This window comes from Falco rusticolus, chromosome 11, assembly GCF_015220075.1.
Source record: "Falco rusticolus isolate bFalRus1 chromosome 11, bFalRus1.pri, whole genome shotgun sequence".
NCBI classification, from domain to species: domain Eukaryota; kingdom Metazoa; phylum Chordata; class Aves; order Falconiformes; family Falconidae; genus Falco; species Falco rusticolus.
The window spans coordinates 18,587,138-18,724,281 of NC_051197.1; the positions used below are offsets into that span (position 1 = coordinate 18,587,138).

Genomic DNA, 137,144 nt, shown 5'->3' on the forward strand with positions numbered 1-137,144 from the left:
AAGCTCTTTTTTCCCCCCTCCTTCTTATCAAATCCTTCAAACAGCTGATAACTAGCTTTTATAGATTGGAGAGTCAGATAGAATTCTGAATCTATTATTTTACTAAAACCCCAGGGGTCAACTTATCACCTGAAAACCATTTTACATGGACAATTTGACTTTCATGTGGAGTGTCAGAACATACCCTAGATGGAAATCTAAAATAAATTATATGGAATACTGCCTTCTTTGTGCTGAAATTTATCGGTCCCACACTACAATAATTTTGAAAATTGTATCCCTTAAGCTGCAGAGCTGGGGTATTATTAACTGCTTGAACTGAAAAAGCAGTTCTGATTGGCTGCTATGAAGTCTATGGACAGAGACTAATTTCTATTGAACCACATGCTTATCCGAAGCCATTTTCCACCATTGCAAGCTGCCAACTTTATTTTCTTCCAGAACACACTGCCCATTTTATTACTATCATCCTCAGTATGCACTGTCACTTTGGTAAATCTGTTCCAGAAGCTAAGAATGCGTCTAAGCTTCTGCTAATATGGTTGCCTGAGACAATCGCACCCGAGAGGAAGAGCGGGAGGGAGATCCACTTGTACCTCTTATCTTCCTAATACCGGCTCTTTTCCTCGCTGAGCAAGCCTCCAGTCTCTGCAATGCACATCTGTGGTGTATCACAAGATAAGCACATCTGTTTCTTGGCCCACACTTACTTAATGACTTCTACCGCCATACTTTTGAATTAAAATTATTCGATAATATGTTCAGTGCTCCTTTTACATCTATTGAATGCTTTGGTGAATGCTTCCTTTAAATCTATCTATTTTAAATCTATGTATTTTCAGAAACCACCCAACTGACCTCAGAGCTTAAAATCTTTATAATTCATGAGATACTGAAAATATTAATGATCCAGCTGCTGGGTGACTATCCTTTGAGTAGAAATTCCCAGCTGGCAGAAAAAAACTCCTCTAGGCATAACATGTATGACACAAGAATGGAGCCCTGAGATAAAAGAAGTTTATTTCCTGCACCCAGTAATCTAACAAGTCTGGACAAGTTAAAACATTACACCACAACCAAAAAAAAAAAAAAAAAAAGTAATTCAGAACCCTAGTAATAAACTCTAATACCTCATTTTCATTCAGTTAAACTAATAGCCTTTATAAACTAAAAGAAATTGCTAAAAAGTTTTGACCTGCACGTCTAAGTTTCTAGACAGCACTACTTTCACTTTTTCTTTACTAAACAGTATCAAGCCACTCCAAGAGGCATTCAGACTCGTGACAATTCACTGCGGCCAATCAATCTCTCCGAGTGGACAACCTACGGCTTCTGGCAACGGCATTCAGGTCAGTAAGGCCTTTGCCAAGCAAGGATTTGAAAACCAAGGCTTGGCAGGTCTTTTCCGAACCCCTTACTGCCTGGCTTTCCAACATCTTTTATGTTGGGCTATATCTAGGCAGCAGCAGAAGCCTGTCAGTAAACACTCCATTGCAAACTCACTGTCACGGCCTTTCAGGGCGGGAAGTGGCTAGTCCACACTGGAACCCTGTGTTCGCTTTCTCTCATGCTAGCTGACTTCTCAGTGGTATTCCTCAGGGATCCAGGGTTGCTCTGCCGGCTTGCCTGCGAGTGGTAGGGGTCTGTTCTGCAGAGCCTGGCTTTGCTGATGCCTAACCTCTGGATCAGTATTGGTGCCGAAGCCATGCCGAGTAGCCTAACATCCAAATTCTGCAATTAGATTACTATATTGAGGACAGTTCATTATCAAAATCATCTAGAGTTATACTTTTACTGAAATAAATATATTTCAGAGAATTTGTGCAGTGAGCTGGAACATCTGGGATAAAATGGCATATATAGCTTTAGCTTTGAAATGCTTGCTTTTTTTGTTTTGGCTAAGCAGTGGTGGCCTATGTCAAGCAGAAATTTTAGAAGCACAGACTTATCTTTAATAGAAGACACTACCTGAGGAAACTATTTGGGACAGAAAAAGTAATATTGTTGTGTCTGCTTTAACTATATCCTAACATTTATTAAAGTGACTAGAGCAAATTAGCAGGACTTCTTCTGTCTTACCCAAACAATAGGAATTCCCTTGCATTGCTAATTAACAGGACTGAAGATAAGGAAAAGTGCCAAGTTAAAAGTGCCAAGTTTGGCGTTGTCCACTTGTATCAATAAATATTCTGAGCACTTTTAAGTGTGTAAACTGTTGAGATAAATGTTTTGGAATCTATTTCTACAAATGACAGCTTAATTAGTTCAAAAGAAGAAATTCACAATTTCATAGTAGGCACAACTGATAGAGCCTGAATCTAGCTGAAAGTGGGATCAGGTATCAACATGCAGCAGCTTAAAAAAAAGTTACATAAGCTGACCTTAATATGTGTGACTATCAGGTTTTCGCTGTAGAAACATATATTTTTCAATATCTCTTTCTGAGCAGAAATCATGTCATTTATATGCAAATCAGACTATATTCTGCAGCTGTTTCTTTTGTGCTGAAGCCATGGGAATTATTTGCACTTAATAAAGCCTCATAAATAGGTTTTGCCTCTAAATGGGTGGGGGAGCAGCAAATATATCATAGCCATTTACAGTTACAAGCATCTTTTTGTTTTGAAAGTTATATGCATCCCTTAATAGGAAGTTTCACAGTTACAAAAGAAACATTGTTTTATTTATATAAACAAAATACCCTTACAGTCTTCAAAATAAAATGTTTTGCTTTTTTCCCTATGCTCACCTATCTAAAACATAGAAATTGCCATGTAGCATCTATCAAAAGGACAGTCTGTATTGTCACTACATGCCAGCTGTACATAGTATATGTTAAATACAGGAAGAAATTCCTTGTTATTGTATCTATGTACTTTCATTATATTTGAAAGAGCATACATCTTTATATAAAGTATGTCCACCCAGTATAACCTACTGCGTTTCTGCAAAATGTGTAACATTTTCACACACCAGCAATCAGATGTGCCCCTCAAGTCCTGGCACATGGAAACAATCCATTTAAAAACCACAGGAGGACAGACCCAGGAACACCTTTTGCATCCCACAAGACCAGAATGAAAATGTAGTGTTTTAGCATGGTAGACAGCATACTAAAGCTAACTGGGCAACAACTCTCCCTAACTGGTATAAACTGTCTGGATGGGGACCTCTTGTTAAGAACAGGACACGTAGTGCAGGACTGCAAGTTAACAGTAGCACAGCTTTTCCAGTCACTCCACCACCACAGGCAAAAGCAACAGTGGTCAGCACCATGTAACGATAAGGACAGAAGGGCCCCTACCACTTAGGAAGATGCACTCCTTACCCCAGCCCACTCCATCTGAAATACCAGTTGAGAGCACACAGAGACCAAGAGTTACTAACACTGGGAGAAAAGTGAGGGTTTGGACAGATACAGTTTTGTCTCATACATGTTTAAAGAACAAATAAAGAAACATGGTTCACCTGGGGTGGCTCTTACTTCAGCTGAACAGTGGCAGCCAAAAAACCACTGCCCTTTTTCCATCTGATTTTCTTCAGTCAAGCTGAACTTGATCACTGTAAACTATCAGCACACTGTATGTGGCTCAGTTTATTGTCATGTAAAGCTTCAGTAAACTCAATGCAGTGTTAGTCCTCTGCAGGAAGTAAATTTTACCTCACTATTACCTTCTTTTCTATTTCCTTATTAAGCAAGGGAGCTAGAAAACCCCCCGAGGCATTAATGGATCTCATTTCATGGATATCATTTAAAGATTCTGTCAGTAAAACACCTGACATGATACTGCTTTCTTGCATCTATATAGAAAGCAGAAGGAGTGACAAAGATGTAATGCAAGATACCCTTTTGTTTAGAAGAGATGCCACAGATTCTGTTGTGACAATGGCTTAGAGACCTATCATTTGTGGTCTACAAAATGACTGGGTTTAACTGTTTTGCAGGTACATTTTGGTTCCATACGGTGACTTCTGTTCACTCATTATTATACTGACTGCCTTTAAAAGCACTAACTTTTTTACCTCGCATAACTATTCTGTGAAGGCGTATCAAAGTAAAAATACACCCCAATAACAAGGGTCTGACTTGTTGCAACTGCCGTTATTATTTTAACAATTACTCATTAAAGTCTTCGAATACATGAAAAAAGTCTACATAATTAAAATTATGACAAATGTTGCATACAACTAAAATTATGTAATTTTAAATATTATGTAATTTTAAATTTTACAATAAATATACATTTACAGTATTCTATATGCTATAAATGTACCTTATACACAAACATGTCTGGCAACATGTTTAAACACTATACTTATTTTCCTGCTAACAATTTTTGAAGATCATGGTTTTTGAGTGTGTATTGCATTTTCTTCAGGCACAGATACGGTTGACCTCAGTTTATATTTTGAAACCAATATATGTGATAGGACAAGGAAGCATATAAGGAAGTTGAAGTTAAATTAAAAGCAGGTATGAGCATGTATTTTATTATGGAGAATCAGGCAAGTAAGATAGTAAAATCTGACTTCTTGTCACATTGAATTTTCTTTCACTACTCCATTATGGGAAACAGTATTTTTATAATGTAAATTTTATAGAATCATCCCCAGACTAAACTCTGTGGCATTCTGCTGTATCCCCAAAGAATTACTTACACAATCCCACTGATTCAAACTGAAGCCACTCATTTAATGTTACAACTCTATGCAGAATTAAAACCAAGGATCCTTTCAGACTTTTAACAATGTTTTTATGTATTTTAGTCTGTATTTTATCTATTGGTAGTAGCTTAGTGAAATTGTCTGTTGTTATCCTGTTGAATTTAATTAATCTGTTTTCTCTGGGCAGCACCTGAAAGGAAGCTGCATGCAGTAACATTAGGAGAGCACAGCCATCTTTTGCTGTGCAGAAATAAGACTGTTCAACTTAGGAAAGCTGGATCCTTACGTGGATAAAAGAACTCAGGTGTCTCATGTGCACAAGAAAGGCAATATTCAGCGAGCCTGGCTGTGAAGTTACAGTACACCAGCCTCTCCATAATAACTGCATGTGGTCACTTTAATCATAGGCAATTTGGTGAGTTCCATCAAAGAGCAATTCAGCCCCCTTACCTTCTGAATCATCTGACAGTGTCTGCCTATTTCTAGTGACTACACAGGGAGTCCAAGTAAACTAGGTTTAATCACTTAAGGTGATTCAGTTAAACGACTAAAATTACAGCTCTTCATAGCTATGTCTATACTTACCTCTTGGGGCATGACCAGGGATTTTGGTCCTCTGGTCATTCACATAAACCATCTCTGTAGAAACATCACCGTTCCTTCCTGGGAGCCATCTGATGTCCACAGAAATCAGAAGATGGTGATGGGCAGGATGTAAGTTCTACATTCTTAAATCTTACCATGACACGGAAGTGGGGTGTGACTAGGATGTACATGACTGGGGCTGCCAGGCTAAACATAGCGGTAGTATACTAATTCTAATTACCTCAATTTTGAAGCTTAACTCAAAAAGAAATAATTCAGATTTTACTAGGTTTTTCTAATTCTGCAGTCAATTTGCTCTTTCTGCCTGTATTCTTTTTGAAGTATAGTCACTGTGTATCTGCAATTAATTATTGCCATGGAGACCTACTATGGTTATCACTTTTGATCCTTCAATTACTATGATTTGAAAAATGGAACAATAACAAATGTCACCACACAAGAAGTCATTCCTTCTCCCAAGACAGAGAACGCTTCAGCATGTAAGTACTTCCGAACTGGTTTTCTGAAAGTGATTTAGACTTTAAAAAGTCATAGAGCTAATATGAATAATGAAGCAAAACAACAATGCCAAATTAAGCACTTATCTCTAGAAAAATGTTTTTGTACCAGAGGTTCAGTATTACTACAAAGGCATTGCAGTACTGAAGGATTTATATTCTGAAATCTGTGAAATGCTGTCAGCAGCAACAGCACAATTTTGTAATTTTCCAAGGATGATACAGGATGCCTACTTCTTGTGAAAAACACAGAAAACCATCTTATAAACCATCTGCAAAGTATTCTTAATAGTCTAGAAAGTACTGAAATGCATTTATTATCATGTGTTGTGACTACGGATCAAATTGGAAATTAAGCCTTTTAAAAATCAAAAGGAAAAAATCTGAATATGGTATCAGAAAATTAATCAGCCTGAATCTTGCAGAAACCAAGTAATAACTACTGAACTCCTTCACAGGGGAAAACTGAGAGAAAAATAAAATAAAATAGCTACCTGCAAGGACAATTATCTATAGCAATCTAAACATAAACCTACTCCTATAAACTAACCAAACCCAAGTGGTTATATTTAGACTATACAAAAAAATGAAACAAAAATGGCAATAATGTAAATTAATTTCTAGACATCATATAAACTACCAAAACATTTCAGAGAAAAATGGAAACACACCTTCAGTGGTGAAATAGGACCAAATTATATCCTCCAAAGATACTTAGTACAGAAAAATATATAGAAGCTTACCTTATTAATTTCTATGAAGACCTAAACACAGTCAACTTCCACTATGGTCACTACCTCACAGTTCAGAATCTTTAGAAGGAGCTTCATGCAGACTAGCAGGAAAAAGTGCAGCACCTGCCATTAAAGCATTCCCGGTTTGCAGGCAAGGCCTGAGCAACCAGCAGGTAAGCGAGGTTTTGGAAAGGTGTAGTTGTATAATCATGAGATTATACAAATTATATAAATTATATAATCACAAAAATATATTAATTGTCTCCTTCCTCCCCTGTTTTCCATATTTGAAGCTCAGCTTTGTGATGCTGCATAAAAGCTTTTGTCAAACTTGAAGAAACTGAGGAACAGCTCAAGTAGTTGTTGCAAGCTAAAACCCCAGGGCAAGGCAGGATAAAAAGGCAATTAAAGAATTCTATGTAAATACGAACTATAAATTTGAAAAAAAATTGTGTATTTCAAGCAGTAGGGAGAGAGTCAGGTGCTTAAACATCAGCATCAAGTACCAACTTGGGTGCCCTAGAGCACCTGGAACATCTCCATGTGAGAGACCAATGCTCTTCTGGCATGGTAGAGGGAGCCAAGGGAAAATTCTCTGGGGCACCTAAACTGACACTGACACTCTTGCGTCTCACCCTGACACAGAACTGGAAGGTGACTAGGATGTACATGACTAGAACTGCTTGGCTAAATAACAGTATAGTATTCTGAGTTACCTCAGTTTGGAAGTTTAAAAAAAAATTGAGACAAAAAGCTATCTGATATACTACTATCAGATGCAGTGAAATATTTGAGGTACAGCAAAATGAGCTATAAGTTTGGGCCTGCTAGAATTTGCACAGTCAAAAAAATATTGAGTGTTGAGTATTGAGGCTGCTTGTGCTAGGCCATTCTTTCATATGGAGAAAGAGTTAACCAGAAAGTCAAAAGTGTATGGAAACACTGGAGTCAAGTACATTGTTATTAGCTGAGAAAAATACAACCAGGTGGTGCAGCAAAACATGGTTGCATTTTGTTGCACCACAGTATTGCAAGAACAGACCACTAAGGTTCCATGTGTAATTTTAACACTTTAATTCCACACATTTTGAATAATTATCAGTAAAAACTAACATTCCCTTGGATTTTAGGCAACATTATGTATTTTTCTAAACACTGAACTTGCAAGGTCTACTGTTCAAACACTAGAGCTACAAGAAGATACCCAAATACAATGCTTGGTTGCCTAAATCTGTACTAGGATGCAAAAATGTCCATTTTATGACCTTGGGTGTCAAAGTGAACAGCCAAACACAAGTTTAGAATACTGTTTATAGACATTTTACACCTGGTTTATTGAGAGTCTGGAAACACATTTACTTGAAGGAAGTTGCCCTTTTTCATTAATGAGTTGAAAGCACGGTCAAAAGGAATATAGTCTAGGATAACTTACCATTCTATGACTTCTACTTGTAAATTTTATTATTTTACTGAATCAGTGCTATGAAAAAAACAGCATTAGAAAACTGAAAGACAAAACCAAAAAGCATTAAGAAATTCTGTGGAAAGAGTCTTTCATTCATTTAAAGAATACTTGTGGAACAGGGCATGTAATAAATAGCTTACTTTCCCTTATGTGATTTTTACTTTATTTATAAAAACACCTTAAATTTGAGATCTATTCTCCTTTGACACACTCCAATATTTTTCTTTGTAATCCTGAAAACAGCAAGGTCAACAACTAAATATTTAAGTACTTTTCAAAATAAGATAATAACAAAATTTATGACTATTTTATAGAATTCTAGATATGTTATCTACTCTATGCACAAGCCAGCTACAGGTAAATAAGTGTACAACAGAAATTAAATTCTCTTAACTGGATTTGAAGGCTTCACTCTTTAAAGATGACTGTAACTCTTTCCCCGCCCCCAGCACTTACAATGAATTTTGTTTATATGTTTTACAGAAGGTCATCAAATATTCCAAGAAAGGGCTCAACATCATTGATTTCATCATCAAGAAGATATCTACTGAAGATTAAACAAATTAAAAAATTAAATTAGGTATAATACATCAAAACCTATGAGATCAGGAACACTGTACAAAGTATAGCCAAGAGACACCATGACAAACAAAATAATTTTAAAGTGTTTTCCTTTCTAAGAAAAGTTAATTGATACTATTTTTGTGAAAATTGGTCTTCTAAAATTAATATTATAAATTAACACATCACTTAAAGATCTGTGTTCCATGAAGGACTAAGCACTAAAACACTGAGGCAACAGGAAAACATACATAACTTTTTATTACCTGGGATCCACTTCTTTTTCCTGTTGTTCTGTAAAAAAAAAAAAATCCTCTTTCCTAGTGGATTTAGAAGAATCTGAGATTAATTTTGAGACTGAAGAACACTGTACATTTTTCAGCTCTTGAGAAGGATTTGAATGCTTTTTTTCTTGAAAAGTGAACTGCAATGTAAATGTTAAAAAGCTTATATGATTAACTAACAAAAAGGAACTGTCAGATTGTTGTAGTATGCAATACAGATATTTATATTGATATTATGATATTTGACAAGGATTAATCACATAATAAATATAATTATATACTGGATGACTTGCAGAATCACAATCAGATTTAGTAAATAGTTTTGAAGTCATGCTATATAAAGTAAATTCAAGTCCTAGTTCTTCATATCATGAATATCACACTGAACACAGGACACATGTGTGTTTGGATGACACAGAAAGGTTCAGAAATGCAGTATGTCCAAACTGATTCATAAGTCAGATATAGTAAATATATTTACACATGCAATACTCTAACTATAGGAAAACCTCTTATAAAAATATTTTTACTCACCATATTTCTACTCTGTACAGATAAATTCACTTCTGATGTGCTACTAACCACAGAAACAACAGAGTTCTGAATATTGGTTTCATCTTGTAATATGCATGAACTGAAAATATCAAGTTGAATAATTTAAGTATTTTTAAAGATGTGCACAATGATTTATTATCCAGTTCAGGATTTTCTTTTTATTTCCCACCACATTTAAATAAAAAAACTCCAACAACCAAACAACAAAACATTCAACAATTCATACCTTTTAAAAGTTGAAATTTCACTCACTTTTGTGAGTGAACAACCTTCTATACATTTAATTATACAGATGCATGTGAAATACAGACAGTATTTTTAACTGAACAAAACTGTAATAAATTATATAATGCTTACTCTTTTGAAATGTCATTTGTGGCTTTGCTTCCCGTATACTGCCAAAGTGGTTCACACTTATCTGGAATTTGAAGGCAGGTATTTCCATGTTCATATAAGAATGAAATTTTTAAAAACTGAGTCACAAAACAGCTGAAACCCCTTGTAAATATTTTACATTATATGATAAATAATAGTTTGAAAGTTATTCAAATATCTTTAACAGATGAAATATTTCTTCTGTGGGTTTTGGACTAATGTAAACATAAGCAGAGATAAGAAGTCAGATAACATAACAAATATGCAGTTGTAGGCCATCAAAAAATTCTTAAGTATGACTTTCTCAACTCTCCCTTCCATATTAGATTTGCCTCAATATAACTGACATTCAAGGTAGAGTAATAAATCTGGGGGTCAAGTCAATTAACCAAAAAATTTCAGGTAGTTCTATTCATTGCATACTGTAATGAATTATTCTCAAAGAATAGCCTATAAAATAATTTGTACATAGGAAACAAAGAATTCTGTTAAAATAACCTTACCTAATTCTCTACTGGCAAAATTGCTAGCAAATACTAATTTCTCGTCATCAATATCATCCCAAACATCATCTCTCAGTTCAAAGTCCACATGCAAACCATCTGAAAAACAACATCTGCTTTCATGAGTATCCATCAAGTTATACATTAAAGATTTTTAAGCTTTTATTTTTTTTTATGCCATTGTTTCTTGCTTCTTCTCACTCACAAACACTGAATGTTTCCAAGAGAAAGCTGCAACACATTTGTAATAGACAAGCACAACAAAAACTTTTCTCTTTTATAACCAATTGTTCAATCTATTGAAAAGAGGATTGTCACATATGCACTTTTTCCTCAGCGTTATTTTGAGAAAAGGTAGTCTCAATGTAGATTCTAGAAAAACAGGCCTTATAAAAATCACTGCAATGTCATTCTTTGCCTTTGTCAGAAGCATTGTTTGATCCAAATTTAATACTTCTGGTTCAGTCCTTTCTTCTCTCCAGTTTTCCAAAACACTCTGAACGCTGTCTTCTTCCTGTACATCTAATGCCTAAGAACTAATCATGACAAACACATTTTTAAGCATTGTTGTTAGAATTCTTAATTAAAATGTGATAGTTAATGTTTTTAAATACTTTTTTTCTGGTGCAAAGACTGCTTTCCTGTTTCCTCTCTTACTCTCTTTCTTTCCCATTTGTTTGTTCTATTCTCTTTTTTCATCATCAATACAATTTTCTCTGCTATTTTTTTCCTATCTGCCTTCTGCCATACTATCCTCCAGCATCAGACAGTGCTGTAATCTTCATTCTGTTTTCATGGCTCTAATATGCCTAAGAAACCCAGGTTTTCCTGAGAGATCCAGGTTTCCCTTTCAACAGAGGGGGAGGAGGACAGGCTCAAATCAAAAATCCCGTTCCACAGACACTGGCAACATCAGGAAGGTACTGCTACTGTAATTTTGGATGTGCACAGTCAGCATGGCGCATTATGTCACAGACATACAGATTTTAAATAAATTATAGGTTTAGGTGACTACAATTTCACAGTATATTCTTAAGTACCTACTTTTTTTATGGAATGGCAAGATACCATATTACAGATGCAGTTAATGCTATAAAAATCATATAAACTGATGCCTTCATTAGAACTATATTTGGTGCATTTTTTTAAATGCAGCCAGCCCAATCAATATGTCCTGGGTTACCTTTTCTGCTACTGTTCAATGGAGATGTTTTTTAATTAGCAGTATCTGCTATGTCCTCTTCATCCTGTATGATTTGCCTCAAGACATGCTTGAGCACAGACTACAGCTATACTGGTACACTGGAACATCTATCTGTCTTCCCATGACTTTACTCTTTTAACACAATCATATCACACACTAACTGCCTGCTCCCCTCCCTGCACCCCCACCAGCAACTGATGGTATGGCTATGCTATGGTCTTCCATCTTAAGACTACATAGCAACTACAGCAGGAAAATATGAAGCATTAAAGGAATAGGATTACAATGTCATCGTCAAAATATTAAGTAAAAATGAAATTATAGAATCATAGAACAGTTTGGGTTGGAAGGGACCTTAAAGATCATCTAGTTCCAACTCCCCTACCATGGGCAGGGACACCTTCCACTCAGCCAGGTCACTCAAAGCCCCATCCAGCCTGGCCTCGAACGCTTCCAGAGATGAGGCATCCACAGTTTCTCTGGGCAAACTGTTCTAGTGCCTCACCACCCTCATAGTGAAGAATTTCTTCCTTGTATCTAATCTAAACCTACCCTCTTTCAGTTTGAAGCCATTCCCCCTTGTCCTGTCTCTACATGCCCCTGTAAAAAGTCCCTCTCCAGCTTTCCTGTAGGCCCCCGTTAGGTACTGGGAGGCAGCTGCAAGGTCTCCTCAGCCTTCTCTTCTCCAGGCTGAACAAGCCAAACTCTCTCAGCCTATCTTCATAGCAGAGAAGCTCCAGCCCTCTGACCATCTTTGTGGCCCTCCTATAGACTCGTGCCAACAGGTCCATGTCCTCCTTAAGCTGAAGGCCCCAGAACTGAATGCAGTACTCCAGGTGGGTGTCACGAGAGCAGAGTAGAGGGGGAAAATCACCTCCCTTGACCAGCTGATCATGCTTCTTTTGATGCAGCTCAGGATATGGTTGGCTTTCTGGGCTGCAAATGCACATTGCTGGGTCATCTTGGGCTTCTTGTCCACCAGCACCCCAAGTCCTTCTCCTGAGGGCTGCTCTCAATCCATTTTCTGCCCAGCCTGTATTTGTGCTTGGGGTTGCCCTACCCCATGTGCAGGACCTTGTGTTTGGCCTTGTTGAACTTCATGAGGTTCGCACAGGCCCACCTCTCAAACCTGTTAAGGTCCCTCTGGGAGGCAACACTTCCCTCCAGCATGTTGACCGCAGCACACAGCTTGGTGCACTGAGGGTGCACTCAATCCCACTGTTCACATCACTGATAAAGATGTTAAAATTACACAGTATAGCTGACAACACTTAAGGAGATATGAACAAGGTAATGTTTCAATTCATTTCAGCTCAGTGTTCCTTCTATGTCTGAGTATGACCTAACATCAGAACTGCTACTTATTAGCCAAATTAAACAAAACATTATTCACATCAATCTGTTGTCAACAAATAAAATAGCAAAGTAATACCGGCAGGAGAACATCATATTTATATACTGATAATGAAGACTGATCATTTAACACCAAATGTAAAAACATTTGTGGCCTTTCCAGTGGAAAAGAAACAGAAAGAGGAAATTTGCTTCCAGACGGAGATGTTTTGCTAGTTATGAACTCAGTTACTGAACGGTCACATTTTATCGACTACCAAACAACAGCTCATGTTTCACTAACTTCTTCCAGCAGAAAAGAAAAATAAGAAAATGTATAGATATAATTATATGTATAATCCCCTGCATTACAAGTGGATTCAGTGGAAATACATTACAGTCATACCTTTCAGGAAGTATTTGTAGATTTGGACCCTGCTGTTTTTGATTCAGTCATTAATGTTTTATTTAAAGGTACTTTTAGATGCTTAGATCTACATTAGAAATTCTTACCAACACCAGAAAGAAAGCCAATTAAGGCCACTACATTTCCCTACACATTCAGTGTTCTATAATGCTACACTTGTTGCTGTAGCGATTTCAGCCAGTTTGAGCTTACAAGTATATTCAAATCAAAATAGTGAAAATCATAATTTCAAACATTAGCAATAACTTACTAATCTTTCCATAATTCCAGGATTGCAGTTGTTGCTGAGGTACTCCTAAGTTATTAACATTATCTACCTGGTCCACTGAAGGTGAAGAAGATGACTGTTTATTGCTAGACCTATTAAAAAGAAAATAAAATCAGTGACATGTCAGTAAAACAGTTGCAGAAAGTTGCAAAATAATTTTGTTCAGAAAACAGTTTTTAGTTGTTACAACTTCACATACTACCTAAAATAAGACAGATTTCTTTTTTATTACTTATGCTATTCAGTACCTTGGCAATGCTGGCAACAAAGATTTAGGTGTAAAAACAAATTGCTGGAGATCCACATTTTGAGCTTGATTTAACATCTGCATCTAAAGAAAGCAGATTATTGTAACTGGTAAGATATAAACATATTGAAAACAATTTTTTAACAGTCTTAATGACATAATTTATACTGTATCAGTTAGCATAATTTTTAAAGATCACACAGAAAATCTTTCTTAGGTCTGCATATCTAATGTAATCAGTTAAAGAGGCTTGAATTACATGCTTCTAGTGGAGTTCTTCAAGTACCCTGGCAAAGTGAGACTGGTTATCACTCTCATCTGTATCAGCTATAGGCTAAATCATTCTTTATTGCAAACAAGCAAACAAAACTGTGAGGAGGAAATAAAACATTCCAACATCTCAACTGCCATTCTTGCTGCAGAAAGAGCTATTTTAGTACTAGATTCAAAGGGATAAAGTATAATCCATGGAATCTTTCAGAGGTTAAAAGCTAACATGGTTGGGTTTTTTATAAAGAATTGGATCTACCTGTCAATGCAAAAAGATCTCTTAGTAGCATTACTCTGATAAATACCACTATTTGTTTTCATTTGGGTCATACTTTGCCAAAACCAAGTCACAGTACAGTACCTTCCAATGATGCCTCTGTACCTCACCCACCACAATCTATCCAATGCCATAAAAGTAAAACTGAAGAGCACATGCACAGAAGTGGACCGTTGGAAGTGCTCCAAACAGCAACAGAACCTCTCAAAAGATTCACAGACCTTTACTTTTGTACTTCTTTCCTTTTTGCATTCCACACAGAAAAGACAAACTTGGATGTTCATATTTAGTTATATAACTATCTCTGCAAACAATGTGTACAAATACATAACAGATTAAAATAAGTCTATTCAACGGCTGACTGTACTCAAACGAACCTTTAACCGTTTTACTGGGGGTACAGATGAAATTGAGTTTCTGCTCCTTAAATCAGCTAGGTACAAAGAAAACTTTGAATCTCCGTTTGTCTCAGACTTTTGAGGTACTCCAGTTTTACCTGAGAAATGGAATTAAAATAATCTTCAGTTTAGCTTAGAAAGGATAAATCCTAAATCTTTCCAGATCAATGGAAACTTTGCCATCAAGCTTAGTATCTTCTATTCAAAGATCCTAAAAGATTTAACACACTAATTAAAAGATTTAATGCACAAATTTTTATATAAAAGTGTAACATTTGCTCTTTGACATTGATCTTAAATCATATGCTAGAGGTTCTGAAAAATATTATTGATCATTTTAGTGCCCATAAAAGTGTTTTTGAAAAAGCTTTTTATTACTGCTTTTATGACTGTATCGTAGCAACAATGCAGGCCAGACTCTCTGGCTTACATTGCTTCTGTTAATGTAGCTACTGGTGTAAATTAAGCTATTCTAAATTATATTCGTCTAAAAGTAATAGAAATAGTAGATTTAATGAAACTCACAGCAGTCATGTCCACATGCATCTTTATTTTTACAGCGATGGTTGCATTCTCTGTTTCCATATTTCTTGTAAGTAATCCCTTGTTTAGATCTGTCTCCTAGATAAGCATAATACATAAATGCTCACTTTTTATTTCATGTGTATTGTTGAGGGAGTACTTCATGCAGTAAAAGATGGGCTAGAAGTAATCTGGGTCACTAGAATTTTGTTGCCTTCAACAAAACTTTGGGCTGCTCAAACAATGTAATTTGAAAGAAATTAATCAATGCTATTGAAAAAGAGGCATTATGACACGCTCAAATTCAAACAGTAATATTAGATACCAAACATCCACAATTTTTCTTAATTTCAAATTCATCAAAGAACTGCACTGCAGTACTTGACAAGCGGAAGCAGCATCATCGTATTTATTATACTTGAGATAAAACCAGTATGGATAAATAAAGACCTAGCTCTCTACTGAAAGCAAAATTCAATTTTCTGTTGACTTTGTTATTAACCAGATGTTCTGATCTGATCATTTACCTGAATCTACTTTTGCTGCTGGCAGACTTTGTGGTGAACCACAATACATATCAAGTGAAGACTCAGCTTTCAGTTTTTGATTTGTAATCACTTTACTTCCCACTTTTTCTGGTGTTAAGTAAAAGGCTTTATATGCTTGCTGTATATCAAGGCCAACTTTGAAAAAAGACAAACATATTTAGAATTGCTACTAACTGTTTCTAAACTACTGATTACCTTCAGTTTTTTTAAAGAGTTTAAGAAAGTATAACTGTTATTAAAAGATCATGGAAATTTGTTAAGATAATGTAGCATTGAAAGCACACTATCATATGAACAGATTCTTTATGACAGAGATTAATGAATCCAAACATTCAGAATTAAAGACATGGTTACCAGATGAGTAATAAAATTAGGCCCTCGAACACAATTTTTCTGTATTGTTTTAAAACTACATTTATCTATGGTTTTGCACTGTTGATGTAATTTTAACTTTAAAATTGTACTACAGTCTGTGTTAAAAGAGTATCACCAGCTCTGCACAGGCAAAGTTGAGTATGTTGATAGTTCTTTTGAAGCTGGATGCTAATAATGGTTCTAGTTCTAATTAAGATTCATATCAGGCTATAAGAGACCATTTGTAAAATAGTATTTTTGTCTTTTATTAGGCAAATATTGCTGGAAAACCACACAGGCTTTTTAAAAATGAGAGATTTCCTTCAAGTTTGAAACAGATTTTAAAATAAGTAGAGACTAAGGAGACCTGCTTTTAATCTAACTTCACTGTTACCAATTTCAGAGAAATTAACTGTTGTTTTGAGTTTCAATGAACTCAGTACAACATGTAGACAGCTAAGTAGTAATAAAAGGACTATTTTTTCTTCATCTTTATTTGGTTAGAAAAACTCCTTTTTCCTGAGCCACAAGTTTAGCCATAGGAATACAGATTATTCCAGACTTGATTATTGCAATAGTCTTAATATTCAATGTTTATCATGAAAGCAGCAAATACACTTCAGTTAATCTAGCACACAGCAATCTTCTTTAAATTCTGTCATCATGCCCCACCTGTAATACAGCCAGTCTATTTTCAAATTGTATTTCAAAGTTCTGTGTTTCAAGGTCACCACTGTCTCTCCTCATCTGCTGCTATAGTTCCAATTCAATGGAAATTGACACTGAGGGGACCAATGTTTAAATCTACACATGTTAAGGCACAAAATTTTCCATTGTAGAAATTTCTTGCTAGTAGTAGAGATGAATCCATATCTAATACTTTTTTATCGCAATGCAAAACCTAACCATTCACAAAGACAGCTCTTCCCAGCATAAATAACCTATCAATAGGTTATCACTACTGAAAGTTAATTCAACTTGAAGGTGAAGGGCAAAAGAAAATTCTAATCTGCATCAACAAAGAAAGATACTATCTCCTAGTAGCAGTTTTGATGTTTCCCAGTTCATTAATATGCTAGTAAATGAAACAGATGCAATTAGGACTTCTAGATAATACTCAAGTCAGTAAAAAAACATGTAATATAGTTTTGTTTCCAGATCAGTTAATTTTATTATATTTTCATCCTGATATAGTCTTCTAACAATTTATTCAAAATTTTACTGCATTTGTTTTAAAATTATAAGCATACCCATCAACCTACCATAATCAGAACTAATTAAATTTATACTAATGTCCTCTGATTTAAGAGCTCTTTTCACTTCAATTTTCTTTGTCCAATTTCCAGTTTTCAGCAGCACAGAATCCCTGTAATGTATCAGTAAAGTTTTGTTAGACACAGACAATGAACACAAGACTGTATGCTACGGCACCTGTAACCAAGTGAAAGAGCTTTTATTTGGTTTTAGTTCTTGTTTGATAAGTGGCCTAAGAATAACCTTCCAATAATATATGATTTATGGCCATCAGAGAGCCAGGATCCTGCAGATCAGTTTCAGTTCTGCCAAGAGTGCCAGACTTTGGCCAGAACTCACGTAAAGGTCACACAGTTGGAAAAGATTTTGTTTCTCCTTTCCTGTTTGCTCAAAGAGTATCTTAGCCAACTGGAGAATTTAATTCCATCTCTGAGTGAAAAAAAAAATTGACAATATGATATAGTTAAAGAAATATAGCCAATAAGAGTAAGTAGCAACTTGAGAATCTATCTTTTTAACAGGTATTTTACTTGTTCTGCATTTATGTGGAAATTATTATGACTTCTATAATATGACATCAGTGTTGTACAAAGATGTACACTCTACTGACAAGCACACTGGCATGTTTTGCAGGTGTCTGAATCTTGTGCAGCATTTTAAATGACAACAGTGACTAGAAAATACTATAGGATAAAGAATAATTTTGTACCATTTGTCATCAGTAGAAATTATTGCAAAAACTGCAAGTCACAGAAAGGATTAAAAGTCAATACCCTTAAGAAATGTGAGGCAAAAAACCTGATCATACATACATAATTTTCTGATTAAAAATGACTCGGTTGTCAGCATCTCCTATGACCAACGTAACATAATGAAAGTCTGTTGCGGTTCTCTTTGTCTGTAGCTGCTCATAGTTTGTTAATTTGACAGTTACTAAGATTTCAGCCAATGTATCACTGTATTTTGGAAGCTAGGAAAAAATTATACAGAAGATGACATAACTAATAAAATATGCAAAGTAAAATATACGCCCTTCCATAAATTCCTAACTGTTGATACAAGCACAAAAGCTCAATTCAATTTCAATCTGTGATACAATTTTTGTTATTACTGTATAGTAGTGTCTCAGAAAAACTTGTCCATAACTGAATATCCTACATTTGAAAAAGTATTGAAAATAAAAGGCATTCTACATTAAGCCTTTGGAAAAATCATCCTCTGTTAAATGCAAAGAAAACGATGTAAGAAGAGAACAAGGTATATTTTGGCATCCCAACATTCCTCTGTAAGACATTTATAATTGTTAAAACTTTCTTCTGAGAATAACTTTAGAGATCTAAAATAGATATATATTGTGCTATAACACAATTTCACACATTTAATGAGTTTTTAACTTCAAAGGTGTCTTTATTTATACAAACTTCATGAGACACTTTAAGGCTATTTTTCAGATTTTGCATTTCAGAGAGGTACGGTGGGTATGTGACCTGTTTAAAGACAAAATGCATACCTGAACCTCAAAGCTCCTGATTGCATATGGAATTGCACCCTTCTTTTCAAAGGGCACCAGCTAGGTTAATGTCATAATTTACTGTTTCTCTATATTCCTAAGTGTGATGTAGAAGATAAACATGACTTCATGCTTCTTCAGTAAGTTTTATATGGACGTTTTTCTGTCCCTAGTATTTGTTTATATTCAAGATAGACCAGACCTCTTAGACTCACATACAAAGCTAGAATGTGGAATATACTGGTTTACATCTGTAACATAAACCGCTATTAATGAGAGACACACTATTGTGTTATAGGAAATGTCTATTCCAAGGCTCTCCTTCAGTGTTTAGAAGTTTGGTTATACACACTAAGGTGGAAGGAGGCAACAAATATTGTGTGATCTTCTATCAGTGAAGGCTCAAAATTTCTTATAGTTAGTATTTGCTCTTTCATTTCATAATATCAGCATAAAAACATAAAATAAATAAAAAAACATTTACCTGTTCAATGTCCAGTTCATATTTTGGAAGGTGCAAAACAGATTCTTTTATCTGGTTTCCAAAAGGAGGATGTCTGTTTAAAATCTGCAAAGATTTATTTTTGTTTCTGAAACATCCAGCTGATCAGAGATGCCAACAGAAATGTAAATCTAAGGAACCAAAGCCATTGTACTAATGATACTATCAACAAAAGCCCTTATCACTCCTGGTTCTTTACTGTTAGAGATGTCCAGAACAGCAACATAACCAAAAGAAAATTCCAATACTTTTTCATATTGCTACCACTTCTGTTCAGGTAACGGCCACCGAACTATCCAATGACCTCAAAACCTGACTACTCAAGTTTTATATGAGGTGGCTTTTCCATGTTGCCCTAGCTTCAATCAAAACTAACAAAAATAAAATTAATGACAGGAAAAATGCAAAAGGAGGCAGAAAACAGAAATCAAATTCCTAAAGCCAAAACAGAGAAACCCAAGTAAAATCAGTTTCCTTTAGAAATCCACTATATCTTCCAGAACACAGGAAAAAGTTTCCTCAGAAAAGGAACCAAGAGCCAAAGATTTTATCCTGGGGTAAAAGCTAACTTCCCTAAAATAAGAAGTGCATTATAGATGATTCAGAAGAATTTTATTCTATTACTATCTGTAACTAAAACTAGCAATAATGGAAATTCAGGATTGTTATCATTAACATACATTAAGAGAAACTATAAATACATATTGCCTTTTTAATTTTTTTCTAAGTCCTAAAAGGGAAATGCATATTGCCCTTTGTTTCAAAGCATGTTAATGATGAAATTCTACATACTTAAGCAACTGCTTTCCAAAACCAGCCAAATCAGTGAAATCATCCACATAAAATTTGCTAGAACAAAACATCACACACATTTTCAAGGAAAAATAGCAGTAGCCACATACTTTTTTAAATTTACTAGTATAAATGAATAAATGACTTAAACCACTCAATTTTGCTGACAATCATATAGCAGACCTATATTAACAATGCTGCTTTTACTGGTAACACTATTAATAATCAATATTTTCCTTACTAAATAGTATATTATATTATATAATAGATTACCAATTCAAGTTCCCTCGCATTTATGTCTTCTATTTTCTTAAATGATGTCAGCCCAGCGTTTACCATAATGTTTGACAGTGATACACCTGTGAAAAATTTAAGTTTTTTATGCTTTTAAATGACAATCACTAACCTCAAATTATTCTCAACTGCATTATAACAGGTAAAACCAAAGCAGAAATCATTCTGCAGTATGTTTGTCCCAGACTTCTGCAAAGCAAATCACTAAATTTCTGTTCAGTTGATGAAATATTTAATATTATTTAATTTCACTTATCCATTAGCAAAGAGAAAAAGAAATGCAATACAAATCAAACATGAAAACATTTGGTATTTCAATACTGAAAATTTTTAGTTACATTTTCTAGAGTAAAACAGATTTTAGATCACTTTCTACAAAAGTCAAGAAACGTGTTCTGCATATACATGATGGAAAAATCAAGTTACACAACATTCAGAATTTTTTCCCTACCTAAGAAACTGTAAGTATGTTCAAGTCACAAGGATCTCAATGTGTTGTGAGCAAGCTAATAGTGAAATTCCCTCAAAAAATATTTATTATAATTTTCTAGGAGTCTGCAGATTTAGCAAAAAATTTTCCTATGCCCTATCTGCCACAAAAGTAGACTGGCAGAGAATTCCACATACAATCTTATTCCTCTTCATGATTCCCAGTTCTTTCAAACTTCCAGTGAGACTTTGTCATCACAGCGTATGAAAGGGTGTTTCCCTTAACTGGAACTACAGACTACTACAATAACTGCAAAAATTGTAGACAAAAGACAGTACCAATACTCATGTGGATTCTTCATACATAATTATGTAGAAACAGTAAAACAGATCTGAAAATTAAGTGGAAAACCTCTCAAAAGACTCATGGGTTGCTTCTTGGAAGACACTAAAGCAATCTTACTCATTCCAACTCATGAATTAATAATTTAGAGAAACAGATGATCTTTTGTCCTTTTATGTATATTTGAACATCTTTTGGGGTTGACTTAGGAAAAGCATCTTCTGCCATCACCCCTCTCCTTTGCAAAAGCTCTGCAAACAATCTGAAGACTGAAGATTCTCACATACTACTTCCACAGCTACTCTAGTTAAGGTTGGTGCCTTGTTTCTTTGTAAGTGAAACTGCAGACTGGTTCTTTTGCCATAATTCCTAAAATGGCAGAAGGGTTCCCACCAAGTGAAGACAATATGAATAAGATTTTTTTTCCCTTTGTCTTTATCTATTTCTGAACAAGAAAAAAACAGAGGTGGAAATCAAACTGAAAAAGTAGTAAAGGTGGTAAAATCCTGTACAGCAACTGATCATTATCCTGTGTACCAGAATAAGAAATGACAATCAAGCATATCATACAGCAACAAGAGGAAGCATCATTACTGGACAAGAGTAAAAAATTGAGATAGTTGTAGAAATGCAGTAAGAATTCAACTGAATCCTCAATCTCAGTTAAGGACAAATGTCAGTTAAAGAACAGTCAATCTTATAAAGGAAATACTGATCACTAAAGGCTTTTTTTTAAAAAAATTAAAAAACCAACATACTGAGATAAAAGTTTAAAAAATTGGGACTTCTGAATACATTACATGGTATCAGTAAATTTCTGTGAGCTTAAACAATTCACTTAACTTCACAAAGACATAGAATAGGCTTAGCAGCCATAGCATCACGGAGGTCAAGAAGAGGCATCAGTGCAACATGTGATTCAGGAAAAGAGAGTGAACTGCCAGCAGACAGTTCAAAAGAAGTCTGTGGGTGGAACAAATGGAACTTTTAAAGTTAGTAATTCTTTGTAATATATGCTGCAAAAGCAACAACAGCATAAGAAAAAAAAATAAAAAAAGAGATGTGTATCTATAGCACTTCCATTAGTGAAAAATTAAACCTGACTTTATTCTATTGAATATAACATACAGGAAACGATTTGTCTATACTGCAAATGCCATGTCTATCTCACTTATCCTAACCCCCTAGAAATGCTGAAAATAAAGTAGATCCCTCAGCTGACCGTGTGCACGCTGGCACAGATCCAGCAGTGGAAATGGGTTCCCACCACACTGTACTGTGCTGTGCACAAGCTAACAAGCCCTGTCCCTTGCTCTGAATCCACATGAATGAAGCAATACAGCTTCTGAGCTGAGCTGGCAAGGCTGTAATGTACTGCACCATATGGATCCTCTGGTTTAGGTATTCTCAAACTTTCAGACCTCTGTATTATAAAGTTCCATACAGAGCAGATGTGTCTTTAAAGAAATACAGAGAACATTGCAGTGAATTCTGAAAGCATGAAGGTATGATCAGACCAGACATCAAAGCAGGAAGCTATACTCTTATCTCAAACAAGTATAACTACATTTTTGGAATACAGAGGACTCCAAAATTTCTCAACTTCTTTTCAAGTAATTATGACAAGTCTGTATTTCCAGCTAGAAGTTCATTCAGTAACAGGATACAGTAAAAGGAAGATGATAATTAGAAACTTGTGATCCTCGTGTATAACAACTCCATGCACAGTAAATTTATTTCTATTTCATGATTCCTATCCACGTCAATGCAAGTTAAAGAGCTTTCATAGATATGAGTAACAGGACCTACAGTGACAGCTGTTTGGAAAGGAAGGCATAGCCTAGTCAGAGACGTGCAATCACACAAATGTGGAATATGCTCAAGATACTGAGATGAACATTACGAAAAAAGAACAACTGTGAAATACTTTGAAAGCCTGAAGAAAATTACTAAATTGATTACTTTTATCTTTTATCAGGACAGACTACTCTGATAACTGTGGTACTTCACTGTGGCAAATGCATAATTAGGAAACCCATTTAATTATGGAAGCAGACATCCCAGAAATTACTAGGCTAGTTATGAGTTTTGATTCTCTATCAGATTACACCTTTCTAATTTCTGACTAGTACCTACCGATTTTTTCCAATTGTTTAGACACATGAAGTGAATTTTCCCACAGTTTGCACCTGAAACACTTTGCTAAAATCACAGAGTTTAATAAAGCAGAAAAGTTGTCCTTACATGATGCCAAAAAGTCAGATAACCCTGTAAAAATAAGGTTGACTTGTATTAATCAAATAAAATGTAGCTTGTTATTATAAGAACAAAAAGTATTAAATTTTACCATACATCGAGTAACTCTTAAGCCATTTCTAAATATTCTGCCAGTATCTTGTGTCAAAGTAAAGTCTTGAATGGGAATACATCCTAGCTGAGCCTGAATAAGACTGAAAAAAAATTTTTTTTGGTATACAAGCCATACTGTGAGAAAAGTATAATAACATAAAAGCTTCTACTGGAAAACAAAATAAAATTCTGAATAGAAACAATGAAATACAAGGTCTGATCTATAAAACAGTACAAATTTTAGCAGGGACTCCAACAGCCATAAAATGACAGCTTTTCAATAAAAAGTAACAACACAATCTAATACTTACCAGTTTATTTTCATTTCTCTTGTTTTTATCTTCCCCACCAATGGAAACCTATACACAAAAATATACATATTTTCTGCTATTCATTTTATTTATAGCTAAAAAGATACTTTCCTTTTTCAATGTATTTATTTTTTTTATACCTGATAGTTATTTTGTCCTTGTCCTTATTCAAAGTGTTCAGTATTTTCTTTTCATTTATTCTTAACTTGACATCCAGAAATTCTGTGCATTTGGAGATCATTGTAATCTGTAACAATTTAACTTTTTTATTAATTGTTTTTCTTTGCCACTTTTTCTTCCACTTCCAACTTTTTTTTTTTTTTAAATCAACCACACTGCTAACACTTCATGGCGTACAAGACAAATATAAATTGTTTTTACTATCTGTTATGTATTGCACTTTCTTCATACTTCAGCAACAAAGATAGCCATAGGAGAAGAGGCATTCCTTTTTTTCATGGCCAATCTGTTCTACCATGGTATTTGTTTGAAAAAAAAAAAAAGTCTTTTCTGACTTAACAGTGGCAGTAACAACCTGTTATCTGACAGAGGAAAATTACTTAAAACATAAAGACAATAACATTCCTTTAAAAGTAAAATCTGCTCTCCATGTAGCTGGTTTTTGCAATAAGAAATAACTACTGAACCACAAACCAGTAGTTTTTAATACATAGACAAAACAGCTTCAGTAACTTTACATCTTTATAAGCAAGGTTAGTGAGGGGAGAAAGAGTTGGAAATGAAAAGATCTGAAAGTACAAAGCCTCAAAAATACTCCATGTGACATTTAATTAGATGTATTCTCCAAAACTTTATATAAACAAAGCCTGAGCTCTTTAAAGGAAATAAGAACTTCTGCTTCTTATCTTTGAATATGTTCAAAATCAATTGAACATATGTAAATTTTCTTGAAAAAGTTAACATTACCAATTCATTTAATGTCTCTGTTCCTTTCATTGTGAAAAATTGTTTCACTGTATCAAATGCAATATAATACCAGGCCATTAATCTTCCAGTCTCTGTAAAAGAAGAATATAACTTAAAAAAAAATATGCCAAGTATTTTTTTTAAGTCGCAAAATCAAATTAATTTTCTTATTACAGGGCTCTATGAGATTTACCACCACTGACTCAGCACGTTATTGCCCCCAGCTGTCTGATGGATAAGACTAACCCCATCATAGAGTGCCAGAAAGAAACATGCATCAGTTACAGTTTTCTCCAATAGAGATAAATTCATACGAATATGCCAGGCTGAACTGTGGTTGCTGAGAAGACAACCACCTCTAGCAGAGGATTGTAGGGAAAAGGAGTTAGTGATAAAATGTGTCCTTCATTGCCCTGTGTCACATCCAATGATCCTGTGGTAACATTCTGTAATTTTCTCCTAAACCACAACAAAATTTCCAGCAACAAGAGAAGATCTATTCATGGATCAATATTAAACAAATGAACTTCCATGAATTGTTAAAGAAACTTGCTCATATATTCTAGTCAAACAGTCTCTCAGATTCTACTCTCTACTATATGTGTGTACTCCTGTTAATGTATACTCCTATGACCCTTTGTAGTTCACTACTACCTCAACGTCACTTCTGAAAATTAGTTCATTTAAGCGTTACCTGTTGGTTTGAAATTATTTGCTTCATCCATCCTGATCAAATCAAAAGATGACAAATCATTTAAGTTCTTCAAACACAGTTCTGTCAACAATTTGACAACATATGCATTTTTAGTACAAACAAAAAAACCTTATCAATGTACAAGTCAGAAACATCACCATCAGATTGCAATGAATGTATACCCAAGTAATTCCAGTGAACTGAAGCAAGAGTTTAAGAATGTGATCCTACTTCTATTAAAGTTGGAGGTTAACTTCTGCCTTGAAAAGTATAGGTTTTTGCAAGTATAGTAACAGAAATTAATGAAAGCAAACGAAATCAATCAAAGGAAAATTAGGAAGAATGACAGGCATCACAATTAAAGTGCTCTGCTCCCTATTTCTAAGTATGTATATGGCAATGAGGTAGATAAAGGCATTTAATTTTTTTCCTCTATACAAGGAAAAGTTTTCCACCAGTCAAAATGTATTGATAGTGTTTCAAAACTATTAATAATTAAATAAAATCAACAGCACAACATAGTAAATTACATTTGTTCTGTGAATGGATCTATTGAAATTAATGGGTGAACCTGCCCTAAACCATAACATTTTATTGAAAAAAAGCTTAAAAGCCACTTACCTTGTAATTTTGCTTCAATTCCAATTTTATCCAAACCAGATGAAAAACCTTCATGAAAAGATGAAAGGCTTTTTAACCTAATACAATGACATACTTCCTCCTCAATATCATTACCCATCAAAACTGATCTGCTGATTTTCTGGGAGCCAGACAGATACCCCAAAGGCAAAAATTTGTAAGGATTTATTACATTGGGAACAAGTCAAAATCCTTACATAATGTAAGTATCTATGTATCAGTGAGTGACTGTTAGAACTGATGTGCAAAGGTAAAAGCTGCAGATATTCCCCTATGTAAAATATCAGAGTCCTAAAAGTTGCACAAATATCAGTGAGCAACTTCACATGTAGAGTTTTCCTATTTTAGAATATAGGAAGCCACCTAAAATGATGTAACATCCATTCAAGTACTAGATGTCCTATGTTCCAGTCCCATCTACAAATCCTTAAAAAAAAAGTCTCCAGCAAGCGACCAATGACTTCATAATCGGGTGCAGAGCAAGTAGCCAGGAACCAAGTTATGGTCAGGGTTGGGGACTGAAAGGCTGTTCTGGGTAAGACAAACTGAAGACACCAGCATTAAGATTATTGAATATTTGTTTTAGAAAAACTATGAAATATTAGACAATTTTTTTTTCTTAGCAGCAGATTACGTATTCATGCTGAAAAGTACAGTATGGCTTGATACTGCATTAATACATGGTCCAGTGTACTAAGATCAAAAGAAATAAATCATTATGAAGCTGTAAATGGCTTCTTCATAGTTTTTAAATATTATACTATGCTGAAACTCCTATTACTTATATTAAAGCAACTGAAACTGTTGCTCCTAAAAATGTTACAGGCCATATCACACGTCTTGTTTTCAACTCCTTACAAAACAATAGACCATAAGAAAATGAAAGAAATAATATGGATCTAACACAACCCAGTATTGTAATTTAGATCAATTAAAAAGAAAAAAACAACAAACCATAATAAGCTGGATTTTTTAAGGATCTAATGTACAAGAATGTTGATCGTATCCATTTCAAAGCTACAGTGACATCTGTGACAGTATGTAGCACTATTTCTGCATTTAAGTGCTCAACAAGATGCTTGTGCAAACTAAGAAAAAAAAAAAAGGTAAATATATTTACCTATCAGTAGGACAAGAAGTGCTAAAACTACTGTTTGGGAAAAAAACAAATCAAAACAAACCCCTCCCCCTTCACCCAAAATCACAACAATTTTTATTTTTTAATGATTTTTTTTACTGTCAACTTTAATCAGTGAAATCATTAGAAAACAGTAAAGAATATGTAAATAATCAACAATGTAATTTGTTTATTATGGCTTAAGGTGCAGCAAGCAAAACCAAAAAAACCTGTCTACTGCGAAGTTTCACAATTATTTCAAAAACAAAGCTACCTACATTTAAAAGTTACAGCACAATGTTGATATCTTAAATATATTTGAAAAATTAAACCTTAACAAAATTGCATGAGCAAAATTTTCTGGTTAACCATTTAATGTACTAACTTTCCTACATATTTCTCTCGATATTCTGTTCACATGAAGTGAATTCTGTATTCTGGTATTTTCAGGATTCTATCATCTGAAAATTCAGAGATACAATCTGGGTTCAATTCTTGATTTTTGTCTTCACAATATATACTATTTCAGTTTCTTCAGTTCTCTAGCAGGAATCTACAACTTTTTTTTTGTTTCTTTTTTGTTTGTTCTGTTTAAGATGTTCTAAAGATGTTTTTAGCTGATAAACCAGTGGTTGTTAACTTCTGAAGAGCTTGATTTGATTTTCTTTAAATTTCTTTTAAACAGACCAAAAAAACCCCCAAAATCACCTGAAAAAACCACATTCTGTAGAAACTATGAAACATTGCTAACTTCTATATAGTGTTACAAAAATGTTTTGTTACCTGCTCTCTATTATATCAGCACCATTTAACATCTGTATATACTTCTCCCTTGTACTCCAGCGAGTCATAATAACTGCTGTAGCTGTAGTGTCAAACTGAAAATTAAAACCACAAACAAAAATTGCTCTCTAGCTCTTACCAAAAAAAATGCAGTTGAATATGCATCACTTATCTGTTGGAACCATTAAAACTGTTTTCTTAAAATCCTTGTTGAAATGGCTGTTGAATGCCAAGGCCTCTCTAACTTAATTGCAAGTTCTAATTCATTTGGGCAGCAAGCAGGATCCGTGATTCCTGCCACTGCTGGCAGACAGGACAGTGCACCAGCCTATATGTGCTAATAATGCACATAGAGACATATTGAGAAATAGCACAAATCTGAACTGTTATTGACCTCTTTACAAGATCCACAGCTAAGGAAAGGATTCCTAAGCACAACTACAGAAAATAATTTACTGACATGAATTCTCTTTACTAATCCCCAAACATTAGAAAGTCTTGAAAGAACAGTCAAGCCTTTTATAATAAATTTTTATAATCTTCATCATCTACTCTCAAGTCACCTCACTTTGGTTTTTTTTTTTGTAATGGAAAAAATAGTTAGACTGATTTATTGGTTTTCGTACAAGAAGTTTCCTGACTTTTGCATTTTTTAAGATCAGATTAGTGTATGTAATACTGAAAGGCACATCTTGGTAATTGCAGTTCTTGACTCAGTAAGTTAAAGTGGCTTAGGATTCTGAGTCACAACTTTTAAAATCTTTCTGAATTACAGTTTCTAGCAAAAAAACCCAAATCAGTTAAGGAGGTTACAAATATTGAATTTCTGCACTACTTTAGATCTTAGGTCAAGATAAAATACTGTCATATACGCAAGACACCACAGTGGCTAACATAAGCAGCCTCTGGAGACAGATGTTAAGTAAGCTATCTCCCATATTAGGCTTTATCTGCATATCTAAAAATTAGAAGACTTTAAAGTGTTAAGATTTAACATAAATTATTTGGAGACTTTAAAGAGGTATCATTAAAATAGCCATTTTTAAATCCCCCTCTTCCTTTTTACAAGCAAATAAATGTCTAAAGCCTTGTTAATACATAGCATTCTTGGCATCAGCAACCTCATGTGGAAGCACAATGAATTATAGTTTTTTGGAGATAGTATTTCTGACCCTCCCCCTCTACTCCACTTCTAACTTAGAAGTTATTTGTTCTGATGTTATGAGGACAAAAGCACATAGCTCTCTATACTATTCAATATCCCAGAATTTTTATCATGCAGTTTATAAGTTGTGTGCCAACTTCCTACTTTTTCTCTAATCCACATTCATTATGTATGCCAAATGTAAACTTTAGATCTTTTTCCACAGCAAAGCAAAGAAGTACTTTTTAATGGACAATACAAAAGCAAACATTTCTTTGTCAATCAAGAGGTTACCCAGAAGTCATTTAACTATTAATTACAACCCTTTAAAAAAATCAAATACCGCAGTAAAATTGTTGGTGTAGTTTCTTTGCCAATAATAGTTTCTACTGATCTGCCTATAGATAGTGTCAATATAATATAGCATTAACTTACTTGAGGCCTTCCTGCTCTTCCAATCATTTGCAGAATATCAGTTTCACTGTACTCTTGGAACACTCCTCCAACATAATGCATTGTGGATTTTATAACCACCAGATGTGCAGGTAGATTGACTCCCATAGCTAAGGTGCTAGTAGTAACTACATTAGATTAAAGTATATCGATTGCAAGATGAACACCATCAAAATGTCTGGCAGACACTAAATAAGTAGCAAATAAGTGACTAACTCTTGATTCCCAAAAGCTCTTATTTTCTAGTGAAGTCAGTGGGTGTTCTGCACCACAAAGAATTAGATGTAGATTACAGACATACATTTGCATTATAATTCCTGTGTATCTGATTGATCACCAGTATTCATTTATTATCAAGTGTTATTTAACAAATTACATGCCAGATATTTTTATTTAAACATTCCTTAACATTTGGATATTAACCAGAATCCAATCCGTCTTCAATTTAACAGACACACACTGAGAACCATTATTCATGTTTCTTCATGGATAGATATTTGAATATAGCCATGACTTCATCTTGCTTTGTAGTGATCAATACCTTTAAGATAGATTTACTTATTTATTTTTTAAGTCATCCATTGTTTATATCCATGGTACCAAACTAGAATCACCACCAATACTGTCACAATACCTTACCAATGCATACTCTCACATGGAAAACACCAGTCAAATTTGTGGCAAATTATCTCACACTCATGTTTTCTAATTTACTTTCTCTAAGGAATATATGGGGTGGCAGGAATTGAACATGGAAAGCCAGCTATAAAAGCCAACTATTCCACTAGGAAAACAAAATATTAATGATTTTCCAGTTCTTTTTTGAAATGAAAGGGTAACTGAAATAAGTAACCATAGGTACATCAGGAAAGAAGAATCCAACCTAAACTAAAGGCATATCCACACCATTTTCTGAGAATATTACTGTTTTTCATATTGTGATGGTATGCAAAACGGGAAATTTGTCAAAGCAAAATGATCTAACCATAAAAATGTTGCGAAGAAAGGTTACTTACGAGCACAATCAGAGCTTCAGTCCATATGTATACACATACACACACAGTGGGTATACATACACTGTATTTCAAGACCAAAGAATTTTCCCCCTTTGCAGTATCTGTGAAAGGTGTGTTAAAACCCTACCCCCATCATACTCACAGACCTAGAAAGTGGAATATGCCCCATAGTCTTTTATTCCCCCCTCAGCTGTAGAATTCTAGCGTGTAATTCTAGTATCTCAGATGATTCTGAAATATTCATACAAACTATAAATTTCAAAGGACTTAAGTACCAATAAGCAACTTTGTATTCTTTCAGTGGTAGTTCATATGTATGTTCACATTGTGTTCAGCTGTGGCACAGGGTCTCAAAGTTATTTTTGCAAAGAACCACAGTCTCCCGAGATTTCAGAAAAGGCACTGCAGTTGGCAAAGCTGTTCACAGTGCACCATGCAGCCAAAGTACAGTAGATTGCAGGGATGCACAGACTTTTTAATACCACGGACCCTGTGAGTCTAGCAAGGTTACCAGAACACAGTAAGGGTATCTACCTTAAGTTTTCACAGTGAGCCACAACCACTATACAGGAAAGACAAAAAATCCATTAATCTTTCAGTGCTGTACACGAATCACACAAACAATTCTCCCCATAGGGTCTGAATCTTTTTACAGAAAAAGAAAGCCTGGATGAGATGAGCCCATTATGTCTCAGACACTTTCTCATTTCAGGTAACACAAAATGAAATACTTCTTAGGAACCTCCCCATCAGTCAAAACACCTTGCATGGGAGTTTGAAAATAATATTCCACCCATCTAAGAAGCCCTGCTGCAAAGCACACAAACAAAGAAAACGTCACGTGAACTCTGAGGAAAGACACACTAGAAGAGTTCCACCTCAACAGGATGGCTCAGAGGTATGAAAAGGAAATGGATGTGGCCAGACCTGTACAGACATATGAGGGATTATGACCTCCACATATGCTGAAAAGAAGTTCTATGGTCTTTAGTAATAGTGTGTAAGTACACTCACAGGGTAAAAGTGCATGTGAAACACAAACACATCTTCATCTGGATTTCACAAAGTAATTCCAAAGGTTAAACAAACTATAGAATCATAGAATATTACCACTTTGAAACTGCAGTCTTTTCAGCATATGTCAACAACATTCTAACTTTCAAAGTTGAATTTACTTACAAAGTACTGGTAAGTCTCCTACAGTAAAAGCTCCTTCAATTATTTTTCTGTCAGATATCTCCATACCCGCATGATGATAAGCCACACCATACATTAAAAGATCTGATAACGAAATAATTACATTCATCACTTGACTAGGTTTACTCAAGCATGTATTCACTCACAGAGCAGAGATGTTATATTTACCTCTCAGTCTGGAATCTTTCAATGCATTTGCAGACTTCTGTAATCTGTGCAACACAAAAAAACCCCAAAACTTCAAAATCACAAAACAGATTCACTAATGTAAGTGGAATATAAAAAAATGCAAGTATGTTTTTAAAATGCGAAAACAAAGCTTCATGGGAAACTAGATACACAATTACCTCAGGAAAGATTGTAAGATGCATGCCTTGACATGTACATTTTTTACACACTTTCCCATCGTTCTACTGTATTTGTGATTTTTAAGGATGTTCTTAGTTTTCAACTATGTGTTAGACTATCAAAAGGACATAGTTGTAAAATAATTTTAAAAATATATATTCTTTGGATATTTTCAACCATCACCTTTCCCATCTTCACAAAGGGAACAAACTGACTCTCTGGGGTAGCTGTTGCAGCCTTTCCAGCCCAGTCATCTTTCCATGTCAGGACCTAAAATCTAGACAGGTTGTTCACATAAGGCAAAGACTGTGTTTGAGGTCCAAAATCAGGAAATAGCTTCTGCAGCTGCCATGACTGGGCAACCCTGAAGTAAATTATAATTAACATGGGTTAGGGCTGTATTTATTAAAGGTATCTGATAATGCAAAGACTTCTAATGGCTTAACTTAAAACACTAGTAAGACCACATCCAATTCAACTACTCATATGCTTAATCTTTACACTATAAGGCCTTATAGGACCATAGGAATAAACATTTGTATGTTTAGAAAGCAGCTTTTAGAAACAACTTATGCTTGTGAAAAGTACCCTAAAAATCTGAGAAGTAAATAAAGCTTCTCAAAAGCAGAACCAGTTTACCAAAAAGAATGTTAACTATGATGATGACTTTGTTGCAGACACTCCTCTGCTAGAACAACTTGGATGTAAAAATACCTTTGTTTCTGTTCTATACTCAGTAGAAATTTAGCATCTTTTGCAAGAACAGAAGCGGCCTGCTGTACTCCTTTTCTTGTGGCACAAAACTGTAAGAAAAGATTTTATTTTTTTTAATCAACACTCTTAAGAAAGAAAGAACTTCAAATGTGATTAAAAAAAGCTGTGGTACCACAAGTGCTGGTTTTTGTTCCGAGTAGGCTTGTATAATACTAGCTATCTTGTAGTTAAGAGTTAAGTCAAATTTGAATTCTGTCTGATTGTCACTGCAAGGAAAGCCAAGAACAATTTTGCGTAGCTTCACTGGTCGTTGATCCTCATCTATTTTCAGACATACAGCAGGCATCTTGGTATCTGAAAGCCATTCTGCAATCTTTAAAAAAGAAGAAATGGAATAGAAATGACAATTTTCTGCTTTTAATCATGCTCTGTTCTAACTGCATCACAAAATAATAAGTTAGCTTTTGTCACATGTAAACTATTAACATATTTGACATTGCTTTTATCATTAAAATCACAGGTGAAGTTCTGCTTTCTACAGGACCAATATCATTCAGACTGAAATCTCAAGTCTGTTGTGATTTGTACTTTGAGACAAATACCACAGACAGAAGTCTAAAACTGAATCATGTCCACACTTGGTTGATAGCTCCATATGGTTGTAGGTCCTTTGTTATATGAACATCAACCTCACAGCCGTCTCCAGCTGACAGCTTAAAAATGCCAATTTTGTTATCAACCTAAATTTGTAACTCCAGGTAAATTGTATAAAATACAACTACATTGATTAAAATACAGTTAAAATGTAACTCTTACATCTTCAGCGTTTGGGATTGTTGCAGAAACTGCTACAAATCTCAAGGGAGGAATAGTGTCATGTTTCTCTATAAGATGACAAAGAGAAGACTGAAGAGTCTTCATCCGACTGACTACAACTTCTAACGTTGCACCACGACTTTCATCCTTTATAACGTGCACCTATTAGGAATTTTAAAAGATTTGCTAAATATTTCTCCAGTTACAATCTATACATGTGTTAAATGAATGTTATATTTTTTAAGTTTCCTTTTATCTTCAAGAACAAAACCTGTACGTATAAAATATTAATTTTCTTACCTCATCAATGAGAAACAGTCGTACAAGCTGGACTATAGAGTTGTCTCTCCATCTTCTAGTCATGCTATCCCATTTTTCCTGGGAGAAAAACCACCACAATAAAACAACAGAAAGCGAAAGATATTTTAAAGGCCAACATATGCCAGAAGTACGGAACAAGCAGACATGCCTAAACTTTAATAAAACTTTAAGCAAAATAAGTTAAATTAATTCAAGCCAATGCCATGTATGTTTCATCTGGCACATTGTTATATTACTAACTGTTCTTTATGTGGCCTAATAGTATGCATAGCAGTGTGCAGGCAAGCATAGCGATCATAAAATTACTACTTATTAGCAAAAAAAGGAGCAGTCCTAGTAGCATACAATTAGCAGACTGCTAATGTCTGCTTATTCTAGGTTTCTGTAAGAATTGTGATTGAAACCTACAGGTGTAGTGATAATAATGTGAGCGTGATGTATTTCAAATAAATCATCCATCATTGTATCTCCTGTTATTTCCTTGCAGCTGAGTCCTATAGGTCCAAATTTTTCTTTCCAATCATCAAAACGCTGACTGCATAGAGCTTTTATTGGAGCCACTAAAAATACAAAAAACAGAGTTATATCAGGTAAACCAAATCTTCAACTGTTTTGCTAAAGATGCTAACTGCATACATTTTTAAGATGTCTTCCTGGATTTAATTTCCCTAATTTTCAGCTTTGCACCCCAAAGCATAAAATTTGTAACAGATATTATCATCCTTATTATCCTATTCCACGTGCACAGATCCATGTTGAGCTTTGGGTCCCTGTTCTTCCCTATCAGCAATCAGAAGCAGAACCCTTTAATTGGGGTTATTTATGCCCTCTCTTAATCCTGATTTTTTCCTCAATCCCACATGGAAACAATCATTCAGCTATCAAAGGTTTTCTCACGGACAGAATAAACGACAGGAAATACATCTTTTCTAATGGAATATCATACCTTTTTCCAGTTCTGAATTATTTGAGCACTCTGTATTCAGAGAAAAAAGGGTTATAAATGAAAAACCATCCACATGCAGGAAACAGAATGCCAGAAGAAATAAAAATCTATCTAAACCAAATGTATAGTTAAGTGTAGTCAGGGTCATAACAAGCAGCGAACAGCAGGTAGCAGCTAATGCAGCAGGTAGCATTTCTGATGCTGGTCCTCATAAACAGACTCCCAAAACAATCTGTTTCTTATTTTTTTTTCCTCCCTGAGGATATATACTATACTTTTGCAGATGGAGGTTGATTCCTAGAAATCAGAAGTAATTCTTTACAAAGACTGATAGTAGCAACACATGTAAGTCTATATTGGATAGGTAATCTATGAGGAGAATGCAGTGATTTAAGTGAAAGAAGTGATCTACACATGATCCAAAAGCAGTACTAATAAAATAGATCTTGACAGTGATTACATTCTAGACTAGTTAGAGCCACTGGAATACAAACCATTTCTGCATATCAGCTGACAAGTGATCTGTAAGATGAAGGGTTTTAAAGAACCAGTTTCTATTTCTGGAAGAGGTATAAAAATCTCATAAGCGTATCAGTGGCCTATAAAGCAGGGGAAATCACTGCTCCAGAAAACTGATTAAGCTACCAGCAAGTAACTCACAAAATTGCAAAAGTAATTATCTTTTGCTATGCAAGAATGCAAGAAGCTAGTGGTTGCTCCCAGAACTTGTCACCAATCCTTAGCTTCTGTTAAAGCTATGGGAAACAACTCTGATGTACACTACTACTGCAAACTAATTCACATACATTGGACCACTGATAAATCAGATACCAGATCACACTCCAACAGTACATAATCTGACTGACACCTCTGTTCTGACATGCAGAAAACTGACATGTCTCCTCCATCGCTGTTGAACCTGGAAAAGTCAGCAGATCTAATAACTGCTTCCTGACTGAACGTTTCAACCAGCCAATTTGTATCAATTCTACCAATGCAAACAAAAACATTACAGTACACTGAAATGCTCCACCTCAATCCACTGACATAGAAATTATAATACATGCCTGTTCATAAAAATCTGTTTACAATATACAGTAAACGCTAAATCAACACTAGCTTTATTGTAAGAATTTGAACACTTTGGAATTAAAAAATAGAAAAAATAATTAGGCTGAAACTTTTGTATATGTAAAGATCAATCATTAATAGTAAGACTGACAAATAAATCACAGCATGAATTAATAAAAACTGGGAAAAAATTTAATCTGATTTACATGATATGAACTCATTTCTCCAAGAAGGAAAGAAAAAGTATAATTGTTGTGACTATCTTCAAGTATTTTCATTAGTACCTATACAGATCAATTAAACTTACAAAGATCACAGTTCTGTTGCCTCTGAACTAGTAGACAGAATGTAACAGCATAAAACTACCAGGTTAGTGGAAAATTTGATCCTCATGTCAGAGCAACAGATAGGCATGCAAAAGATACTGCAAGATTTCTGGCGCTGCCACTAAGAATTTGTTTTAGTTTCCTTTGCTTTCTTCTTCCTTTTCATGTCTTCTTAGAGGACAAGCTCTTGACAAGATTTTTAAAATTTTTACTTGTATAGGTAATGCTGAACACTCAATTACACAGTGCTGTTAAATACCAAACATAGTTACAATGGTATCATGAATAAACAAACCCTAAAAGAAACAACTTCTAAAAGAATGAGGTAGGTCACAATTTCTTAACATATTTAATTTCAATATTATTAAATCACTCATTCCAGATCTCCATATTTACAGAATATTTTATACTGCTGTCACCAAAATGTTTGAAGTTGCATAATACTTACTGTAAACAACTTTAATGTTAAACCAAGGCAGTGGGGCTCCCATGAGTAATCTGGTAATAGCTAGCTCAAACATTACAGTTTTTCCAGAGCCAGTCGGAGCACAAATCACAAAATTCCTATCTGTATAAAGAAGCTAGGAAAGAATTGCAAAGTAGTAAATATAACACTGCTATCCATTGTACCTATTCATATATTCCAAAAGCGTTATCTAGAGGAAAACAACACAAGGAAATTACTATTACATTGATGTAAGTAATTATCTAAAAATTTTTGTATTGCATGTGAACTTTTAAGTTACAGCAAGAGAAAGAATATCCTCTGCTACACATCTGCCACAGAAATGTAAATGAGAGAATGTACATCTAAAGTTATTACGTAATGAAGTCTACCATTCTGCAAGCAAAAGAATCAGTTACCTAGCCTTAGATGACAATAATACAGAATCACTGCCAATGTCCAACTGCAACTGAACATAGGCTCATGAGAAAAAGGTATTTTGTGCTCATATTCAAAGTGCAATTGGTTTTCCTTCTGTAATTCAATCAGCATTTAAAATTCCACCATTGTTGAAAATATCTAAGTTTAATAGAATATTTTCAATAATGACAAAAGTAGGTTTTGTATGACTATGCTTCCTTCCTTCCTTCCTCCACCATCTCAGAAGTGAGGTATGTCCATGTCAGGTTCCCTCATTTCCCTCTGACCAGGTTGACTCTGCCCTCCTTCTTCTCCGTAGTGCTACCAACTCTCCCTCCATGCAGCATGCTCTGTGCAGCCTCACCTCCTTCCTTCCCTCCCAACTCCTCATGGATTCTACTATTCTCATTCTTTTTTTCTTTCCTTCTAGCTCTTAATGCTTTAAAACTATTCTATAACTGCTAGGAGCTCACAAGGATGAACAGGAATTATCTAGTACTTGATTTATAACTAACTATAGCAATGACTGACACTGACAGTACTGCTGAACAGTTGCAGAAATTACCCATGTTCTTCACCTACCATTCTGAGTTTTCCAATGCTCACAAAACATCAGTGAAAGATGAATGCTGCATGGAATACAAAATTTTCCCTGATTTTTGTTAAATAATCCTTTGCAACATTCACTGTGATTCAACCAGGGAAGTTCTACAAAGTCAAATGCTTACAACTCATTTCTTAGAATCAAGAGACTTACTACCAAGTTTAATTTTGCAAGCTTAACCAATAAAAAAAAATGCACAAGACCATTATCTTTTTAATATGCTGATTTCTCTTAATATTCAACAACATGTCATGTCTTATACATGAGTGATAAGCAAACCTTGTCCTTCCTGGTACCTTACAAACACATAAGGTTTGTAAGGTACCAGGAATTAAGGAATGTGAATACATGAATAATTCAAAAACATTTTTTTTAAAAACTATTGCCTTCAGAACCCTGTTTTTGCAACTTTCATGCAAGTAAATCTTGCTTACAGCTGTGGTTTTCCATTAGTCTAGGAGCAAAGCGTCACATAAGATTATTTTACAGGCCAATATGATGTAATCATCAGAAAATAAACACCAGTTTGGAAGTAATAATACACCAAATCTATGCATAAAACTAAAAAAGTAAGGGAAAAAAGCAAACATACAGCTCCCCATATAATTTAAATATTAGATTATTCTGCTCATATAAACACCATTCTTAAAATATCTCCTGAATAATGTTTTATAAAGAGAAGAAATTCAAACAAAAACATTTGCAACATCAGAAGTAGCTTAAAAAACATGCTTAGAAATGTTTGTGAATGACACTGGGATTTCCCCTAGAGCTCAATAAAAATTTCAAATGCTGTGTTGGAAGTCTGATGGAACCTGTATCTCCTCTCTGCAGCAGAACCTGTAATACAATCTTCCTAAACTGGTTGCTTTCAAAGTAAGTTTCAGTTTTTAAAGAAAGAGATAGCTGATAAAAAGGGCATAGGCAAGTATACCTTCTCCAAAAGGACAATATTCTCTAAAGTTCTGGTTTTCTTAAAAAAATATTACTAATCTGTACACATAAATACACCTGCAATTCATATCTCCACACAAAAGTACTAAACACAAGAAAAACATTTTTACAAGTTCTTCAGGTCTCTCCTCCTTAAGGTAAGTTCAACCCTGCTCAACTATTCCAGGCAGAGGTTCTAGATATACTAGTTTTCTAACCCCTTTTTAGTTCTGAATCTCAAGGTACCATTTAAATTTGTCTACAAAGTATTACTTGCAGCTGTAGCTAATGTTTCATACTTACATCATCCAAAGCTTTAGACTGTGCATAGTTAAAATATGGGAACTCCTTAAAGATACTTCTAAATTGGGTTGCTTGATAGCATTAAGGAAAGTAAAACAATTGAGTGAAAATTATAAAATTTATTTTAGAAATTTAAGTGCATCTCTTTCTTGTAATTTAAATGCAAACTTAAAACATATGCAACAATCTTTTACTGATACAGGCTTGTAAAAAATTATCAAAAAGTAACCTATTCAATGATTTAGTAGCTTTATTTAGATTCTTGGTGTGACATATATTCCACTTCACAAAAAAAACCCACTACCTATTTAAGAGGTCTTAGGATTACACCAATAATCAAGAATCTCATCCCTGGCACAGGCTTCATGGAATGGCATACAATTATGAAATGCGAAACTGCAAGGGACAAAAGCTTTATTCTATACTGTAAAGCAGATACAAGAGCAAGCAGAGCACTGCTGTTAGCATATCTAAAGTGTCAATGGTCACATTATATTTGTATTATAACACAACCTAAATAGCATAATATTGTATGGCCAGTCATAACAACAGCAAAGAAATTCACCTAAAATCTATTAGTGCTGACAGTGGTTTTAAAAATATTTTCAATTGCTAATATTGTGTATTCTTCAGGCAACAATATTCTTATCTAAAATACAGGTAAGAGGAAAAGAGAATATTGTTACATTACAAATCCAAATGAGTGAGTTGAAACTTGTCTGGACTTGCACTGAAGCCACACAAGCAGACTAACTGTAACCACCTGATCAGGCTGAGGCGGTACACACGGTCAGGCATAACAGTAACAAGTACAGTGAACTGCTGAGGCCTCAGACTGATGTTACATTAACAGACTAAATAAAGAGAAAAAGAAAAAGGAGTAAAACAAGAAAGAGAAGTAGTTACACATAAACACTAAAATATGAGTAAAGATAAGCAAGTAATATTAGACTAAAGAAAATATGGATTGTTAAAAAAAAAACTTCTCTAGAATTCCCTCTCCAAATAAATAATCTATTTTCAAAATGCAGAAGACCATCTGTAATTGGCAAATTCAGAACAACTGAGTTATTACTCATTTTGGAAAGTATTACACGTCTTAAAGCTATTCACATTAATTTAAGTTGCCTAAATTTAGGCATTTCCTCTTCCTGATATTTAACCTACCATTTGAGAGGTTACTAGAAACAAAATATTGAAAAGACAGTGTACAAAAAGCAAAAAAAATATTAATATTGACAGAAATAGATGTTATGTTAATTTTGTTATGGATTCAAGGCAGAGCCAAGAAGAAGGAAAATTATTGTAAAATCTGCTTAAAGAATGGAAATACACTGTATACACTAAATATAGACCTATAAGGAATATGTGAAGTTTATTTTCTCCCGAGAAAATGGGACAAAAAGTAATACTCAGTTTTCCTAATAAGACTAAATAATAATTCACTTTTCCTTCATTTAAGGTGTATAAGAATATGTGTGTGTTTGCACATAAAATCTTGCCTGAAATATCTATTATGCAAACTAAAAACTTCACATTTTAAAAATAGTTTTGAGAATTTGAATGTTTGAAATAAGAATACATTTGCTTAGCAATGAATTATCTATTAGTTGTCCCATTTTCATTTTAGCTTTGGACGTCCAAAGGGTAAACACCTATTTGTCATTTGATTCCCAGCATTACGTTATAAATCAAAACTACTACAGCAAAATGCATGAGTACCTATGGCTACAAATTAAGTGTTGTAATTTTGTAAATGTGAAAGTATTGTAATAAAATCAGTAAATCAGACACAGCAAATACAAGGATACGTATTTCTGTAACACTCCTCAAAATTTCCAGTTTTCTTCCTGTAGTTCCTAAAGAAATAAAAGTAGTAAATTTATAAAACCAGGTATGTTTTCAACCAATCACCATAAAAAATATGTTCCTGACCCCAAGCTATGTGTTCTGTGGGGAAGCTGCAAGGCTATAGCAAAGTCCAGGTGATATAGAAGGAGCTGACAGGCTAGGACAGGGAGGTCACAAGCTCATAATTTGAAAGGACCATCTTGGTGGCCCTTTGCTGAACTCACTCCAGTTTAAATATGTCTTGCTTTGAGCCTCTGGTACAGTACCACTCGATGTAGTATCTAGAAGTGGTCTCCAAAGTGCCAAGAAGGGGATAATCACTTCCCTCAACTTCCTGGCTGTCAACAAAGCCCAGGATGGTGTCAGCCTTCATTGCTGCTGGGACACACTGCTTGCTCACGTTCAGAGAGCTGTTCACCAGACCCCAGGCACTTCTGCAGAGCTGCCCCCAGTCAGTCCAGCCCAGGGGAACCCCAGGGGTTCCTCCTTCCCTGGGGCAGGACCTTGCATTAATTCCTGCTGAATTTCATGTGAACCCTGGCAGCCCCCTCCTCCAGGATCCCCGTGCAGTACTCCATTTGTGGCAGGCATGTGGGCAGAGTGTGACCCATTAACAACCACCACTCTCTGAGCCTAACCATCCGATCATTTTTCTACCCATGCAGTTGTCCATCCATTCCTAATGTCCTACACTGGATAAAAGAGTGTTATGGAAGACACTGTTTCTCAACCATTCTATGATTCCATGAAAAGCCTTGCTGAAGGCAGAGTAAGTGACATCCACTGCTCTTCCCTCATCCACAAATGTAGTCACTGTTGCTCAGAAGCTAATCATACAGGAATCATGTTTTCATTCCTGACCAGCCTTCAAATCCCATCCTAAGCCACAGCTCTGCCTTACAATTTTCTGCTAGAACTATTTTTCTGTTCCATGTTTCTGTGCCAGTTAGCCAGGTACAGAAGGCACATTCCACAGATGCAACGAGTCCCTGTCCCATAAAGCTTAAATCTAGAAATAAACCACGTGTCCAAAAACTATTAAAAACAAAAAATAATTTCTAAAACAAGTATTTTATCATTCATCAAAATTCTCACCACTTTCCTCCATTTTTCAGCATTTTCCTATTTAAAATCTATTTCTACAGATGTATGAGCCACATCACAAATCACAAATCATATTTTCAATTTCTGGTTTCAAATGAAGACAAGACTACTTACCACATGAAGAGACAAGGCTGCTCTTTCTCAAATTGTTTAGGGGACTGATTTGAAGTGACATTTTAAAAAAGGTTTACAAGACTTTGCACTTTTGAAAATGTGACTCTTCTTCATAAACTGTTTACCCAGCTCATACTAAACAACAGTGCAATTAAGTTTCACAGAATGGCAATATCTTCTATCAGGTTTAGCAAATTATCTCACCTTGAGCGGGTGGGAAAATGTTCCTCACTCTACCTCAGATCATGGATATCAATTTTTATGATATACAAAAGACAGACAGTGGGCTATTTTTCTTGAAATAGAGTAATAATAATTACCTGTCATATCCAGAATCTCTGAAGCATTAGAAAATGATTTCATTTTAATTCCATTTTGAGATGCAATGTCCCCATCATTTAGCCTATGCAGAGTAAAATCTGAATCCTTAGTTATTGGAGCATGATGATTATTTCTCCATAACCCTTCTTGCCTCGCTTTTTCCATGCCTTCACTTGTATGTAAGTAAGTATCAATTTCTTTCACATCAATAGAACGATCTTTAAATTCTGTATTTTTGTACATACAACCAGACATTTTAAATAAGCTGCAAAAGATCCAGGACTTCCATTAATTTGTTGCAGTGTTACACAGTTTCTCTAATATTTGAAAAATAGGTATGCTTATATTATAAGCACAACTAGTAAGATACAATCATAAGAAAAGTATCTAATGTCATTTGAGCTGACACTCTTCTAGGTGAAGAACTCCTTTCAAGATACATTTTAACTTCACTTTCATTCCAGGAAGAACCTGAAAGAATAAACTGCCTGTCTAGGCGGGCTCTGAATCCCAACAGCAGATTAACTGTCAATCTCTGCATAACTAAAATCAGTAGAGAAACAGAGGTTCTGAAGAATGAGAAGAGTTGGGCATAGAAGAGGAGTTGATCTTTAAAACCTCTCATCCCAGGCAGCGCTGAAATCAAGCTGTGAACTGCTCAAGGTATTCCTGGCTGGCTGACCTCTGCTCTGAAGAGCAAATGATCTTAGCCTTCTTGCTTGTTACCATGTGGTTTAAGAACTCAAAACAGTATTTTGAAAAACCTTTGTTACCTAACAATTTCTTCAAAATTAAAGCAACAAACCTCATCCTTACTTTTCTCATAAAAGAGGCTGAACTTAGGACACATTTAATTACAGCACTAAAATATTGCCAAAAAGAAACATCTTTTTTGCTTACATTGAAAAGACTTAGCATCTGAAGCCCTGTTAAAGTACCTTCAACTGAAGGATCCAAAACTGCCTTTAACAAATGTATCTAATGTATAGCTAAAATAATAATATGATTCTGATAATAGCAATAATATATAATGTTGTACATATAATAATTGTATAATAATTATACATAATGATAATTTATAATAATATATAAATAATAATAATGATAGTAATATAATTCTTGATAAATTATCACATTTGACTAGACATGTACCTTTTTCTTAATGTGGAATGCACACTCTCATCATCACTGTTTTCTGGAAAATTACTTAATATTTTGTTTTGTGAAAAATTTGCACCAGGATGCTGAGAAACCCTTATTCTTGTTTTAGATTTATCTTCATCAGGAGAGAGAAACGATGAAACCATGTTCAGACTTTCATGCTGAAAACTAATTTTCTCTCTTTCTCCTAAACTTAATTGGAGCACTTCTTTTTCAGAGGCTATGCCAAAATGAGCAGGTGCTGGTGATTTCTCATTTACTTCCTCACTGTTACTCTTACATTGTTGTATAAACTTCTGGTGCTTTCTCCCTCCTAGAAAAACATCAGTTTATTATAATTTATACTAATATTCATATTCCTATTATTAGTAGTTTTATTAAAGATCTTCCACACTGAATAAGCCCAATTCACATATATTATATGAGCTGATATCTCCATCTTATTGCAAGAACTTCAGTGTATGACTCATGCTGATGAATGCAATGCATCTGTTGTCAATTTAAAGTTTGAAAAAATGGGTCACCTTCTATGCTTCCTACACAAAGTAATGGAGCAAAACTATTCCTCAGAACTACAAACTAGTTTGTAAGACAGAAACTCTTCACCCTGTCCCAAAATAAAGACTGTGGTTTAAAAAAATTATACAGTGACCAAGCTTAAAGTTCCTACTACAAACAACTGTGAGATAAACCCTGTGATATTAACAGTCAAAATCTGTAATGATGTCAGTGACAGGCTGGTTTCATATTCAACTTGCTTAATTATCACATTTTGCAGGGTTAGTTCACAGTAGGATGGGTGTCCTGATCTGGCTGACCATACAAACATTGCTGTCAGCAAAAGGAAGGCAAGACCAGAAATAAGGAATTGAATGCAATAAGATTACAGAACAGCTCTATTCTGCAGCCTATTAATTTCAGTCTTATCCATTTAGAAACTTAAAATCACAATGGCCTGTTTGTGACATAACCCCAACAGTCCTAATTCTACAAACACCAGAAAGCTTATTTGAATGGGTAGTTCTTAATGGAATTGCTCTTGCACAAAGTAGAAAAAAACCCTTTTGTCTTAACAATACAATTCCTGAAAAAAAAAGTCATAAATCAGCACAGCAGCTAAGAAATGCAGACATCTAGTGGGCAGAGATAAAGCAACCGAACTCTTTATAATAAATTTCCTTAAGGTCATCCTGAATGTCTAGGTGGAAGGAATGCTCCATTTAGCAGCAATCAATGGCCAGACTCAAATTTGGCCTCTTGAATAGCATTTTGAAAAAAGCCCCAAAAGGGAAGAAGAAAGTTACGTTCATATAAACTCTCTGGTCCTTGGGTGAGAGACAGGTCATCAGATCCATGTCTTGCATTATGCTCATACAGCTGCTTCCCACTGTGTTATGATTCTTCGTGGAACAATGTGGAGTAGCTGAAATTTTGATCATACTTCTTACCTTGCCCTCTGTGTAGCCTGTATATGCCTAAAGAGGACTGCTAATACTCCAAACATATGTAAGACCATCACTCTCAACTAATATACATGCTTTGTCTATATTTGCATAGCTAGAATATTTCATATTTCACAGCATTAAAAGAGAGAGAAGGAATCATCCGTCATGCTAATTATTTGTTAAACCATTCAAAATGAATGTCAAATATTATGGTTCAGTGGGACTTGGCAGTGTTAGGTTTACAGTTGGACTTGATGACCTTAAAGTTTTTTTCCAACTGAAATGATTCTATTCTGTAATATTTTACCCGTATGAGTGTTGGCTGTATTTCTTTCCAGTTCCCTCTGTAAGTCCTCTGCAGCTGGAATTTCAGCAATAGCTGGAGCAGGTGCAATAGACCAAATCTTAGGCTCTTCATTTTCTAGATACCTATTTTAAACACAAAAATGTAAGGTAGAAGTCTTCTTTAAGCACCCTCCACAACATCCAGCTCAAAATCAGTAATCATAAATAACCTACTGTTTCTCTTGCTAAAAGGTATTCTTATTTTTTTAATTTGTGTGTTCACAGAAAATTTAAGGGGCAAAACTTCTGCTAACACGTATTTCTAATAGCCCTAAGATACACCTGCATCATTCAAACTCCATTGTGCTTGCAAACACATTTCAAAGTATGGCTTAGAAACCTGGAAATTTCTAGCCCCACATTTCTATTGGTGGATAAAAAAGGGAGTTAAAAAATTTCTGCTGTAAAATGATTCAGAGTGTGGAAAAACTTAAAAAACAATTATATATATATTTAACAATAAAGATTTACCTTTGTCTTGTATCTGGTCTTTCATAAAATAAATTATCCAATGAAAAGACCATGTCTGCAGAGTTGAACATTTTTAGATCAGATGTGAAGTATCTTAATCTGCAAAAGGCAGCAGAAGGAACTGTGAAACTGAAATTACTGGAATTGAACCTGTATAAGCAATAAAGGACTTATAAGTGACAATACTTAATTTCTAGATTTTTTTCCTTTTGCAGCTCTTAACTGCATCCTTAATTCTTCTTCAAACAGAGAATACTTTTCCTGATAAAATTTGGTTCCTGTTACTTATGATCAAAAAACCCTATAGGACAGCACTTTAAACAACCTTTACGTTACCGTATCATATCAAGAGGGAAAAAATGGGTAAGAATGAAGATCCAGATAAAGCTGGATATTCAGTTTCTAAGAATAATGTTAAGATTCTTTTATACAACTGCAGTCTATGTATCTAGAAAAACCCCAATGATTACTTTCATTTACAAGCAAATCAGATTTATTTTTTTTTAACCTACATACAAATTGCTTACCTGGATTGGGTAACTGGAATATGGACCCAACTCTTTAACAGGTTTGTTCTGAAACATCAGGACCAGAGACAGTATGTAAATTATTCATCATATACACCACTTTTAAAAATACTCCTGTTAATTTAAATGTTTTCCATTTAGCACCAATCTAGGCATTAGACATGTTTTCTTTATGTGTTGTGTTGGTAAGTTTCATAGCTCTTAATTTTGCTTAAAGACAACTTTAAAAAGCAAAGATCTCACTAAAAGAATACCACAGAAAGGATTTTATGAGTCAAAAATCTTAGATACACTGAAACAAATGGCAAAATACCAAATCAACTTCAACAGAGTTTATAAAACTCAATAAAGGTCAAATGTGGTGATAAAATAACAAAACAAAGCTAACTTATTTCCTAGAGATAAACCAAAGGTGACACTTCTTTTGTTCTCTAGCATCTCATTAGTAACATTAAAAATAAATAAATATATGGTTTAGAGTGCTTTGCAAATAGGAGTCAGGTTTACTTATTTACTGTATAGTCAGCTGTGAATCAAAAATGTTAAAAATATTTTTCTTCCACAGAAGCTACAAAACTTCAAATATTCCAAATAAATGTTTCAAATTTAAAACAGAAAACATTTCACAATACTGGCAGAATATAGAGCATGTAATCAAAACTAACTGTCTGTGAACAGTGAAAAGACAGGTTTTAGAACTTCAAACAAGAAATCCATCAATGCCCCTTTTACACCACTTCTCAGAGTAGGTCTACAACACCACTTCTTCCAATTTCTGCCACTCCCCCACCACCAGGTTCTGCCACTTTTCCCTTCACACTAATAAATCTAGAATTTAGAAATCACACTATATATAACATATATATATATAAATATAACAAAGCTGGTTAATTTTGCCATCATGCTTTCACGTGCTTTTAATGTCAGTAATGCAAAGCAGGAGTTCTCAGCTTTGGGTATCAGTGTGGCAGCAGAAAGCATCTGTCAGGAGTACTATCAAGTTGTTACTATTCAAGTAGTAATTATCTATGTTAAGTGCTTATCCAGCTGAATAACCACCTCTCCATCAGCTCCAAGGAGCTGCCAACACTGCACACCAGCATGAAATGGTTTCCATACTTCAGGTGAGGAACTGTCAATCTATGATTATGCAACTTGTATTTAAGTAAATATGGATTTACAATTCCCATCCCTGAGCAGTCTTTGTTATACACAGTTTAACCTCCCAGGCCTTCAGGCCCCTGCTTTCTATATGCCACTTATTCTTTGACTGGCTCCATTAAGTCCAGTTGCTTGATAAAGTAAATAACAATAGGAGATGACATGGTTATTCTAAAAGACCAGAAAACCATGACACAACACTCCTTTATGTGGTCCTGCATTCATCCACCTGCTTGCTGGCCGTTGGGTGGGCTGTCCCCCTCAAAATCCCCAACCAAGAAATATTGAAAAGTCTCTCAGACTTTTAAAGGAAGAAAAAAATAATTGTAAAAATAGGACAAAACATGTCACCAAGATGAAAAGGAATCAAAGGGTCTTTTCCATACTCTCAATGCTGTTTGATAGCACAAGGGAAATGCATGTTAAAGATGGCAGAATGAGGGAGATGAGTAGGTGCTTGCTGGAGCAGTTCAGACCACTAATTCACACTTACAAAGACATGTTTATCACGTCCTGTAAGCAAAGATGTCTCATGTATCTGCTTTAAGAAACAGCTTACTACAGACTTACGACAGACTTACTACAAACGCTGCAGGCCACAAGGGGGTTTGCTTAGTTTTGAAGCCCCTTTGCTCTTCACTTCCCTCCTAAAACCAAACCCTTTCCTCAGACCTCAGCATTTTACTCAGTGGCCCCTCCAGGGACCTCAAAATGAAGGTTGCAACCTTCAGGGGTGCCGACCCAAACAGCAACTGCTGGCTCCCAGCTGTGACCCAGGTGCCTGAAGGGGCTGAGGGTGCACACACCCCCACCCACACACCCCCCCACCCCTTACAGCACTCCTTTCCTACTCATGCGAGCCCCTAAGGCTCCGCTGGCAGCCGGGCTCCCTCACTCGTCCTCCTCCCACGACTGTGGAAGTAGAACCCGAAGCGCCGCTCCCACCTGCCCAAGAGCGCTTCCCGCCACCAGCGAGCAAAATGGCGGCAACGGCGGGGCCGAGGGGCGGCGCCACCAGCGCCCCTCAGCCGGGCCGGCCCAGCCGGCGGGAATGGAGGCCGGCGCTCGGCGACAGCTGCCGTGGCGCTGAGGTGCGGCCTGGCCTCACACCTGACAGAGCACCCACAGTCACGGATCCTGGCTCCAGTGGGAATCCAAGGGGCAACCTTCTCTGTAAAAAAATGGAATGTGGAGGGGTTCCACTGGTGCCAGATCTAGAACTTGTCCAAACATGGATTTGTTGGGAATTACTGTTCTCTGTTGAAAAGTCTTCACTCACATTTACCCCGCTACAAATCAGGAAAGGTGCCCGATTCCTGCACTACATAACTCAGTTATCAAAGGGTTCCTACAGGATGAAATAAATACACTGAAAATATCGATCCTTATAAATTTTCTAGTGGATTTCTGAAAATCATATTTTTTTTTTCTTCTTGCTGAACCACAGCAACAAAGCCATCTCTATTTATATGAACTGAAACAGTATCATGTAAAGGATTTGTAAAATGCAGTAGTAGGTTGCCATTTTTTTCCCCACAAAGACTGCAACTTATGATTCTGGACTTGCCATTAGAGCATAGCTTTTGAACTAGTAAATTGAAAATAAATCGCAGAACTGTCTCAGAAAAACTAAATTTTAAGCTGGTTCAAAGCTTCATGCCATTCAACAAATACTATAGAGGCAGCTACTGTAAATATGTATTTCTTCATACATAAATAGATGAAAAGGAGACAGAAGATTTTCTCAAATGTTGATTGATTTTAACATAAATAATTTTTATTTAATCAACTTTTTTGTTTTTCTTTCTTGAAAATACTGATTAATTTTTAACTTTCCATTTCAAATTCTTAGACATTGTATATTTCCATAATGTCAGTGTGTTCTCTCACACGATGCAAGCCTAGGTCAGTTAAAACCATAAAGTAAAGGTTATGCTTGTTTTTACAATTCTGTGTATGTAAGGTCTCTCCTTTATTATTCTTACCTTAAAAAGACTGGCATCAGAAATGTGTCAAATTACAAAATTCCAAAATTTACACCACATGTTTAGACGCTTTCATCCACCTCCCCATCTAATTACTGGGCAGACAGCCAAGGGTAAGAAGCCTTCATTCCTACTTCCAACATGACAGGATCTTGGCCAGCACAGACTAACAAAAGATTTTACGATAAAGAGCTTAGAATACAATTGCTAATGAACCCATTGTCTGAAATTAAATTCCAAAGCCACCAATATTATTCAGTAATTTGAATAAAAGTGAGGAAATGTTTGTGCTTATAAGCATACAATAAGCATTCATTTTTTGCTTACAATGAATTCTGAAACCAGAAGGCATTTTTACTTCTTACTATTAGAGAATGCCTTCTTCGATTCTGGCCTCAGGCAAGTTTCCATCTTAGTTCACAACATCTGCTTTTAGCTGACCAGACTTTAATGTTTAAAGCCATAATACAAACAGTTCATTTTTTAAAGCTATTTTTTTCTTCAAATCCTTTCCCTAGGTGACATTGCCTTCAACACACACACAAATCACATAAAATATATAGCAAAGCAGTCTCTCAGCTGCTCTGAGACAGTTTAATTTTTGATTTTCCCCAAGCCTAACATCTGATCTGCCATATGTTTTGAGTCTTTCCAGCTCGTGGAGATCACATACTAAGTCATAAACCTGCATGTTCTGGAGCAATGCAACTAGAAAATCACGAACACCAGACATTGGTCAGTGATCCATATGATAACAGAATAATACTCACACTTACTAAATACAAAGCTGTTAGAAGATTCAGTTTTCTCCAGAACTTACAAATTGAACATATCATCTACAAACAAATTAAATGCAGAAAAGTATCAAGATGTAAGTGGGATGACAGTGGTCGGTGTCTTCTCTCAGTTTCCTTTGTTTGGCTTCATCCACAATTTCAGAGACGTGGCAAAACCATTGGTTTCTAAAAACCTGGTAACAGAAATCACTATGAAATTATAGAAGGTCTTAAAAACACAGATAACCCCTGAACTGTATGAGTTTTACCATATACTTGAGAGGGTTGCAGTGATTCCTTTAATAAAGAAATTGTAAAATTCAATAATTTAAAAAATATTTGCAGCTGTAAGCTTTCCCAGTCACAGCTGGGAAATAAAAACACAGGTTGCTTAGACAAGAAAAAGAAAAGGGGAGTTTCTTCCATTTTATCCCGTTGGCCAGCATTTACAAATGGGGGCCTGATGCTGCACCACCCTTGCACAAACTTAAAACAGGTGAATAACTTGATTTGTGGCAGCTGAAATTACTCATGTGTATAAGTGTTTGCAAGATTGGGTCTTAAGAGAGCTAAACACAGCTCCCATGGGGGCCTGGCAATACTGCTCTGCGTGTCTGCCGGAGGGGATCTCCCAGACCTGATACAAGGCACTGCTCCCCAGGGCTGCAGCAAGCAGCCTGCTCTTGCTGTGCCCTAACGTATGCTTTCCTAGGAAGTTAAGCTCTTGAACTTTGATTTTTATGTGGCTAAAGCAAAGTGTTTTTAATGTGGGTTTTGTTGGTTTTTGGTTTTTTTTGATGGTGAAGTGGGGAAAATGTTCTTTTCTGTAGTTTTTTACCTTTGTTTCCTTTTTCAATTTCTTACCCGTACATTTTTTTCTTTTAAGAGATGAACTCCTCCCACTGAACCCCTCAAGCACAGACTGACCACCAAGGACTATTTTCATTATGTATAATATTAGCCTCTTGCTCCAGGTTAACAAAATGAGCACATGCCAAATTTACAACTCCATCCTGAATAAATCTCATCGTGTATAAAAAAAATATATTTGTGTCATACTAGAGGCATTAGCAATTTTGCACATAGACAAAGGAGATAATATATTATTGAGTGTAGATTTTACAGTTCACGTAGCTGATACTTAATTCTTGTATGTTTAAACCATAGGCTCAGTTGATAAAATGAGACATATGCAGAAGGAAAGAAAATGAGATTAATGCTGTTGTGATAACTGCTCCTTTGGAGTGTACCTCACAGGAGGCAAGTCATTACTGCTTCCCTTAAAAGCAAAACATAAAGTATCTGTCACTGTTACAGTGTCCATGGAATCTGCTTTTGTGTAAATGACAAGTAAACCTGAAAGTTATTTCTGGAACTACTGTTTTGGAAAATAACTCAGCTGTTTTCATCATGTCAGTTCCAACAATGTAATTTTTTAAAGGTAGGAAGGGAATGGGTATTTGTCCACATTCAAGGGACAGAAGAAAATTTGTGAGTTTTCAAAATACAGGTCTGATATAAGATGAATTTTTAGAATATATTTTGTTTCACACACAGCATTTGCATTCACCAAGAGAGTTTATATCTGTTGAAATGTTGGGTGGTTTGTTTTTTTTTTATTTTGGCAGACAATGGTTTAAAGAGCAGTTGAGAAGTACAGAGATCTTGATTCTTTGCGTAACACTACGGCCACTTAACTTCTGCATGTCTGATTCTTCCTCAAGGGAATTTATTTTCTTGATTTTGTGTCCATTACATTTTTTGTCAAGTAAAAAAAAAAAAAAAAAGCAGCAAATATTTTAGCTATTGTCCTCTTTGAAATGCTCGTCCAAAGATTTCTAGAAAAGCTCATCTTCCTCACTTCCTTTCTTCCTTCCCTGGTCCCATCCTAATTACAAAATTCATGTTGATTAAGATGGAATAAAGCAACTCAGCCACATAAACAGTGTTTAAAGCAGCAGTGTGGTTCACACATGAAGTGAATGGGGTCCAGCCAATGTGGTTAATGGCTTGATGTAGTCAGGGCTAAGGCACATATGTATACTAGAGATAATTGTGATAATTTTAAACTGTCTTTCTTAGGATGACAGCCTGCTTACTCAGTTATTTCTAATAATCTTCTCTACTGTAGCTATGCTGTGCATTTTAAGTTAAACAGCAACAATATGCCAATTAAATTTCTGTAGACTATATGATCTGAATACCCTACAGATCCTTAGCTTTTTCAAAGTAGGTCCATGTATACAGATTTTGTTTGATCTCTGGTTCATGTCAACCTGGTTTTGAAACATACCGTAACTAGAAAATGTTTCTTTATGATATGTTAGTTATCAGGAATGTGAAAGAGGGGGGTGTGGGGGTAAAAAGTTTACTCTATCAGGAAACTAATAGAGGGGAAAAAAGTTCATGCAGTGATTTTTCTTCAGAAACGAAATTTATTCTCCTTGTGGTAAGGTAGAAAGCGTACATTCCTCACAGTTTGTATTTTCTCCCATACTTACCTATTCTAACTTTTATGATCATAAAGAACATTGCCTTGAGCCTTAGGATCTTAAATAATGTGATGCTTGATAATATAATAGTATTTATTGATTGCATCATAAAAAGGTTAAGTGCAGAACTGTCTCCTGTACACAGCTAACAAAGCGTGGTCTAATCCTGAGTGGAGCTTTAGGATGTTGTTGCATTGCAAGTAATAAACAACAGGAAGTACAAGTCCAGCAGTATTACATACCCTTGCAGATGACAGAAGGGACATAAGCCAACCCTCCTGACTCCGTATCAGATACCAGGAAAATGTGTTTGTGTTTTACAGCACTTGGACCATATCGATCTAGGATCTTAACATGATGTGGGCCTTTGAAAGGTGTGAGGAAACTGTACTGTTGTATCATTCTTGGGTGTACTGGAATGTCAACATCTTGTTGCATCTACCAGTATCTAATAATAGAACAAGAGGAAATGGCCTCAGGTTGCACCAGGGGAGGTTTAGATTGGATATTACAAAAAAATTCTTCACTGAAAGGGGTGTTGAGCATTGGAACAGGCTGCCCATGGAAGTGGTTGAGTCACCATCCCTGGAGGTGTTTAAAAGACATATAGATGTGGTGCTTGGGGACATGGTTTAGTGGTGAACTTGGCAGTGCTGGGTTAACAGTTGGACTTGATGTTCTTAAAGGTCCTTTCCAACCTCAATGATTCTATGATCAAAGTATCTATTATGCCGAGTACTTCATCATAGTTCTTGGGTTCACTAACCTTCACTTACAGATCTATGAAATTTTATTGCACAAGTCCTGAAGGCATTTGAACAGAATATTTTTCCAATTTAACCAAATTTGTATCTCTAAACTTCAGCAGTGTTATATTTTTGGACTGAAAATCCTTGTGAAAAAAGCATAATTTAAAACTTGAAAACAGTGAGTGTCTTACAATCTGCAATGCAAAACTTGTACAGATGCATAGCTTTCAGCTGGGACAAAAAGTTGGGACTTGAGGCAATTGTACCAGTTGCTACATATCTTCTGAAAACAAAACCCAAAACAAAACAGAAGGTTACATGAGAAGCAGCAGAATAGAAAGCCTGAGTACACTCACATTTAAGAAGTTGTCCATCACCAGGTAGGTTTGTTCCAAGCAAACTGTGGACTCCACATTGCAGAGCATGTCAGGAGTAGGTATTGTGTTGGATTGCACATGTTCTGGGAAATTTCCAAACTAAGTAGTAAAGGCAATGACTGAAGCTTGGGGACTTCTCACCATCACAACAACATTTGAGTTCAAAATCCCACTGCACTTTGGCACAAAATGCTGGATGGTTTACAGAGACTTAACTTATCCTCAAAATAGTACAGCTGCTTTGGTGACAGTGGAGAACCCAAGATATCAACATGTTGCAAAGAAAGAGAAAAATTTCTGTCACAGAATTTTTGATGAAAATGGAAGAGGCAGCAAGGAACACAGTTGGAAAATGCAACATGTCGACACTACCAAAAGAAACAGAGTTAGATATGAAACACTTTTTTAACAAGCTGACTACTGACAACGATACAGAAAGTAGGTGACAGCATTTCAAAGTCAAGACATTCTACATACTTGTTGATGTGTTTACAACATAGATGAAAGCAGTTTCAAGATTTCACAGAGAAATGCAGGCTGACATATTGATAAAGTTTTTAAAATATCTTCCTCTATAAAGCCATGAAGAAAACTTTGCAATTTGCATATTTAGTCCAGCTATTTACTAATCAGCCCTTTCATGTATTAATTCAGACCATATAGACTTACTGGTTAACTTCTTATGAGATACTCAGAAGAGAACACATGCATTCAAGTACATGAAGAAAAGATGGAATGGTCAGTGGACTGTATCTACAGAAGAACTCAGGATGCCATAATGCTTTGAGTTTTGTCTGTCTTCTGCTGGAATGTGGTATATGTGCTTTTTACTGGACCGTCCTGTGAAAAGTTGAAACCCTTGGCTTCCTGTGTAATTCTGGGCAAGACTTGGGAACTTACAGAATCTAACAAATCACTATAAAGTATGGTAGGCTTCTCCTTTCTCATTTTTCCAAACAGTGTTATAGTTACAGCATTCACTTAAGATCCCTTCCCTTTCTATGAAGTTATTTCAATCTGCATCTCCCACTTTCTGAGTGAAAACTCGTTACTCAATTATTGGGTTTTGTGGGGCAGGCCTGTCTCAGCTCTTTCAGGGAAAATCCATTAGAAATGGTATAGAATAATTAAACCTTATGTAGAAAGAGTGCATATGTGCCAACATGACTGTATGGCTCAGGAAAAATAACCCAGGAGTTGGGAAACACCCCACCACCACCAGATCATTGCATTCCTCTAGGTTACAAGAGATTACAGTCATGTGCACTCTTGTCCAAATATCTAATTCATGGAAAGGAATCCAGCCAAATACCCACTATAAGCAAGCAAAGTACTTCTAGTGACATCAGCAATGTCTGGATCACATTTGCAAGGAGAGCCAAAAGGTCAAGTCAATATTTAAAAGTGGAAAATGTAATTTGTTCACATTCCAATAACACTGAATTGCAGGAATGGATTTTATGTAACTTTGAAAACTGTTTAATTTAGTATGAAAGAAACTAAGGATTATAAATTTGTGCCTTAACAGAATGTTTTTGCAAATCATACTAACTTACAAAAAAATTAATAAGATTAGGTTAACCTAAACTGTTGCTGCAGCATCACTAAATGTTAGAAAGTGTGGGTTTCAAGTGTTTATTAGCATTCAATAAGGTCCTTAAATGAGTACAAAGAAGTATTTTTCTGTAAAACAAGCTAGAATTGCAACACGTAGGCAAATGACTTCAACATTTGGTCTTCATAAGCTGACTACAAAATACCTGGTGTGAAAAAAATTCATTTATTTGTGAAGAGAAGTGTTATTTTGTTTCTTGAGAAGTTGCTGATGGGTAACATTCTCGATAGTCAGACAGTATTTTAATTAAACTTATATACAAAAATAAATCCCATCTCCTTGGTTTAGTTTTTGTTTTTCTTTTGGCTTTTTTTCTAGAAAACAGAGTTGTAAAACCAGGGAGGCAATAAGAAGCTCCAGCATGAGCACCTTCATGTAAAAAAACATTAAATTTCACCAAGTCACCCCTTTTTGAGACCTGTAAGTTTTCCTTTTCTCTCCACCCTTTTGTTTTCTCCAAAGTCTGACCTTTGGCCTATATTCACAATCTGTGCATACACTGTGGAAGTGGAGGGATTTGAGGCAGAAACATTTCCTTGGGCAATAAAAGTGGCAAAAGCAGAAGTACCAGGGAAAACAGTGTTAGGATAAATCTCTAAAAAAAAAAGATAAAATATCACAGTGCCAAGCTATTCTTCCCAGCGACAATATACATAAGAGGAAGAATCTTAATCACCAGCCCATGAGGTACAGAATATAGGTCTACAGACCTTCAGAATTAACTTAAACTCACAGTATTCATTATAAATAATAGTAATTTAAAAAAAATTGTGAGCAAAAGAAATGCACTAAAGTATTAAGACACAAGCTGAATGTTCATGCAGTTGTAGAGCCCATTATTTGTTGTGCTGCCAGTCAGCACGCTGCAGCCAAGAGCTCTGCCAGGTGGGTCTAACCACTGCTTTCCAGATGCCAAAGGAAAGCAGAGACACCAGGCAGTTATCATGATGGAGCTGAGATCTATCACCACAGTAACAACTGTGCAATAAAACAGTAGACATCAGCTTGGTGGAGAAGATTTACTCAGCAAAAGAAAGTGGGGAGGGGGGGACAGGAAGAAGCATAGGGAAGGGCTCAGAGAGTGGCTGAGACTTCTGGAAGGGGCATCTGGATTCTGACTTCCCAACTTCAATAGCACCTGCCTTGGTCAGTTCCCAAAGAAAGATCTGGTCCCAATTACTCACAGGTATTTCATGTTTCAAAAGTAAGTTTTTATTTCCCCAAACACATTCCAAGCTTTAAAGACAGGGTCATCCCTACAGATTCTTGTCATCTGTGTCACAAAGACTAAAAGAAATTCACAGTGGTCTTTCACAGACACTTTCTGCTTTGCCATTAGCTCATGGGGTGTGTGTTGTGTGTACTTCAAGGGTTAAAAATACAGGTTGGGTGTCACCTGGTCCTTCCTAACTGACATTGAGAGCATGAAACATACCTTCAGCACTAAATACAGACCATCATACACTGGAAACCTAGAAAAACAAGCACATACATGGACTAGAATGTACAGCTCTAAAAGCAAAAACTAACCTACAGCAATTATCTTAGGGAAGAAGGGATGAGCAAAACTCCCACTTTGAGACCACCACTGCTACGTGTCCAGCCCAAAATAAGCATGTTAACCATTATTCCTGCCAGTTAAACAGTTGTGCAATGTTCCACTGAAATACAAGGAATTTCAGGGATGCAGACTAATTTCCTAGTAACTGCTGCCTCACTTCTCTGGTAGTAAAGTATAGATTTATTTTTAATTGTTATAACTAGTGATTCCTTTGCTGATTTTTGGGAAGCCCACAGGCATTATCATCACAGTAGGAGCAGTGTAAGATTTTAAGAGATACGATACTGTGGTAGGCGGTTTGGTTTGCTTTGCCTTTACACCTGGACAATTTGGTACAGATTCAAAGCGATGCTTGAGAAATTTAGCTTAATAACACTGTCCTTTAATTTGTTAAAGCTGTCATCTTTCTGTTAAAGACCATTTCGGAAGGTGTGGTGAAGTAGGATAGAATCAAGTCTATTCTCCAGACCAAGAGAACAGTTTTCATTGATGACAGAGGACAGATAAGTGAAAGCTAGCGAAATTCCATGGTCACCATTAATATGATGCAGGAATTAAAACCGTGAAATGAAAGAATAAGGATGGCATTTCCTCTTGGAGCTGGTTGAAAAATAGTTTTCATCCTGGTAAAATTCTAATACCTCAGACTGCTTCCTTTTGAGAATATCCAGTTGTTTTGAGACTTTCCATCAAAACCTTGGGCAAAAGTGGTATCTCCATGTGAAATATTCTTCTTATGGTGAAATTTCAGCAGAACATGGCTTTGCTTCAACATTTCAGTATATTTCTAATTCATTCAGGACAGTCTTGTAGAAAAATACATTAAAATGAGATTTTGTAGGTACAGAATTTCCTTTTTTTTTTTAAGTTTCAGTTATATTTTTGTGTTGTCTACGTTTTCCCTAGTTCTATTTTAATAGCAGAAATCTTGGCAACATTATTTGCTGTTGTCATAAAAACAAGCCATCTTTACCACGATGACTTTATACAGCTAGACAGTATGCAGCATGTATCTGAAGTCACATTTAGTTGAAAAATATAATTTCATGCAAATTTATGTTAGATTTTGACATTATAGAAGGAACAGTTGACCATATGTTGGAAAGGAATAAAAAGCACTATACTCACATTAAACTGGGGAGACGGGCTTGCTACTTAAAATTTTCTATTTGATATCCATGATATGTCAAGTAACTGCTATTTTAAACATTAAAATCCACAAGAAATAGTGACAGAAATATTGGAAAAGAGAGGAAAACCCCCAATATTAAACACAAAAGATGATGCTGCATTTCATCACTATAATTGTAGCATTAAAGCAAGCTTCTAGGTTAATAATTTACCAGTTCTCAGGAAAAAAAAGACAAAATATTTCAATCATACACATCCAATTTCTCTGATTTAAAATTAATTCCTTTCAAAAAAGGTAACAGTTAACACTGCAGAGGGATTTTTGCCTCTTTGCAATGCTCTGTAGTTCTGATACACTTGCTGGAAATAGGACTTCAAGGCAGTGGAAGGGAGCATAAGATGAGTTCAGGAGCTTTCTGTGATTCTGCATCCATCGAATCATTAGTACTTCTGAAACTTGAGAAAACTGGGTATTGTGTAAAATAGCTTGAGGGAACAGCTTCAGAACATTAAAATACAGTCCACAGGCAATTTTCTAAAAGAAACCCCCTTTCCATAGTTCTGTCCTCCTTTTTAATATTTTAAGCTAGATGCCTTAAGTGATATATGTATTACTTTCCTTTCAGTATAAAATTTCTTTCTTTGACAGATTGCTTTGGTTGGGGGGGCCTCAGCGCTGCTGTCTTCTGGGAGCTCCAAAGTGCTTCCCTCAGCCCGCTGGGACGCTGGCATCTCTCTGTCAGGGATGCTGCCATGCAGGGTACCACACAGTTTTCTTTGTATGTATTGCTTTCTTCTTCTGTGTGGGGGTATGGAACACTCTTCTTATGAACTGTGGTTCTTTGTTCTTATGTTGGTAGCTCTTCAGAGCCAAAAGTGTGGTAGGCACATGGAAAACAACCAGAAGGTACCACTGCTACTCTTTGTTAATCGATGAACTGAGTGGTTAATTCTACCTCTTTTACACTAATACAAACAAGGAGTAAATACAGTCTTGTCTATAATGCTAAACTAAGATAAAATTTAGTAAAAGAGTAGCTAAAGCCTGCAGTTTTAGGGCAGGGGGTTGGAAACTTTTAGAGAGTTAAATTTTTTAGGTTTTTATTTTAAACTGTAGAAGTTAGAGGAAAAGTTTCCTGTGGGTCATGAGTAGGGGCAAAGACTGAAGCTACACCAGTCACATGGGAGGGGTGGGCTTAGAAAAGCTTGCTGGTTGTGTTTGGCTGTTCATAAAATCATCTGTAGGGGTTTTCTGCCAAACAACAAGAATAAAAGAGCTAGAGTTTAAAAACAAGTACCTGTAGTTTCTTCTAGTTTTAGAGTAGTAAAGATTTGTGTGCATGCACAAACTATAGTAGCAGATAAGTGGGCCCAGTTTTGCTTATACGGAACACCAGGTGTTAGACTGAAATAACTGTGAGAACTTAAAAAAAATAATATAAATGCTACAAGTATAAAAGATATGATAAGAAAACTGTTTCAAGCAAAGTCAGTTTTCGTGCTTATTGATTCTGGGAGTTGATTCTCCTTCATCACAGCTTTTCACACCCCTGATGCCAAAATATGGAAGATGTGACTACTAACACTGTAAAAAACCCAATTACTTTTAAATGAGCATTGATGGATAGAACATACACAGAATTCATAGTTTTAAAATGTGCGTAAGAGTATACTGTCAAACAATAGTGTGCAGTACCATGCTTTCCTAAATAATCTTTAAATCTGAAGAATTTAATCTTGCTAAAGCAGAACACCAATGTGAAACAGTAACCTTTACTCATAGAAGATACGCAGGAGAAGAAATTCAGCAGCATCTAAAGTACCATAATGGTAGCAACAGTGGAACAGTGAAATTACAATTACCTAGAAACAGCATAAGAGAGTGGAAAATTTAGCCTTGTGCATTGATTTAAATAAAAGCCTGCATGCATGTTGTTAGATCATATTGAAAGTGACATTGTGTTAAGAGGATTCAGCCAATGAAGTTGTACTGATGTAAGCTCAGGCAGAATTTGGCCTTGCCTATCACATATATTATACATGCATTGCTCATTCTCTTTTGTTTTGCTCCATTCTGACCTAATGGTTGCCTGTCGTCTGTGATGCTGACTTCATCTTTGACCCTGGCTTTCTTCCTCTCCCTGTATCTCCTGTGGCTGTGTATTACTGCTCTCATTGCTTTAGTCATCTATTTTTCTACCATAATTTCATCCTCACTGAAATCTCCCATTAAGAAATCTGATTAAAGCTATCATTGAAGCTATTTGCTTTCCTAATTTGAAATGCTTGTATTTTGACCTTAATGGTTCTCAATACAAATACCCAGCAGAAACATTAAAATTAATCCGCTGAAGGCAAATTTTAATGTAAAAATATGACCATTTTCAGCTTCAGCTATTCGTACCATGTCTTCATTGATTTCAGGATCTGTTAAAAAACATTTCCCTAGTTTTCCTCCATGGATTTTCTCCAGACTACCTTTTCATCTAAAGGCTTGACTTTCCAGTCTACCTCTCCTTAGGAAATAACTAACTTTTATCAGAGTTGTGTGGGTACCAAATGCTATCAGGTAGGACAGTGTTACACACAGCTTTGTGTTGTATCTATACAAATGCAGATAAAAGTCAGTGGAGAGTAAGGTCCCATGGGTCAGTGCTATGCAAGAGTGCCCTGGGATAAAAAGACCATCTATGACACAGAATACCCCTATGTCCAAAGGGTATATTTTGGACAAAAACAAGACAATATTGGGTTTTCAGAGTTAAGAGGGGATGGTTAGGACACAAAGCCTATAGCTACAAGAATACTGAATACAACAGTGATTGCAATGGTGTAACCTCTCAGCCTCTCTTCTGGCATGAAAGGCAGTGTTCAGAGGGGACAGGGGCATAAGAGTTGCCTTATTTTCCCTTACTCATAAATCTCTGAAGGAAGACACCCTGCTAAGTTGTATGCTTTCACAACAGCTTAAAGATCCTCGTAACTAGGACAAACATGAAGACTTCTCAGCTTTCCTCAGCAAGTCCAAAGTAAAGCTGTAATGTTCCTGTGAGTTCTGCTGCACATCCACACACACACACACACACCCCGCCCCGCTGAGCACCATTCTCCATTCTGTCTTTTGTTACAGTTTTACCGGCATTGTTTATAAGACTTCAGACAGCAAAAGCAACTTAGGAGCAAAAACCCCACTTTCCTCAATCCTTCATCCGATCCTACTGCTTTCTCATTTGTTTTTTAAACTTCATATGATAATACCTGTTTGAGTGATTCCTTTTATTTTGCTACAAACTTGTTAACAGAGGGACAAAAGAGAGAATAGATGGGATTGCTGTGACAGTGAACAACACCCAGAGTGCCACAGACTTATGCAAGTGGCAGTTTACTACCACATTTGTACCAAAACCAGTAACATCTCAACACTTCATGTCTGTTGAGCACATATGCTAGCCACTAGGTAGCTGACAACTCCTGTGGACAAGGTATGAGCAGCCACCATTGCCTCCCTCATTCCCCTTCCAGGGATGCTAGTAACAAGTCCATTTCCAGTTAGGCAATATAACTGGAGTACCTCCCTGTTTTACTCATGAATTTGATTTTCAGTAGTCTTCTTAACAGTAGATATTTTAGAAATGTCTGTTGGACAACAGTATTTCAGTTTTCAGAGACAGTGTTTGGGGCTTGCTGCTTTTTTGAATGGTGACACTGGTTTTTATCCATTTAACTCATTATTTCCATATTCTGTAGCTATAGTAGGAAGCAGTTGCATAATCAGCTCACACATTTCTGTAGCTGTGCCATATGGTCCTGTGGTTTGCATACCAGAGAATGAAGAACAAAAATAAAAATCAGAACATAATCATCAAAACTTTGCCCTGGAAAGCTCATGTGCAGCCAAACCCTCTACTTGGAGCATGCCCACGCCAAATTACAGCACTGAAATATTTCCTCACAGAGGATACGAAAGAGATCCACAAACTCCAAAGAAGGTGTGGGGGTGGACTTCTGGAAAAACTGATGTACTACATGCCACCCTGCAAAAACATACTATGGCAGAAAGCAGGCAATCAGATATAGGCAAAGCAATGTGACATAACGAAGTATTCGCGATTAGTTTCTATGCTTAGCACAACATTAGATAATTATGGCATTTCAGGGCTCAAAAATGATTTTAAATGGCTGTCCTGCCTGTTCCGGACGCAGCCATGTACTACTTGGTAGTGTACCTCATCCATCTGGAGAGGACTTGTCTCATATGCCAGAACATGTAACTTGCTAACAAGGAAAGCATGGCTCCCACTTATTTGCCAGAGGCCACAACAGACTAGAAACATGGTATGCTTTCTCATGCAGGGAGGAGAAACAGAACAGCCTTCTCACACCACCATATCACTGTGCTCCTGAGAAGGGCTTTCTACTGTGTCCTGACACAGAGCTGTGCCTGTCACGCAGGATGGAAGCCACAGTAAACTTCAATACTTTCCTCTACCAGCTCACAGAAGTTATCACCTTTTCATGTAATTAGAAAAGTCAGTTCATTGTCATTTTTCATATCATAACAATGAAGCTAGTTTTCATTTCACTACCTGTAGCTGAGAGTAAAGAAAAAAAAAAAAAAGGCAGAAAAAAGCCATAGACAGTTTTCTTTAAAAATAAATGAATTGGCCAAGTTGCAGCAAACTACTCACAAGAGAATTAATCCTTGAAATTTAATACAGAACAAGCTCTGCAATGCACCAGTACACACTTTAAATAATGCCTTTCCAAGGCATCTTATCCTCTCCTCTTAGTGAAAAAAAAAATCTATCCAAGTTCAATAACTATTATCCTTTCTGTAGCTGGTAGGCACTTCAATAGTATTGGAGACAGCTGACTTATTCTGAAAGTAGTCATACCTCTGAGCAGATTGCAAGAAATTAATTGCTTTTCTCAGATTTTAGTATTGCTGCCCCAAGGAAAAACCCGAAGTGGCAACAGAAGCAAACCACAAGTATATCACAACTCAGACTAAGTAATTGTTATGATTTACTGTTGGGCTGGGAGAGCCTAAAAACCAGTTTACTTAGTTGCCTGGACTAGGATATATGGACCCTGATTTAAATTGTTGTATTTGCTGCCTTTGGACAAAGAGCCTGGGAGTTTGAACCAGAAGCACATACAGTTACATGCAAAGTGAGCTGCCAGGCTGGAGACAGGCAGGTCAAGACCTACCTGCCTGGAAGGCTTTCATGGAAAGTCTCTGCGGTACATCCTGTAATGGAGAAGTAACACAGAGCTGAGAGGAGCGCTGGATTTCTTCCTTAGTAAAACCCAGCTACAATCATATTCTTGTCAGGGCACACCAAAGACTAGCAGCTCTTAGTGCTGGGAGGGAGCCCCTAGGGTGGGCAGGACCTCACCAGCCAGGGAGCTGGGCAGGGGGAAGCCAAGGACAGCCCAAGGCTGGGCTGTGACCAGGCAGGGCTGCAGGGAACTGGAAGCCAGCACTGCTACAGCATCACCAAAGAACAAAGTGATAACCCCCGTCTGGGCTGAAACAGGGTCCTGGGCAGGGTGGGGAGAGGCCCCAGGTGGGGCTGATCCAGCCTGATCAGTGCCCCCAGGGCCCTGGCAAGTCTGAATGTACGTAACCACTTCCAAAAAAAAGAGGGAAACAGAATCATTGTATTCGTATGCCTGGTTTTCTTCCCTTTGGAGACCTAGGAGTGAAATTTCCATTCATTTCAGTAGCAAAGATTAACATCTGTCCTCTGCCAGCAGTGGGGAGGAAGGAACTGCTTACGAGTTTTTGGATCAGTAACTTATCCCTTCCACTCAGGCCCACAAAATGATGCAATGTGCAAGTGACAGCTCATGCCTCCAAATTCAGTATTTACTGAATTCTCTGGGTGAAAATATGTAATTGAAGAATACCTTATGCACATTTTCTGAACTCACCTGTACTTTTAATACTAGTCTTACTAGAATATTGCAAATAGTCTACAAGTTTACTTTCTAGATTATATACAAGCTGGGTTTTTTTCGATTTTCAGCTGTGGGGGATCAAACATATCAAAATTAGCATGTGCTTCAATAATTTTTTCTGCTCCTTTTACTACTCTTTTTTTGTAAATAAAGCTTCATAAAATGCCCCAGGGGCTAGAATTTGAGTCTAATTTCAAAGAGAAATTTGTTGGCATACCAAATGTCTGTAGACTTAAAAATTTGTTATTCTTGGCTACAATGCTGGCACAGACATCCCAGCAAAACAGATATTTATACTTGGTTTACTTCCTGTTTTGACTCCACTTATTGTGAATAATTGTGAATAATATTGTGAATAGTCAGCAATTATTAAGTTTTAATATTAAGCAAATATTAAAGGAATGACAGCATTCTGTTTTTAGCTTGCATTCAACATGCAAAAGACTAAAGAGCCTCCAGAAAAAAGCTTAGTGTAATGATTTCTTTCAAAATTAAACTCCAGAAATGAAAGCTACAGAGCTACAATATTGGTTCTTCTTAAAAAATATAATGCAGTGAGTAGTTTAGGTGTAGTACTTTCAGGACTTACTCAGTGTTAAAAAAAAATATGAAAATAAAATCTCTGGTTGTACAAACTAGCACAAAAAGTGGGATTTTTAATGAGGAATTTTGTAATTCTAAAAGCCTGCTCGTGTGTAAAATGGCACAGAATTAACATACGTGATTACATTTTGCTCTGACCAGCATTAGGTCCATAATGACTATGCAGAGCTGAAAATTTTCGGAACATCCTTGCCTCCCTGATTCTGTCGACCAAACCAGGATCCTTCAAAGTAGCTGCAAGCTGTTATTGAGGAATGCTCCCTGCTGCTCTTCCGAGCACACACATGCCTATCCATCCAGCATGTGCCGTTAACAGCAGCACACAACCCAGTTCAGTGTCTTCAAGAATGTTGTATGTGTTTAAAGTTATGTACACACTTCAGTGCTTAGCTGGATGAAGCCCAATAAAGTGGCTCACAGACTCTTACTTCACATGCAAAAAAAATGGTTCAAGAACAATCATGTATACAATTACGGGCTAATTTCTTAGTCTTGATAACTTCGAGATGTTGAGAGACTTCCACATGATGTGCTTCAAGAGAAACACTAACCGTCAGTCCATACCCAATTGGCAACGCCAAAATACAAGTCAGCAACTTTCCCCACAAAACTTCTTCAGCTCTCTGTCCAAGAATGTACTTGACTACTTCTGATTTACAGTCGCTTTGGTGTGGTGAATGTCAGAGGTACTGTGGGTGAGATTAAAATTCTGCTTGGATTACAGCATACAGTAATAAACCCCTGCGGGCTGATTTATAATGCTCAGCAGGTATTTCACATCCAGTGTTTTTCCCTTAAATTTTCGTTGTTTTAAGTTATCTATAGGCAGCCAAGTGCTATTGTGCAATAGCACTGGACATCTCATGAGTGTATTGCTCTATATGTGTCATACTTCAGCTCCACAGGGAGAATTCAGTATTTCAAAAAGCGCCTACCTTAACTGCAATATACGGACCTAACTCAGACAAAGCAATTTACAGAAACTTCTTTTAGCCACTTTAGTCTCTATGGCTTGCTCTGATTTTTGCTGAAGAAAATACCTGGGTGCCTAAAGTCTCCGTGCTGCACACATGAAAAAGCTGATGCCTTGCCTGAGGAGAGTATTGGGGCGTCCCTGGGGAGGTGGCAGACCTGGCTGTCCTGAACCAGGCTTCAGTGCCAGGGCTCAGCCCCATCAGCAGTGTCTTTCACAGAACAGGTAGAACTGAGTCCACCACAGGAGTACTCTATGATCTGCACCTGAAGGGGACAAGTGCTGGACACTTAAATGATGGTTTCAAGGCCAGGCAGTTTCAAGCTGTGGATTGTACTGCCTATTCAGGCAGTTAATCCTCAGCCTGCAGACCAGCACCTCCGCCCAGAGGAGGCATAGCATTTTCCCTGTGGGCTTCTCCCTGGCATTCCTTATAGTCTTCCTTAGGCATCTTTTCATTATTCAAACTTATTTCAGTGTGTGTGATCAAAAAATGTATGAAATTGCTCTGTTCCTTTCACAGGCAGTTCTTGGAACTTAGTGATGGGGATGGGTTTAGTCTGTTTTCCAGAAAGTGCCTCTATCAAGGAGAAATGCATAAAGGAAAGAGTATTTCATCTGGATAACCCAATGTTTCCATTACACTCACATAACGTCTAATTATGTACTCCATAAATCTTCATATTTTGTTATGAGGCTCATAATAACCAAGTCTGATAAATAGATTCTCTCCCCTGGCCACTACCAATTGAGTAGAAAAAAATACTTATTTATGAAGCTTTATTAATAAAATGTGAATAATTCAAACAGCTTCTTCAGTGAAGAAACAGCAGTAGAGTATATTCTTATTTGCATATAAATGAAAAGATGCTTTAGTGTCAGAGTGAAGAATTAAATAATATGAATTTTTACAGTGCAGTCCTGACAGCCTCATAAATATTATGGTCATAAGTTGCAGTTTCCTAAAAATCTCATTTTATCTTTTATTAGAAAAATATGACCAAAGGGCCAAGTCCTGCTCATTTTACATGTGTGAGTATTCCCAATGACAACACAATTATTCAGTAAGTGAGGTTACCAGATTCAGCCTTGTGTCAGATAGTGGAGCAAAAGCACGGTGTTATCTACATATCTATTAGGAGAACAGAATCTCTTATTTAACCATGAGAAAAAACCTTGTGTGTTGGTAACATATAGAGAACAATAACAAAAACTGTAGCTCTACGTTCAAACAGATGCTCCAAGTAAAGACAATATACAACGTGGGGAAAGGAAAAGCACTCGGCTAATACGCGTAAGATGCCAGTTCTCCCTTCAGTTACGTGGGTACCGGTTTGGCCAAGCCCAATATTCCTGTTTGGCTGTAAGCAATCCCCAAAGCTGCAGCAAATATAAGAACATTTAAATGAACTTTAACCGAATTGCTGCTGCTGAGGAAAGCTGTGATTTTGTCTATTTCGATTTCTTCTAAAGGCTGAAAAAGTCTCTGAAGCACAACCCCAGACTGGCTACAGAGAGCTGGGCCAGACGAAGTGCATTCTCCTGGAGGACAAGTAAAGGCAAGGGCCAGGGGCACCGCTTAAGAAACTCCTCTGACCAGTCTCGGCAGCTGGAAGAAGAAGTGGGTGCCATCATCTCCCCATCACTGTCAATTATCTTTTTCTGTCTACAGTGCTGTGCAAGTGGGACAGGATAGTCAAATACGAAAAGGCGTACATGGAAAGGAGAGCTAAACCTGGAGCAGTAAGAGGAAAATAATTATTAGAGAGGTTTTGGAGAGTTTATAAAGCATAGGAATGTATTTATGAAGTCTAGAATTAGAGGGACTAGGGGAGTATACAGTCTGACCTCCTGAAAATTACAGGCAACTGTATTTAACGCTGAACTGCCTGCTGTACTTGAATGCAACACCGCCTGTGTTTGGCTAGCCTGTGTGTTCCAGGAAGGCACTGAGTCTCAGTCTGAAGACATCAAGAGCCAAGAAATCAACCACAGCCCCTCACCGTTTGTTCCAAGGACTATTTATTGTCAGTGGTACTGAACTAGGTACTGAAGACTGCACTGTTTTAATTTGCTTGATTTCAGCTACTAGGTATTACCCCTTCTTATTTCACTCTTTGCTAGATTCAAGTGACCCTTATATTCACTTGTTTTTTTCTTGTGCATGTGTATACACTGTTACCAACCCACCTTTCAATCTTTTTGATCCGGTGGATAGGTTAAGATTTTTAGTTATTCAGTTGCACGGCATTTTCTCTGACTTCAGATCATTCTGTAGCTCTTCTCTATACACCCTTTTTCCAGCATCCATCTTGCAATGTGAGCATCAGAACTGTGCACATCATGCCTCAATCATCCTCGGCATGTTGCACATACAGGTAAAAACTGACGCCATTAACTTCTGCACTCTGTAAGTCAAGGTTTGCATGAACCCTTTTTGCTACAGCAAACTCATCAGCTGACTCATCAGTCCTTTTCAAACTTTCTCTATTGTGTAGGAGAGCCTGCATTCCTTATTCTTAGGTATAAGTCTTCTATTGATTTTATTAAAACGTACTTTGTTTGAATGAGACCCAGTTTATAAAAGGTCAAGAATTCCTCTGCATCTTTGCCCGAGGTCATTTTTGTATCTATTTTTAACTCCCTTTAAATAGGCTATAGAGGCCGCTATATTCTGGTCCGTTTTCTGACACCACAATAATTCTTGAGATTTTAGATATCACTGATGAGAAAATACTGGCAGAGACAGTCACTGCCACATCCGAGTGCTTATTCTAGGGCTGCACATCATCGAGAAGTACTCATTTGCATGTGAAAGCAAAGCTGGCAATCTCAGCTTTCCTGTAAAATGGTTAAGGTATGGAAATGGAAAATGAAAAACAGAAAAAAGGACTTTAGCCCCATGGTTTTCAAATCAATCTCTTCATGTTAGTGCAAGACTCATGAGTCCTGAATGATTGAATTTGACAGTATTCCTAAAGGGCACAATAGCATGAAGAGATTTATCTCAACTTGGTGCTAAAGAGAGCAAATTTTTGCCATAAAATTGTATTGCCTAACAAAAAGAGGAATTAAAAGTTGGAAAGCATGTGGCATTTAGGCTAATGGAGACTGATAATACATTTAACAGTCTATGCTGTCATTAAAATGGAATTTTCTATGTATAGGTATATGTCTATGTTTTTTAAATACTGCCAGGGCAATAACCAGCACCTTTATTTCTTCATTTCTAAGTAGTTTCTGATTTCTAAGTTTCTAATTTATGAGCAGATGTTCTTGGCAGCAGGGGGATGTAAGGATCTCCTACCGCTGTGCTGGATACGTTCATCAATTATCTTCCTGGATCTCGCTTGTCTTTTTTTCAAGGCTGAAGGACAGTACAAACACAGGGAGACTTCTGCCAGTTTACTTGACCTAGGAAGAGGTTAATAGATGTACTCTGGTGTCAGCATGGATTCTTTTAGATCTGTCAGCAGATACAAAAAGTTTGATTCAGCTGCTGATTCTGGCAGCAGTGGATGCAATCACACAGCAATGTTTGGATCCTTTCCTGGCAAGCTCCCAGAGGTGGGCATCGGCAATTGCTTGTCAGCCGTTAAGGAACATTCTGCATGGGCCTGGTTTGCCATTTGGCTTCTCATCCTTCAGATCCAGCCTAGGGATAAAGGCACGAGGGAAGGCAGTGCAGCAGTTTAGCTTGCGGAGCATTAGGCATGCTGCTTTGTTTGTGTATAGTTTCTTCTCTTTCCTTCTGAGAAGTTCTTACCTTGGTGCATTGTTAGAATGGGAAGCTCAGCCCTGAATGAGAAGATGGAGCTTTCTCTGCCCCGACAGCGAAGAAGGGGCTTTTGCTTACCCAAGCCGATGGAAAAGGAGTGTCTCATGCTGTAGCGAAGGCGCAGCAGCTGTGCAGAAGCAAAGCAGAAGCTGTGCCTTTACCTAGTCTACACTCATTCTGAATAAAGTGAAAATAAGCTAGAGATACCTAAGCAAGTACTGAGGAAATAATGGTGGAAACGGTACACATAATCTGTCACTCTCCTGTGAAGGTCTACATGAAGAAAGACATTGATGAAGAGGTGACTTTTGAGAAGATATTTATATAAGGAGAGTCAGAGCCAATTTGACTGAACTTCCTGCTTAAGCAAAGGAGAAGTGAGAAGGTAAAAAGCCTTTTTTAGAGAGAGATAAATGAAGGCGAGCATCAAGGCTGGCATTTCTGGTAAGACTAAAAAGAGTAGGACCATAAAATAAGAGACAATATTGGATTACGTTACAAGGGTAGTTATGCTCATGAGAACAAATAAATGTCAATTTGACGTGATGGAGAACCCCAGTCACTGGGAAGACAGCACAATAGAGCACAACATGTTTGGATCAATAGAAAAGGAGGAAATGGAGAGGAACAAGTGATCAAAGTAAATAAATGACCTGGGTCTAAATGAAAATGATTTTAGGTGTTGGAACCAAGATAAATTGAGATATTACGGGGAAAGAAAAACCAGCTAGACAGTGTCTAGATCAGCAGATATAATGAAACTGATTTCTCGATGCCTATGAATGCAACCTGAGTGACAGGGAGAAGGGTGGGATGGATATAACTGGCGGATATAAACGCCAGCAGTGGGAGCTGTATAGAAACGCTGGTTATTCGGTATTCCATGTGATGACAACTCCAAGGCAGGGAGGCCGAGGAGGCTGCTTGAAGCCCTGGCCTGGTCAGGAGGCAGCAGAGCTAAAGATGCAACCCATAAATAATCACCAGCTATTTTGCAACTATTAATTTGAAAAAGCAATTCATGGTTCAATAAAGTGTTCAGAAATGACTGCAGATAAGATTGTCCCGAGAGGTTAATACAGAACGACACTGCCTGTCGTTAGCGCTAGGACAAGCATGCACTCAAGAATCTTTATGCTGCCCTTCTAACTTCTGTACGATTACACGGATTAAAGAGAGAACAGAATTTGTTCTTAATTCATGTTTGCTATAATCTGCTTTCAAATACTGTCACCCTTAACTGAAATTATTGAGAGTCAGTGTATTTAGCTAATTCTCAAGGTGGTGCACTGGCTTGTTAGAGCTCTAAACAGAAAGTGCAAACTAGAACTGTTGGGAAAAAACCCACTGCACATCAGAGCACCCCCCTCCCCAAAACACCAAGGCGGCTCAGCAGCCGGTTTCTGCAGCCGCCCTCTGAGCAGAGTGAGGAACCAACAGGAGTCAGCAAGGAGGGGCAGAACCCGTTTCTGCTTTTAACCAAAACGCAGCTTATTGTAAGGCAACAGACAAGTCACCACATTGCCTCAGGAACTCTGGCCACCCCGGGCGTGGCTGGCATTTGCCAAGGGATGCAGCTGGGGCTCGGGATGCAGCTGGGACTCTGTGTGAAGTACGCAAAAACCCGGCGCGTTACAGTTCGTATTCTAGTGAACAGAGATCTGTGCGTTACCAAATGCAGGACAGCTAGTCTTTAACAAGAGCAACTTTATCTTAAAATAAGAAAGAAGTAATGACCAAAATGGATAACAGACTAAAAGCACTGAATTATTTTATTTACAAACATGCAACTGCGCTGGCTCCGGTAAAGACCAACTGCTTTAAACAGGAGCAGGCCACAACCCCGGTGCTCTCCTTCCCCAGGCCTGCTCACGGCTGGGCCGCGCTGCGGCGCTGACAGAGCCGAGACGCGGGTTCGGTTTTACCTTTGCTCCGCGCGGTGCCTTTTGCCGCGCCCCCGGGTGACACGGCAGCGTGGCGCCTGCGACCCCGGGGACAGCGACGGGCCGCCCCGCGGGCCCCAGCGCCACCCCGCCCGGGGCTGCGACCCCAGCGGCGCCCGCCCCCGCACGACGCGCTTTAAGGGCCAATGGCCCGGCCCAGCCCGGCCCGGCCCGGCCCGCAGCCCACGCCGCGCCCCCCCCGGCCGCAGCCGGCCCCGCCGAACGCCCCGCGCCCGCCGCTCTGGGCGGGCTTCCCCGCGCCGGCCGGCCAATAGCAGCGCTCGCTCCTCCGGCCGACGGCCCCATTGGCCGGGGCCGCGGCTTCCGCCGAGGGCCGGGATTGGTGGCGGGGAGCCGGTCGGCGAAAGGCGGCAGCAGGCAAAACCGCGGCGCCGCGCGGCAGCCCGTGTCCCGCGTGAGTCCCCGCGCGAGTCCCCGTCCGTGCCCGCCCGCGCCCGCCCGCGGCCCCCTCACCCCCTCCCGTGCCGCGGCCGGGGGTGCCCCGGGGCGTCCCGCCGCGCTGCCCCTCCGCGGGACGCGGGCGGCCCGGCCCGGCGCGGCGCGGCCTGCTCGTCCGTGGGGAGGCCCCGCGGGGGCGGCCTGGCCGTGGGCACCCGGCGCGGCGGCGGGGCGCTGAGGGGCGGCCCCTGGCGGCGGGGCGGGCCCGCTCCGCTCCCGCCGGCCGGCAGCGCCGCCGTTCCGCGGTTGAGCCGCGCCGCCGTGCGGGTTGTTGGCGGGGCCGCCCTGCGGAGGCGGCCGGGTGCCAGCGCCCCCCTCGGCCCCGCACTGCCGGCGGGTGCGCGGGTTCGGTGCGCGGCTCGCCCCTGTCCGGGACGCTGTGCCGTGTGCCCGCAGCGCACCGGCTCGCTGCGAGGCCACCCGGCCGCGGCAGCCGCTCTCCGTACGTGCCGGCGCGCAGGCAGCGCGGCCAGCCCTGCCCTCGGCGCGCCGAGCTCCCCGCGGGTCCCGCTGCGGGGGCCGTGCGGGGCCGGCAGCGCCGCGTTAGCTGCGGTCCCGCAGCAGTGCCGCTAACTCCTGCGTGCGAGACTCACGCACCCGACTGGGAAGACCCTGAAACTGTGGGCTGTTTGAATCTGTTGCTGTCTGCTCTTGGTCTTTTTTTTTTAAAATTTTTTTCTTTACTTTGATATTCTGGAGGATGTTCATGTTCTTCTTGTTTGTGTGTTTGGGTTTTTTTTTAAATTGGATTTCACTGCCAGAAAGTTCAGCTGAAACGTTGGGTCATTTTGGTCTTCCTCTTAATTTATCTCTACTGGTGTCTTTTGAGCATGCTTTAATGTGAAAACTAAATATCCAACTGAATCAAGCTTTGTTTGATGCTCTACTTTATAACTGTTGAGGCCACTTCCAAATTGGTAAACCATTTTTAAACATACTCAAAAATTCAAGGTACTCAGTTCTGCAGATAGCAGCTTGTGTATTCAACATAAATGAATGGAAACAGTACCCCAAGTTATTGAGCCCCTTTCACCCCCCTCATGGCCAGCGAGCCATGAGCATCTTCCCATGCCATTTACGAGCAGACAGAAATGTTAATTTTATTTTCCCAAACAAGGTGTGGCCAGCCTTGAGTTGGAAGAGCCTAGAGCTGGAGCTGGCGTGGGGCTGAAGCAGAGCAAGTAGGCCATGGCGAACGGTGGGGGATGTCTGCGTTAATTTGCCCTCCTAATTTTGTTAATAAGGCCATGTTATTTCAGGTTTGGAACAGGTTTATCAGCCTACTTAGCGTTACCAGAGGGAGTTCTCCCTCTAAGGGACTAGGAATATCTCTAATCTCATTCAATTAGTTTCCAAATCACACTCCAGCAAAGCTCCCTTAAAAGAAAAAAAATAAAGAGGCTGTTGCCTGTTCCTGTTCTGTTGCATGAGGATGACAGACTAAAAGTAGCTTGAATTCTTTGGGGGCAAAATATATTTCTAGCTCCAGTGCTGAAATAGATGAATCCTTTCACTTGAAGTTTTTCAGATTATGTTTCTCCTGTGTGGAAAAGTTTAGCCAGAACTTCGAAGGCTTGCCAAAGTTACAAGCAAGGAAGATCTTTGAATGGAACCAGTGTTGGGTGACTGTAAGAGGTGGTGATTCCAGGCTCACTTATCACTGGTTATCCTGCCCTGGGTCTCCCTGCCTTTCATTTCCACAAGAAATAGGATTATCAGGGTTTTTTGATTGTACAATATGAGTATACTTTACTAATTTACAGTTTTATTTAGCGTTTCCAAGATTTGGGAAGAGGCATTTCAGAAGAAGCATGTACTATTATTTCTTGTCGTGGGTGGAGGGCAACAAATAATTATGCCTTTTGTTGATCTTGCCTAGAAGAAAGAGAAATCTCCTATATTGAGAAGACACCCCCCCCCCCCCCGCCCCTTACAATTTCTTTCAGGTTTTCTGTCTTTGTACAGGTGTTGTAGTACGCAATACAGCTATTTCTGCGTGCATCAGTTCCTGGCTTTTCAAAGCAAACTTCAGGGAAAATTTAATGCTTTAATGTGAATGAGGAAACACACAAGAGATGAAAGAAAATCACTTGTGTCTAAGCTTATCCTGCAGTCTTCATTCCCTTCCCCCTTTTTTCCTCTTGCCAGAGATAGAGTGGGTTTACCGGTTTAGTTTTGCTCTGGGATGAGGGGTGACACTTTGTTGTTTTAGGTAGGAAGAGGAACTCCTCACCTCAGATTCCCTAAATCTCATCACAGAAACTGAGTGCAGGGCCAGGAAGTGTCTTACCGGATATGCTTGTTCCCCCAGATGTCCAGAACTAGTCCTCAGAGTCTTGGGGTTTTTTTTATTTCAGGTTTGTTTTGTGATGGAGACAGTGTTGAAGTCTCACTATGATGAACAGCACCCTCATCAGGCTGAAGACTTCTGTGGGAAGCATGAGCAGAACAGCAAGCTTTCAGGTATGTGCTAAAATAGGGATTGCTAACTTTACCTTTTGTTGCTGACATGCTTCTTCATCGCTTCAGAAAGTTTCAGAATCAGCTGTAAGCCTTTCTGTATACGATCCTACTGTATAAAGAAATAATGAAATGAAAACATTTGAGGTGGCTTTTGATTTTAAGTTTATTCCTCGTTTTTGTGCATTGCAAAACTTAAGCAGCAGTAGTTTTTCAGAGTTTGCTAATCCTACCCTTTATTTAGTACAGAATATGTTATAAGAAGATACCAGAATTCAAAAAAGGCAGTCCTTGAGAATAACATTCTCTGACCAGACAAGTACGCAAAAATTATATTTTTTGCTATAATCTTGCTATATATTTATATATAAAAATATATATAATAACTTTGCTATAATAAAAATGTATATAATATAATAATTTTATAAAAGAAATATTTTAGAAATTATATATTTGTTATAATCACCAGTTTATCCTTCAATATCTTCACATGTGTCAGTGCGCATGAAAACAGTCTCCTTGCTCTTACCAGAGAAGCTGAGCTAAGAACATGTGTTCTTATAGTGGTTTTGTTGCTCGTTTTGGGGTCTCTTTGTGAACATACTTCAACCTGGACCTTCTGTACAATGCTTGCTCAGTAACTGTGGATGGTCAGTCAGCTTATATATATTAATGGATACTGATTTTCCTAGAAGTAGATCGTGCTCTATTAGTCCCCTGCACATTCGTGTCCAAAATTATATAGAGTGATGCAGAACAACGTTTAATCGTCTTGCTTTACAAATGCTTTTCATTCTAGGAAGTAAAAAAATTACTTTAAAATCTGCTCACAGAAAATGTTGGATATTGTTATGTTACTATACGCTGACAGTACTATGGCTGTGTTCTCTATACCCACCTGGGGATTCAGACCTCCAGGAGGAAAACAGATTATGTTTATATTGCTGTCTCTCAACAAGGACAGTCACTGGCTGTTTCTGGCCCTCTTTGGGATCTGTCATACAAGAAGCTGTGCTGAATTACTAAACGCTCTCTGTCCCCTTGGTAGGCACTGCTCTGCCCTCAGATCTGCAGCCTGGGTCACCCAGCTGTTAGTGCTCCGACAGCTGTGAACTTTGTCCAGGCAGGAGCCTGAATTCAGTGTCAGGCAAAACAGTATTTGAAAGATTCTGTTCTCTAGAGCAGGTATTGAGAGAGCTTTTCATGACTGCTAGTATCTGCCTTAGGAATGTTAGCTTGGTGGAACAAAAAAACCCAAAACCTGATATGGTTTTGTAGTAGAAATTTGTCATTTTCCAAAGTCTTAAAAAGATGTGTCTTTTGCATCCTTGTTAGGATGTTTCTTTTTGCCAAAGTCCTTTTTTTCCCTAACTGAGCAACTTCAGTGGAGAAATTCCAGTGCAAATTTGATGTTGTAAAGTTACTATCAGTATGTGTATATATATATATTTTTTTTTTCAATAAAACCTGAAGCTTAAGCAACTCTCTTCAGAAGTCAGAGCAAAATGCAAGTATTGGAACAAAACAGGTTAGATACCAAACTAAACATTCTAGTTTTCTAAACAATGTTGCTTAACAGGGCCTGTTAAAACTATATGACTGTTGAAAACAATTTTCTAGCTCTGTCCTGTGGCTGCTGACCTCTTGGGATGATGTTTATGCAGGATGTTTCGGAACCCAATAGCAGGATTATCTTCCTGAGGGGAAATGCCTATGTCTTTCAGTGATGCAATAACATTTCAATATTAAGTTCTTCATAATTCTGTTGTGAGGTTTCATCTCTTAACATCTTTGAGTATTCCTGGGAAAAATGGAACATGGTGCAAATGCCAGCCTTTCCCCTTCCTGTATTTTGTGAAGATTTCAGAAAGCTTTCCTGAATGTCTTAGCATGAGCATTTGCGTAAAAAAGTCAAAACTGCTGTGCAAAGTAGCTGGCAATACCACTTTCTTTTTATCATCAATTCTTTAGTGACAAAACAACAAGAATTACAGCAATCATAGGTAAATTTCTTAAAGTTCTGAGCACAACAAGAATTACAGCAATCATAGGTAAATTTCTTAAAGTTCTGAGCACATGGGTGATATGAATGCTATCAATTAAAAACATTATGTAGTAACTTCTCAAATTTTTAGTGTTATTTTTAACACAAATTTTTACTATAATGACAGGAAAATGAGCTGATTGCTCAAATTTTCAATTTCTTACTTTTTAAGGTGTTTAACTTAATCTGGCTCTGTAAAATTGGGGAATAACCAGAATAACTGTACAGTTGACCGATTTTCTTTAGCCTCTTCGGGGATTATTAGACACAGGGTCCTGTACATCTTGACTATTAGTACAAATGTGTTCATTTTTATCCTAGGATATTTTTAAAGTTTTAAAATATGATTTCTAGCAAAACTGATTAACCTTTTACTTGTACTTGTTGATCAAATGTATCCTAAAAGAATGTTAGTGGTTTTGGTGTGTAGCATAGATCCTGAAATATTGCCCCTGAAATGACTTAAAACAAAATAACTTGGAGAAACAGAGGGGGCAATTTAAAGGAAAAAAAATAAGTAAATGGGTAGTAAGAGAGGCAGCAGGCTTCAGTTCTCAAAAGTATTTTTAGTATGTTGGTTTCTAATAATTTTTTTAAATAAAAAACACCTCTATAACCAAAAGTTAGCAGTACCTTGAATTGCCAACTAATTTATTGAGCTTTTACCAGGAAGAAAGTGTTCTTTAGGCAGACTTCAGATTTTGTTGCTGTATAAAGTGAGCTAACATAAAAGGTTGGGGATGGATGCTAATCCATACTTTTTCTAGCATATTGGTGATATTTTGAAAATAATTCTCATTGCATATGACTTACTGTCGTGGTAAAACATAGTGTATTTTTATGTATGCAATACAATTGGTATATTTATGTTAAATTTAATTTATTATTTATTTTTAGGCTGAAAAACTTATACTTTTTTCTTCTATTTGATTGACTTTCCAAATACCACTTTGTCCTTAGTTCTTCTAATAAAATATTCTTCACCCCTGCTTTACAGAAATTAGTCACAGACTCTACACACTTCATAGCTTCAAACAGAGTTCTCACATAGAGTACAGAGAGCACTTAAACTACAAGGATTCATAAACTGAATGGAAAGCTGTAATTTTTTAAAAAATAATACAGTACAACATCCTTGTCATGCCATCTAGTGATCACAGCACAAAGTGCAGCGACTTAAATGCAGAGCAAACATTTTTGGTGTTTACTATTTTAAGTAATAGTGTGAAAGATTGCATTATTGATCTTTTAAAAAAATAGTTTCCTACATTTTTGACTTGTATCCAATGGATATGCTCCTGTGCTTACAGAAACAACTATTATAGTTGTGTCTTATGAAATTGACAACACAAATCTCATGAAAACATTTATCAGTCAGCTGTAATCTGATATTTTACTACCCAGAAGACTTTTTTACCCTCTCAGGAACTGCTAAGTGGCAGATAAGTTAAAAAAAAAAATAATTAAATGCTGCAGCTTATGAGGGAGTGTGATGAAGAACAATAATATCAAATTTGCAGATGGTAATGGCAGCAGGGATAGCTACCAGTCTGCTGTTTTGTCCTGTGTTTATGTGAATTCATAGTCCTATGAAGTGTGATTAGTGATCTCAAATATAGGTCAGATATTGTATCAAGCAATAAAATTCCTAACATTTTCCCCATTCTTTCCACAGCAGGAATAAAAAAAGATATAGAAAAGCTTTATGAAGCAGTGCCACAGCTTGTGAATGTGTTCAAAATTAAGGAAAAAATTGGAGAAGGTAAATGTTTTATTTTAGTGTGCTTAGACTTGGATTTCTTTTGGTATTTCTAACTTAAAAGGTATAAATCCTAAGATCACAATATATGCAATTTAAGCCAGATGCCTTTTGGATTTACTGCTTGGTCTCTGTAGGAATTCTGGTATGTTTTTGAGCTTATAGGTTTGTTAATTAGGGGCCTTTTCAAGATAATTCATTGAAGATCTGGTATATGAAAGCCTTTCAAAAACTAGCATTCCAGTTTTGACAACTAAAAATTTTTGAGGTAGATTCAAGTAAATAGGTCTTAACACTCCATTCTGTTTCTCTTTTACACAAGGAATCTATTTATATGCAGCTGCATTTTGACATATTTAACTGGTGTTCCTTAAGTTGGCTTTGTTCCCACTGAAACTGGGTGGGCAGAATTGGAGGAGGAAACTGAACGATTATAGCTATATTATTAAAAAAACATAAATTAAGACACACGGTATCACATTCTAGAACACTTGTATATACCTTACCTTCAACAGATACCCTCAATAAATGTTAGATGTGACTATAAATAGATTCTTAGGTACTTCTGAGTGTAGGATTTCAGCACTTTTTGGTGCACAAAAAGGTTTGATCTCTGAAATGCTTTGTGACGTTCCACACTTTTAAACAAAGGTGTTGATGAGAAGCTGATTGTTTTATGGCTGTTCTGTGGTGGAATACCTGTGATGGCAGGCTAGATGGCTAAAAGTTTTTGTCTCAAAAAAAAAAAAAGCCCTCCCCAAAATCCCAGCTCCATTTACGACAGCAATACACAATTTTAAAAACAAAAAGGAGTTCTGCCTGTTATAAAAAGAGATAGTGTAATTAAACAGAATTGCTGGTTAGGAATAGCACTCTGATTTTGCTCATGGGAGCAACCAACACTTTTAAAAAAGGCCACTTGCAGTTCTGCAGCATTGAGAAAACAAGCTCCAACTTGGGATTCCACTCTGGAGACACTTCTGCTTTAGCAGTTCTCACCACCAAAAATAATGTCTTAGGTGAACTTGGTAACCCTTTGTTGCTATAATAAATTCTACTGAATGTATGGGACTCTAGATTTTTTTGTTGTTGTTATGACTGCAAGAAGTATTTAGTGGTTTTGCTGCCATTTTGATGTATGTAGGCGCACTTACAGACTGCTGAATTAGCATGATGCAAATGCAACACTTAAAATGTAGTCAAAAGTGATTTGCACTGTTTATTCATATGGAAGAATGCTTCAACTTGTATGTTCAGGTATTTTGGATCATTAGGATAAATTAACCCCCAAGAAGTATATTATAATACCCTTAAATTGAGGTGGGTGGGTTAAGTGTATCATATAGTCTGCATGCTCCCTTTTTCAAATGAATCTTTCGTGTTCTGTCTATGTAGTAATGCTCTGGGCAGACAAATAGTAAAGTTACATATCACGTGAGAAGTCTTACTTTGTAGATAAGGTAGCAGAATTAAGAGAAATAAAGCAATTTCAGAAGTGTGTTGAATAGTAAAGGCAGTGCTTTCCAGATTAGCATTATATAGCCCACTTACATTGTAGGGAGAGAAGAGTTATATGTCAGATGAAAGCAAGCTACCTAAACAAGAAAGCAAATCAAAGATAGGAGATCTGCATTCAGAGAGAGCTCTGTGTCCCAGGCAAGTTAGACAGTGTTACATTTGCATTTTTTACTGACATAAAAAACTTGTATACAAGACCACTGACTTGAGTAGCAGAAAAAAGGAACTGCATTTTTCTCTTCCAGAATCTGCTTTTGATGTAGTATCAAGTGTACTGCAGCATTGTGAACAGTAAGATCACTACTTTAAAAATCTGAATTGACCTAATTAAAAATGCTGAAGACAGTGCTTTCCTCCCTTCTTTACAGGTACTTTTAGTTCTGTTTACTTGGCCACAGCACAACTACAGACAGGACATGAGGAAAAAATGGCTCTGAAACACTTGCTTCCAACCAGCCACCCTCTGCGAATTGCTGCTGAACTTCAGTGCCTCACAGTAGCAGGGTACATAAACAAAAAAATTATGGGTGTCTTGACTAAACTGCTGAACATTGTTCATTGTTCTCACTGTTTTTTATTTATTTATTTAAAGTTTTGACACTTCGTCTGCTTTTTTTTTTAACCACAGAAATGTGTATTCTTTTTATCAAGAGCAAATAGGAAATGGAGTGTCTTACCTGTAATGGATGCCCTTTTCCGCTAGTCTCAGTTTGTGGGTGGTTCTGCATTTTCCATCTGAGAAGTTATATGATGTATCTCTATGATAAAAATTCCAGTTCTGAAATGCAAATAATGAAAGTGAAAAAATAATCTCTTCGTCAGAAAATGTGGTTTTAAGAATGAATTCTCATTGCCAGGTGTGCTGAATAGTACCTTCTTATAGTAATCGGTATCATGAAGGTTAGGTCCTACATTTAATTACAGCAGTAACTACAAGCCACGGCCCCACAATCCGTGGAGCGCTCATTGCAAATTGCGGAACTCAGATGGAACATAGCAGTGAGTGGCAACAACATAATTACTGACCGCTGATAAGCCTACTGTCAAAATATAAATCAGATTATGAAAGAAAAGCCTGACTGAAGTTTTTAAGAAATAAAGGAAAATAAGCATCAATCTTCTGCTCTTTATTCAGTTACGTTACTTTTCGTCTAGGGGACAAGATAACGTTATGGGAGTTAAATACTGCTTTAGGAAAAATGATCATGTGGTTATTGTTATGCCTTATCTGGAACATGAATCCTTCTTGGTGAGTCCCAGACTTTTTATGTGTAGTAGAACTTTTTAATTAAAAACAGTTACCTAATTACAGTATCCAAATAATCTTTCAGGACATCTTGAATTCTCTTTCCTTTGAAGAAGTGAGGGAATACATGTTTAATCTGTTTAAAGCGTTGAGGCGCATTCATCACTTTGGTATTGTTCACCGTGACGTCAAGCCCAGTAACTTCCTCTACAACAGGCAGCTAAAAGAGTAAGTCTGTGCAGCTGACTGCACGGTGATCTCATCTGGGGGGGCGTGCCTTGGCAGAACAGAGTCAAATTAGATTTTTAGATTATTTTTTTTTCCCTTCCATCTGCATAACATGTGCTTAAGTAATAAAGCTAAAGAAGATTTGGGTTTTTGTATTTCTGTGTTTAGGGATTTGAGGAGGGAAAGAATTTTGGTTTTCCATACAATATAATATCTGCCTCATAGGGTGACAAGTACCTGAAAAAAAATATGAAGATTTTACTATTGAGTAAAAGAACTATATTTTTGAATAAGAATGGGAAAAATAAAAGTCAGTATTTTTTAAATAAGAAATTTAATAGTGACTTGTGGTGCATAAACTGATACTTGTAAATTTTTACTTGTGCATAGAGTAAAACTTGATACAGAAAAGATCGCTGGATTTGGGCTGTTCTCGCCTTACATTGAATTCACCTTTATAACTAGTAGGGCTGGGTTTTTTGCCTGCAAGTTATAATGTTTAAAGACTGTAAAAAGTGAGGTACCGCTTTTTTGTAAAGAGCTGAAATGGGTGGAGTAAGGTACAGTTTCGGTGCTGGCAGCCCTATGGCTGTATGGGTGAGTGGTGTGCTAGGCGCAGCTGAGACACTGAGGTGCTGGAGCGTGTCCGGAGAACAACAAAGCTGGGGAAGGGTCTGGAGCACAAGTCTTATGAGGAGCGGCTGAGGGAACTGGGGGTGTTCAGCCTGGAGAAAAGGAGGCTCAGGGGGGATCTTACTGCTTTCTACAACTGCCTCCAAAGAGGTTGTAGTGAGGTGGGTGTCGGTCTCTTCACCCAAGTAATGAGGGATGGGACAAGAGAAACAGTTGCAAGTTGGACCAGGGGAGGTTTAGACTGGGTATTAGGAAAACTTTGTTTTTTTGACAGAAAGGGTGGTCAAGCATTGGAACAGGCTGCCCGGGGAAGCAGTTGAGTCACCATCCCTCGGGGTGTTTAAAAGATGCATAGATGTCCTGCTCAGGGAGATGGTTTAGTGGGACTTGGCAGTGCTGGGTTAACAGTTGGACTTGGTTGTCTTAACGGTCTTTTCCAAACTAAATGATACTACTCACTGGAAGTTTGTAGGGGAGATTTGATTATATTTTGCCAAACAAGCAGCTTAAAAATTTGAGAAATACTGGTGGTGTGGTTTTGGTATTTGGGTTTTTTTTTCAATTTGTCAAAATGAATTTGTATTGTTGTTTTGCTCTTTCAGTATTTTTGAACCTTAATTGCTGCTCTGGGTGTGGAGGCTGTGGAGCTGAGTTTGAGACCCAGAGACAGGTGGATTGGCTCTGTACTGGCTGTAGCAAAAAGATCATTCTTTTAAAGACAGATCTGAAGCGTGAGCTAATGTAGTCTTACCTGTTTGAAGACTAAGTAAATTCCAATAGTATTGCTTGAAGTCTGGCAAAACTCTCAGCGTTGTTAGGCTTGTCTGTCTTTGTTGCTACATTTGTGCTCTGCCCATGGGAATCCTGCAAGGGTCAAGTCACTTGTACTTGACCACTGGGTGAAGGTTTGGACCTGTAGGATTAGAAGAACCCCAGAAAGGAATTGCTGGGAATATTTTTTTAACCATTGGAGAAAGTATGCACTTGAGAAGGTTTTGGGACAATAAACAGTGAAATAAGATGAGTATAGGGTAAACACATTGGGGGGTAAGTAAGATGGGACAAGAGGAGGAGGAGGAGGAGGAAAATAGGGCTGTGACGCTGGCAACAGTACAGATAAGCAACATATTGAGTTAAATGTGAAAGATACATAAGTAAGCAATTAGTGAATAGTAAGTTGAACTGATTGATGGATACTTTGTGACTCCTGATTCTAGATTTGTCTCTTTCAGGTATGCCTTGGTAGATTTTGGTTTGGCACAAGGAACCCCTGATACAAAAATTGAACTTCTCAAAACAGCCCATTCTGAAGACCAGCAGGGAAGTTGCCCGCAAAATAATCCCACCATAGCTTTGGGAAACGGGGTTTCTGTCGGTGTCGCAGGACCTAAAGAGGCTCAACAGTCAGCCTCGAAAGCAGCTGATAAAAGGTCCAGCTCACTTCCAAAAATACAGAGTAAACAAGCAGGAGGAGGAAAGGTTCTCAGTCTTTTTCATTAATACTGTTTTATGTTTAATGTATTACTTCATCCAACAGGGGGAGATGTAATACTGGAACAAAAGCTGTGCGTGGGTGTCTTGCAGGGCCCTGATGCATGCACAGGATCACAGTTTTCATATCAAAGTGGCTAATTTTATGTACCCCTATTGGCATCATTCATTATCTGTTGGATACAATACAGTGCCGAAGGCTGTATAAAACCCTAGCATGGGTTACTATTTAGACAGCCTTAAATCTTTTTTTAAGTGACATTACCATGGAACTCCTTCCCAAGCCAATAATTATTAATGTATGTTTACTTACTTACTTGCATAACAAATGCAGTAGAGATGATGTTCGGATTGTCTTGGGGCACTTCTGAGGTGTGATTTGTTTTGTAAGCATGTTTGCTGTTCTGTCTAGACAGTCTCTTCTTCATCCATGGTAAACTGATGCCTGAAAATGACTTAGCATGCAGCTGTTCTTGTTTTCTGTCACTTCACAATTTTTTTTTTGAACTGTCAGTATCCAGCTGACTGTGTTAGGTAGGATCTTTATTGTCCTTTTTGTTGGTATTGTAGGAGGATTCTGTGCACCATTCTGCCCAGCGCTCTGTCTTTGGGGAGAGGAATTTCAATGTCTATAGTTCTACATACCAGGAGAACTCAAGTACAAAAGTAAGAAGTATGACTCATCAGTAAGAGCAATCTTTTACATATTTGAAAAATTACAGAACTGGTTGTTCTGTAAGACTGGACACTACTCCAGGATGATTTGGGACTAGAAGTTTTTGAGCAGATTAAGTGTATTTTTGCTGAAAGGCTCAAAGAATTTTTCATTTCTGTTTTGGTCCCTTTTTAAACTCTTAAAAGAACTGGTTATGTAGCTGTCTCCCTAGCTGATCTTGGTTGTATGCTAAATAAATCTTTTTCCTACATGTGTATCTGTGCAACAAAGATACACTTAGCTTGTGAAATGTCTTTTTTTTTTTTTTTTTTACTTTGCAGTTGAAACTGGAGATAAAACTTGTAATAAATATTTTTCTGTATTTTTTGTGCTTAGTACTTAATATGGCAAGGGGGAAGCCCCAGCTACATTAAGGCGTTTGGCCAACAGCAATCGTTTTATTGTAGAATTAGACTTAGTACCTGTGTGTTGCTGTGGCATTTCATACACCTTTTTTTTTATTCTCACGTTGAACCAAAAGATTTCTTGAAACGTTATACTAACTTGAAAAATACTTGTCTTGTAGCTTCAGAATATCTAAGGTATATTGTTTTTTAGTAAACACTGAAGTATGTTTTCCAGAGGGGAAGGGGAGAAGATCAGGGTATTTAGAAAGCTCCAGTGTCTGTTTTATAGAGGTGATAATGTTAAAGGTTTGCTGTCTTCTGTTCTAAAATAGCAGCTTTTTGCTCATGAGCACTTGTTCAGTCTGAGTATTTTAGGAACTGGCCTATCTATATGTAAAGGGAAGCTTCTTAAATATGTCACCTTCTCTAAAATATCTATGTTGCAGCTCATAAAACAATCAAAGGTGATAGATGTTTCATCTAGGAAGTTAGTAACAAAGAAGAAGACTATTTCTACCAAAACAGTGAGCAATGGGGCAGCCAGGAGAGCTGCCAGTGGTTGTCCCTCAAACCTGACCTGTGACTGTTATGCAACGGACAGAGTTTGCAGTGTTTGCCTTTCAAGGTAATTAGCTTTGATAAAGTTGTAAAATTGTCTGCTATGCTGTCAGGCAAGGTCAGAAACTTAGATTTACTGGACAGCTGGTTTAGTAGGTGAAAAATAGCATTTATTCTGTGCAACCCTTAAAATGCTGAGTATGCTCTTTTTAAACAAGAATAATTCATGGAATTCATGAAATAATTGGTTCACTGCTCTCTGCAGCAAGATTCAATGTTAATGAATTTCTGTTGTTTTTAATTATCTACATGTGTTGTAGAAGATTACTTAGTTAATTACAACACTTAAAGATGGCAATACATCAATCTGTCATTAGTAGTTATCTAATAGGCCTAAATTAGGCCAGGTTTGGATTCTGGAAATCATGAAATGTGGAATAAAAAGGAAACATGACTGTTTTGTATTTGTTCATTTGAAAAATAATGTTGAAGTTTCAATAACAGACAGGCCAGAGAATCTTAACACAGTTCAACTCCATCCCTTTGCAGCTGTAATCTACTATTGCCATTTATTGACACATTAAGGAGCACAGAGTAATGCAGAGAATTCTGCTTTCTAGGCATAGTCATGGAACTGTGGGGTCCCTCTCTTTCCAGCCTGTCAAAATATGGTGATGTCAACTTCATTTAAGAAAAATGAAACATAAGTAATTTGCCAAACTCAAAAGATAAGTGGCCCATAGAAGGAAGGCACTTTAAGCCACACAAGAAAGCTCTGGAATTTTTTTTTTGTATAATGATAATCCCATACCTCTTAGTTAATAATGAAAATTAAATTCTTTTCAACACTCAGAAATAGTGAACATTAGTTTGCTGTGGACTAATACAAAGCCAGAGCATCCACGTTTTAAGAATCTGGTGCATTTTTTGCCTTTGGTTAATGACTCTCAACTTTACAGTTTCCTGTAAAAACAAGCCTTTAGCAAAAGTGATGCTGCTGTTGTTTGAAACTAAAAAAGGTAATTGAGTGAAGTATGCAGTAAGTATTTCTGGGGTATTACTTTATGCTAGATAATAAAATATAATAATACAATAGATAATATAGCAAGGCTGTTACCTTGTGCAACATAATTTCATGCTAGATAATTATAAGATGCTTTAAACTTACATAAAACTTGAATAAGGCAGGGTTAAGGCTGTTTACACAACTCTCACAAGTATATTCTAAAAATAATACTAAGCATTATTATTATTATTAGAACTTATTATTAGAAATTATTATCAACTTTTATATTCTAAACATGTTTGTCTCTTGCTATAAGGTGTCAGCAAGTTGCTCCCAGAGCAGGGACACCTGGATTTAGAGCACCAGAAGTATTAACAAAGTGCCCCACTCAGACCACAGGTACTGCACAACAGACTGAAACTAAAGGCTTTCTTCACTTTTTGACCCTTCTCATTTATGTGTATTATGTTGTCTTTTTTATGGGAGAATTTTTGTTTAGATGTGAAATTCATTTTATTATCCCTTCAAAGACTTAACAAGCATTTCCTGATTTTAATTAAAAGTTTACTATTCAGAGTAAAACCAAGTTAGGGATATTTTCCCTGTGTTTGAAATTTGAATATGTCTTTATTAATTTCATTTGAGGGATAGTGCCGTATGCAGGAGTTGAATACAGTGTGTGTTAAAAGAAAGTGAAGCCGTCATTTTTGTCAATTTTCTTGTCTTACTGGCTTATTTATTCAAGTAAAATTTTGAATAAATCTTGGGGAGGGGACATACTTTAGATTTTTCTAGACAGAATGTCACATAGTTTGCTGTCATAGCAGGCATATATTTAGTGGTAGAATTGCAAATACGTTTTTGAAAGTGTTGATCAATACTTAACAGAGTTTTTCCTTTTTTGCTAGTGCTTGAAATAGCTGGTCTGTGAGTGTCATGATTTTATCTTAATACATTTTTAATTTTTCAGGGTTAAAAATATTGAAGTAGTAAGTTTCAGGAGTCGGGGTAAATATGAGGGCAGAGCAGAGGAATGGTTAATGCATTAGCTGATGCAATAGGATGGGAGAGGTTGTGCCTACCCTGGGGAATGGAGGACCAGTAAAAGCAAAGTTAAACATTTGGTGTATGACCAGGAATTTTGACTTATGAAAAAAGGGGATAAATAAAAATGTCCTCAAAAATTGGATTTAAAATAAGTTCTTCACCACTTTTTTGCTGAATAGCTTTTGAGAAAATAGTCAATTTTCAGTACTTAGTTGTGTGTACACACTCAGATTTAACAATATATTTGATCAGCTTATCCCTAGATAGTTTAATGTTATTTGAAACAACATCTCTACTGTGGTATAACTGGGATTTCAAGGTGTATGGCAGCCTGTTTGGAGTTACTGTGCCTATGCTGTAACAGCCAGCTTTATGGGCTAGAAGACATCCAGAAATCCAGGACAAGTTTAGACAATCTCTGAATCTGTCTAGACAGAATTTAGGCAGAGAGAAGACATACCTAGGAAAGCTTGGACACATGTTGGTGTTAAATATGCTTTTAGATGATTTTCGTTCTCTAGGGTAACGGAGAGGAGGATTACAGAAAATAAGGGTAAATCTGGAAACCTCTAGGTGTGGCACAGACAGCCCTAGAAGTACTGAGTCAGTGGTGCTGAGCTCCTGGAGTATTTCAACAAAGGTCTTAATTAGAACTGGATAGACTAATACTAATGTTGATGAGATTGTTGCATTTGAACTAATGTATCTTCTTGTCGATGTCCATCTGGGACTGCTGCAGTCACCTTGTATTCCTGCCAGTCTTACTACTAGGTCTGGTGTCTGTGCTGAGACCAAGTTACCAGCTGGATCCAGCTGACTATCCAGAGCTACCTTAGTGCACCTGACCCAGGTTCACAGTGCAGGGAATAAACTCCCTAAACTCCCAAGCTGATGTGATACATCAGCAGTATCACAGGTCACATCACAGGTCCAGTTACACTTTAACTTGGTTTGTCCCTCTGCTTCCCTTTCCTTGGTCTGCCTCGCTAGTTGGATAGCACTAGACAAAAGCATAGCCAGGAATCATGATCTTGATGCCATTGCACAGGATCTTGCAGTCTGCTGATGGTCCTGGCCCTACCAGAATTGTAGGACTAGGATTTATTAGCCATTCAGATATATAATGTATATTAATTTCAGCAAGAGTTAAGTAATTAAACTTTTTTTAAAGGTCCTGACCTTGATGACTCCAGCTTTCCCAACCACATGGTCAGGATGATGCATGACACCTCAAACAGACAGTATGATCTTTTCAACAGCGATACAGTAATACGAAAACTTTTTTACAGAAACTATGAAGATGATATAAAATTTTTCCACTGTAAATTGTGCCAAATGATTAACTTCGACTTTTTTTTTTTTAATGAAAGACTTAAAATCTGGTTTTGCAACTGAAGCCAGCTTATTACTTTTTTCCCCAAATTTGTGTGCTAATAGTGTTTCTAACTAAACTGTCCAAATTAATTACTGCCTATTTTACTACTTTTTTAATCAAAAAAAGTAAACTATGGGTTTATTTCCCAACTGTCAATTTTTCTCTTTAAAGTTTGAGAATTCTTCAAACTCTCTCCTTCACTTTCCTTGCCATCTCTCAAAATGTACACCTTAGTGAGCCAAAAAATTATGGCAGACAGGTATTCTCATAACTTTCAGTATTAAAGTTTCCATCATGCTTTGGCGTCTCTCCCCAGAGTACTCTCTGTACTCTTCATAACGCAATGAAAGTGATGAATAACTTCTAACTATTACAGTTCTTAAACTGGCTGTCTTGTCAAGTGATTTCATATTGGAGAGGAACAAAGTTCATAGTAAGATAAAGGTTTTAGAACTGCCTATCTATCTATGGCACCTTCAGTCCCAGAAAAATTTGATTTGCATTTATTTGTGATTTTTTTTATTTATTTATGATCCTTGTATCAGGTTTTCTTTATATGAAGCAAACAAGTATCAAAACTAGCCAGTTCTTCGCCCCCTCTCATCTTCCTGATTATAACAACCTCAAACATTGTTTTGGTACACTTTAAGTTTAGCAAGTTAATGGAATTACTCATATGAGAAATTCTATGGAAAAGCTTAAACACTCCTTCTGCATCAAAGCAGGAAATTATTCTTCAGTCTAATTATAGTAATTTCCACTGTTTGCTGAAGTGTTATCTATGTGACCAAAGTCAGTACTTCAGAACATAACTTATTCTGATAGAAACTTTTCAGGTCATAATTTCTTCTTAAAGAAAGTTGTGATTTTGTTTGTGATTAAGTCATGCATTTAGTTATTACTAAGTTTTCTTTCAATTGCAGCAATTGACATGTGGTCTGCGGGAATCATATTCCTTTCCCTGCTCAGTGAACGGTATCCATTTTACAAAGCAAGTGATGATTTAACTGCTTTGGCACAAATCATGACAGTTCGTGGATCCAGAGAAACCATTCAGGCTGCTAAAACTTTTGGTATGCAAAACTTAATTATGAGGAAAAGGGGAAAAATGTATGCTTGGTCTGCTGTTCAGTGCAGTGACTTACAATCTATGATTTTTTAAAATATATATAAAATTTAGGTTTTGGAGTAATTTTGGATGTAAATCACACTTTTTGCATATAAAACAGTAAAAGTATTAGTCTATACATACAGAGTTTTAAGAAAGTTTTGTATTTTTTATGTTTTATAGTTTGTGCTGTAGGTTTCCCAACCTGTCAACTTCCTTTCACTAAGTCAGGGCCACTTGAGGTGAAATATACCAACTAAATGTTTTCTACTGGCATTTGGTTAGAATTCTTGAGGCAGTGTTTCTATTTCTGCAAAATTTGCTCTGGAGGCTTAAGTCAGTATGACTTAATAGTTAAATGATGTAAATCTTGCTCCCTAAGCTGCCACTCCCACCCCAGCCAGAAGGGCTAGTAAAGAAAAAACAACAAAAAATCCCAAAGAAACCCCCAAAAACAACAGAAGGCTGGTTTGAAAAACAAAACCACCACCACCACAGAACACAAACCCATGAAATAAGCATTCCCCTAATTGTTCACCGGCCAAATGCTGCAGCACTTGCTACCTGGAAGTGTAACTGACAGCATCAGTCTTCATTCTCCAAAGGTGTAAAAATCAGGGTATATAATTTTCTTCAGTTCTGTTAAAATCACAGTGAAATGCAAAGAGATGGTGTGTGTGGAGGGGTGACAACCTGTCACTACTTAACTTCATGAACAAACTCAAACAGATTTGTTCTGAGCAGAACTGAGACTATTGTCCTTCTGACTTGCTGGGGCTACTGCTGTAAAACACAGCTGGTGTGGAGGAGCCGCAGGGGTTGCATTTGGTGTTTGATAGGCTTGCTTTGTTGGTTTTTTTTAATGCTGGTTACACTTCCAGGACATGAAGTTTCTCTGAGACAAACTTAGAAGTTACAGTTGAATAGAAAGTATAATGTCACTTACTGTAAATTTTTTTTTCTAGGTAAATCAATTCTGTGTACTCAAGTTGTCCCTGCACAAAACTTAAGAACCCTCTGTGAGAGGCTGAGAGGAACAAATAGCAGCTGTGAGAGATCCGAGAGTGAAGTGCCCAGGCAGTCTGTAAATGACGCAGCTTTGCCGGTTACAGTAGACAACTCATGTGCTCCTGAGACACTTGGGAAAAAAATTCAGCACTTAAAGAGCTTTCAGGAAGGTGATGGTGCTTTGGAAATGAAGGCAACAGACATGAAAGGATGGGATCAGGTTCCTGATGAAGCCTATGACCTACTTGATAAGCTACTAGACTTAAACCCTGCAACAAGAATAACTGCAAAAGAGGCTTTGCTGCATCCTTTTTTTAAAGACATGAGACACTGAGAATATACCATATTCTATTATTGCTTTCATATGTTTTATGTGAGAATCAGGTACTGAGGTAGTTGTACCTTGTTGCCATCAACATTTACACTCATTGAAATACCGTCACACTGCACGGAACTACTGAAATTTTTTCTTGTACAGTTGGACTGAAAATGTCAGTTTAAAGAAATACTTGCAGATGTAAAAATTACATAAACATTGCTAGCATGGACTTACCCTAATACACTTCTGAGGGGTTATTGCTGTGCATACCTGTTCTCTGAGAAAGTTAGCTTTGATCAAAAACTACAAAGAAAGAGTTTCACAAGCTGTATGCATATTTCTTGAGATATTCCCTTAAAATTTACAAGTTTGCCTTAAGGTACGACTGAAATAAGAAAGTGCTTGAGAGACTTTTTTTCCATAGTTGGGTATGTTCCTGATGAGTACATGGGGGACTGAAAATAGAACAAAGTGTGTTAATTTAGTTCAGGCTATTTTCAGAGACCAGTATTACTTTGGGAGCGTTGCTAGAGGAGGGGCCAGGTGCTAGAGCTTATATCATCAAAAGAAAAGTATAGCTGTTTCAAAAGCACTTTTTTTATTCCTGTCTGGTCTTTCCTACTTATGCAACAGTAATAAATGCAGTTACACATTTTGCATAGCCTATGTTTCCCCAGTGCCATGGGTAACTGTCACTATTCACTAACTACTGCCTTAAGAATATCTTGTGTGACATGCAGAAGTTTGATTGCTGTTATGGAAACTGATTTTTTTTTTAAAGAGTATCTGTTAAATAAAGGATTTGTTTTTATAACTTCAGAAGATTGTCTAGAGGTGCTTCTACAAAAATTAGTCAGGTAAGGTTTTCCTGTGGGATGTTTCTGTTCACGAAGAATTATGCACATTTGCTTCCTGCATAAATTCCTCGGTGATGGAAAACATTTCTCAGATAGCTCTAGTATATATGACTGTCATAGTAGAAGTATCTTAATTATCAAGGAAGTCTTACCACAGAGTTAGAAGCTAGCTATTGTCTGGTCTGAGTAGGAAAAACAACCTTAATAACCTCTAACCCTTTGCACATTGAATGTAAATGTACGTTATGTTCAACAGAAGTTAAAACCCTTGATAATTCTGGAGACTGAAACTTAATACAGTGTTTTTCCATGTACATTTCTTGAAATGCTAATGGAGTTGTTGCTGTAAGAGGCTACAAGCAGTTCTGAGAAAAGATTGCTGCTTTGATAACTTTTGTATAAGCCTTCTCGTATGAGCTGGTAGTCATGATAATACAAAGGTCCTGACCAGGGCTGGGGCTGAAAAGACATTTTATCAATATATTAAAAAGCTTGAATACATAGAAAGTGATGGTAATGTTGCTCTGTTCCTGGCATCAGCTGTTAGAGAAAAATATTTGCAGATGTCAGAATATTGATTGCAGAAATCCTTGAAACCCACAAAACCCTGGGGCCCAGGTCTTAGTAATTTTTGCTGTTTATATAATTTCAACACAGCATGTCACTGAGAAATTATTTATCTAAAGGAACTGTGGCCAAATTTGGCAAGCAATGCTGTCTGCCAGTGTCTGCAGATGTATTGTTTCCTCCTACGTCCACTTACGCTATGGTCTTATGAGAGCACTAGCTGACAACAAGCAAAAATGTGTCAGCCATCTATTGTGAACTTTCTGAACTACTTCAGCTTTTCAAGCTTTCCTGCTAACCACAGCAGTGAGCAGCTCCTTGCAGCAGGCACTACGACAATTAACCACTGCATAAGTTTAATAGCCCAAAGAGGAAAACCATTGCTAATGGTGTTTTTACCAAAACATTAAGTGTAAATAAAACTCTGTACAGGAACAGTTCTAAGCTCAATATAGTCCATGACAAGCTAGAAGAACACATTGTTACTCCTTCGAGATAGCTATTTTTTTAAAACCTGGAGAATTTTCTTGTAGGAGAAGGTTAAAGTGAACATGTGCTTGAACAAGCATATGCTTATGAAGTACTTTTTGTAGCACTCTACAAAAGAATGAAAACAAGTAAAATGTCAAATAAAATGGGCTCATACTGAGGGGGAAAAAAATGAGAGGGGAAACTAAGTAAAATATTGAGAAAACACTGGACCTGAGCAGTGGTTGCCACTGAGTTTTCTGCTTTTCTGTGGTTCTAAGTATCTCTTAAAGTCGTAGGTAACAGCCAAATACCAATATTCCTTTAAAGTTTAATTACATGATTTGAGATGTTTGTAAACTGAATGTGAAACTCCTACCATGAGAGCTGCAATTAGAAGAAACTGCACAGAAATGACATTGCTGCAACACATGTTCAGCAGTTGTGAGGCTGCAGCTGGATTACTGTAAAGTTCTGGACACCATGCTGTGACAAGGATATTAATAAATGGGGAAGAAACAAAAAATGGCAGCAAAAACCAGTATGGACTTGGAAAAATTAAGAGAAACTGATAGCCAGAATCCTGAGAACAAATCTAACTACATCTGTGTATCTAGTATAAGGAAGACTAGCTAATTCTCACTACCAAGCCAGACTAGGTGAGGAAATTGTGGCATTAAGTTCATATTTTTCCTGGTTGTAAATGATAATTAGAAAACAGGATGGCATCTTATTAAGAGTACCTGAGGAAACACCTGCAAAACAGCAACAGTTTTTCTTGGATAATACTAATAATCAGGGATAAATGAAATTCTAAATTCTATTCAGTTTTGTAGTCCTATCACTTTTAAGATTGGACTCAATGAGGTGTTTATTCAAAGCAAATTGCTATGTGGATAAGAAAGTAAATGGGACAGCAATATTCTGTCAGAATATTCAGTATCCTGCTTATTTTATGTACTTGCCTTATCTAGAGTTTAATACTCTCTGCTCTCCAGAAAGTAAAAGCAACGTGGAACCAATATGCAGCCAAGGCTTCCTGTGCAGGTGCAAAAGGCTCCTCTGAATCCTTGCATGGCCTCTTGAGGCCACGAAGTGTGATGGGATCCTAAAGTGTTTCCATAACTGCCCAATATCCAGCCAAGTTCCTACGGTCAGGAGCTATGTTGGACCTTAGGTAGAACATGAAGATTTTAATTCCAGGGTGCCTGTGACACGGCTAACCTAGCAATCACTTCATTGTGGTTTTGCACAATAAAACGCTCATCAAATTCATGGTGGGCTTTGTAATCTGTTCTGGCTAGTGAATATCTTATTTTGAATATGACTGCCAAGCAAAAAAATTCTGCCCTTACAAAGATGATTTATTTTCCTAGCATCTTTCTGGACCATAACATTCTACTAGTCAGCAAAACACAAAGAAAAAATATCTTTGGAGCTTGCTTCAAATATTTGTTGGTGATGAAGAGGTATGGTCTTCTGAATTAGAAGACATGTTAAAGAAAGTGCGTTTAGCAGGGCACACCTGAAATTTTTGTACCTCCTGAAGACAGAGCGCACAAGAAAACACAAGTAAAAAGCCAGCTTTCTCCCATTTGTTCAATTTATCACTGCATTTCAAAGACACTTTGGCTATAGGGACAAAATGACTAACCATTGAAGGCATTTAATAGAACAGCAGCATTTTAAAGGAAATTAATACTTAATGGCTTCATGAATGCCTATTCTATAATGAAACAATATATCTTAGTGGGTAGGCTTATAGCAAGGACAATTCTCTGAGACATTACTCAAGCAATATTCTTAATGCAGCATAGTTGTAAATGGGTCTTTTGGGGGTTGGTGTTTTCTGGTTTTTGTATATTTTTTTTTAAAAAACACATAGTGAATTTTTCTATTAGTGGAGCCACAGCATGTTCACTTCAAATTCTTCTTGTACTTTTTCCAGAAAACAGAACATGTACCAGTTTGGTGGTAGTATGTATGCAGTTCATACCCCTTTCTGCTGCTGTGTTCCTGGCTGGCCAGTTCAAGGGCTAGTAAATATTTAAATTGGCAGCCTGCACACAGTGGGTGGAAAACGGATACTCTTTTTGATCATATGCTTACAAAGGCCAGCATATAGAGTTTTATTACTCTGGTAACAAAAAAATTCAGGTACCACTGAGGTGAGGTTCCAGTAAATCGGGTATGTTGCATCAGGAAGGTACAGCATAACCCAGGTAACCAAGGTTTTCAAATGTGCCTGTTGTATTCTTAATTCTGCCTCTCCATGACTCGGCCCTTTTTACTTTTGTGTCCTTTGGTGCTGCAGGAATATTATCCCTATACAATGCTTTATTGTATCATGTTAAAAACTAACCACTATAAGCATTCCTGAATATCCCCAGAGTATTGGTCATTGCATTTCTGGAAAGACTGAAATCCTCCTTGGGGACATGGCAGGGAAGAGGGTGGTTTTGTTACATGTTGTTTGCTTTCTTGCACAAAGTTCTTCCACGGTTTTCAGAAGAGGCAGATTTTAATCTAAGCCCTAATTACGCCTTTGTTGCAAAAATACTAGTGCCAAGAAGCGTTCTACCTAAAGTATCCATTCCATCAATTTATTTTATATGGCATAAACAAATTACTTGTAACAAATAATGCATAATCAGTTTTACTTCTTAATGTGAAGAGATAGGGGTGTAGCTAACAGTTGGAATATTTGAAGAAAATTAACTTTTTATGAAGAAAGGTTATATAATTCGGTGTAATGAATGCCACAGGTCATGTCTAGCAGAAGGCAGCTTATTGATAAAATCTCTCTCATACTTTCCATGCCTGTTTTCTCTCAGCACCTCCCCCCCCAAATCCTACTAGATCAGGATCAACACTCTGTGTTGCTAGAAGGCATTTGTCCTTAATGATTCTTTTGCTGCTTTGAATATTACTGTACATTAAATGCAAACCACCACTTATTTCCATTTCCAAGTGTCCTACAAGTCCTCTCGAGTACTGCTTCTGTTCTGCTGCCCATTTGCTTGTTTCGATGATCCCTGTTTCCTTATCAGTACCACTCACTTGGACTTGGTGGTGTAGGTAAAAAATTCTAGAGTTTTCTGTAGCATTTAATTTGTCTTTTCTGGAGTCTTATCTGATCTGGGCATACCAATTTCAAATGAAAGAGGAAGTCTAACTTCTGCTGAAGTTTCTACTACAGGTCTACGCACGTCTGACTTGCACTGGAGGAAAGTGCTGAAGTGAGACAGTAACACTGAACTGAGAGGACACAAAATGCTGTAGCCAGCCTTTTTCTTGCTTCTGTAAACAGATCAGTGTCTTTTTCCTCCACCAGATTGGTATTCTGCTACAAAATTTGTTTCAAAGTTGCTTTCAAAACTCCCCCCCAATTATTCTGCCTTCTGATTGCCAGCCCGCTCCCAAGAGATGCCTTAGCTACTCCTGGGGCTGCACCTCAGAGGTGAGGGGACTATGATAGCTGACTTACTGCGGGGGGGTACAAGCCTCAGATCAGGGATCTTTTTGTTCCTTTAGTGCTTTTTGTTCAGTGGGCTGAACTAGGGTAGTTTACCATGCACAGTTCATCACAGCACAGAACTGTTGTGCACACAGCTTACAGCAAAACAGTTATCGCCTGCTGGGATCCTTCACATGTGCAATCTGCCATATGTTTTCCATTGCGCGTCTGCTTGCAACTAGCTCTGTAATTTGAGTCACGTTCATTACAGTTGCTTCATGAAAAAACAGTATGTAGTTTGAATTTATAGGTATTTACCCCACTTGTCTTTGTAAAAATCACAGTATTCTGGAATATTCACTTACAGGCAGCCGGTTCTGGGAGGGGAGGGAGGTTGGAGTTATCTCCTGATTGCATTGCTTTTCATTTGCTAAAAAACAATGATTCAATTAATTTGATGCATTAGATATGGTAAATCTCCTAACAGCCAGCAAAACAAGGGCTGCAGAATCCTTGGTAAATTATTGTGGACATGGATGAAAATATACTGGACCAACAGTGCTCCAGAACTGCATTCCCTGGCCTTCTTTCAGAGCTTATAAAATGAGACTTAATCTAGGGCTTTTCTTTGAAACACTCCCATGAAGATTCACCACCTACAAATTTCATAGAGCACATAAAACTGATTAATAAAACCTACTGCTTCTAGCCATTTTGGGTCCTAATGGATGTGGTAGGACGTTACTGTGCCACTTCAGCTGATTGCTGCTGAACCCCACAGCTCCTGCTCTCCCACCACCTTTAGGACTACATATTGATCCCTGGAGATGAGAGTGTAATCTGGACATGCTTCCCTCTGCCTACAGCCTCCCAGTAAAAACTGAGGTAAAAACTTAAAATTACCAATTATTTTTCAAATGCTGACTGACCATAATCACATTTTGTGGGATCATATTGTTTTGCTCTATCGTGTACTAATTATTCAAAGGTGGTAGCCATACCACTGTGCTGACAACTCACTGGTTTTAACCCTGTAATATTTGTATGTCAGGGCCATGAAATGCAAACGTTTAAATTGTAGCTACAACATCTCTATGTCATGCTGAGCTTTGGTGTGCAAACCTGAAAATTAGATTTACCACTCAACTTTCAAATATTAATGTCACTCATCTCCTATTGCTAGTATTAGCCTAAAGTGAAATGCTAATCTGCAATGTTCAAAGAAGTCTCAAAATATCCAGGGGAGAGATTCAATGCCATGATTCAGCCAAGTGCATGTTGTTTGGGTTAATCTTAGCAGGTCTATTTTGTATCTTCCAGTGCAACAACCTGGAGTTTGGAAAATAATTCCTCCTCATGATTTTACTGGAAATGATGAAAAAGGCTTCTGTAAAAACTGGGACTACATTAAATAAAAGGTCAAAAGAAAAATTCAGGCAACACAACAAGAAACACACCTGCAATCATTATAGACAGTGGAAAGGGAGCGCTCAGATCGCAGAGAACAGGACAAGTCCCATCAGCAGTGCCCTGAGATGACCTCATGGCCTCATTCGTGTGTGCATGCGTGTTTCAAAAAGCACCGTCAGGTGCTGAGGCTGGGGTAGGTCAGCTCTAGAAGGCTGTGCTCATTCTCTTGGCTTGATGTGCCTGGATGGAGGCATCCCATGCCCATTGCTTTCTGGAAGCCTGCTAAGGAAGGGATGAAGCAAAGCGGGGATGTAGTGCTAAGCTACCTCTGCTAGTTTCAGTGCTGGGGGCAGGGGCAGCTCATGGGCCTGGCCGCGGGTTCTGGAGGTGCTGGTTACCAGGCAGGCAGCTCCTCCAGGGCACCAATTACAGCCCAGCAGAAGAAGTCATTCTTCAGCAGTTCACATTGGCCCAGATCAGCTCCAGCAGCTACCCCGACCACAGGGCATCACAGTGCCAGGCGTGAGCATTTCATCGCGCCTGGAGCCACGCATGCAGGGTTTTGGGGCAGGAGCTGCAGGTGGGGAGGCAGCAGCGGGGAAGTGCCCGGGTGGGGTGCCCCCCCCTGCCCCCCTGCCCGCTCAGCGGGAGCGGCCGCCTCCCTGACGCCATCGGGCCCCGCGCACAGCGCAGGCAGCAACCCTCCCTTTCTCTTCCCGCTAATCTTTTCTAGTTTATAAAACTGACAAACAGAGGATAACAGATGGCTTTTAAAGATATGCAGCTTATTTATCAGGAGGAATGGAGCTGGATACAGCAGCCCAGGATTTTTTCCTTATCAAAACAGACAAAGAACTGAAAGATGGATGCTACCAGATACCACAATAAATTCCAATTCCCATCAAACAAACTGTAACAAGTCATTACCATCCTCCCACTCAGATGGAGGGAGATCTTCCTGTTGGTCTGTTAACAGAAACACCATTTTTTCTTAAGCCTTATTTTCCTTGGTTCACAACTAAGACTTTCTAATAGCAATAAGCAAAAGGTGTTTCCCTCCCACCCCACTCCTTTGACTTCTACATTCCACTTCCCCAAAATGAGTTTATCACATTTACAACAGGTAATTCAGTATACCAGATCTAAGCACAGGAGGGACCTTCAACAACTCTTCCAAACTCGCTGGTGACCAAAGAGTCAGAAGAGGCCTCCAAATGTTTCTTCATTTGGGTGAGACAAAGCAACAGTTTCCACTGTCTGGGACAACCGAGCTCAACCAAAAGGCTTCAACAGACTAGTGCTACCTTGCTAGTAGCTTTTCAGATATCACATCAGTGTCAGGGCAAGAATATAATTTTCTCCAAGCATTTTCAGCTACAGTTCTCAAGAGGTTCTCTTTGACTCTGCTATCATAAGACCTAGGACAACTGCAATTTTAATTTGGAACTGTACTATAGAATAATATACAGAATTTACGTACACAAATATATAGACTTTATGGAAACAGTCTCACAGGCAAAAAACAGAAGAAAATAGATGAAGGGGAAACACACAGAAGGAGCAGTAACAAAATTAAATGGGAGTTTAATGGAATTCAATCCAAAAGGATGAGCAGGTTTTTTTCATAGCTTGGAGGAGTAAAAGGAACAAGCCTACTGTAAGTTTTCACAGCCGCAGTCCTTCAGATAATTGTACAAATACACAAATACTGGTCAGCTTACACACAGAACTATTACTGAACACACCACCCCATCTGAAAGTGAAATGAGAACGCTAAGCATTTTCCAAGCTATTTGTATCCTGGGGCAAGTGTGCACCCAGCAGCCCTGCAGTCACCATGCCTTGATTCTCCAGATTGGAGACTTACACTACCTGAACAAGCTACAGCAATCTTAGCCTGGGGCACCCAAGGTTCCCCCCTCGGCAAACCTGGCATATGGTGAGAAAGAAAAGGAAGAGAGAAATTTTGGGACTGCATGACTACGTCTTGCCTCGCTATGCAAAGGCAGGCTGAAGCTAGGGAATGAACTCCATCCTGCTTGAAAAGTGCTTCCTAAGCATAACCTTGTGAAGTAAAGCACTCAAAATAGTGATTAAAAACAAAACCACCCCCCTTACTTAGCAGTTCATGTCAAAGAAGCTTAAGCACATGCCTAAAGTCAAACAGATGTTTAGGTTTCTGCTCGAGTGGGGCCTGTGCTGACTCTGCAGTATTGCAGATTTACAGGACTGCCTAGCAGCAACTGCAGGCCCTTAATTCTGCTGGTACCTCTGCTCTACTGATATGTGCTCCTTGGTATGCACATACTTCAAACTCACTCAAATGCCAGATAACATACACAAAGCCATAAAAGTATTTCTCAAACTCTAGCAATCTAGTTGATTCAAATAAAGCATGTAAGTTTCTCGAAAATGAAATATGTATATATTGGTGTGCTACATTAGTACAAAAGGTTCTCATATGCTGATTATTGACTCAAATATCCTAAAATGCCTCATTAAACCAATAGCGGCAAGGATGAAAATGCAAGAGAAGGTGAAAAATACAGAGCTAAGGCTTTTACAAGACACTCATTTCAGCTACTGATGTGTTAAAAAAGTATGGTGTCCACAGTGTCTAAAATGAATATGGATGTTACAAATACTTGAGTTTAATCTCTAAACTATTCTTCAAAACTCTTTGCCCTCTTCTAGCCTAAAGCATCAGGTTATTTCAAATGGATGTTATCTGCTTTAGAGACAAACTCCATTGTGGGGGGAAGCTGTAGTTGCCAAGTACTTGGCAAGACCGATTTGCAATTAGGTACTTCCCTCTACCCTAGGGAACCTGGACTATAAAAAGAGAGCAGGAGACAGACCCAGATTTAACTAAATGAACTGCACCCACTCCAAAAGCAGTATGCCAAGTTTCAAAATACTCTGGCTTGCCATAAAGCTTTAAAGATAAGTTTCCAACAGCCATCTCAACAGCCTGCTCGGTACACACCCACAATACGATTTCATACAGAAATATAGTTCATAATGAGGCCTGGGTAATGCAACTTTTGCCAGAATTAGGACATATATAGAGAACGTGCTCATGCATTGCCTATAAAACTTAGTCCATTAATTACAGTTGGCAAGCAACACATATAGAAGACAAGGGAGGTTGTGAAATAGATTGCAAGATCTGCTAGTTAAAAAAAAAAAATATCTATGCCAGAGGTACGTAAGCAGTCTGAATAAATGAGCGCACTCCTGTAAAAAGTTATTGACTCGGAAGACAAACTGGCACACAGATCCTTTGCTAGTGCTCCAGACACACAGCAACTGACTTGCTAGTCAAGTTACACTGAAAATACCTCTTTCTTACAGTTTTCTTTTTCAAAAAGCTGCAGATGCACATGCCAGTTGGGAGGAAGAGGTAAGAGGTTCACAAGATGCTCAAAGTCTTGCCACAAATTAAAAAAAAAACAACAAAAAAACCCCCAAAATTTTCTAGTCCTTCTTAGCTTCTGAAGCATACAGTGAAGAAGCAAGTTAAATGATACATTTAAGAGGAATCCATGGAAGAAAGCCTAAGCCTTTCTCTTAAAAGGTTAAACTAATTTACTCCTTTCACATATGAGAGTTGCAGTGTTATGTGCAAATTCTTCCTCTCCTACCTGGTTGAGCTCTCTCAAAAAGACTGGTTCCCCCAAAACCTCAGCCACACAAAAGATCATCCATTGTGGAGATGAGTGCACACACGTAAGTATAAGCAATCTGAACAATAGGAACATGCCCCAGACAGAAACAAATGCAATATGAAGCACTTAAGTGTACCAGGAAACATTTTCATTTATAGTTTAAAAAAAAATCTCAACAGCAAAAAAACTTATGAAATTTAGAAAATATTTTTAAAATTATATTGTTTATGAAATTCCTTCTATTAAATACTCTACACATTATTTTAAAATCAGATCTAAAAATTATCAACAGCCTGTGTAAGCATTTGCTGTACCTGCCTGGTCAGGCCAGCACAAAGGACCAAAGCTCTGCATGGGTTTTTACACAAATACCACCACCTCTACACAGAGAGAGCCCACAGTGAAGCACAAGGAAAGGGACAGAAGATCTGTAGCAGAAAGGATTAAAATTCTTTATAAAATTGCTGGATTTCTAGTAGCACAGAATCTGCATAATATATTTCCCAAATCTGATTTTTCCATTAGCTTTCATAATAATAAACAGTACTAGAAGTGCTTAAGACTTTTTCTCATCCCTAAAGAGTCATCGCTTTCTAAGTGATCTCTCAGATGGGGCACTGCTTGAGGGACCAGAATTCTCTAGCATCAGGTTAACAATCCTTTCAGAGGAACCATAGAATTGACCCCCAAAAGATACAGGCAGTACTTTGTGGCCTTCTACATTTCATACATACATTTTACTCTGTTTTTGTCATTATAAAACTGTAATAGAAGAAAAGTTTACAAAGTGTCTTGCTTAGGGTGTTAGACAGTGATAGAAGTATGTCATTTCAAAACGAAAACAAGTTCAGTTCATCTTTAAAGAATGTACTATCCTGATAATGACCACCTCCAAGTAAACTGAGGAACCACTGGGAACCACAGCAACGTGAAATTCATTCTCTGAAATACACAGGAACTGTTTATTTTTTCATGTGCTCAGACACAACCTGGATTTTCATTTAGTTATTACTGTAGCACAGCAAAATGAAGGCTATAGCGTCCTGGTAAATTAATTATGACCCAATTTCCCTCCATCTTTTTTGTATTTTGATTCTAATCCTGCAGGACAGGCACACTGTTCCCCTTCCCCTTTCTAGTTAATCTGTAGAAAGGACCCCCTCACACCTCAGTTCAGAATTCACTGGTTTTTAGTGAGATTTTACTACACATTCCTTTCAAAATACAGGTTTGATTTTAGATAATATTTGGTTATTTCCAACCAGGTGAAGCCCAGCTATTTCTGTGCTGCTGGAGCTGCAGGTCTTGGTTCAGGTAGGGTTAGCCTGGTTATGACAGATGAGCACAACCTTGACAGGTACGCATGGACTTACCCAGGCTCAGGTGGGCTCTGCCAGGGGAGGGTCTTGCCTTCTGGGGCAGAGCCATTCATGGCCAGCCAGTATGAGGGAAGGGAACATGCACAGACCCCAGGTTTTAGTAGAGCACAGCCTGCTCTTTAGCACCCACACCATGAACCTCACCCTCCACTGCAGCAGGGGTAGAGGCAGGATCCTACTCTGCCCTGCTTGCTTGCCAGGTTGGGTTTTTTTTGTTTGTTTGTTTTTGTAGTTTTATTATTTAGTAGGTTGTTCAGGCCAGAAAAAGCAGGCAGGAACTGTATTTTGCATTCTAGCAGAGGAGATCACAACTGTTCCAACCCTACCCATCAGAGATCAAGAAAACAGCTTCCTCTTTGTATCATCTCTTTTTTTTGGGGAAAACCAAGACATCTTGTTTAAGAGTTCTGTTTGCTCAAGTCTAAGATATCTGCATGACAGCTATTGAGCCCCAAAGGACTCCAAATACCATCACAGGCTACAAAATACTTCTCAACAAACATCAGCAAAGTTCAGACTTGCAGCGAAGAACCCCAAAACCTGGTAACACACCATAAGAAGAACACTGAAGAAACAAAGCATCGTCCCTGCTCTGGTCCCCACAACAACAGGAAATCTCTTAAACAAAAGTCTGAGCTCATCCCAAGAAGCAATCAGTGCCCCCAGTACATGGGAAAAAGATACGACCTAGAAAGGGAGGTCAGGAAATGTGTTGGCAATCAGCTTAGTCTGAGTACATGTGCAGCCAGACACCTTGAGAAGTTTTGTTACCCCTTGAGATGTATGAATGGCACAATCCTGCTCAGGATTAATTTGATTTTTACCAGCTTCTGTAGCAGTTCGATGAAGCATAGGAGAGTTCAGCAGACACACTGCTGATATGTATTGCTGTGTGCCAGCTGTCTGGTACCTCCCGGCATGAGCATCGGCTGCGGTTCTGCAGCAAGGAAACACCCTCTGAAGGCCAGTAAAGAGTAGCATGGCAGGGAGCAGCACAAGAAGGGCTGCTCCGTGAAGGGACATGTGAGCCAGGAGCCACAGTGACCCCAGTGCAGGCAGCCCCCTCACCGACAAGACACAATCTTGCAGCATGTGAACAGGACAGGCAGAGCTGAGTGTGGGCACATAGGCAGCCCCTGATAAAGCAAAAGGGATATAAACTGGGTCCAGGGTCTATGCAGAGGGTCCAGTCAGTAGCAAAAGGACACAGAGCTGGAGACAAGGCCACAACAGAGACCCAAGAACCATCCAGGAGGCAGGGCCAGGGCTGGAGACAGGCACGCTTACAAAGCTTGGGCTAAAGCACAGCCCTAAGGGAGGCTCGTTAGAGCTGGTGGTGCACTCGGGACCCCGACACAGTGGTTCAAACCTTAATTGCTTGTCTCCTTGCAGGAGAAGGTTACTATTGTAACCCCATTGCTTTTATCAGTGTGTTTCCAAAAAGACAGACAGCTGCCTCAACACTTCTCTCTCTTTAAGAGAACAGTTTTAAAGCCAGCTGTTAGGGTAATTTAAGCTCATGCTGTCAAATAAATTGACCATGCAATTTTTGAGATTTACTTCATTTATACCTTTTAAAGCCATCCTCAGGGACCTCAGAGTTGCTGCTCAAGCGAGTGTTTCATTGCTTTAACTTAGTATTGAAAACATATTACTGTCATCTTTCGATCTCCATTTGTGCCGTTCATGCAAGCTGCTTCCTGCCACATCACACTCATTCATTTCTGGTTTTCTGTATTTAAAAAAAAAAAAAAAAGTCACAGACCCAGCGTGCGCCTGTTACGTAACCCCCTGCTAACGGGCGCAGGAATTTGGGATGCCGAGAGGCCGCAGATGAGTGAGCAAACTTGGCAAGCTCAGATTTTACTTCCTGTGAAGCTGGAATGTGGAGCAGCTCGCTGGGCTTTGGAGTTTGTACAGTAATTATTCCACTAAAGAGTTAGTCTGGGAAAGGAAAATAAGGCAGGCCTCAATGCAAGCCTACTGCCGGATCTGCAGAGCCAGACTCAGCTGAAATCAAGTCTTTCAAAGTAGGTCAGCACACCATACTGCATGTATGAGTAAGTGGTCACTGTGGTCAAATCACCTGTGAGTCACTGGGCAGCACCACAACGTACAAGAGCAGGACACCAACTGAACATGACTCAGAAGAGTCAGCCTGCCCTGTTCCTTCTCTTCTCCTAACTCCTATCTCAGCCTCTCCATGCCCCAAATACTTCCAAGCTGCCTCACTTCTAATCAGGTGGCTGCTCTGAGCAATGAAAGGCAAGTGGGAGTGTTGGCATCTACCTAAAGAGAGATGGTGTTTCGTTCTCAGGCTCTGGGTTCAAGCACCCAAAACATTTCTAAGCACCAGGAGATGTTGCTGCAGAACAGGCTGCTCAGCCCTAGAGTCCTGGGTTAGGACAGGCCCATTGACCTGGGCAAGATACCTGCTCTCTCCCAACACCCAGGAGCACTGTGGAAATGGAGCACATTATAAGCCAAAAGAGACTCCATAGAGGATTCAACATGCTAAATTCAGATACGTGAAACGTTTGCAAATCTCCTGCCCCTGAAGGAACTGGGCTGAACTGCTGCACCAAAACATGAACAGCTACATTTCTCAGTGGAAATGTAGAAAAAAGTCTTCTCCTCCAGCCCAATCCATGTGGTTCACTTTTTGCATGAAAGCTTGAGTAAAACAGAGATGATAAGTTTCATACTGGCCACTTAAGGCAGGATTATCTCCGCCTTTGGGTACTCTGGAAGGGGGAGGCTAGTTGGATAGTTTTGAACAAATTTTACAAGCAAAGTTGCAAGAATAGTAAGTTCTTGTAAGTTTAGCTAGTACAGAAGACAGAATAGAAGTGTCTAACCCATACAAACATCGCTGCAAAGCTAGTTCCTATAGTGTTGGTGGCAGAATCCACACACCTGCTGTTCCCAGGAGATCAGATCTCCTGAATCCCATTGCTCTTTGAATTCCATCCCATCTCATACCCAAGTGAGTGCTTGAGTTACCACCAGTGTTGCTTGTCTCAAACTGTTATTTAGTAAGCATGTGTTAGTGACCCTCTTAATTTCCGCCTCTCCCAGCAGGGCTGGCTTTCCCTGAGAGCTAGCACCCAAACCTGCTCCTCACAGCTGAGGTGTTTGTAGCAGTATCAAGGTGTGTTCTTTTCTTCATTGTGGGAGGGTTTCACCACTCTGTCACTCAGCAGGTTACTGGTAGATACAACATCACTGCTGAGCACTGATGATGAGTTGATGATTAACACTTAACATTCTTACATTCCGTCCTTTCTCCAAGGAGTCACCCCTTTGCTGTCAGCAAAATGTAGCACGCTGACCCTTGTAGCTCACATCCACTCCTCTGCTGCTTCCCTCTAACTTGGCACAGGAGCCACCACCTTGGGACTCCTGCCTGAGCTCCTCCCAGAGACACGAGCTCCTCTGCCCACCACTCCCCACGTGTTTTATTCGTTTAAAAAACCCTAACTAAAAGCTAGAGCTGTTGGTTATGCTAAAGTTAGAAATCAAACCCTCTCAGATTTTTGACAGCTCTGTTTTTCTCTGTTGATAATTTGTGTTTTTAAGGGACCAAAGTAACATCAAGTATATTCTCCAGCATTCAGGATTTTCTCCATTTTTTTCTTCCTGAATGAAGAATATAAATATATCACCAGTTAAAGGCAAGATCTAGCAACAGTTAAATAGTCCTCGTTCCCCTGCAGATAATTGGATTGTTCACATGAGATCATTCTGAAGCATAGCAGATTTTTTTTAACATTTCTTTTGCCTTAAAATATTGAAAATAAGATATCCCAATTTTCCAGCAACACAGCTGTTATATGTCTGGCATTTAACCCAAATCTGTTTGAATCATACTAAGATTTCCATTGAATAGCTGCAAAACCTCAAGGCTGATCTTCCTTAGCACTGAAAATTTATCCCTTAATCAAAGAATTTTTTAATGGACTACTTCAGTTAAATCTCCTTAATTTCATTTTGTGACATTCTTTTGAGGATGCGTTCTGTCAAATAGATGTTTGGTAAGATTAAGGATAGTTTAAGTCCCTAGTCCAAAACCTGGAAGTGAGAAGTTTTGGGGAATGCCTCAGCAGGAAGCTTTCATTTCAGAAGAAAAAAAAATCCTGATTTATCAAAAATTCCTCATAGGGATGAGCTGTTTTTGAAAAATGTCCTGATCAAAAAACCCCAAAAAGCAACAAAGAAAAAAATCCCAAACTCAAAGCCAACTTTGATATGTCAAAATTGGGTTTGTCTAAGTCAGAAAGTATGGTTTGGGTTCAACATTATATCCACTTTGAGATCTTAGTTAACATGCTTAAAAGATCAAAATATACACTTTCATTGACTGAATTTAATTTATTTTTAGAATAATTAGCATTCAAAAATTTGAAATACTAAATGAAAAGGTCTATATTTACTGTCTTCACAAAGAAAAATGAGAGAGGGAGATTTGTACTTCTCTAGACCTTTTCTTGTGCTTCTGAAGCTGGAAACAAATAGATTTTCTGAGTTTAAGAAGTCTATTTCTTTGAGACACCAATGAAAAGGAGGATAAACCAAAACTCAGTATTCTGCTTCCATCTGCATGCAGGTTAAATCAAATCTACCCAACAACCTCCTTAATGGGTGGAGGCAGTGGGAAATACTTGGCCATACTTATTTTTTGTTCCTGTCAATGGTTGCCCTGATGGAAATTGATGTTGTACTACAGAGAGAATGATGGGTGTTTTTGTGCAGGAAAAGAACATAGAAACCTAGTATTTTTTCAGTACTTGGTGTTTCTAAATTTAAACATAATAATAATAATATAGATATTAAAAACTAGAATCTGGGCTTGTAGGCTTTTGAATATCTTTACTTCATTGGGCATTGAGGCAGACACAGAACAAGCTTTTATTCCTAATTTAACTTTAGCAATCATTTAAAGTCCATTTTTAAAGCACAGACCATGCTTTTATAAAAAAACAACAGCAACAAAAGAAGTCCAGGCTGCAGAAGAAACATGCAGAGATCATCAGATCAGAGTGAAAGCTCTACAGATTAGCTATCTCCTTTGCTACTGTAATTAAAACTGTTTTGATCTACATCAAATAAGATACCAGCACACATTAGGGAACCCATTTTGCCCACTTCTACATGCCAGTAGCTACCATGTCTCTGCTTCCCCATTCCCCTCAGTGACTAGGCTACTTTACTCCATCTATGGGATGTATACAACACATGCATATTCATCACAGAAGCCTCCTATCCCTGAAGGTGTCACATAACCAGAAGACTTCAAAGACGCAAAAAGCCAGGACCACTGTCCGAACACTGCAAAGCACTGTCTCATCCCCAGGCTTAGGCCACTGAACCTGCCGTTCGGTCCAGGTTTCCTGGGCTAGGTACAGTCTCCCATATGCAAGCCATCTCCTCTTAGATGATAGAGTCTTCGTAAACAAGGATTTTCTGAATAAAAGCCTTTCTTTGAACAAGACATTCAGGGTTTGGCCATGTTAGAGCACGTAGCCATCCAGCCAGCACAGAACAGTATTGCCTGACAGTACATTTTCGATCCGAAGTACAAAGCAACAACACAGTGTTTCAGCTATCAGTTCCTAGCTTTGTGGGGCAATGCTGACTCCAACATTGACTCACTTGTGCCTTCTGCTGTTGCTGCTATTAATGTATTTCTATAACTGCACATAGTTTCGTAATTCAGAAGTTCCTCTTTGCAATTTCTGAATTACATATAAGGCAATAGCCTCCTGGCAAACTGGCGTGACCAATCTCTTAATTTCTTTGCTGCATAGATTCGATTGAGCTATTCAGCGTCCCCAACAGCAGTTCAGTTTCAAGTTAAAACTTAACTCAAGTAGCAATTGAAGGCTAATCTCTATGTCCTAGGGAGAAATGCCATAGATCCCTATGGCCAGAACACAGCACACGGCTTCTAGTGAGTTTCCTCAAATGGGTAGGATCACTTAAAAAAGAAAAATCATGGTATGAGCAGTTGTAGGTTTTATTACCTTTACCTTCTAGATTGTGATGCTAATCTACAGACTTCCAACACTTGAGACACAATGCCTGAAGGATGCAACAATAATACCTTTCCTCCAGAAACATCCTTGGTTTAACAGGACCCAGAGGAACACCACCTACTCTCCTTCTCCCCCTTTCTGTCATGCTGGCACAGCTTCTTTTTCGACCTTACTGCAAAATGAATCATTGAAACAAAGGAGCTCCCCACTGTTTTAGAAACTTTGGCGTATCACTTCAGAGAGAGAGATCAGCACAAAATTGCAACAGCAATTGCAAGAATGCAATGAAAGGGATAGTGAACTATAAGGAGAGTGCAGGGGGGTGAAGGGACTAGGGCATGGGAGAGCTGGGATTTTTTTCTAATTGGCTTTACTAGAATAGCAAAAGTATCATGCTATACTTTCAAGTTCATTTAATCCAAATTAATGGATAATAGATAGCCACTGAAAAGGGCACATAAAAATCCCAGCTCATGTATATATAAAGTACACATATCTACCACAGTTCTACAGATTTGTTTGTATTTTTTTAAAATACAGATAATCTCTTCTGCTCTGCTCAATACTTTCAAAGTCATGTCTTGCTGGAAATTTTTCTTTTGCTGGTACTACAACTGCAACTGTGTTGGTGCTGAAGTTCAGATCAGAAATAGATGATTAACAGTTCGACTTTCAGATAATATAACAACATTGCCAGAGTGGTTTAAAAGCAGCTCACTTTCCCATCCATTCTCATCTTTGAAAAGATAGCAAAACAGTTTTACCTAGGTTATAAAGTAAGGATTTCCACATAAAAGTAAATATGCAAGAAGCATCTCCTCCATTGTAAGGCACTAGCGTGCCTAGAATTGCTCTACATTTTCCTGTTTGTTTCAGGCTTTCCCATCTCTGTACTTCCCCAGTATCTGTGATTTCAATCAATTAAAAAAAAAAAAAAAACCCAAACAAAAAAACCAAACGCAAAACCAACAAAAAAAAGTGCGTGCTCTCTCATTTCCAAAGAGAGAACATGGGTTTTAGCATGCTGCTTTGGTGTGATTTTGCAATTTTTTGTCAAAACATATTGTGTGTCCATCATATATTTGTATTTGTGTCCAGCGGAACACTGGGTGCAGAGTACTAATAGAAGACAGGAATCAACACTGTCCAAATAGTTTATTTATAGTGAATATTCTGGAATTTGCTTCATCAAATAGTATTTGCTGAAGCAAACCTAGATTAAAGTCATTTGGCTGATGCTATTCTTCCCACTATTTCATTCAAGTCAGCAGATGAGCATGCTCTCTTGAGAATTTCTCAGCTTTGCAGAAATTCTGACGCTATTGTCTGGCACTTTGAGTGTTACAATCAAGTAAGTCCCAGCCGTTCATTTCCCCGTCCAACATGTTCTTTCACTCAAGTCAACACACCCTTCAGTTAAACAACTGATACATTTCTCCTTGCATTAATTAGTAGGCTTCGCTTTTTAGTCTGGTCTACTACAGTAAGGAGGTTTTGGTGATAGTACTGTTGGTTCATCTATCACTTGTTTACCCCCAGACAAAACCACTTTTGACCTTTTCTACCAAATCTGCCTAAGGGTAGAAACCTCTAAGATTTGTTAATAGCTGGCCCATAGATAGAAGAGAGACCCAAATTTGCTGCCCACAAGGGGACCATCTGTAGCATATGTACAAGCACAGCATAAGACAGCAAGAAATCCACCCATGAGCGTGCTAGGAAACCTGTGAGCAGAAAGCCTGAAGCATTACATCAGTGACCAGCTGGATTTCCACATGCATAACCTCAAGTCTTTGAGAATACTTACAGGTATAAGGCACGTTCATGCTTTAAAATCTGCTGAAGTAGAGCCATATAGTACATAGTACTGGCAAACTCCCAAGCCCTTGAAACACATTAACAGAATTGCACAGTCTTGCTGTTCGCTTTCTTTCCTGTTGCCTGTTTTCAGGTTTTTTTCCTAATTTTTCAAGTATTGCAAGTTTCTTACTATTGCTTGTCTCTCCTTTCTCCTACTAAAAAGGCATTTCACTTTGCCATTTTATTTCACACGGCTTTAGCACTGGAGTCGCCTTTCATATAAACAGTGTCACCAATTAAAGATTGCCATTTAATCATGATTGATTGTGCTGCAGACATTTGCACAGGCAAGATCCTGTGCGATCTGCCTGCATCAGCAGTATTTTCTGTGTTAAGCACAAACTGCTAACGCTTTGTATTTTCTTTCATTGCAGTTTTAAATGTAAAATGTATCTCATTCACAGAATTATCTATTCCCATCTTTTTGCACTGCTTGTTTAAACTGCACTGCTTTCTGCTGTATCCCTCCATAAATGGCATGGTTTACAACAGAAAATACTGAAACTGCCTTTATCTTTTATTCTCCAATCCCTTGCATTACTTAGTTCTATTTCCAGTTAATACAAGCTTATTGTAGCCAGCAACACTGACTGTTGCTATGGTTTTGTACCCCTTATGTTTGTTTCTATTTCTACTGGTCCTTTTTCAGTTGTTTGACATGTTTTTAGTTGCTTCATCTATGCTTAATGTCTTTATTGCCTCACTTGCTTAGGTATCATTTGGACTCAAATCATCTGATCACATAGCTGGAAGACTTCCAGACTTTTAAAATGGTATTACAGGAGATTATGCTTAGAGTTAGATGGCAGTCTAGCTCTTAGCTGCTTTCATTTTCCTATTGGGTGACTGCAAGTCTTTTTAGGAATGCAGCATACTCCACATTTTTTATGGCCTTATCAGTGATCTTTTTGGTTTTCAGCTGAAAATAATTTTATATCCTGTTACTCCTTATGATGTGCAGACAGGCAGAACTCAGGATGGAGTCTTTGTAAAATAAAGCGAGCAGCCACCAATTTTTTTTCATGGTTCTAGCTTCTGGTGGCTGGCAGCTGTGACTCCGGTTGGCTTTCTGACCTTGCCTGGAGGGCACCAGGCTCAATCCTTTCTTGGACTATGTCACTTCCAATACTTCCAGTATTTGCTATGGAGTCCTGTGTCAAAGTCCCTTCAGAGTAAGCCATTTTCACATCACGGAAGAAATGAATGTGCCTGCGCTCGTGATCTATGCCTCAGTACAATATGCATCTACTTCCTATAGATGCTTTGAGCAAGGTTGGACAAAAATAGGAAAACTAGAAAGTGGAAGTTGGGGGTGTTGATAAATCTTATTCCCACAACCGCTCCCACCAAAGCCAAAGAAATGACCTACATAAACACTCACCATCCCAACTACAGATTGCACAATCAGAATCCTAAAAATGGCAGTATAACTTACACAGACATAGTATTATTTTCAAATCTTCAGCCAGACAGTTCAGCCTTCAAGATTTCAGGCCAAATTGCCTTTCATACACAGACTGTCTGAAAATATTGCTGAGTGTCTGTTTTAATCTCTCTCCAACACAACCCAACATTTTCATGTGACATTTTCTATCGTAAGTAACCCTCCCTTCAGCCAAGATGGATCATGGCCTTACAGTTGCTAAATCTTGATATATACTAGACAGCAGACAACCAAGGAGAAGATTCAGGTTAACCTTCTGGGGAAACATCATTGCCGAACCTGTTCATCAGGGATGCTTTCTGAACCCCATCCATTCATACTTGGTAACGTTTACCACTTTCCCACTCCCTTTGTAATTACGTTGGATACAGAGTGTTAACATCCACGGCACTGAGACCTAAACAAATACTACTGCTCTTTCCCACGTACTAAGACATGTCCAAGTAATTACACTTTACTTTTCACTTCACATGTGCTTAGATTTCCTTATGTAGAACTTCTACACTGTGAGAGAGTTATTTGTGTTTTCTAACTCCTTTTTAGCCTTTTCTGTTTTAAAGGAGTGCTGAGAATTGTATACAACAGGACTGAGCAAGCCATGAATACAAGTACTGTCACCTTCACAAGATCAGGGAGACTGAAAATGTGCACATTTGCTCTCAATATTCACGTTACATTATTTCAGGTATATTCTCTAAAACTACCTTTCAAAAATTTCTGTCATCTCTGTTCTGGACATACTCTGTTCTGCAAAATACAAGCTTGCACGAAGAACATGTTTGGGCAAAAGACTGCAATCTTTCTCTTCCAGAACATTCCCCCTCCTCCCTGCGTTTTTAAGTACTTTCTTATCTGGGATTCAGAACTTGCTGATTACAAGATGCTGTACAAAACAAAATATCTAGTCAAATCCCACAAACGGCAACATCCTTTCTAATTAAATATATATGTAGTGGTAAAGTTCATATGTGGAGTGTTTCTAACATGTCTCGTAATTTACTAAGTAGTATGCTTTCTATCAAATTTTTATAGGGAAAATCCACTTTGCCAGGAAAAAAGAAGTTACTTCTTTTCTACTAGTGAAAAATCACAATGAAAATCCTGTTATTAAAAACCACCTCATAAACACTATCAAAGAATCATACCAAATAAGGTTTGTAAGGATCTTTTATTTAACTAACTAACAAACTATTTATACTCTTACAAAGGTCTGTCCTATTTTAGTAAATATTTGGCAAAGTTATTTGATTAAGAGAGCAACCTGACCCTCATTTAACATGGTTATTTGCCATAACTTAATCTTTCACATTTCGGTTTAACTACACAAATAATTTTTTCATATCTTTATGTTAAGTAATATTTTTCATAGCTTGGTTAAGACTGGATTTGCCAAGATAAGTGACCAGGGTTCTTTGAAAAAACTTTTATACAAACATCTTAAAGCTGAAATCACTCTCGGCAACTTACCACTAAGTTGTGATGGAGAACAGCATGGTCACTTCTTGTTTGATCACTAGATGCATTTTTGAACCCCCATGCCAAAGCTTGCTTTAGAGACTATTTTTTGATCTTTGAAAGCTTTTTAGAAGCTGTGACTTCTGTTCTCTGCTCAGACACTGAAGAGCACCTTGTCCCCATGGCATGCTACCTAATGTAGCATCTCAAAGTGACTTGTACATATCAAAATCAAAGGAGAGCTTGGCACTGGTGCTGCAGAGACACAAGGCAGTAAGACACTACTGTGCATCCTGCAGTCATCCGCTTGCTGGCTTCTAGGGTTTACCAGCCAGTAGTACCTGGGTATACTGTACTACTCAGAGAGCAGCAGCTGCATGCAGCATTTACAGATAAACTCTAGCTCCTACCATGCAGCACCATTTTGCTCTCTGATATTAGTCACGGTTACAATGCACCACCCCAGCCATTAACATTTTTAGCTTAACTTTTCTGAAGGAATTTGAAATTGACTTCTGTAGAGCGTTTCTCTTTGTAAAAATGGAAACTCAATTATACATTCTTTGCACACAAAGGTACGGATGCATGAGAAATACAGGATTAGCTTTACAATTGATTTTTGGATGACTTGTAAAGTCAAATAACTTCAGATAAGTAAAACTGGTAATGAACATTAAACCCTCCACATACAGCATATCTAGAAGAACTTGGTCAGAAGGTATTATGCTCCAACAAGAGCCATCCATGAAATGAAATGTGTTCATGTTTCATGCTAGCAAGGTACTAATGTGGCTTCTACTTCAGAGCATACAGTGGCAACCACATCACAAAATTTCATAAATCATGCTAGGGTTGATTCAGATTGCAGACACAGTGTAATCAAGAAACTCTGCTACGACACAGTTCACGTAGACAAGCTGGAGCCTTATCATGATCCTGTCGTGATGGATTGGAGCTGCTCTGCAATCATTTATGAATACTCGGTGTTTACAGTTACTGGGATATTTATTTTATAACTAGGTTAGGGGAGGACAGGTATAGTCACTTGAGTGCCCGTGAGACAATTAAAACTGATGGTCCAGGCGTATTGGAGGTCAAAAGGATTGGAGTAACTTGAAATGGACTTTCTCAAAGGAAGAAACAAACAAAGGAGCATTTGGAAAGAAGGAAAAGGAGCGGACTAACATGGCTCTGTCTATAGAAGTTAAGTCTACCATGCTACAACAGACTTAGAAGCCGCCAGATAAATAACAATGTATGTAGACTTTAATAACCAGTCATCTCCATATGCCAGGCACTTTCCTCCTCCTGACAAACTGATCTACCTGATTTTAGGAAGCCTGTTTGGGAAGCTCATTACAGTTCCTAGAAAGAGATGGTATATTTTTAGGACTCATTCAGGTTGCAGCAGTCAGGCTCTTGTTAGTATCTGTTCATAACTTAATCTCCAGGGAGGTAAATGGGCAAAGCCTTAAAAGCTGCACTCAGTAATCAAGCAGTGTTTGTGGCATTTCATGTGTTTTATGGACATACTCTAACCCGATCAGAATACAGCTATGGCCTCAGAGCATGTTAGTTCCTTAGATCTGAGGCTGTTTTGAATATCAGTATCTTGCATGATTTCCATACTACATGCTCTTCATAGTTACAACTAATGACAGGACAACTTTTCATTCACTGTTTTTGACTAAGCCAGATGCTTAAAATTGCAAACCAAAAGCTGCAGAAGCACAGTTCTCTTCACACAGAACTGTGCTTCTGATTATCCTGCCAAAAGTGACAGTTGTACAGATGGGGCAGCGGTTTTACACTTGCCTGATGCTGACCCAAGTATGGGCTGCTTTCAAAAGAGCCAATGTTACATTCTCCTCTTCCTTTACCATTAGCAAAGACAGTGCAACCATGAGACAAATCAGGGAGTTGATCTGGCTGAAAATTAACTTTTTCTTCTTATTCCTTCTCCCCCCAAAAGTTTAGTTTTCATTTGTGTGCATGCCTCTGGTCTGGTTTGCCAGACAGTCATGTACATGAACACCAGTCCTGGCACAAGGTCAGGCAGTAGTACAAGGGCAGGTTTGCCCCAGTCGCAGCAGCTGAGTCTTTCATCTGATGAAAGCATCAGTGTTGCCACGACCCAAGCTCCACAGGGACTGATCCAGAGGCCATGCTGTTTTCTGCAGCCGATGACTTCCAAGAGGTGAGGAAAGAGGATCTGGTTTAGGCTATGAAATCTTGCCAATGCTATTGTTTTTCCTGACAGAAACAAAGGTAGTTTCTTTAGAGTAATCCTGTTTCTTTCTTGTGGAGAAGCTGCAATGTGCAGAAGTGCATACTTGTTTAGCTGTGGAGAGAAGCAGCCTCATCAGGTACATACAAATGTCCATTCTATCATATTGAAAGCTCCTGAAACAGGGGGTGAGACATGAAATGTGAATTTCTCCTCAAACCCTGAGCTGATCTAATCCAGAAGGTATAAGCAATTGCTCTGCAAAAAGCTCTGTCAGAAGTAAAGAAATTGGTTTAGATGACACTTATCTCCAGTAATGTAGACAAATAAGATGATAAAAGATGGAGAAAGCAAATTCAAAATCATGAGGGAGATTAGCCATCTCCACTGATTAGGCTATTTGCCTCTTGTTGCTTGTGCTAGCAAACCCTTTTGTAGTTTCGGTTCTTCCTGGATACCCTGCTAATTGCTGTGAAGAGGGCTATTTATCAGGACATTACTCCAGACTATTGATGCTATCTGTAAATATTTGTACATACTACCAGATCTCTGAATATGTGAATTTCTGACAACAGAAATAAATCAAACCTTCTAGGAAAAAGATTCAAAAGTCAACCATAACAGCTGAAGAAAATATGAACTCTCAGTCTCCCCCAACAGAAGCTTGAAAGTAAAATGTGCTTGTTTCTGAAAATGAACTTGTCATTAATTTGGTGAAGTTTTCCACTGAAGCACAGAAAAAGAATGCAAAGAGGTTTTAAAGAGACTAAGTTGTCAGTGGGTATCTTCAGCACTGGAGAGAAAGGTCTTACAAGATCAGCAGCATGTGGAAGGAAAACAAGTCTGAAGCAAGTGGCTATCACAACTAATAAGCAGGAAAGGAGCTCAGTTCCTGCTGAAAGAACAGGGCTGCTGCTGCTCCTCTGCCCCCTCAGCCTCCTTATCTGCCAGAATCAGCAGAGTAACCTCAAAAAGTTCAAAAGATATCTGTAATGATGACTGATGACATCATTCTAACAAGGATTTCATAAGGTGATAGTCACAGGCATCTTATGAAATGGGATCTCTGCACCATAGGTCTGAAATAACGTTAAAGATACTGAAAAAAAAAAAAAAAAAAGAATTTTAAATTCAAGCACAATGTTTTAAAGAGTGAATGCTGGAGGAGAAGAAAACCACCAGACCAGTCCCTTTTTACCTTTCTTGGCCACAAAATAAAAAGTAACACTGTTCTTTGCACTGTACTAAAAGTAGTATCCATTTTAGAAAGGTTACGATTCTTAAAATTAATCTTAAACTACCTATAGACAACCCGGACAAGAGTTTTATAAACTGCTGCTTGGCTCGGACTTAAAAATTAGTTATATTTTTGCACACATGTGTCAGTATATATAAACATACACACACTATTAAACTAACACATGAAAACACTGAGGTACAGCTACCACATTTCATGGTACTTCTACTACTGCTGGAGAAGAACAAATTTATCCAGCATTTTAAGTTTACTGACAAAATGCTCATACTTGAGAGCTAGTCAGGAACAAATAAAGCTAAATCCTATGCCAGTAAGTAGTAACATCCACTCTCTAACATTAACAGGAGTTACGTATCTGTACTGACAAGAGGTTTTATTACCCAGAGAGAGGACTTCAGAACACTAAAGAGAACAAGTCTATAAAGCAATTGTAATCTATTTGCTAATATACCTGTTTTTTCCAAATACAGTGGTGCACAGGCTTCTGGAGTATGCTTTATTACAACAGGAATTTCTGCTTTCTTTTAACATCACAGAACTCCTTTGGACTGCTTTTGGACAACTGTCACATATTAAGAGAGAGTGTTTCTTCAAAGCAGACCTTCAGGATTTGCTTCAGTAGCTTAGTCCTCCAGGTGGGGATTTTTGTGTTTTTTTCTGGGTTTAGGGTGTGTGTGTTTGTGTTTGATTTTGGTTTTTCTGGGGGCGTTAGGTTTCTTTCTTTTTTGGGTGGGTTTGGGTTTTATTTTATTTTTTAAAAGGACTGCATTGTGTTCTGGTGCTTACAAGGAAGATCTTAGAGATTTTGCAAAACTCCTGAACCATGCTACACAGTTTTAGCATCTTCTACAGCATGTTATTTATGTACATCTACAGGTGACTAAGACAGATGTGATGTATTATCTGATTCAGTGCCCACTGAGGTCAGCTGGAACATTTCCACTGACTTTAGAGAGCTTTGTGCAAAGCTATTAAAAGAGGCTTTCAGCGAGAGAAATGTTGCATTCTGTCAGTTCTCATTAGCATTAGCAACATAAAACTATGAACCCGTTAACATTTTGGACATCTCAGTACAGCCAAAGGGAGCAGAGAATATGCAGTCCCATGGGGCATACCCCTGCATCCAGAGGTTGATTTTACTTTTGAAGATAAATTTTCTTTGTTTTAAAAAGAAGGGAGGAAGTGTCCCTTAATTTCTCCTCGACGCAGTCTGCTGGTCTCATACTGTCAAACACTCTCTTTCCCTAGAAACATTCAAAAATCAATTTAAGCAAACATCAGATTCCCCAAGAGAGCTGCCTTACATGCGCGACACAGTCCCTACCCCTCAGGGCTTTACAGTCAGGGGGCCGCAGTGGCCCTCGTCCACTCTGTTTAAAACTCACAGTAGCCCTTCTGAGTCTACAGCCTCCCCACTTAACATGCACACGTCTTGTTTATCAAAAAGGTTTCAATTAACATCTCAGACAAAAACCAGGCCTATAAATAAAGATACAATAAAACTACACAGAAGAATACTGAATAAAGGAGGGAACAGTAACATGCAACAGGAACCAACTTTTCAAGCTCTATGCAACATCCATAGGGAAATGAGAGTGTGGCAACTATTAGTTTTAAGCCACTGATAATTCTCTCCTTTCCTGTTCACTTCAAATTAAACTTCTAGCATGAATCATTATCCAGAACATATGCATCTACATAGATCTACATGATTATTTATGCGAAGTTCACACTTTACTGCAATCTCCACATCTTTGCATCTATTGAGCTCAACTCCTCGCTGCCAGTTGCACTCCTGAGACCCAGGCAGCATCGAGCTGGCTCGTTAAGAGCCATTCCCAGCACTAGCAAGCTAATTACAATGAAGCGCTGACAGTGTGCCTCCACATGTGAGAGAAACATGCTGCGGTAAGAGTGAAAGAAGGAATGTCAGGGTGGAAGGTGACTCAACAGCTCGTGCATTCCCAGGCCTCACTTCAGTTAGAACATTTTTGCTTAAATAGGCTCCTCTGAGATATTGTAGAGTTTAAGTTTTTCCCGTTTTTTATTTTAGTAGCTTTTCAAATTTTTAGGATGCAACTGGAGGCGCCTGTGCAGTACTCTGGACATGTATCCCACAGAAGTAAGAATTACAGCATGAATATATCCACCTCAGCACACACCCTCCAAGACGCTATGCAGAGAAGGGAGAAGATGGCCTTTGCAGGGCGCCCAGGGAACTAACATGTCCAGCATCCAGCAGGCTCTTGGAGCAGCGCGTTCCTGAAGAGAGCACCTCACACTCGGTATGACAAGTCCCCACTGGCAGTTCCCTCATGCTTGTGTCAGGGAACTGTAGCTCAAACACCGCTGCTGACCTCCAGGGAGGCAGCACTTCCTCTGCAAACAGTATCCCAGCCATTGAAAGTTTTATAACATAAACCTGAATATAACTGTATAATAAGTTATTGTAATTGCAAGTTATTAAAATTGCCTATTTAACTATAGTATAAACTGCAAAAATATGCGTTATAAAAATTCCACATAGAAATTCCTGGAAAGACTGCAACAGCTAATTGAGCAGCGGCTTAAGACATGTCCTGGGAAGCTCTGTCCTAGCGAGCAGGTTGTGCCATCCTGTGCTGGCCCTGTCTTACAAATCACAGAACTGTTGCTTCCCTCAGACTTTGAAAATTGTTCATTCTATCCTGAAAAATTTACTGTATTCAGAAAAAATGATTTTGCTCTTGAAAGGGCTGTGTGTTTACTTTGGGGGTAATATATATCACACAGAATTTTGTATCTTGCTTTTCTTAATGTGTCATCTTCTACATCTTTAATGTAATCTTGCATTTTTGAAGGAATCCTGAAATGTGAAAATTTGTGCCTCCAATCCATTTGATCCATTGTTTGTATGTTCTCCTTCAGTTTTTTCCATCTACTGCACTTATTTTAGACTCAGCATTTCAAGGAAGCCAGGAAAGATTATAGTTCCTGGTATCTGGAAAAAATGTCCTCAGACAAATCCTGGTAGTCTGCTCAGCCTCAGCTTTCTCTCCATGAGCATCCGCAGCCAGTGGTGACCCTGCAGTGTCACCCAACTGGCACATTATGGATCAGGCCAAGGGATTTGAAAATTGTTTGCTTCTCTTTGCAGACCAAAAATTCACTCCTTCCCAGGAATAACCCATGTAGCTTCTTTCACAACCAAATGCTTATAAATGATAGGATTTTAGTTTTAATGGGTTTTATCCTAGAGCAAACGGCTCCGCTGTACTCCCCTCTGCCTTCCTGTCCCTCTAAACATGGTGGCAGCGTTCAAACAGACCCTACGTGCCACACTGGTGCTGCACAGCTGGTCTGCAAGTTTTTTCATGTGAAGTAATCATTTAATAAAGGTCAGAAATGTAGTAATGACTAAAATATGTAGAATAAGTATGACAATCTTTCCTAGGCACTTAAGAACCCCTGTTGTCTGCTGATCTATTTGATAGGCTTCTGTTAATAGCAGCTTATATCAGCAGAAGATGTCTACAGTGTTTTTTCCAGCATTGAATAAGGCAGACCTTCGTGAACAATGCACAGGCAGAAAAACATTTAAAAAAAGCATCACCTAAATACGAATTGGTCCTCATAAACACAAAGTTGACCATTGCCAACACAAATCTTCCATGAAAGCGAAAGGATAATATGAGGAGATGACAACAGCTTTCACATACCTGTGCGACATCAGAAAACTGCATTCCAGCTAAATAAACGAGCAATTTAATGGCTCTGTGTTTCATAGAAACAGACACCAGAAGCCGCTGCCCAGGATATAGGCTGGTAGATGGCAAGACTTGGACTATTTGAACCTGAACTTTTGGCTTCAGCAGTTCCCCTGGAGACAGAGCGCAAACACAAGGCCAGGGCAGTGGTGGGCTGAAGCCGTGGGAGCCCACACCACAGAGGCAGCCAGAGCCCCAGCCCAGCCGGTGGCACTTGGAGCTGGGGGCTGGGACCCAGGCATGGCACTTGCTGGAAGGCAGTCTTGGATTTCTGAGCAAGAAAACACCATTATACTTATTTCCAGTGTTTGAGGAAAAAAGGACATTGTGTACTTTTTTTTTTTTGGTAAATAGAGCAAGTTGTATTTCTGCCAAGGAAACACACACTCCTGCCAGTGTCTCCTAACAGAGCAAGCACTGACTGGTCTCCTGGGCAGGGCAAGACCAAACAAGCAGAGGAGTCCCGGCACCCTTCTCCTCCTCCCCAGCTAACAACATTTCTGAACACAATTATCCTCATGGGTTCTTGTTTTGCCAGAAGCAGGAAAAAAACTTAGGTGCTTAAATCAACTAGGTACATCAAGTGTAGAGGCTAATAAAGCCTTTTATTGCAGGCTGAAGTCAGATTTCAGTCTGAGTGGTTAACGTGCTTTGGTCAGCTATTTGTTTTTCTCTTCGACTTGTTCCTGACCACTTCTTTTGTGGCAAGGCATTTGTGTCTTTTTATTACTTTTATTATTTATATGAGACATAAACCAAACACACTTTCCACCCTAACTAGCAAAACAGTCCAGTGGTCTGTTTCTCTTATACAGAAACGGTCTGGAGGCGTGACAGCTATCTTTCCTCTCATTATGTTAGTCCTTAAACAGGCGAGACTTTCTCCACGGCCAACTGTCCGGATCCATCATCACAGACTGTGTCAGCAAGCTCATACCACCATAGCAACATGATGAAATACCAGTTCCTGCCTAACTTGTACTGCTTCCCAGCATCGCTAAAAATCCAGCATCCTCAGTAACATGAGAGGTTAAGGACAGCTAGCAGCCTGCCAATCAATTTGTGTACAAGCCGTTACTCACTCAAGTAGGATATAAATCAGCAAAGGAGCAAATTAGCGACTGTCATAAACAGAGCTGGCATATTAAATTGTGTGCTGTCCTGGAGATCTGACTTTGGAAATATTGTGGACTGTTTTCAAATTGCTTTGAAAGAGAAAGTAGGGGAGACCTCCTCTTCAAAAAGCTTTTTGATGGACAGAAACCCCCCAGAGCTGAAATGGCACCCCGCTTTACTTTCTCCTGTATGAAGAGGTGGGGTGGGGAGAGGGAAGAGACTGATTAAGGTTTTGTTTTAAGTCCATGTTGGCAACTATTGTGATTTTATAACCACTCTTCAATTTTGTCCTGGGGATTTATTTAATAAAAACCTCAGATTTCATTAAAAATAATAACTTGAGTTTGTAGCTGTCCTTGCAGAGAAACCTTGGCTAATTCTATAGTAACTGCTATGCAGATAGACCAGAAATCCAAGCCAAGTTTAAGCCAGCTAGCATGGATAACAGTAACTTCCCTTTCCTAGCATAGACTATGGCACAGGCTTCAAAACCTGCTAGAGAAGAAGGGTAAGTACCTAGAGCAGCATGCTCTGCCTGAGCTTCGTGCTGTGAACATGGTACCACAAAGCTTCAGCAACCTTCAGTGCTTGATCTCCCAACTTAGTCACAAGATTTTAATAGATGTGATTGGAAGACCTGACATGTAGCATTAACTGCATGCCATATCCAATTGGTCATGAGGGCAAGGGGGTGCTGTGGGAAGAAAGGAAAAAAAAAAAGAGAGAGAGCGAGAGTGTGCGTGTGTGTAAAAAAAGACAGACAGGTTAGCAGAAAATAAATCTGGAAGTGCGGGGAAATAAGCCTGATTAAGAGTGGGAATACCTGAGGAAAGCAGCTAGGGACAAACAAATCAGAGGGAATTGGTGCCATCTTATTAATAACAAAGGCTCACAACAAATTCAAACAAAAGAACTTGCCTTCCCTAGTTATCTGGGCTAATTAATTTCCACCAGTTTTTGGTCCTGGTTTTGGCTAACCCACCAACACAGAAAATGACAACTCTTCCCTGGAGTTGCAGCAGAGAGTGCATTTTGAATCTCCCCAATCCACCGCACCAAAGGGGATGAATAGGGTACTGTACAACATATGTAAGGAGTCTCAGACCTGTGATCCACTTTATTTGCCAAGGTAGAACAAATTTCATTGCCAACAGGAATGTCGTGAAGGTTCAGACACTGCTGCTTTAGACACTGCTATTCTGCAATGCACCTGTGCTTACACTGAACACACCACCAGATGTAAGGGAAGATTCTTTAAATACCAAACAATAATACTAATAGTATGATAAGCCAGGGAAAATTGCTGAACAAAATGCACTCTCTCACATCAGCATTTGTTTCTAACAGTTGTTATCTCAGAGACGCTCAAGGAGAAGTTGCTGTTAATGACCTTCCATATCTTATATGATCTTGGCTGCCTTGTCCAAGGCCAAGTAGTGTGGTCTACTTGTCCTTGAGTTAACAGTGACCGGACTGTTGAATACACCCTTCTCTTATCTGTGTTAGCACAGCAGAGATCTGAAAATCTTAATACCCTAGCTTTGATTTTTATAAATTGGCACACATAAGAATCTTGCAAATTCCAATTAATTATAAAATGCAAACCCTCCAATATAAATTACAAAACAGACTCCTGAGGACAAGCTAAATGGCTTCAGAATCAATGTTCCACAGAGTGCTAACTGTGGCAACAAAACTGTTGAAATTCTTGTGTCCCTAATGGGTATCCAGCTTTCATTTTCAGCTGTAAATGGTTAAGGCAATAACGTTTGAGTTCCCCCTTTCCCTAGAGGAAGGGATACGTACAGCTTTCCAAAGCTTTGTGAATTCCTTTGGCACCTCCTAATTGAGATCTCCCCTTGCCAAAGAATGAGTATTTTACCTTGTGATTACTCTCAAAAATGTGGTACGATGTACTAGACATTTGGTCAGCATTACATTCGTTAGCGTATTTCCATGGGCTTAACAGCGATTCTGTCCCTTGCTGAAAGCTTTGGGTTAGTAAACATTTATGCAAGGCTGCCTTTAAAATGGAGTTGTTGAACACAGAATCACAGTCCTGAAATATTATAGTTATCCAGACCTTCTGAAACGGTGGCCTTGGAGAAAGGACATACCGAACTGCCCTGTCAGAGAGGCTGTGTGCCCTGTGTCTGAGAACAACACAAACTGGGACCATGGCCAGGAGGTTTTGGTAGAGGCTCTGTCAAGCCTTGGTACAGACCAGTATAGAAGCTGTCTGGCTGCCAAATAGGATAGGCTTGGAGAAGAGGCATTTCTTGTCTTATCTTATGTTTTCTTTCTAATGTACTTGTTCTTGGGTACGTGATGTAATCAGGGCTGGATAATCACCACCTAACTGGCATATTACCTTGACAGAATAGCCCCAGCTGCTGAGGGATTAAAAAAGGCTGCCAAAGCAAGTGGTGGGCTGCGCAAGGATTTCAGCCAAAGCCTCCAGGCCATGCCTGGTGGTCACAGGTTAAGGTTCAAACCACATGTAGGGTTAGGAGAGAGACACAGCTCAGGGCAGGGCCAGAATGCAAAGGGGCAACCAAAAGAATAGTTCAGCCACACAAAAAATTAACTGCTGGCATATTTGCCTGGGCCATAACTGGGCATTATTCTATACGGATCAGCCAACGTCTGGGATTAGTGTTATGGTAAACAAGAACTCCTAGGGTTAGCAGCACAGGTGGAGTGGGGCACCCAAAAGCTGACAGAGGGAAGGGTAGGCTGTGCAAAAAAGTGCACAGTGTAGGACACCAGAGAATAAACAGCCCAGGAACGCTACACTGCTTCCTCAAGTCCTAAAACAGGAAAGTGGGTGAGACGGTGTTTCTGTGCAACATTAGACTACTTGCAGAAGGAAAGAGAACAAACAATACTGTCAATGCTGTCAACAACTGCAGACCTGTAAACACTAAAATAATTAAGGCAGCTGGCAAAAACCTCTTGAAGAAAAAATATGGCAAACTTTAACTCCAAAAGCAGAACTAGAGACCAGTTGGCACCAATAGCATATTGTATGTTGAGAAGTAGCAATCAAGATTCCTTCGGGGTTAGATGCATTTTGCAACAAACACCACCTGCAAGAGCACTACAGAGCCAAGGGATACAGGGGGTAAAACAGGACAGGGATGACAGTAGAAATCTTCCTAGCCAAGCTCACCACTTTCAGGAAACATTACGAAACCATATACCAAAGTGCCTGGGTTGTTTTTCTTGCTTTATCATTTGATTTTACATATGGTTTAATAATTAACTACCGTAGTTCATGGTACCATTTAACATATTTAGGAAATCTGTCTCATAAAATGTTTCCTCAAAGCAGTTTGTAAGCAGATAACAGAAACTCCACAACATTGGTTTTGTGTGTACAGCACTAATAGAATTAACCTGATTGCTGGAGGTCTGCCATAATACAATGCCTCTCAGGTCTGCTTAGCAGGCAAAGGAGTGTGGAAATAGTGGCCAAGATGGTGTGGTTGTACCAATCTCTTGCAACTCCATCAGTGTAAAAAATTAGTTGGTAGAAACAGAGTGTAGGTTGCAAAAAAATACCCCCAAAACAAACCCCAAACATCTACTACTTCAACACACCAGTTGCCATTAAAGCAGATGCTGTACCTAGGTTACTTTCCATTGTACAACTGAAGTATTTAGTGAGCTCAGGCCATTGCACAACACCGTCTGCATAGAGAGGGAGGAATTAGTTTTTCCAGACTTGGAGTTGTATCAGAGACAGCTCAGATGCATTCACAGCTGGTTCTTTTTGGACCCAACACTGACGTGAGTGAGCACTGAACAGCAAGTGATCCAGTGCATGTTTGTCAGTGGAACTTAGAGCAGACCAGGACATCACAGTCACATAAAAAGTTCCTCAGACACAGTTACAGACTGGCCTTTAAAAAAACCACAAAACAAGCAAAACAAAAAACCCAACCTCAACATGCAGATTTAGTCATCTTAACAAGCTTAAGCAGCAGTAAATAAATGTAGCAATGGAAATCGTTGGCTATGCTTCCTTGTTGGTATCTACAGCTAAATCTGATTTTGCCTCAGACTTTCTGCCAGCACTGTGTACCAATTCCCCTGTTTTTTATTAAAACCAACATCATGTTGTAAATTAACCAAGTTTACACTGCACTTGAATCACCCTTTGCCACTGTCCTCCTTTTTCAAACATGATGACATTAGACTGCCTCTGCCTGCCTGTGCCAAAACTAACAAATCTTAGGTACTCCCTAAGTGTTTTGGTATGGATCAGTATTCTCGATCCTGCCCTTTTTAGAAACATGGAAAAGTTTACTGAATCAATACATTTTAATATATTTTCAGAGTGGCAAAATTAAAGAAGTGTAGTTGTTATAGCAGAAGCTATTTGTATTTGCTTTTTGTATTACTTTCTTTCCTCTATTTACCTTTTTTCTTGAAACCTCAAAGACCAGAGTTACTTAGATAAACAACTAAGCATATCCAAAAGAAACAACAGTAAAAGTCAAAGAAAAATTCTTAGGTCAGCAACTTTTTAAAATGTCATTGTTTCAAACCACCAATATTTTACACAAGCCAACATTTCTTAGATGTCAGGTTTAGTAACACATTTATTCAAAGGTGCATTTTTTCCTCACTGAGTTAGCAATGTATTGAATTTCCTATATATTAGCAACATTGCCTCCGTTAGAAAGCCAGGTATCTTTTATGCCTTTAAATAAAAAAAAGCATCACCTGTCCAGCCTTCTGCCAACTTGAGGTAGATGAGAAACCATTTGCATAGGACCCCGCTCCATACTAATAAATCTACAGCAAAACTCTGGTAACTCAAGCCTGCATTTGTAAGCTTGTTGGAATCGCTTTGGCTGCCGGACTGGACGGCAGCGTACAGTCAGCACCAGCTGTGCTGCATCCCATTCGGGCTGTCACCGTCCTTCTGCCTTTCTCCTCCTGAGCAATGACCCCGGGGTATTTGGGTCCCAGTCACTGCTCAGGCCCTAGGGCACAGTGCTGTGCAATGCTCTCAGGGAATCCCTAGGAGCTTTGGGAGCAGGAAAATAGAGATTTCACATTACAGCATGAATACAGACACTGAAATAGTATAAAACCACAGGAAAATGGAACCTAAGCTCGAAAAGCTGGGCTCAGCTCAGGGAAGCTGAGCTCAGTATCCGAGTCTTGCCTCCAGCTCACAACTACGAGGGACAAGAGCCGGATGCACTGCTCAGTGTTGCACGCCATGGTCTGCTCCCTCTTCCGGGCTGCCACACAGTGAGACCCTGGTGCTTTCAGTCTCCCAGACTTTTGCTTCCATAAGAAATCCTTTGGTATTACCTTGTTGGCCAAGGAAAGAGAAGCTTTAACTTGCCCCAGCGGCTGGCTTGCCCCTCTCCCCAGCCTGCACCGACACACACCGCTGCCACTGTGAGCAGGATGAAAGCCATTGTAATGTTTTCATTTTTAATTGCAAGTTAAATGGAAGTGGACAGAAAATTGAGGCATAAGTCAAGCTGCCACTCCACAAAAGTCCATTTTTCCACAGACTTCAGAGGACACATCCTGAGATCTGAATTTATTAAGGATTTTAAAGCTGATATTTCACTTTGCTTAACAGGCACATTTTTCCCCAGATCAGTTAGCCCTCCAACATTGAGCCATTCCTTTCTCCCTGCTAACAAAGAGGCATATATTTTTTTCCTCAGTCTTAAGGTCTTAAGTGAAAATAAAGGAATGCAGTGCTTATCTGACATTCTGTTTACTCTTATATATCACCACTGTGTAAGATCTGTAAATATTTTCCATATGTTAGCTAAAGCAATCCCTCCATTTCAGCATCTGCAAGATCTGTCCACACAGCCTTTCAAAGTAGCCTTAATACGTTATTTCTGACAAAAGTAAAACAAAGACAGTTCAAGGACTGCCCCCCCCCCCCCTTAGATATAGCTTTACATGCAAAATCACTGTAGGGTTCATATTTACTGTACCTCTGCAATTTTATGTTCAAAGGCCTGTTTCAAAAATAAAAATCCAGCACATTAATTTTTCTAAATTACAGTAAATGTAATAATACCTTACACTTACCTGCTAAGCTTAGAGCAGGTTCCTTCCATGTCGATCCTGTACCAGGTAACAGCCCCACCTGGGACACACTGCCCACACACCCAGGAGCCTGGTGGCAGGTGTAGGCAGTTGACCCACTGATGTTCATTTACCAAACCCTTCCGCTGAGCTGGGGAAATAAGCTGTGCTACCTGTAACAGCAACAGAAGGCACATAGGAGAAATCCAGTTCAAGTCATTTAAAGCCAAAACACTACTTTTGGGACGGAAACCTCAAGTCAATTCAATGACCTGACCTGATGAGGCAGGAGAAGCATTAGAATGATTTTGTATAATCCTATTTCACCAAAGTCACTGTTCAAACAAGTGGTCTCCCTTCTGCAGAGTATCCTATCTCCATATACAGATTTCTGTACCTGGTAGATTTCTGTGGGCAATAGCTCTTACTGTCATGGTCAAAATTAAACTAAGGCTTATGAACATGATTTTCTGTGTAAACAGATACTCTAGTAGGAACATGAATATTAGTGCATGCTCAGTATGAGAGAGTTAACTGTAATAAAAAACCCATGAACCATACTTTTGTGCCTATTGATTTAACTGACTAGATGGATTTCTGTTTGGATAATATCTGGATGAATACATAGTAGGAAAGTACTTATACAACCCAAACAGCCATGGATTGCAATATATTGGAAGTTCTGATTTTAATTAACCTTTTTGCTCTTCACCTATCCTTCTTTTGCTATTTACTCATCTCCCTTGCTGGCTGCACAGATGGGAGATGTCTTCCTCTGCAAGTAGAAGCATCACTAGGCTGACAATAGAGTAACTCTGAAAAGTTAAAATGGGAGACAGTTTACTAAAGAAAACTCAAAGCTTTCTGCTAGGATACAGACAACTTCACTTGTTTCTCTTTCACCTCCCTGCACCCAAGCAATGAGTGAGTCACCTCTGTAATGCACCCAGCATACACTAATCAGATCACACAAAAGAAATGTCTCAAAAAGCAATCTGTGTTTCCAAGAAATCTCCAGAACAGTTTTAGCTGCCTCTTGCCACTTCTTCCAATTTCTCATCCTAATTTCAAAGAAATCATCATGAATAAAGCACACACCCCCAGTAAAACTACTGTCTGTGGCTTTTTCATGATCAAGCATTCTTGTTTATTGAATGTGCTTGCTCTCCAGTCTGAGTGAATAGTAAGAACAATTCCAAATGGAGAAGACAGGCTATGGAAGGAGCCCTTTCTGTGGGTTGGATATGTCTGGCTAGAGATGGAGGAAGATGTCCCAGAGCAGGAGCAACACAGTTGCCACAGGACACTCCAGCCTGTTACAGCAACAGGGGATGGTGGTCAGGAGTCCAACAAATCCCGAGGGGCCAGGATGTCTGCCATTCCTAGCAAGATGACAGCACCACAGTGCAAAGCCCCACAAAGGGAAAGGCAGGTCTTGCTGCCAAACGTTCAGACTTACGGCAGACAAAGATTGAGCAAAGAAAACAGTGGTACAAAAAGGAAAACTTTTTTCCAAATTACAGAGTAGACAGAGGTTAGGATCAGACTGAGGTATACCAGCTCCCAACCTGGTGGGCAGCCTCAGCCTGGGAGCTAGGAAGAGCAGTTCTGATCCTCAGCCACATCAGAGGCACTGGCTGTGGTCACACAGGTCTATAAATAGGAGGGCACTTGGTACTGACTCTCGTTGGATGGTGTGATTCACCCAGCTGTGATATAACATTCATCCTTTCAGCACAAGGAATTTTAAAATAAACTAGCCTTGGTGGAAGTGTGGGATCCAGTGTATTTCAACATCCTTTAATCACCTATGATGTTTATTAGATTAATTCTCCTAATCTAGAAATCAACTTTATTAAACTGGGGTATTTCTACGTCCATCACCTACAGAACATTCCTCTACACAAGCGTGAAAAGCTTATTAAATAATATAGGTCATGGCATTCATTGCTCAGAGCCAAAGTAATCTCAGAACATGCAATTAGTTTTGAAATATGGTGTCAACAAAACACAGTTGTTTCAAGTTCACCCTGGACAACAATGTTTCCTTACCACATGAATCCCTTCATGATGCCTCCCATTGCTGGGAGTGTTTAGTTTACAGCTTGACATTTAATACTCATGCAGATTAACTCTTCCACAAGTTCTGTGTGTTGTGACAGATGCACCATACTGTAGACACACCAGATGATAACTGGGAGCAGAAAAGAGGAACAGCCACTTAGATCCTATGTACTATCCTTTAATGTAGCTTATGTATTTTCAAGTGAACAGTATTTTAAAAAGTCAGCTTTGTCAATAAAGGGATTGTGCCTATAAAATAGCATCTCCTGAGTTCCACTTCTCATGGACATACCTGTTATTATTGATAAAAATGCTTCATTTATTTCTAATTCATGATGTTATTTGCAACAGGAAGCAGTACTGAGTATTTGACTGTTTTACTTTTGCAGATAGCATGGGGAAAACAAATTAACAATGGGAACAAGAAATCCATACTTCAAAATTTTAGGGAAATTTTCTTGAGGTAATGTTTTAAAAATATAGTAAAGGACTACATTTTTTTTGCACCTGGCAAAATGTGCCTTTCAGCAAGAAAAGTTAGAAAACACTTACAGAGGCCTCCCCCACTAGAATCTCAGCTCTCAGATATGTTGAAGTGGATGTGAAAGCCTCATGCAAAAGTGAGGCAGAGAAAAGTTAAAAGCCTTGGCAGTGTTACTGGCAGAGCCGGGTTCTCCACTGCGCTGTGCCTCACAGAGTGGTTTACATCGCTCCATAGGAAGTACAAGGCTGTGTTTCTTGAATGGCATTTTGGCCAGGGAATGTCATTCTTCAGAACAAATACCTAAATGAAACAGAGCATATAAGAGCTGCCCCCAAAGTGCTTCAAGTAGATTGTATACACGTCAAACAATGTAATAATACATCCCTAATGCCCTGGATTTAGACCTATCAAGATCTGCTCTGAGTTTCCTGTGCCTGGGTACCAGAACCTGACCCGCTCAGGTTTACAGAAATCAGCCCTAATTCTCTGCTATAAGATCTGCAGCAGACCTCCAGATGTCTCAGACATGCAGGCAGGGTGGCCTAAACAGATCTTTTCTGTGTCTAATTTCCAATGTGTGAACCTTTTATTCTAAAGGCAATTCCACTGTGTTGCAGTACCTGGAGTATGCAGAGATAGAAAAACCTAACAAGAAATAGGCTGCTAAGGCCTATTTGTTTCTTCTAGGATTTAAAAAGAAAGGAAATAAGCAAAGGCTGCTTTTTTTTTTTTTTTTTTTTACCCCCCCAAATGAACTAAAACTGTGAGAGGAGGAAGATGCATAAAGATCAACATGAAGAGCCAATTGTTCAACTGATCTGCTAGTGAGAGATTTACATGGGGAATTCCCACTAGTGTTCCAACAATTTATAGACAAAACCCCACGTGCCTTGATTGGAAAACAGACCTGTAGTATTAGATACTGCTGACATACTAGTAGGCAATACAGTTTCAGTTCTCTGGCATTTGCCTGTTTGCTTTGGCCTGATAGGAACATCAAAGAAAAACCACCACCACAGAGAAATGTTTTTCTTAATTAACATAACCAGTGAAACGTTCTTATTACTGTGTTATGGAGAGTAAAACGTGATGTTTTTACAAGATTTATACGCTAGCTTTGATTGACCAATCTTCCTCAAGAAAAAAGAAATGGGCAACCCTTCCAAGAGTGTGTTTTTACTATCCCAATGACATCCACATGAAGTTATCAAGTACTTTAGAAGAATAAAACAAAGGTGTGAAATTTCCTCAACTGGCTGCCAGTATGTATCTGAGTTCACTGCCAGAGCCATAAAGTTGTGTGACGTAATTCAGTAAAGCAGTTTAAAATAGGCTTAATTTTAGCACTAGAAGTCTTCAGGAAAATAAAGCAAAAGTTTCAGGGAAAATGCAAGATTTCCCATAAAAGACTTGGTCACATCTCAGTTTGAATCACACATTGTATAAGCCTTTTGTAAGAGGTCATGTAGTGTGTACCTCTATGGCAGTCAGTCCTAGGAAAGATAAGAAGTTCTCAGAACATCCCTGCAATATCTTAGTCCTGGACAATGAATCACAGAATGCGTTGAAAGCATAGCTCGTCATACATGTGGTTTCTTTAAGTTTGATGGCTGATTAATTATTTTATCACTGTGCAACAGCTTCATGGGTCTGTATTTACAGAACTGGACAGTAATGTCTTTCCACAAACTTAAAATCTTCCCCAAAGAGTTCAACATAACCAACTTAGTACTTCACCCATATAACTCCACCCCCCACCCCCAGCTTGTCTAAGAGCAGTGTGATTTTACTATTTGAATTGCTATTCCAAGGGATTTGATGATCCTTGAATGCAAATTGCAGTCTATATGTTGTTTGCAGACTGTTCTCTGGAAAAAAAAAATCTTTAATACTGAAGAGAGCAAACACCACATGCTACGTCTTTGTCTTCAGTGAGGTCACTTAACTTACAAACTCACTTCCAGAAGACAAAGGCAAAAGTGCCACGCTAGAGATGTGCTTGCTTTGTCCAAAAAGCATGCTCGAAGTGTGAATGAACAGCACTCAGTGCAGGAATAGCAATGAGCTCAAGGGAAATGAGAAAGAAACCTTCCTGAAAACTTGGATCAATGAAACAGCTTTTAAGCCTCACTGGTAAGTGGGCTTTGTCACATGCAGTGCTAACTAGCCTAGTCCTGGCCAGAGCATGGACATGCTGTAAAATAGTGGCCAGTTAAAAACATCTGGAAACAAGCAAAGTGAATAGGGTTTATAATGGGTGGGATAGTTACAGCTGACTCACATATGACTAACCGCTAGCGTTTTTCTTGGAAGACTAACCAAATGTTGCTTAGAAAAGAGACACAAGAGCAGCACTGGCCCATTGACAGCTGTCACCCTTGTCAGGAGCGAGCCCATCAGCAGCCTGGAAGCCATTTGGCTTCAAAAATTCAGAAGTGACAGTGCCTGGGAAACACGGCCCAGTGCTCTGCACATCAGCAGCATTTCCCTCTGAGAGTGACATTGCCCCGCAAAGACAACATGTCAAACATATCATTGGTGCACTTGTCTGAGCAAGCCCACAACCACTCCATGAGTGAAGAGATCTCAGCTGTCACCCTCTGTGTGCTGTGATCAGGTACAGAATCACAAAGGGCTTTGCAGTGTCAGATAGAGCCTGTGGGCTTTGCTGTAGAGGATCTTGGTGACTAATTAACATATTATTAATATGTTTGCATGTGCGCTGCCCAGAATGCCTGCTTCAACCTTCTTTGGAGGCTCTTATATTGAAACCTACACAATTCATTGAAGCTAGAATCACCCTAGTGCATTGCTACCTTCCATGTCCTGCTCAGAACACATACATTTTTTAAAAATGAGTATGGCATTTTGCACTGACTGATTTGAAAAGTGAGCCTTCTTGATTTAAATGCAAACAGGAGGACCAGCACCGCAGTTGTCAGAACTTCAGTTGGAAATAAAGAGCTTCTAATGATGGTTAGGTTGAGGAAAGGCTTTACAGCTGCGGAGTAAAATTCTGATGTTTGGAGAAAGCGGGTAGCATGCTGAACTCAAGTTGCAAGAAGTACGACTTGAGAGACTAGGGAATAGATCCTGTTTTCAATAAAAGTCTAAAGCAGGAGGGAAGAGCTGGGGTTCAAGGAATCATGTTTGGATCTGACATACCCTGGCAGATATTCAAACTGGCTGCTTGCCAGATCATATTTCTGTTATTCAGTGCTAGAGAATAGCTTATACACTTGAGAGATGCTCTGCTGGTGTAAACAGACTGACTGATGTTAAAGGAGCAAATTTATACCAGCTGAGAATCCAACCCTTAGTTTGCTCTAAAAATGAATCATGGATTCTGAATAACAGCAAACTTTTTTTCTTCAAATATGGCACTGAGCCTGGATGCTGGCAAGTGCCTCCAGTTGTACACATGTTGGTTTCTTTCCATGCTGTGTGAAAAATCTTGAAGGTTTGTAGGCAGAGGGCAACATTTGAGTTATCCCACCTAGAGGGAGAAGCTGCATACCTGCATGGCAGTGACCCTGATCTCCTCTAGCCTCCTTCCATGTAACTGTTACTTTCACTGATTGTGTCAAAATAAATTTACATCATCATATTCCTGCACTAGCACCACCAGCACACATAAGCTCTGACAGTTTGAGTTCATTGTATTCCTGCACTGGCACCACCAGCACACATGAGCTCTGAGAATTTATGAGTTCATTCCTATTCAACTACATGATTTTTCTAAGAACTGCTCCCCAGCCTGAGCAACACTGTCTAGAGAAGATGGACATTCAGATTCATGCCGGCCAACTGCAGGTGCTCAGTTAGGAGAGGAATTGCTCTAGGATCTCCCCAGTGCCTATACAGGAGACAGGCAAGGTGTGCCAAGTTAGCCTCAGGGACTGACTGCCTCCAGTCTGATGGCTCCCCTAACTGCCTGAACCAAGCAAAGAGAATCCAGACCTTGAAGATGTTGAAAGAGCGCACAATTGAGTCATATCTTCCAGATGCAAAATGCTTGTTAGCAGCAGTACAGGCTTGCATACTCTAGATGCTTTCTGCACTATTCATGTCCATGTGCATTTGTCCTCTAACACACACACTGGCACTTTCCCTTCTTGACTTTTCCCACTACTAGATGAAATGATGTGTATTTGTACATCTGTGTGCGTTTATATTTAAAAACATAAATGCATGACTACCCAGCTTTTTGATATCACAGTTTTGTCTTTGCTCAATAAAAGCACAGGAAAGCCATAAAAATTAGCTGGGGCCATGTAACCATACTATTTGTCATTACTCAAATAAACACAGTAATTAAGATTTCTTAACAGCTTCTAAAAGAGACAATAGCAAATTTATTCTTGGTACGCAGTTGTTTAACCAGATGTTGACTAAGACGTATGCACTCTAGAAGTACGTGGTCTGACTTTCAACACCTTGTATTAGCCTATGATGTAAATTTTTATTTAAGCTTTCCATATTTTACCTTTGAATGAAAGAGCAATGCCATAAATGAAAGTTTACAAAAGCAAGCAACAGAGAAATCTTCTGGAACTAGCTTGGCATAACCCTACTTCTACCATTAAACCAGAAAACAAAATTAACTGTACACAGCACCTTGCCAGGGCCAGATTTCTGAAGTTCCTGATATAACTGTGGCCTCCTTGGTAGGTTATCCCATGATGCAGGTGACGGGCACAACCCACCCTGGAGAAATCACTCCTTGTCTGCAGAGCAGATCATCCTGTGCATCCCATGGCCCATGGGGACAGGAGAAGGGCCAGGCAGCTGGCCTAGCAAAAGCCTCTTGGTTTATGACAGACCCTTGTTGTCTAACATCGAGTAAAACATGACTCACTTCAGGGATACACATTTGAGGGAAGTCACAGAAAAATTAACTAAGTACTGCCAGTAAAAACATGAGTGTACTTACTCTGGCTTTGTAATGGTACAAAGCATGTCAGCAGGGTACACGCTTTCCAGTGTAATCATCCCTCAGTTCTCCCTGGACAAAACCAGCACACTCTGCTTCTCATGCTACAATACTTGTAATCACAGTGTTGATCCAACTTTCTCTGTCAAACAACTTGACAATAACCTCATCATGGATTCGCTCCTTTTTCCATCCTTAATTACGAACATTGCCTCCCTGCATCATCAGACTGAGGGCACCGCCAGCTTAGTCTATGTAAAATAGATATATATCCCCACCACCTTCTTTATGTAGGCGTTTGTCATCCTACACCTGCTCCTGTCTCTCTCTACTGACCATCCTCCACATCCTCAGCACCCTTCATCATCTTGCACTTGCAGCAGTCTGCTTTTTCTGTGCCGCCTGGTGCACTGGAGCTACCTGACAAGCGTGTTGTACAGCTCTAAGAGAGAGAGGGTTTGACACGTTTCATCAGAGGACTGGGATCCAAACGCCACCTTTGGGTCTCCTTCCACTTAAAACAAGAGCGAGGACAGGTCTGTTTTGTGACCAGAGCCCCCGACCCTGCAGATGCCACCCACTGTCCTGCAGGGCACAGGGGCCTTCACCACTCCCCACACAGCAGCTCAGTTAGATGGCAATTTAACTATCGGGCTAAACTGTGAGCCACCCTCCCTCCCCATCAAAACCCACATGCATCTTTCAGCAACAGCAGTATTTAACCAAAAATGGTTCACAACAGCACCACTTTTTACCTCACACGCTCCCACTGGGTGTACACGGACTGTCATGGCTGTCCACTTTCAAATCTATACCTGAACACCTGCCTCTCCTGAAAAACCACTACCAAATGCGGCCACGCGCCCCTCAGCTGTCCCCCTGGCATCCACCCGCCGGCTGCCACCTCCCCCCAGTTTGCCTGAGCTCCACTGCAAAACCTTCTCGGGCCAGCGCTGAGCCCCACGCCGCCATTTTGAGCCTGCCTGAGAAGCCCTGACCCACGGCGAGGCTGCCCGTCTGCCTGCCTGCGCCTGCTCCTGCGCCAGCTGCACAGGCAAAGGCAGAAGCTTGCTCAGTCACGATGGAGATTTTTATTTTGAACCCCTGCGCGCAGTTTTTAGTGGTGGAGGAGCTCCCCAGGAGGCAGGCCTGGTGCTTTACCGGTTCTCCTCCTTGCAATGCCAGCGCACGCCATCTAACCCTCAGCTCTTCTTCCTGAAGCAAAAGCCAAAGCGTGCCACTCAGCTGACACAAAACTCTTATTTGTCTGCAAAAGTCTGTTTTTGCCACCCCAATGTCTTTATTGTACCCCGACATCCGTACCACAAGTCTTGTCAGTAACAATCCTACTTGGTTTGCTGGTGCCCGAGGCCTCACGAGTGGCAGCTGCCAGTGGCGGGTGACATGCGGCGCCGAGCGGGGGCACACGGCAGCCCTGGCAGCCCACCAGCTCCTTTCGGGCCAGAGCGTGGCCATCATCTTCAGCCTCCCGTTTCCAGATGCTTCCTAACTGCTTCCTTCATGTTATTTCATTTCAGTGATTTAAATTTTCTATGACATACTTTAGCAATCAATTTTTGCAAAAACCTCTATATTCCTGCTGCAAATGCCCTGCTTGCATGATCCTCTTAAATTTTCCTGTTTATTTTCCCTTCTTAACAGCTAATGTTACTAATCACTTTGAGGATGACAGACTAATAAAAATATTGCATAGAGCAAAGACTTTCCCTACATCCCGAGCTCTCACAATCCCATGGGATATGCCTGCTTGCACTAAAAA

At 38.5% G+C, this 137,144-nt stretch overlaps 2 protein-coding genes and 1 long non-coding RNA gene across 5 annotated transcripts; 1 reads left to right on the forward strand and 2 right to left on the reverse strand.

The window, feature by feature from the left end:
• Nucleotides 1-8,313: 8,313 nt before the first annotated feature.
• On the reverse strand, nt 8,314-71,641 carry HFM1 (helicase for meiosis 1). The gene is made up of 39 exons (XM_037404805.1): nt 71,523-71,641; nt 46,433-46,480; nt 45,906-46,004; nt 45,397-45,518; nt 43,636-43,957; nt 42,483-42,748; nt 40,905-40,952; nt 39,094-39,164; nt 36,837-36,969; nt 34,454-34,605; nt 34,025-34,102; nt 33,725-33,886; nt 33,081-33,281; nt 32,909-32,997; nt 32,015-32,058; nt 31,829-31,930; nt 29,616-29,761; nt 28,037-28,131; nt 27,091-27,224; nt 26,119-26,166; nt 25,498-25,578; nt 24,804-24,895; nt 24,017-24,123; nt 23,877-23,924; nt 23,569-23,666; nt 23,353-23,484; nt 20,424-20,509; nt 19,341-19,424; nt 18,159-18,316; nt 17,355-17,458; nt 15,194-15,289; nt 14,648-14,766; nt 13,725-13,807; nt 13,459-13,568; nt 10,246-10,344; nt 9,725-9,785; nt 9,347-9,446; nt 8,795-8,952; nt 8,314-8,511 (listed from the first exon to the last, which is right to left on the reverse strand). The coding sequence occupies exons 3-39, from the start codon at nt 45,974-45,976 to the stop codon at nt 8,445-8,447; spliced, it is 4,167 nt and encodes a 1,388-aa protein (XP_037260702.1). The 5' UTR covers nt 45,977-46,004; nt 46,433-46,480; nt 71,523-71,641; the 3' UTR covers nt 8,314-8,444.
• A 237-nt stretch (nt 71,642-71,878) lies between these two features.
• Nucleotides 71,879-91,680, forward strand: CDC7 (cell division cycle 7). 3 transcript variants are annotated; one of them, XM_037404478.1, is made up of 12 exons: nt 71,879-71,955; nt 74,357-74,462; nt 78,179-78,265; nt 80,149-80,284; nt 80,936-81,029; nt 81,112-81,254; nt 83,120-83,366; nt 83,949-84,044; nt 84,887-85,065; nt 86,321-86,403; nt 89,350-89,499; nt 90,500-91,680. In XM_037404478.1, the coding sequence occupies exons 2-12, from the start codon at nt 74,369-74,371 to the stop codon at nt 90,874-90,876; spliced, it is 1,686 nt and encodes a 561-aa protein (XP_037260375.1). In that variant the 5' UTR covers nt 71,879-71,955; nt 74,357-74,368; the 3' UTR covers nt 90,877-91,680. The 3 variants fall into 3 exon arrangements, with proteins under 3 accessions (XP_037260375.1, XP_037260377.1, XP_037260376.1); XM_037404480.1 differs by having other exon boundaries at nt 83,120-83,207; XM_037404479.1 differs by having other exon boundaries at nt 78,182-78,265.
• On the reverse strand, nt 82,438-83,950 carry LOC119155622. The gene is made up of 2 exons (XR_005106773.1): nt 83,696-83,950; nt 82,438-82,800 (listed from the first exon to the last, which is right to left on the reverse strand). It is a non-coding gene; the product is annotated as an uncharacterized LOC119155622 (long non-coding RNA).
• Nucleotides 91,681-137,144: the final 45,464 nt, after the last annotated feature.

Coding starts and splice junctions, on each gene's coding strand:
- HFM1 (XM_037404805.1), bottom strand. CDS start 45,976: ATGTTCAACTCTGCAGACATGGTCTTTTCATTGGATAATTTATTTTAT. Junction 13,808..14,647: donor CCCCAGTAAAACGGTTAAAG/GTTCGTTTGAGT, acceptor TGCTTTCTTTAG/ATGCAGATGTTAAATCAAGC. Junction 9,786..10,245: donor TTTTGCCAGTAGAGAATTAG/GTAAGGTTATTT, acceptor TTCAAATTCCAG/ATAAGTGTGAACCACTTTGG.
- CDC7 (XM_037404478.1), top strand. CDS start 74,369: ATGGAGACAGTGTTGAAGTCTCACTATGATGAACAGCACCCTCATCAG. Junction 81,030..81,111: donor TGGAACATGAATCCTTCTTG/GTGAGTCCCAGA, acceptor ATAATCTTTCAG/GACATCTTGAATTCTCTTTC. Junction 84,045..84,886: donor AGGAGAACTCAAGTACAAAA/GTAAGAAGTATG, acceptor TCTATGTTGCAG/CTCATAAAACAATCAAAGGT.